Raw genomic sequence first — 121,896 nt, 5'->3', positions numbered from 1 at the left:
AGACATATGGAGAGTTGATTTTCATGATCGTGAATGCCATTTTGATTTTATTATGTTGAAGGCTTGTTTGAATCGGGTGATGTTTGATGGGTTTTTTTTTCTCTTTTTGTTAATTAAACAAATGCATGCATGATGATCAAACCAAGTTCTGATTTGAAATAGCAAGTCCTGGTTTTTTTACTGAAATCAATGGCTAATTTAATATCCATTGATATGGTTATTTTTTAGATGTAAACATTGCTTTCTTGGGCTGCCATGTTGTTGCATTGTTTGAAACTAATTTACCTTGATGATTTCTGTGTTTATAATTTGGTTGAGCCGGTCTCAGATACCCATTAAATTCTTGCTGAGGGAATCCGTTCTGTTTCTGAGGAAATTCTCTCTAATTTTTTACCAGGTTATATACCGAAGAGCATCTTGCACTGGGTTGCAGAGGACATAGTGAATAATTACCCAGTAACTGCGTTCCAACTGTCCTGAATTCTGCAATCGTTAAAGAAAAATCAGATGGGCAAATGACTTGAATTTGGTTAAGCATTGAATTCATGATCGTTAACTTTGAACAAAGTTCTCGTGATTTAAAGTAGGCCGCTTATGTTTTAGCGTAACGTTGAATTTTCTTGTTTGGCTAATGTACTGGTTAAAATATTGGGAGTTTATTATGGGACAGTAGCAGGACGTAGTTGTGGTCGATCTTTTTACTTTTTGAATTCTTGTGACTCTGTTGATCTATAATTATTTAGGTATGACATAGTTACTAGTTAATCAAAATGAACATCCATGTTGTTTATGAAAATAACCATCTATATGCTTATTGAAATGAACATCCAGCTTCTTATGTCTTGATTCAGGGATTCATGTTTCGTATCTCAAAAGGGAATGACTTGAATTTGGTTAAGCATTTAATTCATGATTGTCAACCTTGAGCAAAGTTCATGATCGTTAACTTGAACGGGTGCTATGGTGAACACGGGGCGAAGCCCCGAAATCAACCATTGACTTGTACAGTAATTGTGAACATCTAGTTATTCATAGACACGAACATCCAACATATGTGTGTAAGTATAATAATAAAGTCACTACACTAAGTGGTGTTATATAATCTAAATGACCGAACATCCAACATATGTTTTGAATCGTATATTTCTTTTGAAAAAAACAAAAGAAAAGTGGTACTTGTCATCACAAAAACCAAACACAGTTTGCAACAAGACATGATAACTTAGAAACTTCATAGCAGGGTCCAGGGGAGAGCTTAATTGGCTTTGCTCTAACTTTTTCATTTTTCTAATTCTTTCTTGAAAGTGGTATTGTTTCGGTGTCACCAATGGACCCTGCTAGTCTTTGAGGAAACTATAATAAATTTTGGGGACCATATTTTTTGTATGGATATGACAATAATGCATGTTAGTTGTCTTATTTTAATAATTTGTACAATGATAATATATCAGTTTATTGTTTCTAAAACAAAGGGAAAAGAATGCAGTTACATCAATGCAATTACACATTTAATCTGCTCCAGAAATAATGTTTATCATCATACAATATAATAACTAATAAACTAATAGAAATAATCATATTCAGTACATAGGTTGATTTTACAACAACTTCGTCATACATAATCTCTTCTACATTGAGAAGGTGGTCGCCTAAATACATCAAGAAGATGAAATTGTCAAACTTCACCCGAAAAGCAGCTGCTGTTCATGATTTCTATGAATCCAAGTGTTGTCTGTTTTCAGAATCTTTGACCTTCTCTGCTCAATCTTCAATGTATCTACTGCAGGACTCAGAGGTTAGTAAAAAGATTTCAAGACTAAGTGTTTGTCATCACGAAAACCAAGCACACACTTATCATTCTACAAACTTTGTTTTCTTTTTATTTTCTATACCCTTTTGTGAGAATGCATAATAATGCAGTTATGTGAACATCTCATAACACAATGTTGGATCATTCTTTAATTATGTCTCAAAAGATCAAATATTCTATAACAAACTGCACATATCAGGATAACTAGACCATTGGCTACATTCATTGTATGCCTATACTTTATTTAAAAAAAAAATAGAAAAAAAAAAAGAAAGAAACTTACCATTAAGTGAAGTTGATAGAAATAAGCAAACAATCCTGATTCGATACCTGTTGAAGACCAAGAGGACCCAAAGACCTTGACTCTTCTTCAATATCATCCCAAAAGTTTTGGTCTTCTGAAAGTTACAAAGTAATAATTTCTATAAATTTCATCTTTGAAAAAAAAATTTTCAATGAGTAAATTAAACATCCAACCTCATGAGAAAGAAACCCCAAAACATAGAAAAATAAAATATTTTAGACTAAAACAATAAAAAAGGACGTTTATTATTCCACAAAATTCTCATAATTTTTTGCGATTTTTTTCAGAAAAGAAAGAGATAAAGGAAGAAAAAAGAAAGAGACTTCAACATAATTGTGTTTAGGATAAAACAAAAAATGAGCAACAGGACAACAAGCCACAACAAAATTGATGAAAAAATATGGTGAATAAAGGATTTATTTTAACGGTTTAAATAGTAATAATTTTGTTCTCTATTCATGGTCAAATTCATATTCATGTTTAGGCAGAAACAAGAACTTATTTGTTGCAAATACAATAATGATAAAAATAATATACAAAAAGATAGATAGATACAGAGACTTACAGAGCCATTAGTAAGAGAGTTGTGATCAGTTGGTCCTTGAGTTCCCATGATTAATCAGAATAATGATAAAAAAAATCCACAAAATATCCAACAAACTTTTATTCAAATCTGAAAAATTAATGACACTAAAAACATACAAATTGAAAACAGTACTACCGAGAGAAGATTATCGTGTTGGTGGGCGTCAGTCGCGGAGAGCAGAATCACAACAAGCCCGGTGGTGAGCAGGGAGGACGCCGTCGAGCAGCAAACGGTGGCGAGTTTCAACGGCCGTGCTAACGATGGTTTGGGTCGTTGTATCATGGTGGAGGGAGACATGAGGGAGGACGCGCCCGCTGGGGCGCGATTGAGGAGGGCGACGCGAGGGGAGCTTGGTGCGATGGATGATGGCAGCATGAGGGAGGAAGCGGGATGCCAGTGCTGAAAGAAAAAAAGAAGAAGAACGGCGCTGAGAGGAGATTAGAATTAGGGCTGCCGTTTGTGTTGAGGACACTAAGGAGAATCCTAATTTTATTCAAATTTTAAATATGAAACAATTAATTAGTTACCTATAATTTAATTTTAATTACAATTAAATTCCATTGTATGCATTGTACTATTAGGATATTGGCTCCTCATACTTTTCCTTTTGAATTAGTAAAGCCATAAATTGACTTAGTTGTTGAATAGCATAGATAATATCTAATTAAATAATGGTGAGGTAGATCATATATTATTGCTTGTCATTTGAATAAGTTTGTATAATATATATATATATATATATATATAGGTTAAATTACACAGTTAGTCTCTATACTTTCAGTGAAATTACAAATTAGTCCCTATAATTTAAAAGTTTGTAATTGAGTCCCTGAAGAAAATTAAAATTTGTAATTTGGTCCTCAATAACGTTTACTGTAAAAAAAATACATATTTACCATAATGTCCACTTCTTCTTTTTTCTTTTTTTCCGTTATCCTTTCTCTTCCCCTCTTCTCCTCCCTTCTTCACTGGCAGCCATGGCCATGGCATCAACCACCACAGCATCTGCCACCATGTTACCATCAGGTTCCATGTCAAGTACAGATGGAATCACGAACCCAAACCTCCTACTAATAAGAGCTATTTTTCCATCGGGATCTACTTCTACTTCTTGAAGCATGGCAACACTCTCAGCTTGGGCACCATTCCCAACTGTCACATTGGACCTCACACAAAACTCATCATTATCAAATAATACTAATAATACTTCCACTCTTTCAATCAGGCATCATCATCCCTCTTAATGTTGTCCCTTTATTCTAGTTACCCAATTTTCAAGGTCACCCGCAAAACTTTGAGACTCAAACCCTACATAATCAATTAAAATTCTTCGGTCTTCAATTGTCTCAACAAGTTGTTGCCTCTTCCCAATCGGGAATCCAACCAACCACAGCAATAACCGCCATCTCTGGCTGATTCCTTTACTGCAGTCATCACCACCGATCCTAACTTCATTGCCGCTATTGCAGCCGCCATTTCTTCTGTCATCGGAGGTAACAACAACAACAACAACAACAACAACAACAACAACAACAATAATAAACTAAGCGGCACTTGAGATGGTAACAACAACAACAACGGCAGCCATCTCCTCCATAATCGGCACAATGATGACGAAGATCCCGTCATTGCTGAAGATGCTGTGAGCAGTCGAGAGTTGTTGCATTTAGGGTTGGAGGCGGAGGAGAGTTGAGGAGCAATGTGTTCCTTCAATTCATGATGCTCTTTCATCTTTTTCTTCTGTTTTGGAAAGTGGAGAAGTGATAGTGAGAGGGTTGTGGAGGGAGTGGGGTGGGTTAGGGATTTTTTGGTCATTTTAAAATAGTTAAATTATAGTGTTGGTCCCTATATTTTTACTAAAATTGCAAATTAGTCCTTACTGATAAACACGTGCAACTCACGTGTTAAAAATAGCGAATATGTCCTTTAAATCAAACGGTAGGGACCCAATTATAAATTTTAATTTTTTTCAGGGACTCAATTACAAACTTTTAAACTATAGGGGCCAATTTACAATTTCACTAAAAGTGTAGGGACTAACCGTGTAATTTAACCTGTAAATATATATATATATATATATATATTATATATGGTGATTGCTACGGTACGATGATAAATTCATACGTACCGATACGTTTAAAATATGGACAAATAACAATAAAACATGTGGAATTTATTTTTCATATCAGCATTTAATTTTTTCTTTTTTAAATATATAGTATATCACAACTTTTACTAAAATACCCTTTTAATTAAATAAAAAAACATTTATTTATTTAATTTTATAAAAAGACTTAAATATTCTTTCTTTATTTGATTAGACAAAAATACTCTTTTAAATTAATCAAATTTTAGAATTCAATTAATCCTAATTTTATAATTTCAAATAATTAAAACAACAAAACAAAAACATATTAAAAAAACAAAAAATTAAAATTGTTCTTCATCTTCTCCAATTCTTTTGAGTCTTGATCATTCGTGCCCCTCTAAAGAAAAGCAGTTAAAGACCCAGTTAAAGACCCAAACCAAATCGACAAAATCCTAGCCCTAGGTTTTTTGTAGCCGCTGTCTCCAGGTTCTCAGCGCTTCCGCTTCTTCCTCTTCTCCTGTCCGGAACCCAGGTAGCTCGGCACGTCGTCCCCATCCTCGCTGGCTTCTCTGTTCGTGGCTTGGAGCAGTTCGCCGTCGGATCACCGCTTGCCGTCGTCTCTACTCTCGTCGTCGTCTTGCCGGTTGCCGTCGTGGCAAACCTACGTCGATGACCACCTTCTCTGCGAAATTGAAGGCAACCACCTCTCCTCCGCCGCAATCATCGGCCAAGACGGCAGTGTTTGGGCTCAGAGCTCTAATTTCCCTCAGGTTATCTTTAATCCTTCTCAATTTCTCTCTCTAAAACTCTCCTTCTTTCTTAGTGCTTTGTTTTCCAGATTCATCTGTTCTTTTTTTTTTCCCCGTTAATTTTCCTCCGATTTATTAGATTTGATTTGCATGTGACATACTGACATATCCTATGGTTTTGGTGTTAATTTGATACATTCGCGCTTTAACCATAGCTGTTTAGTTTTATCAACTGGAGCTACTTGATTAATTTTTCAGATTCTTAATGTTTCACTTGTTAAGTGCAATTTATGCTATAAATTAAAGCTTGGAGTGAGTCATTAGGAATGACTTGGAGTTTGGACTGTGTGATTATCTGATATGAGATGCATTCCTTTTTATTAGTATGTAACAACATAAGATCAATCATACACTCGTTATTGTTATATATGAAATCGGATATTCACATCACTTGTGCAAGTAACATATGGCTGGGGATTTCAAGTGTGTTTGGTTCATAGCACAAGTCAAGTGATCCTTGCAATCTGAAATAGTTTTAGTTGATCTGTTCTTGATTGGTCTTTTGTGTTGTGCAGTTCAAGCCTGAGGAAATTACTGCTATCATGAACGACTTTGCTGAGCCTTGATCGCTTGCCCCCACCGGGTTGTACCTCGGTGGCACCAAATATATGGTTATACAAGGTGAACCCGGCGCTGTCATTCGAGGGAAGAAGGTACTGACTGTTTCTAATTATAGCTTGAATTTTGATTGCACAAGTTCATCAAAGAAAATACAACAATCTATGATAATGTGAATCTGCTAATCTGATTGAGTAAATTTATGATGTAATCATGGATTCAAATTGTGGTATGTGACTGCTTTAGGCCATAGCTCACAATGAATCAGCATCAGCGTAAAACTCATTGCTGCACCATGTCCATACCGTTGTTACCTTGATGCTGGTTTTGGCCATTGGTTGTTAAAATCTCAGCTTGTCCTTGTCATGCAGGGTCCTGGTGGTGTTACCATTAAGAAGACGAATCAGGCGTTGATCATCGGAATCTACGATGAGCCGATGACTCCAGGGCAGTGCAACATGATTGTTGAAAGGCTGGGTGATTATCTCATTGATACGGGTCTTTAAGTCCTCTTTGTTATTTCATGTTATCTGCTTGCTTATTTCACTGGCTCCTATACAAGGCTTCGCATCGATTTGCCAAGAGAATGCTCGATTGTAGTGTAATAATATTAATTAATGGTTATTCAAAGTCATGGGATCTGCGTCTAGGGAAGAAGTTATGGTGCTTGAGAAGTGAATGATAACTGTAATCTCTGTTGTGCTTTTTAGCGGGTATCTGTATACATTTTACAAGTGGTTTTAATGCTATGGGCATAGATTGGCATAACTTTCTAAAACCTTATATCTCCCATGCTTTTTCTTCTCAATTTTATCTATGCCCAAGGAATTTAATGTTATTATCATCACTGATTAACGTTTCTGTTAGCATCATAGTATATTTTCTTTTACTCTTGGAAGAAATGTTACACCTAATAGTTCTCATCAATTTTGAGATTTTTAAACTGTGTTCTTGGGGTGTCAAATTATGAGTGGAGAAAATGGAAAGGGATAGAAAATAGGGACAAAGAATCTCAATCCATTGGCTATGGACTTTTGATTAAAGTCTTATGTCTGCATTGTGTCTCCTTTTAAAATTTGACACATGCATAAATTTCGTCCCCGTTTTCGCCAAGAATTTGGCACTCAGAAACAAATAGGATAGAAACAAATATTTGACTATCCACAAGTATCAAAATATTCATGGCTTGATGAGCACAAGTTTTCTTTAACCTCAAGAACCAGATGAACTTTTTATTAAACAGGGTTCAAATAAAATGTTCCCCTTAGGCCTTAACAACATAATTTATTTTTTAATTCCCTTGTATTTCTTGTGCGTCTTACGATCTAACAATTTCCTTTGTTGAGTTTACGGAAATATACAACATAAAAGTTCACAAGGGACAATCCACATAGTACATTCTTTTAGAGACAAACAATCCCGAACATGATACTACTCATCACCATAAAAGAGGATAAGAAATCTTTGAATATGTAGTGATACAAGTATATGTTTTCTGACGAGTTGGCATGTATAGATGGGGGAACCCCACTCTGCATAAAGTAGAAAATTGGAAATAAACCAACTGTACTTACAACATTTTTTGTATAAACTATTCACAAACCAATGACAATGCAAACTAACAAAATACAAATCTAGAAACGACCCAAAAAGTACATACCAATTCTCCACGCTGGTCTAAAGCTTCAAGATAACAGGTATATCTAAATCCAATTTGTTGAGGAAAGTACATACCAATTCTCCACGCTGGTCTAAAGCTTCAAGATAACAGGTATATCTAAATCCAATTTGTTGAGGAGATAGCTGACGGAAAGAATAATCTCTCTTATTATAGAAGACGGTTGGATAACACTATTGCTGCTTATAGTATCCACCTTGATGAGGTGGAGGGTATGGAGATGGAACGGTATATGGAGGCCTGGGAACAGAACCAGGTTGCTGAGCCGGCGCATTATAGTATGGACCACGCCATCTAGGATATGCAGGTTGGCCATACTCTGCTGGTGCCTACTGATGAACCTAATGGGGTTGGTATGGAGCGGCAGATGTTGGTGGAATGTGGTATGGAGGTGGAGGCTGATGCGCTGCTGAACCATATGAGGGAGGGGGATGTCCGTAAGAAGAAACCGGAGGCTGCTCAGGTGGTTGATAATAAGGTGTTTGGGGATAGGATCTGTTTGTTGTGTACTGGGTCTTTGGTTTTGGCTTCCAACTAGTAGGTAGCTACTACTAAAAGCACCTGAGTTTTTATCTTAGATGACCGTAGCAAACACCTTATTTAATTTGTTACTAATTAAGTTCAATATATATTCATCTCATACCAAATCCATTATTCTATAAGTAACGTTTCATGTATTCATGAACAGTAGTGTACTTCACTTCGGAATAGAGCTCACAAGCTTCAACTCCACCATCTCCTATCTCAAAATTTGCAAGACACCCTTCAATGCAAACATGGTAGTAATGCACCATTGCCACTTGTTCTGCATATGATTTTCCTGCAAGTTTCAAAATTAATAATGTAATTAACAACCTTGAGTTCCTTTTCTAGTGTTATTTTCACTGTTACTAGATATATGTGTATCTAACATTCTCACTTTTCATGGAACTCAAAAATTGCTCATCAGAAATTGAAGATTTCTTCAACTCTTTCCCAATCAACTTTTTCCAAGTTTGTACAATTTCTAACGGCGATAATATGTTTTTAGGTGGCCTTATATAAACTGTTTTGTTCAAAATTTTAGGATCATCTATGGTCTTAATAGTATACTTGGCTATGTCATCTTCAACCACAGTAATAGCTGTCGAATTTGAGAGACATAATATATTATTAATTATATAATTAATCAAATGGTATATGCTACTTAATTAGACATATGTATGTTCAACTAACTTCAATAATAATATTAATATAATAACAACATCAACTAAATTTTGTATGTCCAAGATGCATGATAATAACATGAATCATGAAATTTCAGTGTTCTATCATAAAATTATAGGGTTAATCAATTTTTGTATCTGTAAAATTGTAATTTGTAATTATTTTGGTTTATATAATTTTTTTTCTTAAATATTTGAATTTAATTTAATCCTTTACGTTAGAAAAAAATTGAAAGTAATTAAATTATAATATATCTCATTTTATCACATTATTATTTAGCATGATTCTGAGAACTAAATCGAATTGGTTGATTCAATTCGGTTAATTGAAAACTGACAACTAGTAGTTAGATTTAAGATAATAAAAATTTTGTCAATAAATTAGTCAAAAATTGAAAAAATAGTTAAAAAACAGTTGATAGATCGAATCAGTATAATTTTTTAGTGATTAATTGTTTTAAAATAATAAATCACAAAAAGTTAATTTTTTAAAAATTATATATTTTATATAAATATATTATTTTATTATATCCGATTTAATGTCAGTTGAACTTTTAAACAACTAATTTTATTAGTTTAATGATCGGTTCAATTTTTAAAATCTCGTTATTTAGTAATAGTAAAAACTCAACTATATTACATGTATATCAAAAATTATTTACCAAATCAGTCATTTATATAAAATAATAATTAATTTAATTACTATTTTTTATGTGCACATACATAGCTTTGTAGATAAAAATTGACAGAAACTTCTTAAATTTTATAAAGTGGAAAACATGAAAGGTAAATTCTAAGCAAGAAAATAGAAAAAAAAAAGACAAAATTTACCATATTTAATCTTAAATAATATGTTGTTATGAAAACAATTAGGTAATAACTCAAGCTAAGTATATATATAAGAAGATGCATAGTTTAGTAATTACCCTTGACATTGCCGTCTCCATAGAAGACCACAGAATCCCTTGAAGGCATGATAGCGCCAAGTTGGCAAAGACCACCAAGAAAGTAACCAGCAAAACAATTAGCAGAAATATAGGTATGTGCGTTGCATGCATAAAGCAAAATTTAAACACCTAACACTTGTTTAAATAGATTAGTGAATTAATCACTAAACCAATTTAAATTGATCAATGAAATATTTTTGGACAGATTTTTTGATTGGGCTGTCCAGCCCAATCCCTGGGCCCAACAATCAGAAAGAGAAGCTAGCCTAATGGGGGAGCCATAGAAACAACTTGAATTGTTCACTGAATAAAGAAACTAGTTGAATTCAACTTTGGCGTGAATCCCTCTCATTTCTCGACTCTCGGGGACTCAGAATCGGGCAAGGAACGGCTGCATCCTTCGCCTTCAGTTACGGTGATCGTGAATCTGCCCCCTGCGCTCGCCAACTCTAGCTCCATGTGTTCTGATTGATTGAAATCTCTTGTGCACGCTTCCTTTTTTGCAATCGCCGCTACCTCCCGCGGCGGGGTCGTGCTCCAGTTTCTTGGCAGTTCCCCTTAGCCTCATCGAAGTTATGGTGTGAGCAAGCGGCCAAGCCCAGTGCGGCGAAGCTGGCCATGGCTGAATCAACGGCGAGCACGCAGAGCAGCAGCAACAACAACCACCGGACCGAAGAACAGGACGATGACTACATGGGTGACCTCTCACGCTTCCTTCCATCTGAGACTCTTCCAAAACCTTCATCCAAGAAGGTATTACTTCTCGCCGTTTTACTCTCCTCCATTGTCGTTTCGTTCTGTCGCTCCCTTTTACTCAATTAGGTATAGTGATCTGATTTCACATGATCTTGCAATTGTGTCTCTAAATTTTAGTTCTTATGTTTTCTTGTGTTTGTAAACTTTAGTCCTTGGTGTTAAGAATTAATAAATGATGAAAGAAAAACGGTGCTTGATGTAATTTATGACGAGTTTAAGGGCTTGTTTGGGTAAGCTTTTTAAAAAAGATCTTTTTTCGAGTTATTTTTTTTTTAAAGATCTTATGAAGAAGGAAAAGTAATTTTATGTTTGGATATCTCATGTAAAAAGGTCTTTTTATCAATCAATTATGTTTGGGTATAACAATATAAAAGTACTTTTTTGTTTATTTATTACATGAAAAACATCTTTTTTTAAAGGAAAAAAGATCTTTTAAAAAAAAGATGTAAATTACAGCTTCTCAAAAAAGATCTTTTTTTTTATTTTACTAGTGCTTTTACTTTTACTACTAAAAATTTGCTAAACACGTTAAAAAATAAAAAAAGATATTTTTTCATTGAAAAAAGATCTTTTTTTAACAAAATAATGGCGCCCAAACATGCACTAAGTAGATAAGTGAGCTAATTACTTGACGAACCAAGTAGATGATAACTGGAATAGATTACGATGCTCATTCTAATATCACGTAGAAAATGAGTCTTCTTTTTGAAAATAAAAGTTTGCAGAAATTAATTCTGCATATATCTAAGATTTCAATTATCTGTTTTGCTTACCAGGTCTTTGGTTTCTTCATATATCTAATGTACCAATTATCTGTTTTGCTTGCCAATTTTTTAGTTTCTTTAGTTTTGTTCATCATATAAGGTGGGACTAAGGATAGCAATTCATCTTTCTAAAGAATAAAGCATTGCTGCTAGATTATTATCCCCAAAAATTTCAGTTTGGAAATAGTTTTGAAAATGGGAGTGTTGTCTCATGCATTTTCGAAGATATATGAGCTTTTGCTTTTATATGTCTATTTGAAAGGAAAAACAAATGGGAACTTATGTAATGTTTAAATTATGGATTAAATTATGTTAACCTCTTTTATTTTACGGATTATATGTACTATAGTTGCATTTTGGTGAAGAGGATCCCTTTCTTATGTGCAGATCTCTGGCAAGAAAGACCCTCCGATCAGCTCTTCCAAGAATAAGTTAAAAACACTCAGCTGGCAAGAATGGCGAAAACTTGAAAGAGAAAGAAAACAGAAAGAAGAGGATGAGCAAACATTGGCAAAAGTGGAAGCTCCAATACCACAATCCAACATTGGGTTTAAGCTGCTCAAACAAATGGGTTATACGCCCGGTGCTGCCCTTGGCAAAGAGGGTTTGGGTAGGGCTGAGCCAGTGGGGATTGAGATTCGACGATCGCGAGCTGGTATTGGCCTAGATGATCCTCACAAGGAGAAGAGGAAAAAGGAGGAAATCATCGCTGAGAGAAAAAGGAGGAAAGAGGAGGATCTAATGCAAGACTTTGGGTTGAGACAGAAGTCGCGATGGCAGAGTAAGAGAGTTGTAGCCAATTTCCATAAGGCAAAGGTTGCCCTTGATCAATTAGAGAATAGAGAAATCATTGAACCGGAAAAGAATGAGGATGATGAAGAAAAGGAAGATGAGGAAGAGGAAGAAATAACAGAAGAGGTACGTAACTAAAAGGTTATATTTTTGGTTGAACGCTCCTTTTAACCATGTTTTGGTATTGATTTATGTTGCATCCCTGAATAACACATGGAAACAGCACAAATGTTTTCTTTTTCTCTTGATCTTAACTGCTCAGGCACACACATTAAGTCAATACACTTCCATTGCTGATTAATTTTCTCCTCGTTATACTCTAAATACCAAGCGATTTAAACAAATATTATTCATTGCACTTTGTCATCATTTGATCCATTTAAGCCGATCCTACCTAGCCATTGGACAAAGCTTACTTGTCGTTGTTGTATTTCTTATACTTTGAAATTCATTCTTGTTGAACTTTGTTAATCTATTCCTGCATTCGTATTTGGTTGCAACTGTGATAGTGATACATGTAATCGATTCAGGATTTGCAAGAAGTTTTGATGAAACTGAGGGATGAGCACAATTATTGCCTCTTTTGTATAAGGTGAGTAACAACACACAGAGTTACTTTTTATATATTTGTTTTGTAGTAATACTAAAAACCAAACTTTGACACTCTTGAAACTCATAATTATCTATAAATTAAATTTTGATTTTTATATGTTTCTTCAGTATGAATCAAAGGATGCTCTCTTGACCAACTGCCCTGGAACCAATGAAGATGATCACTGACTTGATGGTATCTGAGATGAACCTGACTGTGCGTTGTCGTCTCTTCTTTTTCGCCAAGCAAGCGCTGTTGCCTGTAAATGCATATTGCAATGATGTGAACATGGATATGCATTATATTTTGCCTGCCGGAGCCTATTATCGTTGAGCTCAAGCTTGCCTCATCACTAACCCCAATGCCTAATGGCATACCTTATTATAGGGTATGAATTAGTTGATTTGATGTAGGGTTTATGTTATACTTCAGTTTAGTTCAAATGAGTTTTTCATTGTAATTTTCTCTTCATTTTTATTATTTAGACTCAACATCTGTATAGATTATTGACCACCATTCCAATATATGCTGCTTTGGTCAATTTATCCGTAGACCCTAAAATAATCTTAATATATCATTAATCATTATCATGGTCATTTAAATTTCTCTTGTTGGAAACACAATTCTAAAAAAAGAAAAAAAAAATTAAAAACACAATAAGCAATCAACCACATTTTTTGCTGATTTCATTTAAACAATCAATTCTCCAAACATCAAAAGTCATTCTTTAAGTATTTTTTTTTTGGAATAGCCCAAGATTAAACCCCATTAATTAACACGCATGTACTACATCTTCCAAATAAATGTTAAATTGCAGAAAAAGCACCCTCAGTTTATCTAGAACAAAGTTAAACAAATTAACTACATTAATAAGTAGTTCTTAATTCACTAAAAAATTAATACATAAATCTATTCGACCAAAACAAAAGTCTGTACAAAATTGAACCGGATATATATAAAAAACTAAAAATAAATAAAAAAGAAAAACAAAAATTAGATATACTTGATCATAAAACTTTTTTAAACCGTTTTAACATGTCATTGTGAAATTTATTTGGAATAATGGGGACATCATCCTTTGGGATGAACCAGTCTTTGTTAAGTTCTAACAATTGCATTGCAAAATACTCTGGCCATGTCATATCATCATCATCTTCATCATCATCATCATCACCATCTCCCTTTTCCTCACAGTTTGCCTCAATTCCAATAGTAGTATCAAAAGCCTCAACCTGTATTTCATCATCATTATTCTCTAATTGATTTGTTAGTTCTCTCTGAATCTCATCAATCTTCTCATCTCCATTATTCTCTGATTGGTTTGCTTTGTCTGATTGGTTTGGTGATTCATTTTGAATCTCCATCCTTTCATCTCCATTCTCTGATTGGTTAACAAATTCTACTTTCCCAGCATAATCATTGGCATTCTAATATGAAGAACACAATAATAATATCAATAACTTGACCTAATGATGATGATGATGATGATGATGATGATGATGAAAGGCATAAAACAAAAACTGCACGTTCACCATTTGTGTTATTCAGATATGTAAGTAGTATATGATTATAGAAAATAAGGTAGGAAACCAAGTCAAATTAAATATCCAAACTAGCATCATAAATTCAGATTTACTTTAATCTAAACAAAATTTAATAATTTTCATACACAATTTCAATTGGAAGAAGAAAAAAAAAATACAGAATAATGCTTACAATACGAATACTATGATGAATGTGACATTTGTTGTAAAACGGAAATTTTTTTTCTTTTTGTTAAAGAATAATTATTATTTGACTTTCGCCCAATATATATGCAAATCAAGTTGGTTTCTAAATTAAAGTAAATAAGTAAGGTCTACCAGAAAATAAGCTGTAATTCTTAAATCAATTACTAAATCTTTAATTATTTTATTTAATTACTTGAACTACTTTATTCGCCTATATTCTTTCAAAATCAAAATCTTTTATTTATTTAGTCTTGCAAACAAGAGCAGCTGTAATTATAAATTAAAACATCTTTGCTCCATTTAAATAAAAGAGCCATTAATTATAAATATGTAGCTAGTAAGATACGCAAATATGGATTTAAATAATCAAAAAGTGATTTCTTTCATATCCAATTAATTTGAAGGTATTATATATTCTTCTTACATGTTCCAATTAATTGATGACATGTGTATTCATTAATTTCAATCAGTAAATGAATTTTTAATTTTTAAAAATAAAAATTGAATTTAAGAAAGAGAGAAGAATATAGAATCCTAATCCTTTTCATCTAATTTTGTCTTTTTCTCTTCTCTATATTCACATAAAAAATTCATTTTAAACTTTGAATAGAAGAATAGTAAAAAGAACAATCGATTGTTCTGAGTTCCAACAACAAAGTTGGCGACTTTGAATTGAAGAACAGTAAAAAGAACGATGGATTGCTCTGGGTTACAGCAACAAGATCGAGGACTTTAGAAGATTAAAAGGAGAAAAAAGAAGATATATCCTGAGAGTGAGGAGAGGGAAGAAGAAGAAACGAATTTCTTTTTGTGAATATAGAAAAGAGAAGAAGACGAAATTAGATGAAAAAGATTAGAGTTCTATGTTCTTCCCTCTTTCTCCAGCACCATTACAACGGCTCAATTCTTTTTTTTTTCTTTTAAATAATTTATTTAAGGTTTATCATATATGATGGTTTGATTTAACCAGACTTAAATGTATGTATAGTGTATTAAGATATGTATATATAAAATATTTTATACATGTATTAAATTCATTAATTTTTATTTTTAAAAATAAAAAATTCATTTGCTGATTGGAATTAATGAATACACATGTCACCAATTAATTGGAACATGTAAGAAGGGTATATAATACCCTCAAATTAATTGGGTATGGAAGAAATCACCATAATCAAAACCAAAGTATTAAAAAAAACTTACTTTATATATAATAAAATTCAAACAGATTTTTTAATAGAAGCAGTATTTCAAATTATAAAAAGAGTTAGAATGAAATCATATACACTTTGTAATCCTCAAACTAATTAGAAATATTGTGTTCAAATAAATAAAAATGTAATTCCTAAATTTGTTATTTCAACAACACTCGGTATATTCAAAGGCACCACTATTATTATTGAAAAGAAAGAGTGTGTATGAGACGTTAAATTGAAACTTAAAGACACATAAACACAACTCAATAAGCTATAAACTACTATTAATTTAATAAGCTTAAAATCAAAATTGAACTTTTTCCTTATAGTTAGAAAACATTAAACACATCAATCAAATCAATACTTACCGGTATTACAGTAGCCACAGTTTCAGGAGCCACAATTTTCCTTTTCTTTTGACGAGGTTTACTGTTATTCTTTCTAAATCTGCATAAAACATAATTATTCATCTGCAAGGAAAATATATAAATACATTAACCTTTGTTTAATTGGAATTGGAGCAAGACAGAAATAATGTAGCGGTCATTATATATATCAACCGAAAAGAAATTATCCAAGGTTGTGTAATTGAGAAACTAAGCATAATGTAGCGGTCATCTTGGTTGTGTTTTGATTTTGTTTCTTAAATAGAAACAGAAATAATGAGAAAAATAAAATAAAATAAGACGAATATTTTTTGTTTTTAGACAGAACACTTTTACAACTCTATGTCCATCAGCAATTGAACCTTTAATCTATTATCGAAACGTTACCGAACACAGTCCAACAAGAATTTAGTTTGTACTGGTTCTTTTGATTCAAATTCTAAACCTCTGGTTAAAGAATATGCGCAAAATTATGATACTTACATTGGATGGATTTGGTAACAAAGAAGAATCAATGCTATATTGATGCAAGATCCATCCACCATCATGGCTAGTACCACTCTTCTCAAAGCGATATCGTTTCCTCATTCCAATGCGCTGGTTAGTTTTATTGGCCATAATCTCTTTTCCGATGTCTTCACCTTCCCAAAAACCCAACCCAATGGTGCGAACCATCCGCAAGCTGTTAGTTGAGAACTTCCTTTTCAGAGTAGTGAAGAAATAGAGGTCCTTCCCGTCATAAGAATTTTCAACGTTTTCTTCCCAAATTTTCCATGGATTCTTCTCCGTACCAAACAATTCACCTTCAAGAATGGTTCCATTGTTTGGTAGAGGCCTCCCATTGATTTTGTTAAGGAGAAAATCTTGAATGAGTTCTTCATCGGTAGGCTTGAACTTCTTGCTTGCACCTGAAGGCAACTTTGTTGAAGCCATATTCAAGATTAAAAAAGAAAGAAAGAAACAAGGAATTAAGAAGATTATTGAAGTAAGTGGTTTAATAATGCGGTAGTAGAGTTTATATATTGGATGAAAGTATCTACTAATTGAAAAAATAAAAAGATTGAAATATGACAATTTATGTTCGTTTTGATTTTGCCTGGGATGTTTCGGTTCAAAATAATTATGTTATCTTTTTATTTTAATTTTTCAAAAAAAAATCTAAGATAAAAATTACTCTTTTTAGTTGACATCGACTAAAGTTAAATGTGTCAATTTTTAATATCATATCATCAAAAAATAATTAATTATATTTTAAATTTAATATTATATCTTCTAATTGAATTTAAAAAGATATCATATGTTATCTTATATTAATAAAATATCTTGCTAGGAATTTATTTTAATTTTTTAATTTATTTGTGGGTAATATATATATTAATTATAATAACAAATTATGCTATTTCAAATTAAATGACTTATATAATGGTGATCTCATTTATTGTTTTTAAATGCTAAATTGAATAAGTTATTATTACTTTTGATTTGGAATTAAATGAGAATAAAATCGGATATTATCTTTTATTCCTTAGATAATTATCTTTTGGATTTTAGATATATTATCTTTTGACTTTAGATACTATTTTATTTGACTTTTAGGGTTTAATGGGTGTCATGCTCAAATATAAATAGTGCCTTCAGGGTTTGGGTCCCCAATATACTAAAGTCGCCTTTGTTGTTCTTTCCCCCTCAAAAGAGTCACAATTCAGCCGCCTAGGAATACAGAAGACTTTAGTTGAGGAAGATCGAAAGAACCACAAGATCTAAATTCTTCTGTCAATTCCTGATTTTATGAGTAAAGGTACGCTTCTGCATTATAATATATTTTTGGTGATTTAATATGAATGATCTAAATTACTAAAATTAATTTATTCTAACAAGTGGTATCAGAGCCATTCATAATTGAATCATCGATATTAAATTTTAATCTCATTGGATCAATATATATTTGTGTTGTTGCTCTCCTTTTGGATCAACTTTATTTTATGGATCTGATGAGTTTATTATTTATTTTTTATGTGCATACATGGACTCTAAGTGTTTTCTTTATACATTGGTTTATTTGTTCATTAAAGTAATGTTTTTGTATATATGAATGCAGTGCGTCCTAACACATGATCAAGTAATATATATATGTGGATAATAATCATGCAGACATATATGCCCTTTTTATCTTTGTTTATGGATTCGTTTTTTTAAGGAAGAAAACAATTGATAATAAGTTGCTAAATATATGGAATTTGATTTTGAATCGACTAACCTCTTTGAATTTAATATGAATTTAAATTTTATACATATATAACTTCTGTACGTTGATATGTATAAAGTTAAAGAATATTAAGGATTAAGTTTTCTTTTATTATTATTGTTTTTTGGTGTTATACATATTTATTTTATAGAAAATTTAATTTTTTTTATGATATATTGTGAATTTAATTTTGTTTCGCAATAATATTAGCAATTTTCATATTTAAATATATGTATAACTAAGGAGGTCACACAATATTATATGGTTATTTTATATTGTCTTATACTTCTATGCTACTTAAATACTTTTATTTTGTTACATAAAGTATTTTTTTATTGTTATATAAGGAAATTAGTAACAATTTAGATTATTATACCCACCTATTTTATAAAAATTTGGTTTTAGAATAAATTGATTGAATATTATGCTACTAAAGTAGTTTCTTTTGTGAAAATTGATTTATTTAAAACATTAGGAATATGGTTATAATTTATGCCCCACAGTGTTTTAATTTTTTTTTAAAATATAGTTATATATAATATGCCCCCACTTCAAATTTTAAATGACCCCACTATAAATAAATTAAACTCAATTAGCTAAAGTTCCAAATTTACTTTTTTATTTTCTCTATCATTTTAATTATTATTTAACCTAATCAAATTTAATTTTTGTGTCGTCACTCCTTTATTCCCTTAAACCCTCTTTTTATTTTTATATTTTCAACTTTTTTTTCTATTTCTTATCTAGTGGTCATCTTCTCTTCATCAAAAAATAAATTTTAAATTTTTTATATTTTTTATATAGTTCTCCATGACCCTATGTATCTTTCAATTTAATTGTTTCTCCTTTTGATATTTTCAATTGCAAATTTTAATTCAAACAATTGTAGTTTAGGTATTAATCTAATATTTTATTTTCTTTGTGACTTTATATATTTTATTTTATTTTCGATTTATTCATTTTTATTACTTATTTTTTATCTTTTGTTCTATTATATGTACCTATGTTGCGTATAAAATTTTAAAATAAATTGATTAATTTACTAATTTAGAATATATTTTTTATTTTTAGAAATAGTAATAGAAAAATATTTTAATTACAATACATAATTAAACAGATGTATAAAATCTTTCATCTAATATTATATCAAAATTAAATTAAAAAATATATAACAAATTTAATTATTTTAAAAAGAAAGAAAGAAAAAATTGTGAATTATATTTCTGTTATTTTATATAAACATACTTTTTGTATACAAATTTAATTTTTTTAGTATTTATATATAATTCTAGTTTCAAATTATAAATATTAATGTATCATTAGGCGCTAATATACCAATTAATTCAGTCTTTTATTATTAAATGTGTATAAAAAATTAGTTAGGATAATAAGGTATTTATAATTTAATTAAAATATTTTAAGTTCAAGTTTTAGAAATAAAAAATATTTTTTTATAAATTATATATAATGAATAGTATTTTAAGAATGAAAGTGTTCACTAACTCTTTAATTTTTATATCTCTATATAATTAATAATATTTAACAAAAGTTATTTTAGTATATATATATATTTTTGCCCCCACTCTTAAAATTTTCTGGGTCTACTGGTATGTGGTATCTTAGCTTCTTCTATGGCTTTTCTCACTACCATTTTGTCATCAAATGTTGCTCTTCCTGGCTCCAAAGCATGTTCCATTCTTCCTGGGTCCATCCCAAACTCGGAAGGCAAAAATCTCTATTATACATAAGTATTATATCAACAAAATTTATTATAATATTATTAAAATACAAAGACAAAAGTTAAATAATAAAAAAATTCAAATATAAAATACTAATATTAAAATTTATCATCAATTATTAAAATGCATAAAAATTTGCTGCAAATTCGTTATTAAACTCATCAAGACAGTCATAAAAAAACAAGAAAAATTAATTGAATTAACTAAACTAACAATAAATATAGTCACCAAAAAAACTAACAATAAATATTTGATCATTTACTTATTAAGATTTTCAGTATAATTTTAACAAGGTTGTCAGCACAAATATTAACAAAAATTTATCTTAATTTTTAACTTAAAAAATGTATGATGTATCTTTTAAAAAAATAGATGTATTATATTAGTTTAAAGATAAATATAATTTATAATAAAAGATAAATAAATGAATTTTTTATTTAAAAAAAAGGAAACAATTCATAAATAAGGAAAAAGAAAAAAAAAGAGACTTTCGATTGGGCTTTAATAGCTTTTGACCCAAATAGCAAATAAAAGGAATAACCCTAGTAAAGTAGTGCTCCTTAAATAAGAGGCGCCCTCGTTCAACGCGTGTTTTCTATTAAAACTTTATCATATCGAATGTTTTGATATAATGGTTTTTTTTCCTAATATTATTAATAGTTTATATATAGAAATTAAATTGAATGGTATACCTTGCTATTTCCGGCTTCCTTGATAGCATGAACGAGCTTAAGTTGAATTGACAAGGTGAGTGATGATCATGAAAGGAAGCTGTTACAAGGTTAGCACCTTGTTCCTTGAATGACAAAAGAAGCTGAACTTTCTACAAAGAACATATGTTTCATGCCCTTCATCTAAACTTGCCTTCACCAACCTTTTTCCTATTCCCCCTACAATAAGCACCTTGCTCTTCAACATCTCTCTTGCTTTTTTAGTTTTATGGTATACAATGCTATGCATAATAAGGCCTGCGTGCCATCTATGTCTTGGAGACTTGTAGTGTACATGCAGATTATTTATTACTATATATTATATATTTGTGGCTTAGATCCATCGGTTGTAAAGTAATATAATATAGCTTTGAGATATCCACAAATCAGGCTTTTTTACTGAAATGCGCATGAAAAAATCTTTAATTCCCAATATACGCACGGTTGAATTTTCCTCCTCAAATATGCACGATCATTTTGCTTGGGTCAGCCACGAAATGGTTCTAGGCAGCATGTCAAGCATGGTGAACACGAAATGGTGCATTGGGTCTGACACGGGCTATATCTTCTATAGCAAGCAGGCACGAGATGGGAGACCTCACCTATGACACACACGAAATAGTGGAATTCATATATAAAACACACGAAATGGACCAATTCAATGTAGGCACACACGAAATGGGCCATTTTGCTCATGGCAGGCACGAATTGGTGTGTCTCTCTTGTACTTTTCTTTGTGGGTTGTTGTGTTTATGGTTGCTTTCTTGGGTCTTCTTGGTTATAATTTTTTTCATTTATTAAATTAATTATGTATTACTTTTATTTTTTTCTCTATAAAATTGCAAGAAAAAATGATTCATAATTAACCATGCCAAAAATTCTTCCATCTTTATGATAATTATAAGAAAAGTGGTTATAACTTTTTTTAACAATTTGTGATAGTATGAAAGATGTTTATTTATACTGGATTAAGTCACTCAAAAAAAGATTAAGAGTAAATGGAATATATATTTTTTTGCATTCATATGATTTACATACAAAAATTAAGAATGAAGCGATTTTTAAGGTAAAAAAAGGTATACTTTAGAAAGGATGAAAAGAAAAAAAAAATAGTCTTACTTATATGATTTAGTACTCACTACGTACTCTGTGATATAATGTACTGTATTCTGACTTGCAATTCGAACTCAGCTTTTAACAAACATAAATAGAAAATTCATTATATGCATACATTATAAAAAAAAATTTAATTTATTATTAAATAATAAATTAAATAATATTATTAAAATGGTTGTTGACAAACTTAAGATGGTTTTCACCACTGCCGTGCCCCCAATTCGTGTCTGTTGTAGCTGATTTGGTCTGTGTCCGTTTCACTGCTGACAAACTTGAAATGATTTTTTCATTTCGTGCCTGCCCTAAGTGAAATAGTCCTCCCATTTCGTGGCCACCATGCCAGAAATGGTGTGGAAACCCATTTCGTGCCTGCCATGCTAGAAATGGCACCGCGCATTTTGAGAAATATTTTCAGGAATTGGGTATTTGCAATTCAGGAATTGGGTATGCTTGAGTAATACACTTGTTCTCTTTTTTTCTTTATTCAAGAGTTGTGTTGCACTTAACTTTTTTGGTTTTGAAATATTACAAAAATACTTAAGGGACTAAACTTTTTGCAGTTAAGCAGTGTGAAGATCTCAAAGTGAAGTACAATGAAGAGATGACAGAGAGAAAAAAGCTCTTCAATGAACTTCAAGAGTCTAAAGGTACATCTTACATGTTCTATAAGCAAAAGTTGTTTTGATTTGAAGAGTATTCTAAGCCAAAGGCACTAACGCATTTCTGTTAAGAATATCAGGGAACATTAGGGTTTTCTGCCGTTGCCGTCCCTTAAATAAGGACGAGATCTCCGCTGGCTGTACTACAGTTTTGGATTTTGGTGCATCAAAGGATGGAATTTTGACAACTAGTATGCCAAAAAAACAATACAGATTTGACAGAGTTTATACACCAAAAGATGATCAAGGTATACATATAAAGCTTTATTTTATTAGTACTATTTTATATATTTTATTTTATTGTGCAAGATCTGGAATTCGGTGGTTCGTAAATGGACAGTGTTGCTTTGTTTCTACAGTTGATGTTTTTGCTGATGCCTCATCAATGGTAACATCTGTGTTGGATGGCTACAATGTATGCATATTTGCTTATGGGCCAACAGGAGCAGGAAAGACATTTACCATGGAGGGAACAGAGCTGAATAGAGGAGTAAATTATAGGACTCTTGAGCTCTTGTTCGACCTGAGAAAAAAAAGGAGTGATACATTTTCTTATGACATATCTGTTAGTGTACTTGAGGTTTATAATGAACAAATCAGAGACCTATTGGCTACAGGATCAACAACAAAAAGGTAAATTAACTGCTCTATAATAATGTTGTGCAAGTATGATAAACTGCCATAACATTGATAACTGTTTCTCCTGAATTGGTGTTCAGGTTGGAGATAAAACAAGGCTCTAAAGGATCTCATTACATTCCTGGTGTCGTAGAAGCTAAAGTTGAAAATGTTAAGGAGGCCTGGGATGTACTGCAAGCTGAATGCAAAGGTAGAGCAGATCTCACTGGTACCAAGCTTTTGCATTCTATAAGAAGCTCTCTAGTATATATGTCTTCTCTTCATCAAAATGAAATTTCTTCTTTGAATACTTGTAATGATTGCTTGTTTCTTACTTCCTTTTCCAGCATACTTTGTATAATGGTAATGGCTAAAAATTTGCTGAATGGTGAGTGTACCAAGAGCAAGCTTCGACTTGTGAATTTGGCGGGTAGTGAGAGACTTGCAAAGACAGATGTGCAAGGGGAGCGGCTTAAGGAAACGCAAAATATCAACCTATCTCTTTCGGCTCTTGGCACTGTTATATCTGCTTTAGCAGTGAAGAGTAGGCACATTCCCTATAGGTATAACACCATTATCCTTACCTTTCACTATTCTTAATAAATATTTAGTGATATTTTCTTCTAGGAGTTTCAGGAACTCAAAATTGACACATTTACTTGAAGACTCTTTAGGTATGTCTACTTCTTTTCATTTTGTTTTTTATGTGCATATGAGAACACCCAGCTTCTTCAGGCATATATTGATAATGCTCTTCCCTAACATATTTAAGGGGTGACTCTAAAACTTTGATGTTCCTGCAAATCAGTCCATCGGACAAGGACTTAGATGAAACCCTTAGCTCACTTAATTTCGCAACTAGAGTGAGGGGTGTTGTGTTAGGTTCCGGTAAGATGCAAGTTGACACAAGTGAACTTCAAAAGACAAAAGCAATGGTAAGTTGCTGGTGTAATACCTCAAAAATAATTTATTATTTCATGGTTATATGCAGATAATGTTTTCTTTCTTGCTTTTACACTTTGGTATAGCTTGAAGAACTTGAAGGTCAGATTGAGTTGAAGACATCCATGCAAAACCAGTCAGAAAAACAAATTTCTCAGTTGTCGGAGAAATTGAAAATAAAAGAAGAAACCTGCAGAAAGCAGGAAGAAAAGATATTTTTCCTATAAATTTAGTTTCTGTTGAATATATGTTACACTAGAATTTATTGTCACTTATTACTCAGCATTCTCTCTCTCCCGGGTATGTAACGATTTTTATGTTCATTATTCAGATGAAGGAGCTCGAGAAAAAGCTTAAAGAGCAGGAACAGAGCTCAGCTATGCTTCGTCAGCAGGTAACTTTTTATGTTCTTGCATGAATTGTACTTTTGCAAATTGTTATATTATATAACACGGACTTTATTTTGTTGCAGATTAAGGAACAAGAGTGGCAAAGAAAGGTCACAGCCGACGCGGCTCAGGAGTTTGACATGCTCTGGGCCCGCTCAAAGGCTGTGGTCATGGATGCCACGAACAACTGCTCCTCTTTACAGCAGAAGTTCCTGAACCTCGCATCGAAGGTATTCGCCGTGCAACTCTCTATCTCCGAAGTCAACCAGTCAATTGCAATTGGTGAGAAGAGTTCGGATTCCCTTTGTCAAAGGGATCTTAATCCAGTGGAGCTAGTGACTCCAGTGGAGCTAGTGATGGGCAATCTTTTGCAACTGCAGAAGCTAGCTTCTCAACTCCTGTTCGAGTGCTGCAAGCTACTACCTAGGGCAGGGCAGTTACATCTAGAGGAAGAGGACGAGGACGAGGACCAGGAAGACCTCTAAAGCTTCGAGGACCAGGATGGGCAATCTTTGGAAGTCTTCCTGGTCCTCGTCCTCGTACTCGTCCTCTAGATTTAACTGCCCTGCCCTGGGTAGTAGCTTGCAGCACTCGAACAGGAGTTGAGAAGCTAGCTTCTGCAGTTGCAAAAGATTGCCCATCACTAGCTCCACTGGAGTCAGATCCCTTTGACAAGGGGAATCCGAACTCTTCTCACCAATTGCAATTGACTGGTTGACTTCGGAGATAGAGAGTTGCATGGCGAATACCTCCGATGCGAGGTCCAGGATGTAAAGAGGAGCAGTTGTTCGTGGCATCCATGACCACAGCCTTTGAGCGGGCCCAGAGCATGTCAAGCTCCTGGGCCGCGTCGGCTGTGGCCTTTCTTTGCCACTCTTGTTCCTTCATCTGCAACAAAATAAAGTCCGTGTTATATAATATAACAATTTGCAAAAGTACAATTCATGCAAGAACATAAAAAATTACCTGCTGACGAAGCATAGCTGAGCTTTGTTCCTGCTCTTTAAGCTTTTTCTCGAGCTCCTTCATCTGAATAATGAACATAAAAATCGTTACATACCCGGGAGAGAGAGAATGCTGAGTAAGAAGTGACAATAAATTCCAGTGTAACATATATTCAACAGAAACTAAATTTGTAAGAAAAATACTTTTTTCTTCCTGCTTTCTGCAGGTTTCTTCTTTTATTTTCAATTTCTCCGACAACTGAGAAATTTGAATTTCTCACAAATAGTAAGACATTTGGTTGGAAGAGAGATACTAGTTTTCCTTTTGGATTAACAAATGAATTGAGAAGACAAAAAGATGGAAGGAGATTCAGTGAAGTTACTAGGATTTTAGGGTAGTCCAGCTGTTCTAAGAGTGAAGTGGGCACTAGCAGTTAAAGGAATAGAGTACCAATATGTGGAAGAAGATCTCAGCAACAAGAGTGACATGCTCCTTAAATACAACCCTGTCTACAAAAAGGTACCTGTTCTTGTGCACCAGGGTAAGCCCCTTGCTGAATCACTGCTCATTCTTGAGTATATTGATGAGACTTGGAAGCAAAACCCTCTTCTTCCACATTCTCCTTATGAAAGGTCCCAGGCTAGATTCTGGTCCAAATTCGTTGATGACAAGGTAAGAGAGTTGCAGCACCATATTTAGTATCAATCATTTGTAGAACTGAGAAAAAATGTGTTAGAGTTGCAGCACCATATTTGTTTGTGTATAAATATATATATTATTTAACTTATTTTCAGTATATTATATGAAAGTTGCTGATTTAGTGGCTATTTTTTGTGTATAGGAGTTAATTTAATTGTGTTTCACTCTTAACTCTTCACACAGTGTATGCCAACAGTTGTGGCAGCGTTTTCCAAGGTAGGAGAAGAGCAACAGAAGGCAGCAGAAGAAACTCGAGAGAATCTAAAGAGGCTTGAGGTTGGACTTGAGGGAAAACGCTTCTTTGGAGGTGATAACATTGGCTTTGCGGACATTGCTATTGGTTGGCTTCCATACTGGATTGGAATAGCTGAGGAAGTTGTGGCCATCAACCTTATTGATGCCGAGTCAATGCCTAAGCTTAACTCATGGTTCCATGCTTTTATTGACATTCCAATTATCAAAGAACTCTTGCCTCCTCGTCACAAATTGCTCCATCACACCAAGGCATTCCTCCAAGCGTAGGCATCATCCCCTTAGAAGGCTATTTCCATTCACATATCATATATTATATGTGATGCCATCTTACCAAGTTTATTGTTAGGACTAAAGCTAGAACATCTAAGGTTTGGTTTGGTAAAATTTTTTGAAGATGTGCTTGTACTTTTTAAAAGCACAAGCTCTTCTTTATGTGTTTGGTAAATTAAAAAAATTATGTGCTTGTATTTGCAGCTTTTAAAAGATCCCGATACTTTTGAAAGCAATTAAGATGGAGTTTCTCAAAGTTGGTTTGTGTTTTTCAAATTTCTAAAGTCTAATATATTCTTATATATTAACTAATTTCAAATTTAACGCTTAAATTTATGTCTTTTATAGTATTTTTAAATTTTAAAAAATTATTTTATCAAACGTAATTGTTATTACTTGTGTTTATTAAAAGTCATTTTTAATTTGATTTATCAAATATAAATGCTACACTTTTTAAAAATCTATCGTTTTTTTTTTTTGGATGAACAATCTATCGTTTATTTATACTATTTCTCGCGTTACTAATACCTAATAGCCAATTATTTCTTAATTATCCTATTATATTTAGTATTGTTTAGACAAGTAGCTGCCAGTTTTGATATAACTAATGAAATATATAGTAACTGCTGCTAAGGGATACAGGGGTTGGGACTTGGAATAAAATGATTTTTTAGTGTTAGTTTCCATGAAATTCCTTCTACAATATAAGTAAAGAGATTTGAATATGTTTAATGTATTATATATGATAATAGAAAAATCGAAAAAATATAAAACATAAAATTTAAGTAGGCTAGTCAAAATAACAGGGCTTGTTTGATTTTATGTGATAAAAAATATTTTTAAACTTCAAGGGTAACATTTATATTACTATTAGACTAATTATATTATATGAAACAGAGTATTAGTGATAAAATTTGAATATGAACATGAATTTATTAGTGTGGCAAAAATGAAACACTTAGATGAATGAATGGGAATTTTTTATTTTTATTATTGAAATTGTGATGGTGTTTTTAAATAATGTGAAGAGTTGGTTATTTTTTATTTTGTAAAAATAGTCATAAATCTGAGGGATAATTTTGTGGATTTTAATATTTTTTTTGATGCCACAAATCTGAGGTAGATTTAAATTTTTTTATTTTAAAATTTTTTGAATATACAATTCTAACTCTCAGATTTGTAACACTATAAAATCTGACCCTTAGATTTCTACTCCAAATTTGAGGGTTCGATTTGTTACTTAAAATTTAAAAAAAAATTCATATTAAAAAAAATATAACAATTATCCAATGAATTTTATACAATTTTCTTCTATATAAAAAAAAATTAGTCGAATGAATGGATGTTTTTTTTTTTGAAAAGAGATAAATTGTATTCAAATAAAAGAACCCAAAACATTTAAATGGGCCAAATTAGTTACATGTTGAGGAGTCTCTTCTAACCATATAACATTTGGTTAGATCAGAGCTAATTTAGCCGAAGCATGGACTACTCTGTTCTCCTCTCTTTTTACATGAAAAAAGTGAACAAGTCTAAATTTACCTAAAGCATCTTTACAATTTGACACTAAAGTTCCAAAATAATTTATGTGAGTATCATTCTCCTTTAATGCTTTAATAACGTTTATATTATCTCTTTCTAAGACTAAATAAAAAAAAAAACAGCAGTCCAAGGTCAAGTTAAGGCCCAAAAGACAAGCTGTGGCTTCCGCTTCAATTATAGATGTGGTTGAAACCATTATCTCTCCTTCAGAATTTTTAATAACTGCTCCTCCACCATTCGGTCCTTCCTTTGAAATTGCTGCATCCACATTCAATTTGAAAAGATTTGGCTCTGTAGGGGTGGCAAGCGGAGAAGCCCGCCCCGCCCCGCCCCGCCTAGTGAGGCGGTCCCAAAATCCCAGCCCGCCCCACTTAACGGCGGACTGGCGGGCCAGCGGACTAAACCCGCCAAATATCTTTTTTTTTTTTTACTTTTAACTCTTAAATAATATATATAAAGACATAAAAAAATCTCTTCTGTTTTTTACTTTTAATTATTATAATTTCTAAAAGTATAAACAAATTATAATTTTTATATTCACAAACATTAAAGTCTTTGTAATTATAAATATCTAATAAACATAATTATAAACTAAGTTTTCATCCAAAACATAATTATAAATATTGTTCCCAAAGCAAAATAAATATAATCCAAAACATAATTATAAATATTGTCAATAAAACAAAATAAACATAATCCAAAACACTCAATTTTCATCTTCATTCTCTTGTAACTTGGGTTGGGGAAAGTTGGGTTTTGACAAAAAAATTGTAAAAATATCCATTGCCAAAAAAATACTAAGTCCACCGGGAAAGCTCGCCCCGCCCCGCCAAATCCTGCCAAAGCCCGCGGTTTAAGCGGTGCGGGTTAGGCGGACTTTTGCTATTTGGCGGTCCCAATTTTCCAGTCCAGCCCGCCTTTTTTGGCAGGTTACGCAGATCGGCCCGACGAATTTAGACCCGTTTGCCTCTCCTAGGCAGCACCCAACACATTGAACTACGACTCCCTGATGGTGACTCCGCTGTGAAGTTCTCTGTCGGCCTTGACATGATTGTGAATTCCTGGTATCTAAGAGTTGCTCTGTTAACTAATTCTTGTATGTTTATTTCCTTATCTTCAAAAATTAATTTGTTTCTTCTCCACTATATTGTATGTAGGTATTCAAGAAATAGACCTCTTTCCCCCTTTCTGATTTGGTTTAGCGATTCTTCAATCCAAGTCCCAATTGGGTGGTTCTGTACTGTCTCTGGTCGGAGGTTGAAAGGACTAGCAAACCAAAATCGCTGTGTCCAGGTACAATCTCTGAATATGTGTTCTTCTGTCTCTTCCTTTCTCTAACATCTTGGACAAAGTGATGTGCATGTGATACCTCTTTTTTGAATATTGATTCTGGTTGACAGGGATGATGTTAACAATCTCCACGTGAAATTAAGGGTGCGGTTCAGCGCTTTTGTGTTCTAAAACAATTTTTAAGGGAAACTGTTTCGGTGCTCTTAATTGCTGGACTGAGCGTGGTTTTGTGACCAAGAGCAGATAAGGTGGTAAGCTTTCTTAACCTCATATGAACGAATGTTCAAACACACATACATATAAAATCAAATAAATAACTAAAATATAAAAAAAAAAGTTGGAGTAAAACTTATTATTAAAAATAATAAAATATTAATTCAAAAAATTTAGATATGTGTAAAAAATATCAGTAGAACATATCAAATAAAAAAAATAGATTAAATATATGATGGATAGATGACAAGAAATAAAAAAAATACAAAAAAAATTATATACAAAACAATTTCGCTAAATAGATAATAGAAATTGTAAACAATATAAATAATAGATTATATCTTAAGTCTACTAAACATAAACAAACTTAATTAATTTAAAATTAAAATTTTAAAATTAAAATTAACTTTTTTAACTTATTATTATTCTGAATAATGGCTTAACGGTTCAAAATCATTTTACATGCTAATTTTGAGGTATTCATACAAGTCTGGTGGCTTGAAAAGCAGTGGCTAAGAGTTTGACCTGCAAGTAGAGTTATGACACGTGGCAAAGAGTATTGTGATTCAAAACATGTAATTAAATGCAGAAGAAGATGGTGTTGCGGTAACTTCTGAATTGTAAATTTGTAACCATGTGGGCAAGAAGGGAAACTCAACACCAAAAAATGAATGTTATCATGTGGGCCTTGGAGGACTTGTACAAAAACCGTGAAAAACCTAAGTAGAGGGCCAATAAAATCAAGAATAATGTTACATCTTTAAATTTTTTTATAAATTAAATTCAATCAAATTAAATAATAAGACTTAGAATAATATTAATTATAATTAATTTTTATTATATTAATTAATTTAATTAAATTTAGTTAATAAAAAAATTTAGATGTGTAATATTATTCTAAAATTACTCTATTCTATGTATTTTCTTAGGAGTGGTAAGTAGGGAAATCCGTCCCGCCCCTCCAGAAATCCATTTTTTAGCGGGTTGGTCCGCCCCGCCTCACCCCGCCTAGTGAAGCGGTTCCATAATTTCATCCTGCCCTGCTTAATGGCGGGCTGACGGGCCGACAGACTAAGCCCGCCAAATATCCTTTTATTTTTTACTTTTAACTATTAAATAATATATATATATAAAGGTATAAAAAAATTTCTTCTGTTTTTTACTTTTACCTATTATAATTTTTAAAAGTATAAACAAATTATAATTTTTATAATCATAAACATTAAAGTCTTTGTAATTATAAATATCTAATAAACATAATTATAAACCAAATTTTCATCCAAAACATAATTATAAATATTATTCCCAAAACAAAATAAACATAATCCAAAACATAATTATAAAATATTGTCTCTAAAATAAAATAAACATAATCCAAAACACTCTATTTTCATCTTCATTCTCTTGTAAGTTGGGTTGGGGGAAGCTGAGTTTTGGCAAAAAAATTATAAAAAAAAATCCTTTGCTAAAAAAATACTAAGCCCGGCGGGAAAGCCCGTCCCACCCCACAAAAACCCGCAGTTTAAGCGATGCGAGTTAGGCGGATTTTTGTTATTTAGCGGTCATAATTTTTTAAACTGATCCGTCTTTTTTATGAGTTATGCGAGCCTGCCCGACAAATTTAGACCCATTTGCCACTTACACGCAATTTATAAAAAGGAAAAAAGAGGAAAAAAATTTCTCCAAAGACACAACTGCATCATCGTTATCGTGCACTCATAGCAACCAGCAGTGAGGAAAACCTATGTAGTTAAAAAAGTATATTTTATCCTATTATTATTTGTTTTTTATTTTAGTATGTTCAATTGTTTTAATCTCAAAATATTAGATTTATATCTAAAGTTGAATGGGGGCAATTGTCCCCCACACGGCCACAACTAAGAGAGTGGATCCGTCCCTGTTAATGTAGAGAGGTCAGAGTGTTGTGATTATGTTAGTGTTACGGATAAGAATAAATAGTAACTATTAAAGTAAGAGAAGCTAAGTGCCTTAGAAATATAGTATTCTAAAATCCAATGCAATAAGACTCTTCTTCAGTTATGGCCTAAAGCACAAATTTGAAATATGTTAATACTTGGAACTTCAGCAAATTAATCAATTATTCGCGATCCAAAATCCTAGTGTGTGTTTCACTAATTAATAACTAATTAGATACCGGATTTAATTTCTTCAAGTTATTCATCGAAGCATCATTTTGCTACTGTAGATTATTAGATCTTAGTGGACCATATACCTCAACTGGTGCTTTGTTTTTGGTGCCCCTCAATTGATGCTTTGATTTGATGATCAGTGCTGTGTACTGTTAATTATAGTAGCAGCCATAAGAAATTTCACATGCAATTTCTCTTTGTAATTTGTATGTCAATAATGAATTATGCTAAAAGATAAATAATATAAATAATGTTACTAACTATATTACGGTATATTCTGTATTGTTGTCCATTAATTATTATGTTAGTTTTTAAAATTTTATTAAATTATAATTAGATCATTATAATTTTTTAATTGAATTTATATATTATTTTTAATTTTGTAATTAGATCATTTTTATAATAAAAATGTTAAAATTAACGAATAATCTTTTTAAAAAATATGTGGTAAAAATTTTAATTAAGTTTTTAATTGTAAATATTTTTAGTTTATAAAAAAATATTTTATTAATTTTAATACTTTTTATATTAATAATAATTTAATTATAAAATTAAGAATAATGTAAAGATTTAATTAAATATATAAATTTAATTATTACTTTAATGAAATTATAAAAGATAAATAAAATAATTAAAATTTTTTTTGGCGCACATAGTTAAGCACATATTCATGAAGTGCGAGGTTATATAATAATATTATCTTATTAGTTGTTGTGGCGATAGTTAATTAAGAGGAGACGAGAAAGTTCAAAGGGTTACAACATGTATATTTTGTGTGGATTTTCTTGGTTTTCCATGTTTAATGAAACAAAGGATGAAGAATAGAAATAGGGAAGAAGAAGCTGAAGTAAAATTGATTGTATATATATATATATATATATATATATATATATATATATATATATATATATATATATATATATATATGTCTCTGTGTCTGTGCGCGCGCACTATATAGACAATTCAGTGAATTATCATGAAATCTTTTAAATTTACAAAAAATGATCTATATACTAATAGAATTAATGACTCATCAAATTAATTTATTTTAGATTCTGATATATTCTCGGAAGTTAGAGGATGGAAGATATCTAAAATCTCTAACTTGGATAAATTGAGATGAAATGTGTGTGGAGATAGTGGTTTAGTCAAAATATCGGCTAATTGTCTAGAAGAAGTGATAGGAAATAATTTTATGACATTGGTTTGTATTTTTTGGTGCACAACATGACAATCAACCTCCAAATATTTAGTGTGCTCATGAAAAATCGGGTTGTCCGTGATGTGAAGAGCGCTTTGACTGTCATAATAAAGAGCAGGTGGTCGGTCACAAGTGATGTGAAGAGTGCCCAACAAGTTAAGGATCCATTAAAGTTTACAAGTGGTACTTGCTAAAGCGCGATATTCAGCCTCGGTAAATGAACAAGTTACAGTAGTTTACTTTTTGTTTTTTCAACTAACCAAAGAGTCTCCTATAAAAAATAGTCAGTGAGAGAACGACGACTATTCGGACATCCAACCTGTGAGAATAAAGGAAGGATAAGAGTAATTTTAGGAAGTAAAATAAATGAATTTCAATAGGAGAGAACTCAAAAATGTTTTGTAAGGAGTTTTTGTCGAAGAATTTTATTCTTATTCGTTGAAGATATAGTATAGAGATACTATATATACGTATCCAGAATTGTAATTGAAGTTAATAACAATAACAATATCCTTATTCACATCATCTTATAGAGTTAGTTAGAAGAAATCTTTCATATTATTTTTCCTCTTTACAAAATATATAGCGAGTGCATTATTGTGAGTAGTGTTCACTTTCATATTACTATGTATCTATTAGAAGACAAAATTTCGCTGTAGACTCAACAATTGGTATCAAGAGCCAACGTTATATTATTCATTATTTGCGTGGTAAAATTCAATTTTGAATATAATGGCTTCTACTAATGGTAATGTCAAAGTAGGAAAATATGAAATCGAGAAGTTTAATGAGAAAAATAATTTTTTTTTATTAGAGGATGCAGATGAAAAATCTGCTTATATCACAAAAATCACAAGGCATTGGCAGGAAAAGAGAAAAAGCTAGAGGAAATGAAAGATGAGGATTGGGAAGAATTCGATCTTGAGGCACGGACTGCAATAATCTTATGCCTTGAGAGGGATGTTGCTTTTTTGGTAAATGAAGAAGCAACTGCAACAGGCGTTTGGGCAAAGTTAGAGAATAATTTCATGATGAAGACTTTAACTAACAGGATCTACTTAAAATTCAAATTGTATACATGTAAGATGGAAGAAGGTACCTCAATCCGAGAATATATCAATAAGTTTGATAGGATTATATCAAACTTAAAAGATATAGATGTGAATGTTGATGATGCGGATCAGGCACTCATATTGTTACTTTCATTACCGAAATTCTATGAAAATCTGGTGTAGACATTGATGCTGGTGGGTGACACTCTGACCATGGATGAGACGAGAGAATCACTTTTAGCGGATGATCTACGTAAGATTGCTACAAGTGTAATGTCATCTCTAAATGGAAGAGAGTATAATGATCAAGTACAAGGATTGTTCGCGGCTAGAGGAAAGACTAATGAAAGAGGAAAAGGTAATAAGCGTGGAAAGTCTAGGCCAAAATCTAGACCTTATGCAAAGAGAACATGCTTTAAATGTGTGGAGTCTGGACATTTCAAAGTAAATTGTCCAAATAAAAAGATAACTTTCAAGAAACAAAACAATGACAACCCAAAAGAAAAGCAAGAAGCAAGCTACATCTCAAATGATGAGGAGGATTGTTACTCTGTGACAGAACAATCTTATGAAATCTTCGATAAGTGAATTCTTGATTCATGAGCATCTTACCATATGTGCCCAAATAGGAAGTGGTTTACTACCTATCAAAGCATAAATAGTGGCACAGTTTTAATGGGCAATGATCATGCTTGTAACATTGTGGAGTTGGGTACTATAAGAATCAAGATGCATGATGAAATAGTAAGAACCTTAAAGGATGTGAGACATATTCCAAACTTGCGGAAAAATCTTATCTCCATAGGTTTGTTGGAGAAAAATGGTTGCAAAATAGTTGCGAAAGATGAGGTACTAAAAGTTGTTCATGGTTCTTTGGTAGTGATGAAGGGAGTTCGTCACGGTAATCTTTATTCTCTTTTGAGGACAACAGTCACATGTGAGTTAGCAGTTGGAATTGGTGGAAGTAGAGATCAAACAAATTGCATAAGAATATGGCACATGCGGCTTGGACATATGTCAGAGAAAGGTCTATCATTGCTTTGTGGACAAGGTTTGCTGAAGAATATGAAGAAACCAAAAATAGAATTTTTTGAGCATTGCGTGTATGGAAAGGCACACAGGATGAAGTTTTCTACAAGCAAGCACAAAAGCAGAGGGTTGTTAGACTACGTGCATACTGATGTTTGGAGCTCGTCTAAAGTTACTTCCAATGGTGGTTCCAGGTATTTTGTTACTTTTGTTGATAATTATTTCAGATATGTTTGGGTTTACTTCCTCAAGCATAAGAATGAGGTATTCGACACTTTTAAGTGATGGAGAGCAATGGTTGAAAATCGAACAGGTAGGAAGCTGAAAACTCTACGATCAGATAATGGCACAGAGTACACGGATGGGGCTTTCAAGGAGTTTTGTGATCGAGAAGGCATTGTGAGACACTAGACAGTTAGAGAAACACCACAACAGAATGGAGTCACTGAACGACTGAATCGTACGCTACTTGAGAAGACACGATGTATGCGCTCTAATTTTGGGTTAGGCAGAGAGTGGTGGGCAGAGTCGGTTGCTACATTTTACTACATAGTGAACCAATCCCCACATTCTTCTCTAGATGGAAACACACTTTATAAGGTATGGTCAGGAAAACATGCAAATTATGAGAAACTCAGAGTTTTTGAATGCACAACCTATTATCATGTCAAAGATAATAAGCTTAATGATAGAGCTAAAAAGGCAACCTTTTTGAGGGTATCCAAGAGGGGTTCAAGGGTATTGATGTGTGGAAAACAATCCAACACAAAACTCACCGGCAAGTGTATCGGGTCGCATCAAGTAATAATAACTCACGTGACTGAGGTCGATCCCACAGGGATTGAAGGATTGAGCAACTTTAGTTTAGTGGTTGATTTAGTCAAGCAAACAAGAGTTGATTTGAGTGGATTGTAACTGACAGAAGCTAAATTGCATGAATTGTAAAGGGAGAGGGAAGAATTGTAGTAAATTAAAGAGCAAAGGAAGTAAAGAAGTTGAATCTTAAAGTGCAAGTAATATAAACTGCAGAAACTTAGATTGCAAGAAATGTAAATGACTGAAGCTTAAAGTGCAAGAAATGTAAATTGCTTGAATTATAAAAGGATTTGGGAGTTGGGATTGTAGAAATTAAACAAGATAAATCAAAATGACATTAAACAAATAAATGGGATATGAAATAAAATTGCAACAGATCTAAACAGAAGAGAACAATTGCTTGAAAATCCAAATAGAAAGCAAAATGTGGCTCAATTGCAATGGTTCAAGAGAAGTCAAAGATCTCAGGGTTAGAAGAGACTAGAGAACAAGTCTAGATCTCAATTCTTCCTTGATCCAACCAAGAACAATTGCAATGAGAAGTAGAAAAGTAAATTGCAGGAGAAGTAGAGAAGAAAGCAGTAAAGAGAATTCAAATCCAAAAGCACAATTTCTTGAATTATGCAGACAAATAAACAGAGAGGGATCCCAAGGAGAGATTGAAACAGAATTTCTTCAATTCTCCACCCAAGATCCAAAACAAAGAGTAAAAAAATGTAGAAGCAAGAACAAGGAAGAAGAGAGATCAATTCTCCTTCCCAATTCCCCAAGATAGAACTCAGAGATCCAAAGTCAAAGTAAAAACTCTCCAAATTACAATTGAAAATTATCCCCCGAAGAAAAAGGTCTTTTCTAAATCAAACTAACACCTATTTATACACTTCCTAATTTGGATTTAAGAATTTAGGTGGGCTCTAAAATTTGGTGAAGAAATGAATTAATTTAGATTTTTCATGAATTTTTGGCCCATGGTGCACCTCCCAGGGGAAAGCTCGGCTCTTGGCAAGAGCTTTGGTCAAGAGCTTTGGTTCCCTTCCTTGCCAAAGTGTGCGCACGTTCCCTCCTTGTGACGAGAATAAAGCTCTTTGCAAGAGCTTTGAGCTCTTGGCAAGAGCTTTTCTTGTCCTTGAGGTCCCTGGTTCAAGCCTTGGGTGAAGCACTTGCTGGCCATTTTCCTTTGCAACCAAGTAGCGCCTAGTGTCTCCCTTCCTTGAGGTGCCCGGTTCGATCCTTGGGTAGTGCAAGAGCTGCCCATTTTTCATGGCACAAGAGTAGCGCCCAAAGTCTTGCTTCCTTGAGGGACTTGGTTCGAACCCCATGGAGTGAAAACAAGCCAATTTTGGCTTGTTTTCCTTGTGAGGTAGCACTACCCCCTTCCCCCTTGGTCTTGGGTTCAAACCTTGGTGAGTGCATTGTTGAGCTCTTTTTCTCTTGATTTTTCCTTGAAGAAGCCCGAAAAAGCTCTTAGAGAAAGCTCTTGGCAAGAGCTTTGTCTTGGATTTGCCTTGCTTCCTCCTTCCTTGTGCGCTTGGTTAAGCTCTTGGCAAGAGCTCTAGGCTCTTGGTAAGAGCTTGGCCTTTGATTTGTTGAAGTAAAGCTCTCCACAAGAGCTCTAAGCTCCTGGCAAGAGCTTTGTGCTCTTGCTCCTTGTTTTGAGCCACGCTTTTCTTCCCTTGAGCAAGCTTTCTTTATTTCCTTAGATCACGCTCCTTAGGCTACGCTTTTCTCATTTTTTTCACTTACAAGAAATCAAAACAACCAATCAAAGTATCACCAAATTCACAAGGTTTAAAATTCATTTAAAAATCAATTAATTCAAGCTTAAACCTCATGATTTTGTGCCAATTAAAGGGTGGTTGATTGATTCAAAGAAACCATGCAATTCCACTCCAAATTACTAACTTACAATGCAAGAAAGTGCATAAAAACTAATGAAACAAGTAAAAAATACTTGCAAAGCTAGCATATGATGACTTGTCATCAGGTATCATCTTTGGAGCGTAAATGATTCTAAATTTGTAATTAGCAGGGATGTTACCTTTGATAAACGATCTATGATAGCTTTTTCTAAAGATACGATGCCAGATGATGGTGATGTTGGAAAAATTTCAGATACTCAAGTGGTGGAGATAGAGTCTAAATACCAACAAATAGATTCTAATAATATTCAGGTGGAGCATCCTAATGCTACTCGAGATGATGCAAAGGATGAACTTGATCATGAGGAGATCCAGCGAGAAAATGCACATGCATTATAACAGTAGCACCAGGATTCTTTGGCATCCACTAGGCTAAAGAGGAATTATAAATTCGTTCAGAAGTTTGGGTCAGACAAGTCTCAGACATTATAGGCAGGTAAACTTGGTAGATTATGCACTCTCGGTGGAGGATGATGAGCCGGTCACCTTCAAACTTGCTATCAAAGACAAAGATACAGAAAGTTGGTTGGTCGCCATGAAAGAAGAGATGCAATCTCTCCATAAGAACAAGACATGGGAGGTGGTCCCGTTTCTCGTGGGAAAGAATGCGATTGGTTGTAAATGGGTGTATAAAAAAAAGATCCTACTATGTCAGATGGTACAAGATTCAAAGCTAGGTTAGTAGCAAAGGGATTTGCACAAAAAGAAGGTGTTGATTACAACGAGATATTTTTCATGTGGTGAAGTACACTTCCATAAGGGTACTTTTGAGTCTTGTTGCTCAGGGTGATCTTGAGTTTGAATAGCTAGATGTAAAGATAGCTTTCTTGCATGGTGACTTAGAGGAAGAAATTTACATGTATCAACTTGAGGGTTTCAAGGTTGAGGGTAAAGAAAATCAGGTATGTCGCTTAAGAAAATCGCTATATGGAATGAAACAATCTCCTCGACAGTGGTATAAGCGATTTGACTCTTTTATGTTAAAATAAGGTTTTTCCAGAAGTAATTATGATTGTTGTGTATACATTCATAAGCTTTCTAGAAGTGATTATATCTATCTTTTATTGTATGTGGATGACATGCTTATTGCTTCTAAGAGCAAGGTGGAGATAGATAGGTTAAAAGTTCAACTTGGTAAAGAATTTGAAACAAAAGATTTGGGTGTTGCACGAAAAATATTAGGCATAGAAATTAAAAGAGAGAGATCAAGCTGAAAATTGTTCTTGAGCCAAAGAGGGTACATTGAGCGCGTTATTGAAAGGTTCGAAATGAAAAATGCTAAGCCAGTTGTAACACCGTTGGCTCCACATTTCAAGCTCTCTAGTAAACAATCTCCCACAATAGCAGAACATAAGGCTTACATGGAAAATGTACCTTATGCTAGTGCAGTCGGTAGCCTAATGTATGCTATGGTGTGTACACACCCAGATATTTCACAGGCAGTCAATATTTTTAGCAGGTTCATGGCAAATCCGGGTAAGGCACACTGGGAAGTAGTCAAGTGGATATTAAATTACTTGAAGGGTACCATTGACATAGGTTTATGCTTTAGTGGAAAATCATGTCAAATCAACGACTTTGTTGATTTTGATTATACTGGTGATCTAGACAGAAGACGTTCTATGGCCGGTTATGTATATAAAATACAAGGTGATCCAGTTAGTTGGCGATCGATGTTACAAGCTACAGTATCACTATCTACTACAGAGGTTGAGTACATAGCAGTAGCAGAAGGGATGAAAGAAGCATTGTGGCTAAGGGGTCTTCTAGATGATTTGGGGTTTCAGCAAGATTGCGTGAATCTGAGTTGTGATAGTGAAAGTACAATTCATTTGGCTAAAAATCAGGTTCATCGTGCTCGTACCAAGCATATTGATGTAAGATATCACTTCGTGCGTGATGTTATAGAGAAAGGCAACATTTCTCTTGTAAAAGTACACACAGATGAAAATTCTGCAGACATGCTGACTAAAGTAGTGTCAGGAAGCAAGTTCCAATACTGTTTGGAATTGCTCAATGTTGTTCCATGTTAGGCATCGGGATACGAATATCATACTTTGATCGTCCAAAATTTGAGTAGATTTCAAATTGTGACCGAGGTGGAGAATTGTGAGAATAAAGGAAGAATAAGAGTAATTTTAAGAAGTAAAATAAATGAGTTTTAATAGGAGAGAACTCAAAAATGTTTAGTAAGGAGTTTTTGTCGGAGAATTTTATTCTTATTAGTTGAAGTTATAGCATAGAGATACTATATATACGTCTCTAGAATTGTAATTGAAGTTAATAACAATAACAATATCCTTATTCACATCATCTTATAGAGTTAGTTAGAAGAAATCTTTCATATTACTTTTTCTCTTTATAAAATATATAGTGAGTACATTATTGTGAGTAGTGTTCACTTTCATATTGCTTTGTATCTATTAGAAGTCAAAATTCCGTTGTAGACTCAACACAACCCAATCAGAATTACTAAATCCTTTCAGCTGAATTGTAGAATTTCTTGGAAATAAAAGACCTTTTCTAAATTTCCTTTTAAGTATCGAAAAATACAAAGGACAACATTGTAATAGTTTTGAGTTGGTAAAGTCATAAATTGACTTAATGGTTGAGTAGCATAGGTAATATTTAATCGAGTAGTGGTGAGATAAATTGTATATTATTGTTTGTCATTTGAATAAGTTTGTACAATATATGTATATATACTTCTACACTATCATATAGGGGTGGCAAGCGGGGAAGCCCGCCCCGCCCGCCCCGCTCCTGCCTGAAGTCTGCCCCTACCCGAAGCTCGCCCCACTTAGTGAGGCGGTCCTAGAATTCCACCCTTCCCCACCTAACTGTGGGCTGAAGGGCTAAGACCGTCAAAACTCTTTTTTTTTTTTTTTTTTTACTTTTAACTACTAAATAATATATATAATTTCACAACCATATTAATAAATTTATAATTTCTAAAGATATAAAAAAATTATATTTTTTATTTTCACAAAGATTAAAGTCTTTGTAATTATAAATATCTAATAAATAAAATTATAAACCAAGTTTTCATCCAAAACATAATTAGAAATATTGTCTCCAAAGTAAAAATAAACATAATCCAAAATATAATTATAAATATTGTTTCCAAAGCAATATAAACATAATCCAAAACACTCAATTTTCATCTTCATACTCTTGTAAGTTGGGTTGGAAAAAGTTAGATTTTGACAAAAAAATTGCAAAAATATCCCCTTACCAAAAAATACTAAGCCCGGCAGGGAAGCCTGCCCCGCTCCGTCAAAGCCTGCGGTTTAAGCGGTGCGGGTTAGGCGGGCATTTGCTCTTTGGCGGTCCCAATTTTTCAGCCCGACCTACCTTTTTTGACAGATTACGCAAGTCGGTCTGACGGATTTAGGCTCAGTCACCACCCCTATTATCATATGTATAGTTCAGCGAATCATCATGAAAATTTTTAAATTTACAAAAAATGATTCATATGCTAATAGAATTGATGACTTATCAAACTAATTTATTCTAAAAGATGATATAAAATGCAACCAACAAAAAAGTAATAAAATGTATGAATTATCATTTCATTGTTTGGGATTCGTTCTTTTGAGTAGACTAATAATTTGTTTTTAGAGAAGTGCTACACATACAAGTCATTTTGGTTTACAAGTCATACAAGTTAGGCTAAATTCAACAAAAAAGTCGCTCACCCATACGAACGTGTCAACAAGCGCTACTCAATGGTTTCCATAGCGCACTTCGCTTTCCTCCTCTTCCTCTTCATTCTTCTTCTCATTCTTCTTTGTGTTTCTCCTCATTTTTCTTCACGTGTTTCATCTTCATCGTCCCTTTTTTACTACTGTTATTATTGCTGCATTTTTTTCCTCCTTCTCTTTCTAATGATTTTGCAATATTATATTTTTTTTGTTTGATTTTTTCCTCCCAAGAAGAATTATGAGAATATGAAATAAGAAGATGAAGAAGAAGAAGAAGCAGTAGAAGACGAGAAGGAGGAAGAGGAATAGAGTTTTGAATTATGCAGAATTTATCAGAATAAAAATATACCCAAATATCTTCGTGTTACACCCAAATTTGCTGCAAATACAGAAAAATGTTTCCTCTAATGCTGTATTTTTTTCTTATTTCTTTCTTTCTTTTAGTAAAATGAATGTAAGTTCATCATCTTCCAAGTAATTTTGCAGCATTATGTGTTTCTTCTTCTTTTGTATTTGATTTTTTTATTTTTATTCTTGTTAAGAGAGTAAAACAAGAAGAAACTTGAGAAGGTAAAACAGAAAGCAAAAGAAGAAGAAGCGTTTTGAATTATGTAGAACTTATCAGAATAAAAATACACCCAAATATTTTCGTGTTACATTCAAATATCTTCGTGTTACACCCAAATTTGCTGTAAATATAGAAAAATATTTTCTCTAATGCTGCATTTTTTTCTTCTTCTTTTTTTCCTTATTTCTTTCTTTCTTTTAGTTAAATGAATGTAAGTTCATCATCTTCCAAGTAATTTTGCAGCATTATATATTTTTTCTTCTTCTTTGTTTGATTTTTGTTTTTATTCTTATTAAGAGAGTAAAATAAGAAGAAACTTGAGAATGTAAAATAAAAAAAATGAATAAAAAAAAAGTAACAGAAGATGAGAAGGAAGAAGAAGACGAGTTTTAAAATATGCAGAACTTATCAGAATAAAAATACACCCAAATTTGCTGCAAATACAGAAAAATATTTCCTTTAATGCTACATTTTTTTTCTTCTGAATTGAACCACACCTCAGCCATTTGATTGGATTCAAAATAATATTCAATTTCGTTCTGGTTCAATTAACAATCTAAACCTGAATTATTCAGTATCTTCAACAACGAGATAACTGATGATGGAAGAGAAAAAGAAAAATAAATGAGGAGAAAAAATTCCAATAAAAAAAAGGAGAAAGAGGAGAAGGAAGAGGTGGTGTTGATGACGACGATAACAAAGAAGAACGTACAATAACGATATGAAGCACGTAAATATAAATGACTTGTAAAGATTTGTATGAAAAAAATGCTTATACGTGGAGAATAATTCTTGTTTTAAACTTATTTTGAATTGATTTATGCTTGTGTTATATATAATAATTTTAAAAATGTGTAGACATTAATTCTTATTGATTAAGGAGCGAAGCCATAAAATCATTGATAATCCTTTCTAGTGCATTTGTTTTCTATTTATATATTAAAATTGGGGTATGTCTAAGATGAACACAATAATTATGTGCTTATTGGATACGCCACATTTATATAGACCATTAGATTTAATTAGATGAAAATCAAAGGCTAATATGAAAGAAGAGCATTAATGGATTCTAATAAATACAGAATATCCTAGTACATAAATAAATATTTTAAATGACAATACTTTAATATGTAATACTTTAAATGACAACAGAATCTTTTATTTTTAAATAATTAAATATAAAACATATAAATACAAAAATATGAATATTTTTTATTCAATAAGATTAATTATTATACAATAAATTTTGATAATATTAAAAAATTATATTAAAATAAAATTTTAAACTGTAATATAAAAATATAAAATAATTAAAATTTTATTTTATATTACTTGACAAATAATTAGATTATTATATTCAAAAATATATTAATTAACTAATTTTGTTAAAGATATTATTATATAAAATAACTTTTCATCAAAATATTTTAAAAATATAATTTATTTAAAATATTATATATAATACATGAAAATATTAACCTTTTTCAATTTTTTTTCAATTTTTTTAGAAAAAAGGAATAAAAATAATATAATTCTAAATACATGCCTATCACATTATATATTTATTTATATTAATAAGACCTAAACTAATCAAACTTACGTAATTAAAAATATAAAACATATAAATACAAAAAAAAATATATTTTTTATTTATTAAAATTACCATTTAAAGTTTCATATATATAATATTTAAAATTATATATTTATAACAAGATTATTTTTTATTTTTATTATTTTCAAATATTTTTTTATTGTTTTAGTTAAATTTTTTATTTTTTAATTCGACCAAATTTATATATATATATATATATATATATATATATATATATATATATATATATATATGAAAAATTAGTGTAAATGTCATAATATTTTGAAATTTTTTTTTATATTTATATGTTTTATATTTTTAAGGGATAAGTATTGTTTTGGTCCCTCACGTTGAGGGTCGGAATCGAACCCGTCCCCGATCTAATTTTCGATTTAGAATCGTCCTTAACGTTTTTTTTCGTATTAAAATCGTTCTTTTTATTTTTTTTGGACAAAAATACCCCACACCCGGTCTCCCCTTCCCGCCTCCCCCTCCCCTCCCCCACCCCCGGTCTCCCCTCGCCCTCCTCCTCCCCTTCCCCTCTCCCCCTCCCCGTCTCCCCTTCCCGCCACCCCCACCCCCGGTCTCCCCTTCCCCCTTCCCCCCTCCCCCACTCCTCCGGTCTCCCCTTCCCATCACCATCCACCCCCACCTCACCCCCGGTCTCCCCCTCCCGGTCTCCCCCACCCTCCGGTCTCCCCTTCCCACCACCATCCACCCCCACCCCACCCCCACCTCACCTCTGGTCTCCCCTTTCGGTCTCCCCCACCCTCCGGTCTCCCCTTCCCACCACCATCCACCCCCACCCCCACCCCCGGTCTCCCCTTCCCACCCCACCCCACCCCCACCTCCGGTCTCCCCCTCCCTGTCTCCCCTTCCCGCCTCCCCCTCCCCTCCCCCCACTCCAACCGTGTTTTATTTTTTTTATTTTTTAAATTTTATTAAAGTAAGGGTAGTTTAGGAATAAAATTAAAAATTTTATTAAAAATGACGATTTTAATACGAAAAAAAACGTTAAGGACGATTCTAAATCGAAAATTAGATCGGGGACGGGTTCGATTCTGACCCTCAATGTGAGGGACCAAAACAATACTTATCCCTATTTTTAATTACGTAAGCTTGATTAGTTTAGGTCTTACTAATATAAGTAAATATGTAATATGATAGGTATGTTTTTAGAATTATATTATTTATTCTATTTTTAAAAAAAATTGAAAAAAATAAAAAGGTTAATATTTTCATGTATTATATATAATATTTTAAATAAATTATATTTTTAAAATATTTTGATGAAAAATTATATTATATAATAATATCTTTAATAAAATTAGTTAGTTAATAAATTTTGAATATAATAATCTAATTATTTGTCAAGTAATATAAAATAAAATATTAATTATTTTATATTTTTATGTTACAATTTAAAATTTTATTTTAATAAAATTTTTTAATATCATAAAAATTTTTTGCATAATAATTAATTTTATTGAATAAAGAATACTCATATTTTTGTATTTATATGTTTTATATTTAATTATTTAAGAATAAAAGATTCTGTTACCCTTTAAAGTATTGTCATTTAAAATATTTATTTATGTACTAGGATATTCTATATTTATTAGAGTCCATCAATGCTCTTCTTTCATATTAGCATTTGATTTTCATCTAATCAAATCTAATGGTCTATATAAATGTGGCGCATCCAATAAGCACATAATTATTGTGCTCGTTTTAGACATCGAAAATGTTTGGTAACCAAAGAAAATCAGCCAAAATCAGTCATAACTTACTTTATTTAATATTTATTAATTGTTGCAACAATTAATTAATTTTAAGGATATGTCTTTAGAGATACCCTTAAAATTAAATTTAATGTTTTCTTCTTTTAATATAAATAAATAAACTCTCTATATATTATTTTTAAGGAGCAAATCTAGTTGTAAGTTTAGTGAATAAATATCCAACTCAACGCTTGTTTATTTTCACTAAGATAAGAGATATTTTGTCCAAAAAAAGGACACTTAAACTTTTAGTGTTTGTTTGGATGTCATTATTTTGATAAAAAAAATTTAATAAAAAATATTTTTTTTTATTTTTTAGCGTGCTTGACAAATTTCTAGTAGTAAAAGTAAAAGCACTAGAAAAATAAAAAAACATCTTTTTTGAGAATATGTAATTTACATCTTTTTTTAAAAGATCTTTTTTCTTAAAAAAAAAAAGATGTTTTCGTATAATAAATAAACAAAAAAGTACTTTTATATTGTTATACCCAAACATAATTAATAAATAAAAAGATCATTTTACATGAGATATCCAAACATAAAATTACTTTTACTTTTCCATAAGATCTTTTAAAAAAAGATAACTCGAAAAAAAATCTTTTCTTAGAAGCTCATCCATACAAGTCCTTAATCTTTTTATTTTAGGACAATACAATCTTTTTGTTAAAAAATCTATTAAATAATAACAAAAATTAATTTTGTGAAAGTTTTATTTGTAATTTATGGAGATTTTAAACTCCCACAAACTATTAATAAGTTTATTTTTGTAAAATTCCTTCATTAGTAGTAGTTAAGTGAAAAAAGACCATTGTTATAAATGATGTTACAGCAAAAAAATAATTGCAATACAAAAACTTTTAAAGAAATAAAATAGCATCGAACAAGAAATGAAATAAGATAACATTAATGTTGATAATATTTATATTGGTGATGATGACAGTAAAAAAGATAACAATGGTGATAAAATATAGTTACGCAATAAAAATAGTAGAGATAAAAGTAATAATGATGAGAATAAAAAAGGTGGTGGTAGTAGTAGTCATATTTGGTTATATTGTTGAAAAGAATTTTGTGAGAGTTTAAAACTCCTACAAATTACAAATAAAACTTCTACAAATTAATTTTCGTTAATATTTAACAAATTTTTTAAGAGAGAAGTCGTATTATCCTAAAATGAAAAAGGTTGAGGACCAAAGTATCTCTTTTTTTTTTGGATAAAGAGAGTCTTGTCCTTCATAAAAATAGACAAAGACCCGATAGTTAATATTTATTTATTTCAGTAAGTCATTGCTAGGAATATAATAAAGGAAAAGTTTGAAACCAAAGTTTAGGAAACTAAAATCAGCCAAAATATTTTTTGGGTAAAGTACTAAATTAGTTCCTTACATTTGGGCATAATCTTGTCTTGGTCTTTAAGGCTTAAAGTGTTCTATTTGAATCTAAAAAAATTTTATTTAGCTTCAATTTAGTCCCACCGTGGGGTCAAAGTTAAATAATTAACGAAATGTCCTACATGACAGCAGTACAAGAACAAGATCGATGATTTGGAGAACAAATACAAGCTCCAAAGCACAAAATCAACCGTGGACACATTAATACATTTATTTATCATTCTTCTTAGTTCTATAGAAAATATTTAATTTAAGTTGTAAAAAAAATAATAAATAAATATAATGATACATCCACGGTTAATTTTGTGCCTATTGGAGATAAGTGTGTATGTCCAACAAAATACTATCATAAATTATTATTCGTTTTATTAAGAATTAAATTTTATAATTTATGATAGTGTCCTTAATTAAAATTAGAAACAAATAATTACGATAGAGATCATAATAATGAGATATACGTTTTTTCAGTACTTTTAATTTAAATTGTTTTTAATCATAGAATCATTAAAATGGGGACATTAGTGATTCGGGTAGATTAATATATATATAGTAGTCTTTATTATATGAAGATTAATAGATCTCATTTATTAAATTATATATATAAATGGTATATCCATTGATTAAGGAGTTGACAACAATGATCAATTTCGGTATGGATACACATAGTACCATCATACTATCGAAGGAGAAAGTTTCTTATTCACTAGGGTACTCAGGTATTGGCATCTAATCCATCTTATTTCAATAAAATTTTAAGTACAAAATAGATCAATAAAATTATTTTATTATTTCTGCTGCGTGTTATGAACACTTGTAATCGTTCAGTGGTATCATAGTCATGGTCCTTTTATGTTTAAAATTTTATTACCAAAATTTACATAATTAATAGGATTAATTTAAATTTTGGTATTATAGTGAATGTGATTCATACTATGAGATATTATTGTCAAAATTATAAATTTATATACGATAAAATTATATAGGATTAATAATATAAGAATTTAAGACTTTTATTTGAAATAAGAATCGTATAATTATGGATGGAATAAACTAATAAATTTTTTTAGATTTGATTCTTACAAAAATTTTAATTAGTTTTTGGTATAATTAAATAAAAAATATTAATAAAAAATTAATTGTATCAAATAATTAAAAAAAATTATTCATATTTTCTTATAAATTAAATAAAAATATTTTTAAGTATATATTTTTATTTATTATTTGTAATTTTTATCTACGTAGGATTATTGATATTCTAATTCTATGAGATTATACTAGATTCAAGCTTTATTAGTATTAATATATTTTGTGTTGTGATAAGTTCAAAAGGACGTGGATGTCCATTTTTCCTATGAGAAATGAAGCTCTCAAGCTAAAATAATATTAAATAAAGTTTGAATGTTTGATCTTTTGTATCTATAAATAGGTGGTTAAAGCCTCAGGAGAATTACAACAACAATAAGAATATAACATTCTTTTCTCTCTCTCTCTCTTTTTTACTATTCTCTTTCTTATATACTTTATTTTAATATTATTCAATACATAATTATATCTATTATATTGATATAGTAATTCTAGTAAAAATTACTACGAGTGTTATCTAATTATATTTCTATATTTTATATTTGTTATCTCTTCCTTATTTATTAGTTACTTTACAACACGTTATCAGCACGAGACTCTGATCAAATTTTTAGGAAGACTCATGTAACAAATTTTTATTATGTCGAAACTCTCTCATCTTGAATTCAATGCTCTTGATATATCTGGAAACAATTATTTATCATGGATACTAGATGCTGAAATTCATCTTGATTCAATGGATCTTGGAGATACTATTAAGGCTGAAAATAATGCATCCCATAAGGATAAAGCCAAAGCCATGATTTTTCTTCGTCGCCATCTTGATGAAGGATTGAAAAATGAATATCTCACATTAAAAGATCATGCAGATCTTTGGAAAGACCTTGAAGAAAGGTATAATCATCAGAAAACAGTGATACTTCCTCAAGCTCGATATGAATGGACGCACTTGCGTTTACAAGATTTTAAATCTATAAATGAATATAATTCTGCAATGTTTCGAATCACCTCACGAATGAAATTATGTGGGGAAAAGATAACTGACCATGATATGTTGGAGAAAACTTTCTTAACCTTCCATGCCTCGAATGTGCTCCTGCAGCAGCAGTATCGAGAAAAAGGGTTTAAAAAATATTTCGAGCTAATTTCTTGCCTTCTTGTTGCTATTGAAAAATCATGAAGCGCGTCCAGCTGGCGCCGCCCCATTTCCTGAAGTAAATGCGGCAAATCATTACCCTAGAAGAGATAAATGGTAAGGTTTTAATAATAAGAAAAATTATGAAAGGAAAAGGAATTATGTTTAAAAGAGAGGATCTCACCAAAAGTAGGATAAAGAAAGAAATATCGGGCAGAATAAATCAATAGAGGATAAGTGTTTCCGTTGTGGTGGAAAAGGGCCATTGGTCACGTACCTGTCGTACTCCAAGGCACCTAGTCGATCTTTACCAGGCATCTTTGAAAAAGGATGACAAAGGAAAGGAAACAAATTTTGTTTCAAATGATACTGAAAATTCCACACTCATTATGATGTATCTGATTTCTTTGAGGACCTTGAGGGAAATATTGGTCATTTGATCAATGATGAAATAGTTTAATATGTGGGATTGTGAAGTATCTATGTAAATAAATAGTGTAAAGAACTTATTGTTAAGCTTTATTTTTCATGTATTTAAGTTTCAAATGTATATAAATAATGAAATATTAATGTTTATAAATTTTGAAATCATTAAATGTGTCATATTTTAAAATAAAATTTTAGTATATGACATTATTTTGAACAGTGTTTCTTAGAAAAATAATTCCGATCAAGTATTCAATTTAACTGTGCATACTACTACTCATTTTTATTATTTGTCTTTGAAGAAAATGGCAAGGATATATAATGAAGATGTATGCCTTGCGGATAGTGCAAGTTCGCACACCATTATCAAAAGTGATATATATTTTACCCATCTTGTGCCAAAAGAGGAATATGTTAATACTATTATTGGCTCAGGCAATGTGATAGAAGGCTTCGGAAGAGCTAAAATTTTGTTTCCTGCAGGAACAAAATTTATAATAAATAATGCACTATTATCTACCAAGTCCCTGAGGAACTTGTTGAGTTTCAAGATATTCGCAGAAATGGATATCATGTTGAGACAATGAATGAGAGAAATCATGAGTATTTATGTATCACAACTCATGATTCAAATAAGAAAGTTATATTAGAAAAATTACCCTCACTTTCATCTGGGTTATATTACACCAAGATTAGTGCAATTGAATCACACGCCATTGTAAACCAGAAGTTTACCAGCCCAAATGAATTCATAACTTGGCATGATAGATTGGGTCATCCGGGAATAACCATGATGAGGAGAATTATTGAAAACTCTCATGGACATTCACTAAAGAACCAGAAGATTCTTAAAACTAGTGAATTTTGTTGTGCTGCATGTTCTCAAGGGAAGTTAATTTTAAGGCCATCACCGGTAAAGATTGAATTTGAGTCCCCTAAATTCCTAGAAAGGATTCAAGGTGATATATGTGGACCTATTCATCCACCATGTGGATCTTTTAGATATTTTATGGTCCTAATAGACGCATCTTCGAGATGGTCACATGTGTGCTTATTATCTTCTCGCAACCTGGCGTTTGCGAGATTACTGGCTCAAATTATTCGATTAAAAGCACAATTTCCAGAAAATCCAATCAAAGTAATTCGTCTTGATAATTCTGGTGAATTTACTTCCCAAGCTTTTGATACTTATTGTATGGCTAATGGAATAAGTGTTGAACATCCAGTAGCTTATGTTCACACACAAAATGGGTTAGCAGAATCACTTATTAAACGCCTCCAGTTAATTGTTAGACCCTTACTTATGAGAACAAATCTCCCAACCTCGGTTTGGAGGCATGCTATTTTACATGCCGCAACACTTATCCGATTGAGGCCAATGAGTTACCATCAGTTCTCTCCTATGCAATTAGCTTTTGGCCAGCAACGAAATATCTCCCATTTAAGAATTGGGTGTGCGATATATGTTCCCATTGCACCACCTAATCGTACTAAAATGGGACCCCAAAGAAAATTGGGGATATATGTTGGATATGATTCTCCCTATATAGTGAGGTATCTTGAGAAACAAACTGGAGATGTATTTAAAGCTCGGTTTGCGGATTGTCATTTTGATGAATCAAAATTTCCAACATTAGGGGGGAGAGAATAAGTTTCCTGAAAAGGAACTTAATTGGAATGCATCATTCTTGATGCATTTAAATCCTCGATCAGGGCAATGTGAACTAGAAGTTCAAAAGATTATACATTTGCAAAGAATAGCAAATGAATTGCCTGATACATTTTTCGATACAAAGAGGATAACCAAATATCATATACTAGCGGAAAATGCCCCAATTCGAATTGATGTCCCAGTAGGACAAGTAGCCACTGAAGCAAATTCACGCCAGAAGCGTGGCAGGCCTGTCGGTTTCAAAGATAAAAATCCTCGAAAGCGAAAAGAGATAAATAATATTCCTGTTGAAAAAGACATAGTAGAGACACCTGCAGTTGTCCAAAATTCTGATATAGTTTTAACGCCAGAAGACGTTCATGTACCTGAAAATTGTGAAAATGACGAGATCTCGATAAATTATGTCTTTACAAGAGAGAAATGGGACCGAAATAAGACAATTGTCAATGAAATATTTGCATATAATGTGGCATTAAATATCATGCATGAAAGTAAGGATCTTGAGCCAAGATCAGTCGAAGAATGTCAACAAAGAAATGATTGGCCAAAATGGAAAGAAGCCATGAAGGCTGAATTAGACTCACTTGCAAAATGTGAAGTTTTTGGACATGTAGTCCGTACACCAGAAGATGTAAAACCTGTTGGATACCGATGGGTATTTGTGAGAAAACGAAATGAGAAAAATGAAGTTGTGCGCTATAAAGCCCGACTTGTGGCACAAGGTTTCTCACAAAGACCCGGTATAGATTATGAAGAAACGTATTCCCCTGTAGTAGATGCGATAACATTGCGTTATTTGGTCAGTTTATCTGCATATCATAAACTGCATATGCATTTAATGGATGTGGTAACAGCCTATTTATATGGCTCATTAGATCGGGATATCTATATGAAAGTCCCTGAAGGACTAAAGATATCTAAACCATCCAATGAATATTCGCAAGGGTTATACTCAGTCAAATTGCAAAGATCTTTATATGGTCTAAAGCAATCTGGATGAATGTGGTATAATCGTCTTACTGAGTATCTGGCCAAAAACGGATTCAAGAATGATGATATCTGCCTATGTGTTTTCATAAAGAAATTTGCATCTGGGTTCATTATAATTGCTGTGTACGTTGATGATTTAAATATCATTGGGACTCCTGAAGATATTCCAACAATTATGAAAACTCTAAAAGAAGAATTTGAGATGAAAGATATTGGAAAGACTAAATTTTTTCTCGACCTGCAGATCGAGCATATAAAAAATGGGATCTTTATCCATCAAACAACATACACAGAGAAGATCTTAAAAAGATTTTATATGGATAAGTCACATCCCTTGAGTACCCCAATGATCGTAAGATCTTTGGATGTGAAAAAGGATCAATTCCGTCCTAAAGAAGAAAATGAAGATATCTTTGGTCCAGAGGTACCATATCTTAGTGCCATTGGAGCGCTAATGTATCTTGCTAATAATACACGACCCGATATATCATTTGCTGTGAATTTACTAGCAAGGTATAGTTCCTCTCCAACCAGAAGACATTGGAGTAGAATCAAGCAAATCTTTCGATATCTTCATGGGACGGTTGATATGGGATTGTTTTATCCATATGGATCCAAGTCACAATTAGTTGGCTATGCAGATGCTGGATACTTGTCTGATCCACATAAAGGGAGATCTCAAACAGGATATCTGTTCACATATGGAGGTACAGCTATATCATGGAGGTCCATGAAACAGACAATTGCTGCAACATCTTCTAATCATGCCGAAATACTAGCAATTCATGAAGCTAGTTGCGAGTGTTTTTGGCTCAGAAGTCTGATCCAATATATTCTGTCATCATGTAGACTGATTGATCATAAGATAGCCCCAACTGTTCTGTTTGAAGATAATACAGCATGCATTGCTCAACTTAAAGGCGAATACATCAAAGGTGATAGAGCAAAGCATATTTCTCCCAAATTCTTCTTTACTCATGATCTTCAAAATCAAGGGACAATTGATGTCCAACAGATCCGCTCAAGTGACAATCTGGTAGATTTATTCACAAAGTCACTCCCAAATCCTCCTTTAAAAGATTGGTACATAAGATTGGGATGCACAGATTTCGAGACATTAAATGATGTTGACAAAAGGGGGAGACTGTACTCTTTTTTCCTTGGTCATATTTTTTTTCATTGGGTTTTTCTTGACAAGGTTTTTAATGATGCAGTTCCCATCACAAAGGATATTATACTCTTTTTCCTTCACTAATGTTTTTTTCCACTGAGTTTTTCTTTAGTAAGGTTTTAATGAGGCATAATCCTAAATGGTCATTCAAGGGGGAGTGTTGTGATAAGTTCAAAAGAACGTGGATGCCCATTTTTCCTATGAGAAATGAAACTCCCAAGCCAAAATGATATTAAATAAAGTTTGAATGTTTGATCTTTTGTATCTATAAATAGGAGGCTAAAGCCTCAGAAGAATTACAACAACAATAAGAATATAACATTCTTCTCTTTCTCTCTTTTTTTACTATTCTCTTTCTTATATACTTTATTTTAATATTATTCAATACACAATTATATCTATTATATTGATATAATAATTCTAATAAAAATTAATACGAGTGTTATCTAATTATATTTCTATATTTTATATTTATTATCTCTTCCTTATTTATTAGTTACTTTACAATATTTCGGTCCTATATTTAAACATGCATGGATCAAGGAAGTCAATGATGGCACTCAGTCCCGTGCAAGAACTTGTGAAAAAGGAAAAATGCGGTTCTGAATTGTAAGCCAGCCCAATAATGCAGTACTTTATGCTGCAAGATTACAAGAAGAGTGCTATGCTATTTACGTGTACATATGCAAATGGTAAGCGGAATAATCTATAAAAGATGCCTTCATCACAACAAGATATATACTACAACTACTTGTGGCTCATCTTTAATTTATTTATTCCAATACAACAATAAAGTGAATTATATGCTATATGCTTGGTCTTGAATAATTGACCGGTAGAATTGTCTTATAGGATTTGGAAATTGAAGGTGCATGCGGCTTTGCCTATGAGATGCTTTGCGTCACCTACTAATCACTTTGTTTGATTGAAGAGTAAATACTAAATACACTTTTTGTTTTCAGATCATTTCTTTTTGAAGGATAAACTTACAATTTCTTAATTTTTAACTATTTTTCAACTATTTAAATAATTAATTTAATTAATTTTTAACTATTTAAGTAATTAATCTAAATAAATTTTATAAATTATAATCTATTGATGTGTCATAAATCGTTTATACTAATTAATTATTTAAATAATTAAAATTAAATAATTTTTTTTAAATTATATAAAATTTATGGCAAATTTTTTTATGTCTATGAATTTGATGTCGAATTTATTGAATTTATCTTTTATAGCAAGTTTAAAATATTTAAATATTATTTATTTTAATATTTTTAAATTAATATTAAATTTGATCTCTTTTAATAAATTAGACAACTATATATAAATACTATAGTATGTACCAAAATTTATTTATCTTTTAAATAAATGATGAGAGATTAAAAATGAATGATATTTACTCGTTGATTGATTCACACTTATACAGTAACAAAAAATAATATAGATATATAAAACAAAGAAAAGTGTCAGGGATTAAATAGATTTTATAATTTGTAGTCATTAATTAATTATTATTAATATTTTTAGTGATGTGAGATTACATCTAATAATATGAAATTACTCATTCTTTTTTATTGATTAAGTACTAACCAAATTTTAATAAAAATACGACCTCTCTTGACTTTTTCTAAAACAAAATTAAATAGTATCTCCTAATATCCCAAGTAACTAACTAAATATTATTGGGACTGTGACTAACAGCAAGAGTTTGAATCTGCTCTGTCTCTGGGATACTGTTTTTGGAATCCATCATTTTCATCTTCTTCTCCTTGTTGGCTTGCTTAATCTCACCATAAAAGTAGGACACAAAGCCCCACAGGGAAAGCACAAGAGAAACCGCTTTCTCAACTTGGAACTTCTCCTTGTAGAAAATAACGGCCAAAATTTCCGTTACGGGGAGCAATATAGCAATTAAAATACCAGACAGCAACGAAGAGGAGCAAAAAATAACTCCTATTGCTCCTAAGAAGAATGCTTGCCACATAATTGCACTTGCCACCATCACCACGTAGTAATTTCCTCTTCCAAGCCCAAATTCCCTTGCTTCTCTTGGAATCACCTGTCAATTTTTTATCCCAAAATCATAACAAACTTATTAAGTGCGAACGGTAACCACTTATGCAGATGCAATTATTTTTGTATAAAGTTGATGATTAAAAATAATTAAATAATAATTTAGTAAAAAATATCAAATTATTTAACAAAAATTTAGATTTTTTAAATTTTGAAGTATGGTATTTTATTTTTAAATAAATTTTTTTAATATTTTTTTGTCTTATTTATTATGGTAAGAGATTACACTTTACACTCTAAAATAAGATTCAAAATTTAGAGGATTTAAATCTATTTAACAATTCTTAACTTGTAACCGTTCTCAATTAAACAATTTCACCTAAAAATAACTACATGTTAATTTTCACTTGTGACACAAAAACTTAATTAAATCTAGGTGAAAACTCAGATGTAGTCGACTTCACGTGAAGTTGATAGCCGAGAGTCGTTAGATGATTTGATTGATTGGACTAAATTTTCATCTAACGACTCTCAGCTATCAACTATCAACTTCACGTGAAATTTACTGCATCTGAATTTTTACCTTAAATCTATTATTTTTATGTATTATTTATATCGTTCTTTAATTTTTAACTTTTAATAAAAATTAAATTCTTATGTTAAACACCTTAGCAAATAATTTGAGTTAATTAAGAAAAAGCAAACAAGCTAAGAAGAAGAAACCTTGAAATCATTGTTGATGATCATGCCGGCGACGCAGAAAACAGTAGCAAAGAAGCACATCACGAACTGAATCTCCATAACCAAAGAATAAGTTAAGTTCTGCTTCGCCTTCTTGTAAGTTAACTCCACAAGCGGCAACACGAATCCGTACAGAGCTGCCGCCATGAGAGTCATAACGAAACCCTTCACATACTCCACGGTCGACTCTCCGGCAGGCCGGTCACTGCGAGTGTGGAGTGCCAGCACCCCCGCGCCAACGGTGAGGAGCACGACGGCGTTCACGGAGTACGGCGTGAACTTCTGCCTGACGAGGAGGAAGGCGAAGACGGCGGTGAAGGCGAGCTGTGTGGCGATGATAAGGGCGGAGGTGGACACCGGGAGGCGGGCGACACCGCAGGCGTAGAGATAGTCGTCGAGGCCGGTGAGGATGCCGATGAAGGCGGCAGCGAAGAACAGTGGCGGTTTCATTGAAACCATCGTAGTTATAGGTTTTTCTGTTCCGGAAGGGTAGTGGCGATTGTTTTTGCGGCGGAAGTAGGAAAGGATGAGGGGGATGAGCATGATGGGGAATCCGGCAGTTTCGAGGCAGCTGGAGAGCCAAACGCGGTGGCCGCCATGGAGGAAGTAGAGGCGCATAATGAGAGGGCCGCCGCTGGTCCCGACTGAGAGGAGGATGCAGTTAGTTATGAGGAGGGTTCTCTTCATTGTTGTTTTTCTTTGTTGTTGTTGCTGTGCTTCAACTGCTTCTGCCATGGCTTAATTAATTAGCTTTTGCTGCTTGTTATTAGAGTTGTTGCTACTTCAATTATTGTAGGTGTGTTCTTAATATATGAATAACCAATAATTGAACTCACCTCGTCAAGTTAATTAAACAATCTTGGGACCGGATTCCATACTCCTCTATAGTTTGGAGTTTTGAAACTCCTTTATACTATTACCCGTGCTATGCACGTAATAAAATTACATTTGCCATACACATGATAAAATTGAAATTATAATTTTAAGTTGTTGTATTAAAATTCATTTCAATTATAATAATTTAACTAATAAAAAAATAATTTGTATGCATTATTTTTTTTTCTTAATATAGTGTTAATTGTATTAAATAAAAAATAGTTATTTAATCTATTTTTTTCAATAAATCAGACATATATACTCAATATGACCATAAATAATCTAGTAATAATTAAATTCATCAACAAAATTTTATATGTTAATTTATTGTGAAGTAAAAACATATCAAGATCAACTCAAAATGAAGAACAAATTAATAGAGAATAGTAATGCAGAAAGTTCTGTAATAAACAATAAATAATTTAAACCTATTGAATAACAATTCAATGCTATTCCTTGATACTTGCAAAATATATACCTGAAACAACACTGTATCAATGTTAGTATATTAAATTATATGATTAACGTAATTATAAAATTATTTATTAGGAGAATAAAATAATACGAATTTTTATGATAATTTTAATATTCTCAAACTATTAATGTACAATAAGAATTCATCCATTAGCGCCTAGAATTTCTAAAGTTTTTTAATTGATAGTAATAAATTTTAATAAATAAATAAATAAATTTAGTAAGACATTTTGTTATTAGCTTTTCATTATAGGCTCTCAAAAATCTCTCTATATACTACATTTATCGTGCAGTTATCTTCCAAGTGCCCATGAGTGAAAACTGGCCTTGGAAGGTAAATTCCAACTTTCGATAGAGTTTGTCCCTAGGACTTATTTATTGTCATTGCAAATGACATGATAATTGGAAATTGTCTTCTTTGAAACTGACCGGTAATATTTCATTATTTGGACTTAGATTCAGTCTTGGGATAAGAACAATACTCCCAACTTTGTTACCAGTTAAAGTCTTGCATTCTATCACATGATTTCTCATTTTTCTAACTTGCATCCTCGTTCCATTTCACAAACCATTAGTCTGGTCTATATTCCAGAGCAACATAACAGGAGCGCTAACCTTTAGAACCAACTTGTGTGGTGGTAGACCTAAACAATTTATTCCATTTATTAGAATCTCCGGCGAGAAAGCATCTAACTCAAATTCCATATTTTCCTCCTTAGTACACATAGAGTCTGAACTTAAGTAGGCTCTTTCTTGTCCAGGTAACTCTGCAGTCATCTTGTTGTTGACATCAGTGACACAATCCAGAGTTGGTGCAAGAATTGCTCTATCCTTAAAATAATTTTCAACGGATAAATTGGATAACATATCTGGATACACGAAATCAATGAGGTCATCCAAAGCTGTCTCAGAGTTCTTAACCAAAATGTCAGATGGTATATGAACGATTGATTCACCATCTGTTGTATCACCAGCCAAACCATCACCAATTTTTAGTAGCCATTCTGCAAAATTTCTGAGTTCTTGTATGTTGGTGTTTTCACTTAGCGACAATCTCATGTTTTTTGTAAGCTTCAAAATCTTACAGTTATGCCATAAATATGAAGAATTAATAGAAGATTGAATTATATCTTGCCTTGAGCCTCTGGGAATCACAGGTAAAATTTGTCTAAAATCTCCTCCGAGAATAACAACTTTACCTCCAAATGGCAAATGAGCATTGTACGAATCTGAGCACCTTAAGATGTCTCTGAGGCATTTGTCTAAAACTTCGTAACAATACTTACTTATCATTGGAGCTTCATCCTATATGATTAATTTAGACTTGGATATTAACCTTGCAAGAGAACTTCCATGTTTAATGCTATACAAAGAATCTTCATTTATGGTCAAAGGAATTTTAAACCTTGAATGTGCAGTTCTTCCATTAGACAACAGAAGTGCAGCAATCCCACTCGAAGCAACATTTAAAACTATACCTCCTTTAGACCTAATCGAGCATGATATAGTTGACCATAAGAATGTTTTTCCACAACTACCTTGACCATATAAGAAGAAAAGTTCACCCATATTACCGCTAACAGCACCAATTATTTGATCGTATGCAAATTTCTGCTCATCAGTTAGCCTTTCTAAATACCCACCTAGTTCATTCGCAAGAGCATTAACATCAAAATTCAACTCTTCCATTATAATTCTGTCTTCTAAGCTGGACACCAAATTTTCTAAAAGATATGGCATTCCACAATATTCTTTCAATGACTTGTCATTTGACTGGATCAAATCTTTAATTTTTACAAGTGCAATATCTTTTATTTGGACTTCTGACATGATCAAATCTGTATTTTTTAATTTAAAATAACACAATTATTTGAAAAATTATTAAATTAGTTAGTAAAACAAAAATAAACATGTAAATTATTTATTATTAAGGTAATTTTTTATTATATATAGTAATTTTGTATCATATATTAATTTTGTTAAAATAATATAATTTTATCATATCATAATTAGAATCATTATCTTTTATCATAATTAGAGAAATTTCGGACAATAAATAAAAATATTATACCTAATATATACAGATTGAAATAGAAAAGGGTAGAGATATATTATTATGGACTGATATAATAACTAAAAATATTTGAAATAAATATCATAAGAAGATAGAATTATAACAGGTTAAAGTAATAAAAAAATAACTTGTAGAATTATTATATGCTAATGCCAAAAATAATTTTACGTAATCCTATTATAATTTTTTGGATTACCAGTGATAAATTATTATAATTTTAAGATGTTACTTTACCTACGTAATAATTTTAATTTTATTATTATAATTTATTATTATTATTATTATTATTATTATTATTGAATAATGAATAAGAATTAAAATTATATCAATATTTTTATAATTAATATAATTAAAATAAATAAAAATATTTAAAATTAATGTGCGTTATTAATATTATAAGATTTGATCATTTTAAATATTGATTTGATATAATAATAATGAAGATATGTTCCTAAATTGGTATAATTATAATTATATAAAATAATTTAGAATAGATGGAAAATTTCATGTATTTTGGAGGGAAAACGGACTCACGAGAAATCGACACGTCACCTTTATTAGTTGGGAGAAAACCCAATTTTAGTATATTAAGTAGATAGATAGATAATATTATTGCTATATATGAAGTAGGTTTATATTGCTATAATTATAGAGATTTACTATAATTATATCAATTTTAATTATGACTATAAATAAATAAAATAGGAAACAATTAAAACTATTTTTTTTATAGTCAAAATTTACTCTAAATGTCTAATGATTAAAAATTTGATTGAGAAATAAAACTTCATAATCTAAATTTAATTAGTTAACTAATTAATCTTATGTCCATATAATATTATTACTATATATTGATTAGAACTATATCAATTATATCAATTATATGAAGTTGAAACTATTATTATTATTATTATTATTATTATTATTATTATTATTATTATTATTATTGCATAATAGGTTATTAGTCACGTCAATTATTATTATGAAGTCACGTTAATTATGCTGGAAATTGATATAATTGCTATAATTGCCATACACTCTCAATCACATCGATTATATTCATTAACTATATTAATCATATTCAAATTATTAGTCAATTATTTTAATAAAGATTCTTGCTATAATTAAGTTATTACTATATTATTATTTTGTATCAGTTGTTATAATTAATTCAATAAAGATATTTATTCGATATATATGTTATCTATATTAATTATATGCTAATATTTATAAGAATGAGTTAAAAAAATAATATATAAATATATATAATATAATTTTTATATAAAAAATAAAAATAAATGGATATAAACCATATTATAAAAAAAAATAAAGCTTATATATAAGAATAACGAAAAACTCAAGTTGCAATTTATTGATTTTTTTTTTGTTTCTATTACACTTAATGAAAATTGAGTAATCTAAAAAATAAATATGGAGGTGACATGCATACGTATATTAATACAGAAAGAATATATATTCAAAACATAAATTTATCCTTTTTCTTCATTAAATATGTAGATTAATTCAGTTAAATGATAATACATTAATTGATAATTAATTTAACAATATATTAAATAAAAATATCATTAATTGATAATTAATTTAATAATATATTAAATATTAATTTGATATAACTATAATGAGAATATTTTTCCAAAATAATATAATCATACATTATTTATGAGCTAATTATAATACAATTAAAGATATTATTATGACATAATATTTACTTTATTTCTATTACACTTTGTATATATCATCAAAAAATGCATGTTTCATTATTTTTTTTAGATAAAATCTTTTTTTTTCGACAAAGAAATTGTGTCTAGGTCAACGATTTACTATATGCTTAGGTAGAGATTTTTTTCGAATTTAATAAAAATATAACTAAACAAATAAAGGATAAAAATAAACTTAAATATACCTTACAGTACTTTATTTTATTAAAATATTTAAAAATAGTACATTCACGAATAATACTCATAATATATAATTTGAGACAATAATTTAAAATTTTGTAATACTAATTTAATCAAATACTAATATTAAAACAAAATTACATAAACAATATTGATTATATTCTATTCCTTAGTCACGTATAGAATAGAGTCATTATCGTAACGGCAACTAACTGAAACAACATCGTAAGTTTGAACATTTAGAATTCGTGCAAATTCAAACCATCCTCGTGTTAAATAAGCTTCATCATCCGCTATCCATGCAATGCGGCAAGGTATAGAATTGCCACACCGAGAAACCAAACTAACTCTTATTCCCCTCAATGGCATTGCATGCATGCAAAAGAAAGCCAGTAATTTCTGAAAAAAAATCACAATATGTTATAAAATTATTCTAATAACGAAAAGTTTAAAATAAGAAAATTTAAATATATTACCAATCATTGAAATTGCATATTCGAGTTTGTCACGAATTTAGCAAAATTGAACTTAAATTGAGAGAATTCAATCTCATTATGTGCTCCACTTCAAAGATTCTCGGGCAGACGTAAAAAGCATGGAGGGGATGGAACTTGAACTTGCCCCATAAAGTTTCGTGGAAACAATTCCTCAATCAAAAATCGAGCTCCTCCCAAGAAAGCTAACTTTAACCACATTCCATTAGGTTGGTCATAATAGGTGAGTAGATCCAACCATCCTTCGATAAAGTAGAGATTATTGCCCCATTCTTTGAACGCTTACATCCATGTAGTTGGAACCCGAATCAGTGAAGACAACTCGATGATGTATTTCATGGATGTGAGTGATGCATTGTAAACGATTGTGACAAAAAATAATCGAACTGGAACATTAGATGATAAGAATAACTTAGAGCAACAACAATTAATAAATTATCAAAAGAATAATATAATAGAAGGAGTATATGAAAAATATTATAAAAAATTATAAATTGTACCTTAAAAGGATCAACTTTATAAAAAACGAAGAATACATTCTTATTATATGAAGTAGTAAAAAAAAAATGATGAATTATGAGTTGACTCTCAAATTTAGATTCATGTACCACAGAAAAATACTATATATAGACTTTAGTAAAACAAAAATAAATATGTAAATTATTTATTATTAAGGTAATTTTTATTATATAAAGTAATTTTGCATCATATATTAATTTTGTTAAAATAATATAATTTTATCATATCATAATTAGAATCATTATCTTATATCATAATTAGAGAAATCTCGGACAATAAATAAGAATATTATACCTAATATACACAGATTGAAATAAAAAGGGGGCAGAGATATATTATCATGGACTGGTATAATAATTAAAAATGTTTGAAATAAATACCATAAGAAGATAGAATTATAACGGGTTAAAGTAATAAAAAAATAACTTATAGAATTATTATATGCTAATGCCAAAAATAATTTTACGTAACTCTATTATAATTTTTTCGATTATCAGTGATAAATTATTATAATTTTAAGATGTTACTTTACCCACGTAATAATTTCAATTTTATTATTACAATTTATTATTATTATTATTATTATTATTATTATTATTATTATTATTATTATTATTATTATTATTATTATTGAATAATGAATAAGAATTAAAATTATATCAATATTTTTATAATTAATATAATTAAAATAAATAAAAATATTTAAAATTAATGTGCGTATTAATATTATAAGATTTGATCATTTTAAATATTGATTTGATATAACAATAATGAAAATATATTCCTAAATTGGTATAATTATATATTATTCATTAAATATTAATTATAATATAATTATAATTATATAAAATAATTTAGAATAGATGGAAAATTTTATGCATTTTGGAGGGAAAACGAACTTACGAGAAATCGACACGTCACCTTTATTAGTTGGGAGAAAATCCAGTTTTAGTATATTAATAAGTAGAAGTAGATACTATAATATACGTTGGTGTAATATTTGAGGGAATATTTCATTAATGTAGCTTCTAATGCACATTGATAAGATCATTAAGCAATTAATATATTTTTTAGTAAAACTATAAACACATTAATTATAACCTCTAAATATATTTTTAATAAAATGACAATTATGATTATTGTTGAATTTTTTTTAATGACTTACTATTAAAAATTTAACATGTTCTATTAGTATATAAGTTATTAAAATTATTAAATTTGTTTATAAATTTTAATTAATTAATAACTTTTATTTTTATTTATTTTAATTATTTATTTGATATTATAATTTATCTCATAAAACTTGTCTTACATATTATTTTTTTTTATCTATAGCATTATGATTTTAAAAATTAACTATATTATAACATATCATTTAATTAGGATATATATAAGAAACAGAATTAATATTTTTTAAAGTGTTATTTTAAATTAATTTGTCAAAAGACACTTCAAAAGAAAAAAAGATATTAAAAACAAATTTAGATGCATTGAGGTACATCATAATTTTTTTTAAAGATTTTATTGGAAATGTTTATTTTATATTATTAGTTGAATGTAATTTTAAATTTTTATAGTTAAAGTAAATTCAAAAGTAATTTAAGTAAATAGTCACAAATCAAAGAGCAGAATAGTGTTACATTATTGTCAGATTCGTAACTAGTTGTTGCTTCTAATGTTTACTCTTTGATTTGTGACTACTTACTTAAAATTATTTTTAAATTTAGTTTTAACTATAAAAATCTAAAATTACATTCAACTAATAACCTAAAATAAACATCTCTAATAAAATATTAAAAAAAATTACGCAATACCTCAACGCATCTAAATTTGTTTTTAATATTTTTTTTCAAAGTATCTTTTGACAAATTAATTTGAAATAACACTTTAAAAAAATATTAATTTTATTCCTAATATATATTTATATATATCCTAATTAAATAGTATGTTATAATATAATTAATTTTTAAAATCATTATGCTATAGATAAAAAAAAGTAGTATGTAAGACAAGTTTTATGAGATAAATTTAAACAATATTTTTTCTATGTATCAATTATTTTCTGAAAATATGAGGCTTATACATTTAGATATTAAGAAATATAATACTTATGCATTTAGATATATTGAACTATTAATGTATTAAAATTTTAAAATAAAAATAAATTTCATTTTAGAACGTAGAATAATAATTTTTCATTTTTCCCTTTTGAAAAATATTGTCAAACACCCATCTACTAAAATTAATATTCATTTCAAGATATCTCTTTTAAAAATAGTTTTTTGGATTTAAATTAATTAATTTTTATAATCAATTTTATTTACTAATATTAAAAATTCAAAATTTAAATTTAATTATAAAAGTCTACTATAATGAAAAAATTATCTAAATGAATTAAAATAATTTTTTTATTTTCAAAACAAATAAAAAATATTACTATACCATATTTATTCCTCCATTTTATACCATATTTATTTTTACTCCTTCTTTTTATACCATATTTAAATGTTACTATAAAAAATATTAATGAGTATAATAAAATAATTACTCAATAATATTTTTTATAGTACTTACTAATATATTTTATTGTACTTATTAATAATTTTTATAGTATAATAAAAATATGATATAAAATAAAAGAATAAAATATTGTATATGTTAAAAGTATAATAAAAGTATTAACAAGTTCGATAAAAAGATATTAATAAGTAATTATTTTATTATACTCTTTAATATTTGTTATAGTATAATAAATATTTAAATATGTAATTAAGTATTAATAGTTTAAATATAAATATTTGTTTGTAGTTTTACAAAAATAATACATTAATTACTTAATAATTTTATCAATATGCATTATTAAAAGCTTCATTAATGTAATACCTTCTAAAATACTGTGTCAACATATATTATAATATTAATAATATAAAAGAGTTTTAAAACTCCAAACAATAGAAGAGTATTGTAATATCCACCAACAATCTTATGTATCATTTTATATCTTATCAACACACACGTATATATAGTAGTACTATAGTGTTTAATTATTCTTTACGTTTAAGCAATTTTAATATTTGAAACAAAAAATCAATCTCGACAAGTTGGAGGAAAACTAAAATCTTGTAATTTCAAGGAATGGTTTACTGTGGATCCAGATGGATTATATGGAGATTTGGCAATGGGATGGAATGATGGTTGTACGGTTCAGATTTTACAGCATGGTAGATTTTTCATTGCGGCATCAGTTCTGACAGTTGGTTCTAATGATCCCTATGATGTTCTAGGTGTTTATCTCAATTCAAATGATCAACATATAATGGCTCAGTTTGCTGAATTAACTTCAGTCACCCAACATTTCGATGATAAGGTTGTGTTAATGGGTGATTTTAATGTCATTTCTAATCAATTGGAGAAAGCAGGTGGGAGTGTTAAATCTCCTTCTTCTATTAAAACTTTTAACAGTTTTATTGATGATAATTCTCTAATTGATATTGGTATGGTCGGAGGACCATTCACTTGGTCGAATAGGCGGAGTGGTGATGAGTTGATACAGGAAAGACTGGACCGATTTCTGGTAGGAGTTGATTGGCAGCAACTCTATCCCAATGCATCGGTTCTTAAACTGTCAGAATCAGGGTCGGATCACTCCCTTCTTCTCTTAGACTCTAATCCGAGAACTGAGAGATCTAAACGCCGATTCAAATTCCAATAAAGATGGTGTTCCAATGATGAAATAAGGCAGATTGTTAGAGAGGTTTGGCACGAACTGATTGATAGTTCAGCCATGTATATCCTAACTCAAAAAATAAAGCGTTGTCAGCATAAGATTGTCAGATGGTAGCAAGAACACAGATCTAATTCGAAGGTGGAGATTGATTTACTACAGTCTGACTTAGAGGAACTTTGTTTATCAGGAATTCATGGAGGCGACATCATTTCAGAAATAGAGGACAAACTTGAAAAAGCATTGCAAAATGAGAAATCTTATTGGAAAGATAAGTCTAGAGTTAAATGGCTCAAATCCAGTGACCAGAATACAGCTTTCTTCCATAAAAAAATTAGAAATCGAACCCGAAAGAATAAAATTTGGCAACTAATTGGAAGTGATGGTGAAGTGGCTACTTCAAATGCTGAAATTGCTTCTGTGGCTAAATCTTATTTCAAGGACATCTTTTCCTTCACTTGTCATGAGAATCCTGAACCTTTATTTACTGATTTTGAACCTAAGGTTACAGCTCACATGAACCGTAGGCTTCAAAGACCAGTGACAATGGAAGAAGTGAAATGTTCAACATTTAGCATTCATCTTCAAAGTGTTCCAGGAGATGATGGTATGACAGCAAAATTTTTTCAAAGCTTCTGGAATATACTCAGTGGTGATGTATTTCGAGCAGTTAAGAGCTTCTTTTCAGGGGGCAGAATTTTAAAAGGTTTTAACCACACTCAAATCTGTCTTATTCCCAAGATTTCTGATGCTAAAGATATGACTCAGGTAAGACCAATAAGCCTATCCTCAATCTTTTACAAGATTATCTCTAAAGTACTTGTACATAGACTTTAGGGTATGATGAATAGACTAATTAGCCCTACGCAGAGTGCTTTTATTAAAGGCAGATTAATCTCTGATAATATCCTAATGGCTCATGAGTGTATGCATTATTTGAAGAACAAAAAAAGGGACTAAAAAATGAAATGGCGCTAAAATTAGATATGAGTAAGGCATATGATAGGGTGGAATGACACTTTCTTTAGTTTATATTGGAGAAGTTTGGTTTTGACTCCCGGTGGATCAAGTGGATTTGAGAATTAGTGACAACTGCTTCTTATTCTGTCATTGTGAAAAGACAACCATATGGTTTCTTCAAACCAAATAGAGGTATTCGACAAGGAGATCCTCTATCTCCCTATCTTTTTCTTTTCTGTACAGAAGGTCTTTCCTTCTTGCTACACAAGGCAGAACAAAATAGACTAATTCAGGATCTTCAGATACATAGGCGATGTCCCAGGGTCAACCACCTCCTCTTTGCTGATGATTCCATCTTATTCTGTAAGGCTAATCCTAAAGCATATTCAAACATCATGTATTTATTGAATTCTTATGAAAGCATCAATGGTCAGAGGGTAAATCTTAATAAATCTGTTGTATTCTTTAGCCACAACACTTCCTCCACTACTCGTACACTATTGGCTAACTCTATGAATATTAATCATATTGGGGCTCAGGATAGTGATGTTAAGGCGTAAGTCGGCCAATTAAGAGATCAATATAGAAACACGTTGCGAGTATAGCCCTTAATCAGCAAAAATCCACCTCATCAATTTAGAAAGGTTGTCACAAAACTAAAATAAAAATACTGGGAGTATGAGTCCCAGGTCGTCTCCCAATGAGTTGCTAAAAAGGGTGCTATCTTATTAATCAGGAGTTTTCCAAGAAATTTTTAAGTTGAATGACAGAAAACAAATAATTGTAAATTGAAAGAGAATTATATATTCTAATTAAAAAGCCTTGACTGGGAAAATGATTAATTGGAAGTTCTATCCTTGTTGGAATCCTCTCAATTGTAGTATAAAGAGGTTGTTATTTTCACTTAGTTAACCCTTACTAAATAAAGGAAAGTCAAGTGATTGAGCTAACTCTTATTCACAAATCCTAGTCCTCTCCCTTGGGAAGGTCTAGCGTTAGTAAATACAGAATCAGCCAACAACTTCCAATTTAACTAATCACTTGAGCATTCCAACTCAAGTGTCTCCTCTTAATCAATCCCCATGTCAAGTAGGAAATCTACTCCATTGACATGAATATAACACTCATAGCAATATAAGAAGAAGACATGATAAATTAAATAAAATAGGGATTTGAATTTTAATTAAAGGAAAAGTACTATTTGCATTAACAATCCATGAAAATAATCCAATTGTAACTTTAAACAAGAATTAAGAATATGGAATAAATAAATAGAAAGTAAGAAAATAAACTAGAATAGTAACTTCAACGGAGGTGATGACTCTTCAATATCCAAAAGCAAAAGCAATAAATTATGAAACTATGAATGTAAAGAAAACCTAGAGGAAGAGTAATTTTTTCTCTAGATTCAGATCTAAAACTAAAAACTATACTAATGAGAATGTGTGTTGAGTCTCTGCATGTTCTCTAGCTCTAATTTGTGTTTTTGGGCCAAAAACTGGGTCAAAACTCGGCCTAAAATCGCCCCCAGCATTTTTTGTTATTTCTGCAGATCGCGCATGTCACGCGTACGCGTCAGTCACGCGTACGCATCATTTGGCGAATTTTCTTGTCATGCGTACGTGTCAGGCACGCGCACGCATCATCTTGCAGAACTCCAATTCGCGCGTACGCGTCAGGCACGCGCACGCGTTGCTGCAAATTTCTCCATATCGCGCGCTCGCGTGAGCCATGCGTGTGCGTCGATGCTCGCTGGTTATCTCCTTAGTTTCTTGTGTTTCTTCCATTTTTGCAAGATTCCTCTCCATTCTCTAAGCCATTCCTGCCCTATAAAGGCTAAAACACTTAACACACGGATCACGATATCGAATGGTATAAAGGAGAATTAAAACACACAAATTAAAGATCTCTAGGAAGCAAGTTTTCAACCATAGAACAAAACTAGGAAGGGATTGTAAAATCATGCAAATCATATGAATAAGTGGATAAATACTTGATGAAGAAAACTCAATTAAACACAAGATAATCCATAAAATAGTGATTTATCAACCTCCCCACACTTAAACATTAGCATGTCCTCATGCTTAGCTTAAGCAGATAAAATAAATGAGTAGGGAAAAGTAAGACTCATGCAATGCAATGCAACCTATGTATGAATGCAACTATATGCTAAGATGATTCTGTCTACTTGGTTAAAAATAAATAAGTTCTTCAAGACAAAAATAACTCAAATTCCACTAATTCAAATTATATAGTAAAAACAAGTAAACTTGTAAGAAGACAGCTCATGAAAGCAGGGAACATAGAATCAAGCATTGAACCCTCACTGATGGTGTAATCACTCTAGTCTTCTCTAGTCATGCTTTCTAAACCTTGTTCTTCACCTAACCAATCATAAAAAATTTAATGTACCAATGCAAACATCATGAGGTCTTTTCAAGGTTGTAATGGGGCTAAGGTAAAGGTGAGGGTATATATATATGGCTAAGTGAGCTATGAATTGAATCCTTGATTAACCTAAGCTCTTACCTATACATACACTCTTTATACTTTTAAAAATTATGCCTAGCTACCCATAATTTTCCCACTTTTGCATTACATACTCATTGGTGCACGAAATTGTAAATTACACCTTTCACAATTCGTACCACTAAACAGCAAGTGCACTGGGTCGTCTAAGTAATACCTTACGCGAGTAAGGGTCGATCCCACAGGAATTGTTGGCTTGAAGCAAGCTATGGTTATCTTGTAACTCTTAGTCAGGATAGCAATTATAATTATCAGTTGACTTACAAATGAACAAGAGAGCATGGATTAAATAATACTTATTATGCAGTAATGGAGAATATGTTGGAGTTTTGGAGATGCTTTGTCTTCTGAATCTCTGCGTTCCCCCTGTCTTCTTCTTCACGCATGCAAGGTTCCTCCTATGGCAAGCTGTGTGTTGGTGGATCACCGTTGTCAATGGCTACCATCCGTCCTCTCAGTGAAAATGGTCCAAGTGCGCTGTCACCGCACGGCTAATCATCTGTCGGTTCTCACTCATGCTGGAATAGGATCTATTGATCCCTTTGCGTCTGTCACTACGCCCAACCCTTGTGAGTTTGAAGCTCGTCACAGTCATTCAATCCCTGAATCCTACTCGGAATACCACAGACAAGGTTTAGACTTTCCGAATTCTCAAGAATGCTGCCAATGGATTCTAGCTTATACCACGAAGATTCTGATTAAGGAATCCAAGAGATACTCATTCAATCGAAGGTAGAACGGAGTTGGTTGTCAGGCACGCGTTCATAGGTTGAGAATGGTGATGAGTGTCACGGATTATCACATCCATCATATTGAAGTGCGAATGAACATCTTAGATAGAAACAAGCGTGTTTGAATAGAAAACAGAAATAATTGCATTAATTCATCGAGACACAGCAGAGCTCCTCACCCCCAACAATGGAGTTTAGAGACTTATGCCGTCAAAGAGTACAAAGTTCTGATCTAAAATGTCATGAGGTGCAAAATAAATCTCTAAAAGTTGTTTAAACACTAAACTAGTAACCTAGGTTTACAAAAAATGAGTAAACTAAGATAGATAGTGCAGAAATCCACTTCTGGGGCCCACTTGGTGTGTGCTTGGGCTGAGACTTGAGCTTTATACGTGCCTAGGCTGTTTCTAGAGTTAAACGCCAGGTTGTAACCTGTTTCTGGCGTTTAACTCCAATGTGTAACCTGTTTCTGGCGTTTAACGCCAAAATGCAACATGGAACTGGCGTTGAACGCCAGTTTACGTCGTCTATCCTTGAACAAAGTATGGACTATTATATATTAATGGAAAGCCCTGGATGTCTAATTTCCAACGCAATTAAGATCGCGCCAATTGAAATCCTGTAGCTCCAAAAAATCCATTCCGAGTGCAGGGAGGTCAGAATCCAACAGCATCAGCAGTCCTTTTTCAGCCTGAATCAGATTTTTGCTCAGCTCCCTCAATTTCAGCCAGAAAATACCTGAAATTACAGAAAAATACACAAACTCATAGTAAAGTCCAGAAATATGAATTTTTCCTAGAAACTAATAAAAATATACTAAAAACTAACTAAAACATACTAAAAACTACATGAAATTAACCCCAAAAAGCGTATAAAATATCCGCTCATCACAACACCAAACTTAAACTGTTGCTTGTCCCCAAGCAACTAGACAAATAAAATAGGAAAAAAGGAAATCAAGAATCAATAGTATCTTAGAGTTTTAAGTGAAGCTCAGATTCTAATTAGATGAGCGGGACTAGTAGCTTTTTGCTTCCGAACAGTTTTGGCATCTCACTTTATCCTTTGAAATTCAGAATGATTGGCATCCATAGGAACTCAGAATTCAGATAGTATTATTGATTCTCCTAGTTTAGTATGTTGATTCTTGAACACAGCTACTTCATGAGTCTTTGCCGTGGCCCTAAGCACTTTGTTTTCCAGTATTACCACCGGATACATCAATGCCACAGACACATAACTGGGTGAACCTTTTCAGATTGTGACTTAGCTTTGCTAAAGTCCCCAATTAGAGGTATCCAGAGTTCTTAAGCACACTCTTTTGCTTTGGATCACGACTTTAACCACTCAGTCTCAAGCTTTTCACTTGGACCTGCATGCCACAAGCACATGGTTAGGGACAGCTTGGTTCAGCCGCTTAGGCCAGGATTTTATTCCTTTAGGCCCTCCTATCCACTGATGCTCAAAGCCTTGGATCCTTTTTATTACCCTTGCTTTTTGGTTTTAAGGGCTATTGGCTTTTTCTGCTTACTCTTTTTTTTTTTGCAAGCTTTTGTATTCACTACTTTTTCTTGCTTCAAGAATCAATTTTATGATTTTTCAGATTATCAATAACATTTTTCTTGTTCATCATTCTTTCAGGAGCCAACAATTTTAACATTCATAAAATTCAATATAAAAAATATGCACTATTCAGGCATTCATTCAGAAGACAAAAAGCATTGCCACCACATATAAATAGTTAGAATTTTCCTTATTAAAAACTCGAAAAAAATTATTGCCTCCTTATTCTAAAAATATGCTATTTTATTCATGTTTGATGGTGATGAGAAAAATAAATTATAGCTTAATTGGAGATAAAATCAAAATAGAGATACTAATTACTACTACTCATATATGACTTCTAAGGTAAATTTCTAATAAAAATAATTATCACAGAGTTAAGGCTAAGATTAGAACTCAACAACCTTGAATTTGGGAGGTGGATGCCTCTTTAGTCTGTGGAGTGCTTGGCCCTTCAAGAGATAGCTTCTGGCGCTTCAGTTCCTTCAGTTCACGCCCTTGCTCTTCTTGTTCCCTAAGCAGTTTGCAGAGCATGCTGTTTTGATTTTGCTGTTCTTCCTTCAGTTGATTCACAGCTTCTTGCAACTTGGTGATAGATGCTTCTAGGTGCTCCCAGTATTCAATTTGAGGGATTTTCGGGAGGAACTCCTGTGCTCTCCTCTTGATGGGGTCGTCCTGCACTTGTTGTCCTTCCATAGACTTTTTGGTGATTGGTTGCTCAACTGAGATATACTCATCTACTCCCATTTTTGCCCCAGCATCTTTACATAACAGAGAGACCAAGCTTGGATAAGCCAATTTGGCATCTTTAGAGTTCTTGTTTGCAATTTTGTAAAGCTCACAAGAAATCAGCTGATGAACTTCCACTTCTTTTTCCAGCATAATGCAATAAATCATCACTGCTCTTCTGATGGTGACCTCAGAGTGGTTGCTAGTGGACAGTATAGAGCGCCCAATGAAGTCCAGCCAGCCTCTGGCGATTGGTTTGAGATCTCCTCTTTTGAGTTGGTTTGGGGCACCCTTTGTATTGGTTGTCCATTTGGCTCCATGGAGGCATATGTCCTCTAGGATTTTGTCCAAGCTCAGGTTTGGTCTCATCATTCTCCTATTAAAGGAGTCTGGGTCATCTTGCAGTTGAGGCAGCTTGAAGATCTCCCTTATTTTGTTAGGGTGGGTGTGAACAATATTTCCTCTGACCAGAGTTCTATAGTCATAGAATGTGGTTCCCACTATTCTCTGCCTGTCCGTCTGCCACAGATTTGCGTAGAATTCCTGAACCATGTTTCTTTCCACCTTAGTTTCAGGATTAGCTAGGACTTTCCAGCTCCTGTTTCGAATTTGCTCTTGGATCTCCGGATATTCATCTTCTTTCAGATCGAATTTAACTTCTGGGATCACTGACCTTAGACCCATTATTTTGTAGTAATGGTCTGAATGTTCTTTGGTTAAAAACTTCTCTTGATTCCAAAGTGGTTTTGAAATATTCTCTTTCTTGCCTCTTGAGTTAGTTTGTTTTCCCTTAGGAGCCATGATCTTAGTGGGTATTGGCTTAGTGATCACAGATAAACACACCAAACTTAGAGGTTTGCTTGTCCTCAAGCAAAAGAAAGGAAAGAAGAGGGATATGAGAAGAGCCAAGTTCGAATTGTGAAGGTGGGGGAGGGGGGGAGGCCGAACTAGGATTTAAAGGGAAGGAGGGTGGGTTTCGAAAATTTTAAAGAAGATATGATGGAAGATATGATTTGTAAAAGATAAGTATGATAGGAAAAGGATGCACTTTAAAATTTAAAAGATATGAATAATATGAAAGATATTTGAAAAAGATAGCTTTGTTTAGAAAAAGATATTGTGAAGATTTGAAAAAGATATTGATGAGTTGAAAAAAATTTGAGAAGGAAAAGAGATAGATTTGTTTTGAAAAAGATTTGAAAAGAAGTTGAAGAGGATTTAAAAAAAAGGTTTATGTTTAGAATTAAGATACATTTGATATCTTTCAAAAAGGATTTGAAAAATTAGGATTTGTAATATGTTTATGCAAAAAATCATAAATTGAAACATGAAAAATGGAAAAAATTTGAAGTGAAAACGAAATTACCTACTCCCCACAATCCTGGCGTTAAACTCCCAACTGCTGCATGTTTTGGGTGTTTAACGCCCAGTTGGTGCTTGGTCTGGGCGTTTAACGCCCAGCTGTTGCTTCTAGCTGGCGTTAAACGCCAGAAACTCCTTTGTCACTGGGCGTTTTTCTGAACGCCCAGGATGCTGTAAATCTGGCGTTTAACGCCCAGATGGCTATCTCTATTGGCGTTAAATGCCCAGTAGATGCTCCTTTTGGGCGTTTAACGCCCAAAACAGCTCTTACTGGTTTTTTCGCACCAATGAGCTTCTTTTTGCTGTTTTGTATTCTGAATCCTTCTGCAACCCTGTGAACTTATGCAATTGATTCTTTACCTTGAAGATTATTTATATTAAACCTGTATAATAAAAAAAAATAAATAAGAAAAAGTTTTGCTAATGGCTGGGTTGCCTCCCAACAAGCGCTTCTTTATTGTCTTTAGCTGGACCTTGCTGAGCTTTTAATCTAGCCTCAGCCTTGAGCACTCTTGCTCAACATTGCCTTCAAGATAATGCTTGATTCTCTGTCCATTAACAATGAACTTTTTATTAGAATCAATGTCTTGAAGCTCCACATAGCCATATGGTGACACACTTGTAATCACATATGGTCCCCTCCACCGGGATTTCAGTTTCCCGGAGAATAGCCTGAGCCTAGAGTTAAACAGCAGAACCTTCTGTCCTGGTTCAAAGACTCTAGATGACAGCTTTCTGTCATGCCACCTCTTTGCTTTCTCTTTGTAGATCTTGGCATTTTCGAAAGCAGTGAGTCTGAATTCCTCTAGCTCATTCAGCTGGAGCAATCTTTTTTCTCCGGCTAAATTGGCATCAAAGTTTAGGAATCTGGTTGTCCAGTAGGCCTTATGCTCCAGTTTCACGGGCAGATGACAGGCCTTACCAAACACAAGCTGGTATGGAGAGGTCCTTATAGGAGTCTTGAATGCTGTTCTGTAAGCCCACAGAGCATCATCCAAGCTTCTTACCCAATCCTTTCTACGGGTACTTACAGTCCGTTCTAGGATTCTTTTTAGTTCTCTATTAGAGACTTCAGCTTGCCCATTTGTCTGTGGATGATATGGAGTTGCCACCTTGTGGCTAATTCCATACCGGACCATAGCAGAGTAAAGTTGTTTGTTGCAGAAGTGAGTGCCCCATCACTGATTAGTGCTCTAGGGACACCAAACCTGCTGAATATATGTTTCTGGAGGAACTTCAGCACTGTCTTAGTATCATTAGTGGGTGTGAAAATGGCCTCTACCCATTTGGATACATAGTCGACTGCCACCAGAATATAAGTGTTTGAGTATGATGGTGGGAAAGGCCCCATGAAGTCAATATCCCATACATCAAACAACTCAATCTCCAAGATTCCTTGTTGAGGCATGGCGTAACCATGAGGCAAATTACCAGCTCTTTGGCAACTGTCACAGTTACGTACAAATTCTCGGGAATCTCTATAGAGGGTGGGCCAGTAGAAGCCACATTGGAGGATCTTGGTGGCTGTTCGTTCACCTCTGAAATGGCCTCCATATTGTGACCCATGGCAATGCCATAAGATCTTCTGTGCTTCTTCTCTAGGCACACACCTACGGATTATTCCGTCTGCACATCTCTTGAAGAGATAGGGTTCATCCCACAAGTAGTACTTTGCATCAGTAATTAAATTTTTCTTTTGTTGCCTGCTGTACTCCTTGGGTATGAACCTTGCAGCTTTATAGTTTGCAATGTCTGCAAACCATGGTGTTTCCTGAATGGCAAACAAATGCTCATCCAGAAAGGTCTCAGAGATCTCAATAGAGGGAAAAGACGCTCCTTCTACTGGTTCTATCCGGGACAGATGGTCAGCCACTTGGTTTTCTGTCCCTTTTCTATCTCGTATTTCTATATCAAACTCTTGCAGAAGCAACACCCATCTGATGAGCCTGGGTTTTGAATCCTGTTTTGTAAGTAGATATTTAAGAGCAGCATGGTCAGGTACACAATCACTTTTGATCCTACTAAGTATGATCTAAACTTGTCAATGGCATAAACCACTGCAAGCAATTCTTTTTCTGTGGTTGTGTAATTTTTCTGGGCATCATTTAAAACACGGCTAGCATAATAAATGACATGCAGAAGCTTGTCATGCCTCTGCCCCCAATACTGCACCAATGGCATGGTCACTGGCATCACACATTAGTTCGAATGGTAATGTCCAGTCTGGTGCAGAAATAACTGGTGCTGTGACCAGCTTAGCTTTCAGAGTTTCAAACGCCTGCAGACACTTTGTGTCAAACACAAATAGTGTGTCAGCAGCTAGCAGGTTACTTAGAGGTTTTGCAATTTTTGAAAAATCCTTTATAAACCTCCTATAGAATTCTGCATGCCCCAGAAAGCTTATGATTGCCTTAACATTGGCAGGTTGTGGTAATTTTTCAATTACCTCTACCTTAGCTTGATCCACCTCTATTCCTTTGTTCGAAATCTTATGCCCAAGGACAATCCCTTCAGTCACCATAAAGTGACATTTTTTCCAGTTTAAAACCAGGTTAGTCTCTTGGCATCTTTTCAGAACCAGTGTCAGGTGATCAAGACAGGAGATGAATGAGTCTCCATATACTGAGAAGCCATCCATGAAGACTTCCAGAAAATTTTCCACCATATCAGAGAAAATAGAGAGCATGCATCTCTGAAAGGTTGCAGGTGCATTACACAGCCCAAATGGTATCCTTCTGTAGGCAAATACTCCAGATGGACATGTGAATGCTGTTTTCTCTTGATCCTGGGGATCTACTGCAATTTAGTTGTAGCCTGAATAGCCATCCAAAAAGCAGTAATAATCATGACCTGCTAGTCTTTCTAGCATCTGGTCTATGAATGGTAAAGGAAAATGATCATTTCTGGTGGCTGTATTGAACCAGTTCATTTTTTTCATTATGAACCACTGTCATGCCTCCCTTTTTGGGGACAACTTGGACAGGGCTCACCCAGGGGCTATCAGAAATAGGATAAATAATCCCAGCCTCCAGTAACTTGGTGACCTCTTTCTGCACCACTTTCTTCATGGCTGGATCTTGTGCATGCAACTAGCTGGGCTTATGCCCTTAAGGTCACTTATGGACCACCCAAGAGCTGTCTTGTGTGTCCTTAGCACTTGAATTAGTGCTTCCTCTTCCTGTGGATTTAAAGCAGAGCTTATGATCACAGAAAAGTGTCACCTTCTCCCAGAAATGCATATTTCAGAGGCTCTTTTATTTCCTCTGAATCCTCTAAATCAGGCTGAGCATCTTTAAAGATGTCTTCTAGCTCTGATTCAAGACTCTCAGCCATGTTGATCTCCTCTACCAAAGAGTCAATAAGATCAACTTTCATGCAGTCTTTTGGTATGTCTGGATGCTGCATGGCTTTGACAGCATTCAACTTGAACTCATCCTCATTGACCCTCAGGGTTACTTCCCCCTTTTGGACATTGATGAGAGTTCGTCCAGTTGCTAGGAAAGGTCTTCCTAGAATGAGAGTAGCACTCTTGTGCTCCTCCATTTCCAGCATTACAAAGTCAGTGGGAAAGGCGAATGGCCCAACCTTGATAATCATGTCTTCAATCACGCCTGATGGGTATTTAATGGAGCCATCAGCAAGTTGGAGACATATCCTGGTTGGTTTGACTTCTTCAGTTAAACCAAGCTTTCTGATAGTGGATGCAGGTATTAGGTTGATGCTTGCTCCAAGATCACATAAAGCTGTCTTGGTGCAATCACCCTCTAATATGCATGGTATCATAAAGCTCCCGGGATCTTTAAGCTTTTCTGGGAAGCTTTTCAGAATGACTGCACTGCATTCCTCAGTGAGGAGAACTCTTTCAGTTTATCTCCAATCCTTCTTATGACTCAAGATCTCTTTCATGAACTTGGCATAAGAGGGTATTTGCTCAAGTGCCTCTGCAAACGGAATCTTTATTTCAAGAGTCCTGAGATAGTCTGCAAAGCGAGCAAATTACTTATCTTGCTCCTCTTGGCGGAGTTTTTGAGGATAAGGCATTTTGGCTTTGTATTCTTCAACCTTGGTTACTGCAGGTTTATTTCCTACAGAAGTGGTTGGAGAAGCCTTTTTAGAGGGGTTGTTATCAGCACTTGTGTGTGTCTGATCCCTCACTAGCATTTGAATGCCAGGGTTGGAAGCTGGATTGACGTTGGACGCCAACTCCTTACCTGTTTCTGGCATTTGAACGCCAGAACTGAGCTTCCCTTGGGTGTTGAACGCCAATTCCTTGCCTGTTTGTGGCGTTTGAATGCCAGAACTGAGCATGGGTTGGGCGTTTAACACCAGCTCTCCACCCTTTTCTGGCGTTTGAGCGCCAGAATCATTCCTCTCTGGGCTCTTGCTATCCTCAGAGGGATTTTGGGTAGCAGTTTGTTCATTTATTGGCTTCCTGCTGCCTTGAAGTGAGGTATTTAATGTTTTCCCACTTCTTAATTGAACTGCTTGGCACTCTTCTGTTATTTATTTTGATAACTGCTGTTCTGTTTGCTTCAACTGTACTTCCATATTCATATTAGCCATTCTTGTGTCTTGTAGTATCTCCTTGAATTCAGCCAGCTGTTTTGTTAGAAAATCTAATTGCTGATTGAATTCAGTAATTTGTTCTGCAGGACTGAGTTCAGCAGTTACTGTTTTAGCCTCTTCTTTCATGGAAGATTCACTACTTAGGTACAGATGCTGATTTTTGGCAACTGTATCAATGAGCTCTTGAGCTTCTTCAATTGTCTTTCTCATGTGTATAGATCCACCAGCTGAGTGGTCTAGAGAAATCTAAGCTTTCTCTGTAAGCCCATAATAGAAGATGTCTAACTGCACCCACTCTAAAAACATTTCAGAGGGGCATTTTCTTAGCATCTCTCTGTATCTCTCCCAGGCATCATAAATAGATCCATTATCTCCTTGTTTAAAGCCTTGGATGTTCAGCCTTAGCTGTGTCATCCGTTTTAGAGGGAAATATTGATTCAGGAATTTTTTTGATAGCTGTTTCCATGTCCTTATGCTAGCCTTAGGTTGGTTATTTAACCACCTCTTAGCTTGGTCTTTTACAGTAAATGAAAACAGTAATAATCTGTAGACATCTTGATCTACTTCCTTATCATGTACTGTGTCAGCAATTTGTAAAAACTGTGCCAGAAACTCTGTAGTTTCTTCCTGTTGAAGACTGGAATACTGGCAACTTTGCTGCACTATGATAATGAGCTGAGGATTCAACTCAAAGCTACTGACTCCGATAGAGGGTATACAGATACTACTCCCATATGAAGTAGTAGTGGGGTTAGCATATGACCCCAGAGTCTTTCTGGACTGTTCATTTCCACTTAGATCCATGATGGAGAAAGGGAGATGATGTGGATTTATTTTATTTATTTTATTATAAAAAAATTCGAAATAATAAAATAAAATAAAATAAAAACTACAATAAAAATTAAAAAAATTGAAAATATTTTATAAGGATTTTTGAAAAAGTGAGGAGAGAGAAAGTGGTTAGGATATTTTTGAAAAAGATATGATTTTTAAAAACTTGACAGCTAAGATATGATAAGATAAAATTTTGAAATTGAAATCTGAATTTTTATGAAAAATTTCAAAATATTTGCTTAAAAATAGTTAGGAAAGATATTTTTTTTGATTTTTGAATTTTATGATGAAAGAGAAAAACACACAAAAGACACACAACTTAAAATTTTTAGATCTAATGCTCCTTATTTTTGAAAATTTTGGAGGAAAAATACTAAGGAACACCAAATTTAAAAATTTTAAGATCAAAACACAAGGAAGACTCAAGAACACCTTGAAGATTCACAAGAACAACAGGAACATGGAGATAGAACACCAAACTTAAATTTTTTTTTTTTGCAAACCACAATGAAATTTTCGAAAACTAAAGAAAAATTAACAAGAGAACACCAAACTTAAAAATTGACACAAGATTTAATCAAAGAAAAATTATTTTTGAAAAAATTTTAAAAGGAAGATAACCAATTACCAAGAACATAAGCACAACGCTCTAGCCAATTGAGCTATAAATTTAACGTATTTTAATAAGGTATTTAATAAATAAAAATTTTTTGAAAACTGATATTTTGAAAAAGTGCAAGAAAAACGAGAAAAAACACGGAACAAGAAAACTAAAGATTAAACAAGAAAAATTGACAAGAACAACTTGAAGATCAAGGAAGAACAAGAACATGCAATTCGAAAATTGAAAGACAAAGAAAAGCATGCAATTGACACCAAACTTAAAACATGACACTAAACTCACAGAAAAACTAAAAATAAAGAAAAATAATATTTTTGAAAAATTTTTGAAAAGAAAATAAAAGACTCTGACCCAAAAGACAAAAATTTCCTAATCTAAGCAACAAGATTCACCGTCAGTTGTTCAAACTCAAACAATCCCCGGCAACGGCGCCAAAAACTTGGTGCACGAAATTGTAAATTACACCTTTCACAATTCGTACCACTAACCAGCAAGTGCACTGGGTCGTCCAAGTAATACCTTACATAAGTAAGGGTCGATCCCACAGGGATTGTTGGCTTGAAGCAAGCTATGGTTATCATGTAACTCTTAGTCAGAATAGCAATTATAATTATCAGTTGACTTGTAAATGAACAAGAGAGCATGGATTAAATAATACTTATTATGCAGTAATGGAGAATATGTTGGAGTTTTGGAGATGCTTTGTCTTCTGAATCTCTGTGTTCCCCCTGTCTTCTTCTTCATGCACGCAAGGTTCCTCCGATGGCAAGTTGTGTGTTGGTGGATCACCGTTGTCAATGGCTACCATCCGTCCTCTCAATGAAAATGGTCCAAGTGCGCTGTCACCGCACGGCTAATCATCTGTCGGTTCTCACTCATGCTGGAATAGGATCTATTGATCCCTTTGCGTCTGTCACTACGCCCAACCCTTGTGAGTTTGAAGCTCGTCACAGTCATTCAATCCCTGAATCCTACTCGGAATACCACAGACAAAGTTTAGACTTTCCGGATTCTCAAGAATGCTGCCAATGGATTCTAGCTTATACCACAAAGATTCTGATTAAGGAATCCAAGAGATACTCATTCAATCGAAGGTAGAATGGAGGTGGTTGTCAGGCACATGTTCATAGGTTGAGAATGGTGATGAGTGTCACGGATCATCACATCCATCATATTGAAGTGCGAATGAACATCTTAGATAGAAACAAGCGTGTTTGAATAAAAAATAGAAATAATTGCATTAATTCATCGAGACACAGCAGAGCTCCTCACCCCCAACAATGGAGTTTAGAGACTCATGCCGTCAAAGAGTACAAAGTTCTGATCTAAAATGTCATGAGGTGCAAAATAAATCTCTAAAAGTTGTTTAAATACTAAACTAGTAACCTAGGTTTACAAAAAATGAGTAAACTAAGATAGATAGTGCAGAAATCCACTTCTGGGGCCCACTTGGTGTGTGCTGGGGCTAAGACTTGAGCTTTACATGTGCCTAGGCTATTTCTAGAGTTAAACGCCAGGTTGTAACCTGTTTCTGGCGATTAACTCCAATTTGTAACCTGTTTCTGGCGTTTAACGCCAGAATGCAACATGGAACTGGCGTTGAACGCCAGTTTACCTCATCTATCCTTGAACAAAGTATGGACTATTATATATTGCTGAAAAGCCCTGGATGTCTACTTTCCAACGCAATTGAGAGCGTGCCAATTGGAATTCTGTAGCTCCAAAAAATTCATTCCGAGTGCAGGGATGTCAGAATCCAACAGCATCAGCAGTCCTTTTTCAGCCTGAATCAGATTTTTGTTCAGCTCCCTCAATTTCAGCCAGAAAATACCTGAAATTACAGAAAAACACAAAAACTCATAGTAAAGTCCAGAAATATGAATTTTGCCTAGAAACTAATAAAAATATACTAAAAACTAACTAAAACATACTAAAAACTACATGAAATTGACCCCAAAAAGCGTATCAAATATCCGCTCATCACTCATGCATCAACCTTTCCTTTAATTTGTATCACATATGCATTGATCTTTTCATTAACTTAACTTAGAATTGGGATAATTTTGTCCCCTTATTTATTTATTTAATTATTGAATATTTTTGGATTTTTTTTAAAAGGAAAAAGTAAACATAACATTATTAATGCTCATGGATTTTTAATTTTTCTGTTTTCACATGAGTAGGCACTCAAATTCCCAATATTTTATCAATGTAAAAACATAACACATTCCCTTGTTAACCCATGTTCCCACAGTTTTCCCACACTTGATTGACACACAACCTCTATCTTAAGCTAACCAAATATTCAACTTGGGGTAATTAATTTATTTTTCTGCTTAAGGCTAGTGATATGGTAAAATATAGAACAATTGGGATTAAAAGGCTCAAAGTGGCTAACAAAGGTGAATGAAAGGGTAGGCTATTTGGGATAAGTGAGCTAATAATCAAATAATGGCCTCAATCATATGCATGCATATAAACACATTACACATTGGACATATAGGATGGAACAAAATATAGATTACAATCATAGAGAAGAAATACACACAAGAATAAAATATTATAATTAAATAATGTAACCATGTAATTAAGCTCAAATCTCACAGGTTGTGTGTTCTATCTTTAAACCATGTTCCAATTTACAGTCTTCAAGCAAGTTTTAACTCAAAAGTTTTGATTTAAATTAGTGAAATTTTTAAAAATAGGGTCTTAAAAAGAAACTTATTATTTTTCAACCAATTAGAACATGCATGCAAATACCTATTACTATGAAATTTATCCTATTCTAACAAAAGAAAATTAACTTATTGGTGTTAAGAAAGAGAAATTACCTCCAGAAGTCAGGTACTGACCGACCTCCCCACACTTAAAGCTTGGCACCGTCCTCGGTGCCATCAGTCAGGAACAAAGGGGGGCTGGTAGCAGCATCTCCACAATCGAGACTGTCATGGCTCCCTGTGCTGGTAAATGAAGTAGAGTCCGGGGTGTCTGGGTCTTCTTCAGGTGGGTGGTTACCAACAAGCAGCTCCTTGAGGTATGTAATCGGCGCTTGTTACGGTGCTCTCTTCGCTTTCCTTGCCGGTCAAGCCGGTCTAACCTTTCAAGTATCTGATGGAGCAGTTGGTTTGTTGAAGGTGCTTATGATGTGGAAGGAGAAGAAATATCATCGGCCGGTTCTGCAGGCCGGCTAGTAGTTACTGCTGGAGGTCTGATATACTTCCCGTTAGGGACGTATTGATCATCTCGTGGAAGCATGGCCTTGGTGTCCCCAGCTCTGTAGGAGACTCCGGCTGCTGAGACTAGATCTGAAACCAAGGCGGGAAAAGGTAGGTTATCTGTAATCTGTACGTGTCCCATAGCATGTCGGATGTGTCTTGGTAAGTTGAGAGGCTGGTCTGTAAGGATACACCAGAGTAGAACAGCCATGTCTGCAGTGAAGGAGGACTCGTGAGTGCTCGGAAAGACGTAATGGGACATAATCTGTGCCCATACTCGAGCCTTCAAGGTGAGTGCTAAAGCCAATATGCCCTTAGGTCGGGATCGATGGTATCCATAGATCCATCTGCTGCCAGGTTGTGCTATAATTCTGAGAATGGCGTCCCAGTCAAATTGGTATGTCTGGCGTTTGAATGAGGCTTCTTGAAATGTGTCCAATCCTTCTAGAGCAGAGGAAAAATCTAAAGCTCGTTGAATGGCCTCTTTAGTTATGGGGACTTACTTCTGACGGACATAGACAGACTGCATGATTGGCATGTGAAAATTGGAGTAGAATTCAACTATCCATGAAAGATTAACCTGCCGTGGCTGTCTGCGTTCAATTCGGGGCTCAACAAATTCAACAATGTGGGTCGGGAGGATGAGTAGGTACTCATTGTTATAGTTTCGCTCAGCCAGGATGGGGAACATCTGCTCACAATAACGGTTAGTGAACCGCGCAGTGTCCTTTGATGGAAAGGCTTTCTCTTTTTCATCGACCTTGATGATCCTCTTGATTCGCTTTGTTGAGGGCTTTACTGCTGTTGAAGATGGCTCCGCAGCTAGTGCTCTTTTTGTTCCTTTCATTGCCGGTGGTTTGGGAGTAGCTTTCTTTTTACCCTTCTTGGTGGCCATCCTGAAAGGGGAAAAGCAAAGTAACATGTAAAGCCAAGGGTTGAGCAAAGAAGAGGACAGTACAAGTGATAATCAATGCCAAGGTAAAGAAGGATGTCGTTAACACATGGCCGCGACTACATGTGATAAGTTCATCAATGGAAATATAGCAAGTGCATGTAATGGCAAGTAGATGTAAGATGTTCATTGGCATGCCGGCAAAGGCATGAGTAGCATAGATCAAGCATTAATTGCCCAATTTGATTATCAAATTTTTCAAACTAACAATCTGTTTGTATTGATAATTATATTCAATCAATAAAATATGAAAAGGGATTTTGTGAAAAACAGGCATTAGAGTAGAAGAATAGAATAAGTTAAAAATGCACCATGCCATACGGGCTTTTTCACAAACACTTAGTATGCATGGTAGATATGCTATTGAAAGTATTAAATTTGGACATGCAAACAACCCAAAAAAAATAATTATTGATAATTGTCAAACAACTCCTTAATAATCCACAAGCAAAATATAAATGAAAATAATCACCCAATTAAATTTTTAACACCAATCAAAAGAATGTAAAAAGAAAAAGAAAGAAAAAGAAAACATAGATAATGAAAGTAAAAAGAAAAAGAAGAAAACATAAATAAAAATAATAATAGAAAAGTAAAAAGGGGAAGAAGAAAAGAAAAAAAGAACCTTGATGATGATGATAAAGAAGGAGGGAGAAGGTAAGAAGTGAGAAGAAATAAAGAAGAAAGAAGGAAGAAGAAAGAATTAAGAAGGGAGAAGAAAAAAATTAGGATTGGGAAAGAAAAGATAAGAATCTGGTGCAGGTCTAATTAAACTGTGCGTCGCATGCGACGCGTGCGCGTGGGGCACGCGTTCTCGTGGGTTGCGCTGTTTTCAAGTGACGCGTATGCGTGACCTGATTTGTGCTATTGGTGCGAGAGCAGCCTCGCGCACGCACAACTCTCTGTTTTATACGCACATTGCCAAAATTTAAAGTGACGCGTGCGCGTGAGGGACACGCACGCGTGAATGGCCTTATTTTGAAAAATGACGCGGATGCGTGGGGGACGTGTACGCGTGATAGGGCTTGTGCTTTCAGCACAATTCCAGCCCCACACCATCATAACTTTCTAGCCATACACCCCTTTACATCGATTTCACAGGGTCACGCGTGCGCGTAAGTGACGCGCACGCGTGGAAGGCTGATTTTTGCAAGTGACGCGGACGCGTTCACGTGGGCATGTTTGTGCCTAAGGCACGCCTCCAGCCATGCTCCCGCGTAACTCTCTGCTTCTTTTCTTCTTTGTTTCGAAAGCACTAATGACGCGTAAGCGACGCTTGCGCGTCGCGTGCTTTTTTTTTTTTATGCAGAATGCAAATGCAAAGGCAGACTATATGTAGAGATTATGAGAAGAATCACTAAGAAAAATAAAGTAGAATAAAATAAAACAAAACTAAGACTAAAACGGAACGATCATACCAGGGTGGGTTGTCTCTCACCTAGCACTTTGCTTTTACGTCCTTAAGTTGGACGGTCTTCTGGTTCAATCTGTTTCTGTTGGTGGGTCCTCCAAGAGGAAGACCTCTAGCTCTTTGTGTTCCTTCATCTTCTCACCATGATAAAGCTTTAGGCGATGTCCATTGACCTTGATGCAATTGGAACTTGAAGGATGACGCAGGTGGAAGACGCCATATGGCTCTACTTTCTCCACTCTGTAGGGACCTTTCCATCTGGATCTCAGCTTTCCTGGCATGAGTCTCAGCCTGGAGTTGTAAAGGAGAACCAGATCACCTGGTCTGAACTCTCTTCTCTTGATATGCTTGTCATGCACAACCTTCATCTTCTCTTTGTATAATCTAGAGTTGTCATATGCTTCGAGTCGAAGGGTCTCCAGTTCTGCCAGTTGCAGCTTCTTTTCAGTACCAGCTTGCTCGAATCCCATGTTGCACTCCTGCACAGCCCAAAAAGCCTTGTGTTCCACCTCTACTGGAAGGTGGCAAGCATTTCCGTACACTAAGTGGAAGGGGCTCATCCCAATGGGTGTCTTGTACGCTGTCCGATATGCCCAGAGCGCATCAACAAGTCTGGTGCTCCAGTCCTTCCTATGAGGCTTTACTATCTTCTCCAAAATACGCTTTATTTCTCTATTAGATACTTCTGCTTGCCATTGGTCTGGGGATGGTATGCTGTTGCTACTTTGTGAACAATCTCATACTTCTTCAATAATCCTGCTAGTCTCCTATTACAAAAGTGAGTGCCTTGATCGCTCACGATTGCTCGTAGTGATCAAAAGCGACAGATAATATGGTTTCTAACAAAGGAAACAATAGTGTTAGCATCATCAGTACGGGTAGGAATCGCTTCCACCCATTTAGAGACATAATCTACAGCTAACAGTATATAAAGGTAACCACTAGAGTTTGGAAATGGACCCATGAAGTCAATGCCCCAAACATAAAAAATTTCACAGAAAAGCATAATCTGTTGAGGCATCTCATCCCTCTTGGATATATTACCAAACCTTTGGCATGGGGAACAAGATTTACAAAAAGTAGCAGCATCCTTAAAAAGAGTAGGCTACCAGAATCCACAGTCTAAGATTTTTCTAGCTGTTCTTTGAGGGCCAAAATGTCCTCCACTCTCAGAAGAGTGGCAGGCCTCTAAAATGGACTGGAATTCTGATTGGGGCACACACCTTCTAATTACCTGGTCAGCACCACACCTCCATAAGTATGGGTCATCCCATATATAATATTTAAACTCGCTTTTCAGCTTGTCCCTTTGATGTTTAGTAAAATTCGGAGGGAAAGTATGGATAACTAGATAATTAGCTACAGGTGCATACCAAAGAACTACTTCAGATACTGCATGCAAGCTATCAAATGGAAAAGCATCATTGATAGGAATGGAGTCATCCTTAATGTGCTCAAGGCGACTCAAGTGGTCTACCACTAAATTATGGTTACCACTCCTATCTTTAATTTCTAAATCAAATTCTTGCAGTAGTAGTATCCAACGTATTAGCCTTGGTTTAGACTCTTTTTTAGCTAATAAATATTTTAGAGCTGCATGGTCCGAGTACACTACCACCTTAGTACCAAGTAAATAGGCTCGGAATTTATCCAGAGCAAAAACAATAGCAAGAAGCTCTTTTTCAGTAGTAGTGTAATTAGACTGAGCAGCGTCTAAGGTCTTAGACGCATAAGCAATTACGAAAGGATCCTTACCTTCACGCTGAGTCAGCGCTGCTTCTACTGCATGGTTTGAGGCATCACACATAATCTCAAATGGCTGGCTCCAGTCTGGTCCTCTCACAATTGGAGCTTGAGTCAGGGCGATCTTCAGCTTATCAAATGCTTGCATGCAATCCTCACTGAACTCGAACTCAATATCTTTCTGCAGCAGTCTGGATAAAGGTAATGCTACCTTATTGAAGTCCTTAATGAATCTCCTGTAGAAACCTGCATGGCCAAGGAACGAACAGACTTCCCTCATGGAGGAGGGGTAAGGTAAACTAGAAATGACATCTACCTTTGCTGGATCTACAGAAATACCAGTATTAGACACAACATGTCCTAGTACAATCCCTTGTGTTACCATAAAGTGACATTTTTCAAAATTTAATACAAGGTTTGAACTAACACACCTGTCTAATACTCTAGCCAAACTATCCAAGCAAAGGTTAAAGGAGTCACCGTATACGTTAAAATCATCCATAAAAACTTCCATACAGTTCTCAATAAGATCTAAAAAGATACTCATCATGCATCTTTGGAAAGTAGCCGGTGCATTACATAAGCCAAAAGGCATCCTCTTATATGCATACGTTCCAAAGGGACATGTAAAAGTGGTCTTTTCCTGATCTTCAGGAGCTATATGAATTTGAAAATAGCCTGTATAATCATCTAAAAAGTAGTAATGGGATTTACCTGACAGGCGATCAAGCATCTGATCAATAAATGGCAAGGGGTAGTGATCCTTACGAGTAGCTTGGTTGAGACGCCTGTAATCAATGCAAACTCTCCATGAATTCTGCACTCTAGTTGTCAGGAGTTCTCCATGCTCATTCCTTACTGTTGTGACACTAGACTTCTTGGGCACCACTTGTAATGGACTGACCCATTCACTATCTGAGATGGGGTAAATGATATATGCTTCAAGTAGCCTGGTCACTTCTTTCTTGACAACTTCTAAGATGGTGGGATTCAATCTTCTTTAGGGTTGATGGACAGGCTTTGCTCCCTCTTCTAAGAATATCCTATGCTCACAAACCTGAGGGTTGATGCCTACTATATCCGCCAAGCTCCACCTAATTATTTTCTTATGTTTTCTCAGCATACTAAGCAGTTGCTCCTCCTGTTGGGAAGTGAGTTCCCTTGCAATGATAACTAGGAACTTCTGATTATCCTCAAGGTAAGCATACTTGAGGTGTGGAGGAAGGGGCTTCAATTCCAATTTCTGCTCATGGCTAGGCTCTGGACCATCCGGGGCTAGTGATGATGGCAAAGTGTCGTCATTGTGTTCATAGGGTGTCCCCACACTTGGACCTAGCTCCATGTGCTTCTCTTCTACTTTTTCTTGGTGAACTTCAGCTATAGTTTCATCAATGATGTCACACTGGAAGATAGAATGATCTTCCGGAGGGTACTTCATAGCTTCATTTAAACTGAAACTTACTGCTCTGTCATCTATCTCAAAGGAGTAAGTTCCTGAGAAGGCATCCAGCTTGAACTTCGAAGTCTTCAGGAATGGTCTTCCAAGCAGGATTGATGATGGTCTTCCTGAGTCATTAGGGGACATTTCCAGGATATAGAAGTCAATGGGAAATGTGAGCCCCTTAATGCTCACTAATACATCTTCAGCAATTCCAACTACTGTAATAATGCTTTTATCTGCTAACACAAAACGAGCTGTTGAATTTTTAAGGGAGGGAGCCTCAAGGCATCATATATAGACAATGGCATTATACTAACACATGCTCCTAAATCACACATGCAGTCAGAAAATATTACACTTCCAATGGTACAGTTAACCATGCATGGACCTGGATCACTATATTTTTCAGGTATATCTCCCATTAAAGTAGATATAGAACTACCTAAAGGAATAGTTTCTAATTCATTAATTTTGTCTTTATGTATGCATAAATCTTTCAGAAACTTTGCATATTTAGGTACTTGCTGAATAACATCAAAAAGGGGAACAGTTACCTCAACCTTTTTGAAAATTTCTACCATTTTGGGATCAAGTTCCATCTGCTTTTTGGACTTCCGTGCAAGGTGTGGAAATGGGATAAGAATGGCACCACTTGCAGCTTCTGCGTTCTCTGGTGCTTCATTCCTTGGTTGAGCTGCTTCTTCTTCAACCTTGTCTTGTACTTCCTCTTCCTCTTCAGCATCTTCCACTTCAACTATGTCTTCAACTGGGGTGTGTTCTAGTGGGCTTGGCTACTCATGATTTCTCTCTGGCAGTATGATTCTAGACCTCAAAGTGATGGCATTGATGCCACCTTTGGGGTTAGGTAAGGGTTGAGAAGGAATTCCACTGGAGTTGGAAGGTTGGTTGGTGGAAGCAGATAATGAATCTATCCAGGAGACGAGAGCTTGTAAAGTGGCATTCAGACCATTTAAAGTAGAGTTCAGTGTAGTCTGCATGTCTTGTTGTCCTTGTGCAAGAGAACGAAGCATCTCATCATTTGATGAGGAAGAAGGATAAGTGATCTGAGGGACCTGTTGTTGGTTGTGCTGGGGTCCTTGTGACTGCCTTAGGTGAGGAGCTCTCTAAGGCTGGTTCTGATTTCGTTATCTATTGTTGTTATTCCACCTCTGATTTCCATTGTTGTCTCTGCCTCCTCTGTTATAGTTGTCCCTCCAGCCATGGTTGGAATTATCTCTCCAACCCTAGTTGGAGTTGTCCTGCCACCCTTGGTTATAGTTCCCATCGTGGTTGTAGTTGCCGCCTTGTTGATTGTATCCTTGATTCGGGCGGTCATAGAAGTTATGAGTAGCTGCCATAATGTTGTCTTCTTGTTGGAGCTGCGGGCATTCATCAGTGTAGTGACTATAATCAGCACAAATTCTGCATACTCTTTGGGGGACCAACTGTTGGCTTTGTTGTGGAGGGGGAGGCTATTGTTGTTGTTGATTCAACTGCATCTGCTTCAGTAGGTTGGTCATTTCACATATACTCTGTGTAAGGGCAGAAGTCTCAATGCTAGAGGAAACCTCTGCAAAAGCCTTTGAGTGGCTATTCCTATGCCTGTGATTTTGAGTGGACTCAGCTAAATCACTGATCAGTTGCCATGCTTCATCTGCGGTCTTGTACTTTTTCAGAGAACTATTACTAGCTCCATCCAGTATAGTTTTATCCCTAGGCTTCATGCCTTGAGTGAAGTAGCTGATCAATACTAGCCTGTCAATCATGTGGTGGGGGCATGTGTCTAGAAGGTTCTTAAAGCGCTCCCAGTACTCATAAAGAGTTTCTAATTCACCCTGAACAATACAGGAGATCTCTTTCCTCAATGTATCTGTAACTTCAGCTGGAAAGTATTTTTCCAAGAATTCTCTCCTGAGCGTATCCCAATTGGTAACAGTTGCTTCAGGTTGGGAGTAGTACCACTCACTCGCTTTTCCCTCAAGAGAAAACGGGAAGGCAGTTAACAGAATAGAAGTTTCATTTGCACCATGACGCCTGACAGTAGAACAGGCTGTCTGAAAATCCCTTAGATGCTTGATAGGCTCCTGAGAAGGTATGCCATGAAACTTGGGCATCAAGTTGATTAGTGCAGTCTTCAGTTCAAAATCTTCAGCTAGATTTGGATGACGCACTTGATACGGTTGCAATGTAAAATCTGGGGCTCCAACTTCCTGGAGAGTAATCCTCCTAGGTGCTGCCATTCTATCTGCACGTGAATCAACTGAATCAGTCGTAAAGGAGCTTGTTTCTCCCTCAGATGGCGGTTCAGATTCGCCCTCAGATGAGACTGGTGAATTGATAACAATCACTTCACCACCCTCAGAGGTTAACCGACGTCGAGCTCGCCTAATACGTGAAATAGTTCTTTCAATTTCAGGGTCAAATGCGGCTAAGCTCGGATCAGGCAGTGGACACATCATTCAATGAGAGAAATGATGTGTGGAAAACGATCCAACACGAAACTCACCGGCAAGTGGACCGGGTCGCATCAAGTAATAATAACTCACATGAGTGAGGTCGATCCCACAGGGATTGAAGGATTGAGCAATTTTAGTTTAGTGGTTGATTTAGTCAAGCGAATCAAGTATTGGTTGAGTGGTTTGTATTTGACAGAAACTAAATTGCTTGAAATGTAAAGGGAGAGGGGAAATTGCAGTAAATGAAAGAACAGGAAAGTAAAGAAGCAGAATCTTAAAGAACAAGTAAGGTAAATTGCAGAAACTTAGATTGCAAGAAATGTAAATAACTGAATCTTAAAGTGCAAGAAATGTAAATTGCTTGAATTGTAAAAGGAATTGGGAATTGGGATTGCAGAAATTAAACAAGCAAGAGTAAATTGCAATAAACAGAAGAGTAGAGGATTAATTGAATTAAGCTAGATCTCAACAGAAAAGTAAAAATGCTTTGAGAATTTAAAAACAGAGAATGAGCAATGCTTAATTTGCAGCAATTTAAAAGAAGTTGAAGATCTCAGGAGTGGAAGAGACTAGATAACAAGTCTAGATCTCAAATCCTTCCTTGATCCAACAAGAACAATTGCAAAGGAAATAAAGAAAAGTAAATTGCAGAATTAAAGTGCAGAAGAGTAGAAGATGAAGCAGTAAAGTAAACAGAAACTCGATTATGCAGAAGATTAAAACAAGATCTCAAGATGAGATTGAAACAGAAGTTCCTCAATTCTTCACCCAAGATCCAAAGCAAAAGATTAAAGAGTGCTCAAGCAAGAACCAAGAAGAAGAGAGATCAATTCTCCTTCCCAATTCTTAGAAATACAAATTCAAAGTAAAAAGCTCAAAATTGAAATGAAATCTAAAAAGGAAAATTCAAAGTAAAGTCTAGAGGTGTCAAAAGGTCCTAATTACATCAAACTAACTCCTATTTATACACTTTCTATTCTTGGATTTTGGAATTTGGATGGGCTTTTGATTTTGTGAAGAAATGAATTAAGTTAGAGTTTTAATTCAATTTTCAGCCCAATATTTCAACTCCCAGGGGCAAGCTCAGTTGGAAAACCCAACTGAGCACTCAAGTGTTGCCATCCGTGTCAAATTTGGTGCGCCCAGCTCCTTGGGCATTGCGTGACACTAGAGCTCAGTTGGAATTTTGAACTGAGCTCTATGTGTGTCAAAATTGTGCGCCTCACAGCAGCCTGGCCGTGTCAAGTGCGCGCTATGCTTGCTTCCTTGGTGCCTTGGTCCGTGTCAAAATGTGGAGAGAAGGGAGGGGGTAGTGCTCAGTTGGAAAAACCAACTGAGCTTCCTTGGTGGCGCCTTGCTTTCGGCCTCAAGGTCCTAGGTTCAACACTTGGTGGAGGAAGTCTTGGAGCTAATTTCCTTGGATGAGTGGGCGCTCCTTCCTTGTGTTTCCAAGAGCTCCCTTGTTCGAATCTTGGCCCAAGCATTTTAGCTATTTCCTCTTGATTTTCTTTGCAAGCTGAGTGGCGCTCCTCCCTTATGTTTCAAGGAGTTCCCAGGTTCAAACCTTGGCCAATGCATCTTGTGTTATTTTCCTTGCAAACTTGGTGGTGAGTGGTTCCAAGTTCGAACCATGGAGGAGGCATTTTGGCCATTTTCTTCTCTTTTTCTTGCAAGGAGCGTTCCTTGCCTCCCCTTGGTCCTTGGTTCGAAACTTGGTGGCTTCATCCCTTGGAATTTCATCTTGAATTAATTTTGAGAGGTCCCCGATAAAGTTCACTTAGTGAACTGAGCTTCATGCCATTTCCTTGTTTTCTTTAGTGCTCAGTTAACTATTTGAACTTAGCTTTGTGCCTTGCTTCCTCTTTTTGCTTCTTGTGAGGCTCAGTTTACTTTTCTAACTTAGCCTTCCTTCTTCCTCAATGTTGGCACACTTTTGCTTCCCTTGGGCACACTTTTTGCTTCCCAAACTTAGCTTCCATTCTTCCTTGGTTTTTGCCACGCTTCTTGCTTCCTTGGGCACGCTTTTTGCTTCTTTTGGAACGTCCCTTAGGCCACACTTTTCTTCTTTTCTTCTTTGTTCACCTACAAGTAATCAAATCAACCAATCAAAGTATCACCAAATTCACAAGGTTTATAAATCATTAAAATTCAATTAAATTTAGCTTAAACCTTATGATTTAACATCAATTACATGGTGGTTGTTTGATTCAAAGAAGTCATGCATTTTCATTCCAAATTACTTACTTAGAATGCAAGAAAGTGCATAAAACCTAATAAAATTAAAGAAAAAGGCTAGTGAAACTAGGCTAAGATGACTTGTCATCAAGAAACATATAGCTCATGGTAACAAAATAAAAATAAAATATGCAAATAAAATAAAAATATGTACACTAATTAATAATTTAGCACACTATTGCAACTTCTCGGCAACTTCTCGGCAACGGCGCCAAAAATTGATGTTAAGGCGTAAGTCGGCCAATTAAGAGATCAATATAGAAACATGTTGCGAGTATAGCCCTTAATCAGCAAAAATCTGCCTCATCAATTTAGAAAGGTTGTCACAAAATTAAAATAAAAATACTGGGAGTATGAATCCAGGTCGTCTCCCAACGAGTTGCTAAAAAGGGTGCTATCTTATTAATCAGGAGTTTTTCGAGAAATTTTTAAGTTGAATGACAGAAAACAAATAATTGTAAATTGAAAGAGAATTATATATTCTAATTAAAAAGCCTTGACTGGGGGAATGATTAATTGGAAGTTCTATCCTTGTTGGAATCCTCTCAAGTGTAGTATAAAGAGGTTGTTATTTTCACTTAGTTAACCCTTATTAAATAAAGAAAAGTCAAGTGATTGAGGTAACTCTTATTCGCAAATCCTAGTCATCTCCCTTGGGAAGGTCTAGTGTTAGTAAATACAGAATTAGCCAACAACTTCCAATTAAACTAATCACTTGAGCATTCCAACTCAAGTGTCTCCTCTTAATCAATCCCCATGTCAAGTAGGGAATCTACTCCATTGACATGAATATAATTCTCATATAAATATAAGAAGAAGACATGATAAATTAAATAAAATAGGGATTTGAATTTTAATTAAAGGAAAAGTACTCTTTGCATTAACAATCCATGAAAATAATTCAATTGTAACTCTAAACAAGAATTAAGAATATGGAATAAATAAATAGGAAGTAAGAAAACAAACTAGAATAGTAACTTCAACGGAGGTGATGACTCTTCAATATCGAAAAGCAAAAGCAATAAACTATGAAACTATGAACGTAAAGAAAACCTAGAGGAAGAGTAATTTTTTCTCTATATTCAGATCTAAAACTAAAAACTATGCTAATGAGAATGTGTGTTGAGTCTCTGCATGTTCTCTGGCTTTAATCTGTGTTTCTGGGCCAAAAACTGGGTCAAAATTCGCCCAAAATCACCCCCAGCATTTTCTGTTATTTCTGCAGATCGCGCATGTCACGCGTACACGTCATTTGGCGAATTTCCTTGTCATGCGTACGCGTCAGGCACGTGCACGCGTCGTCTTGCAGAACTCCAATTCGCGCGTACGCATCAGGCACGCGCACGCGTTGCTGCAAATTTCTCCATATTGCGCGCTCGCGTGAACCATGCGTGCGCGTCGATGCTCGCTGGTTATCTCCTTAGTTTCTTCTGTTCCTTCCATTTTTGCAAGCTTCCTCTCCATTCTCTAAGCCATTCCTGCCCTATAAAGCCTGAAACACTTAACACACGGATCACGACATCGAATGGTATAAAGGAGAATTAAAACACACAAATTAAAGATCTCTAGGAAGCAAGTTTTCAACCATAGAACAAAACTATAAAGGAATTGTAAAATCATACAAATCATATGAATAAGTTGGTAAATACTTGATGAAACCACTCAATTAAATACAAGATAAACCATAAAATAGTGGTTTATCAGATAGATACCTTGGTTTGCCTTCTACAGTCTCTAAATCGAAAAAGGCTTCTTTTAGTATGATCAAAGAGAAGGTTCGGAAAAGAATCCAATGGTGGAAGAAGCTATTCCTAATTATACATTGTCTTGCTTCAAGTTTCCTGATGGTTTAATTTCGAAAATTCACTCTCTACTTTCTCAATTCTGGTGGGAACAAAAAGGTTCTGAAAGGCGGATGGCTTGGATTAACTAGAACACTATGACTCGCCCACGAAGAAGAGACCTTGGATTTAAAGATCTCAGAATCCAAAATCTGGCGCTTTTGAGCAAACAGTTTTGGCGACTCGTAACACAGCCTACTTCCCTATTATCCAAAATCCTAAGAGGTAAATACTTTAGTAATTGTAATGGGCTTTGAACAAATCCAAGCAATATGATACAGCTTCAGGTTACATAATTGGCTATTTATTTTACCATCTGCCTCTGGAACTTTGCCCTAATTATATGCAGCAGAAAAAGCCGTGGATTGATCTATGGAAGTTGAACTTGCCTTACAAAATTAAGCTATTTATCTGGAAAGCTCTCCATGGTCGGCTTTCGATGCTTGCTCAGATTCATCACCGCATCCCATCTATATTGCCAACATGCCTCTGCTGTCATGAAGCAACAGAAACAGTCACTCATTGTTTGATAGATTGCTCTAGAATCAAAGAAGTATGGTCTCAGAGTTATCTTCGTGATTGTCTTCTCAGAGTTATCTTCGTGATTATCTTCAGAGTCCTAACAACTTTTAGACATAGTGGACTATATCAACAGAGATGCTTAACCCGTTGAAGAATGCTGACCGTAATCCTCAATTTCTTGCCATCATTTGCTGGAATTGCTAGAAGGCTCGCAACCAGTTAATTTTTGAAGGTTCTACTTCAATGCCGTCTGCTATTCTAGCAAGCTCTGACAAGTTGCTCCGTGAAATCCAAAGAACTCGCAGTTTAGATCGTCATCTCCATGAGACAAACTCTTAGTTTCATTCAATTTGATTTATCATTATTTCTTCTTTAAGTTTTTTCTTCGTTTTTCGACCATGCACCGTTGGATGAATTCTTTCAGTGTATTGTTTTGGGAAATCCCCACCTTTTATTATGCTATCTTACTTTTGGACATCTTTGTATTTTATTTTTCAATAATTAATGAAATATAACATATTATCTTTGAAAAAAAAACAATTTTAATATTTAAAGAATTCTGCTAGAAAGACAATGAAGAATCTTGACAATATATACAATGGGCTTTGAATTTGGCCCAAACACATATAAAAAATGAAAAAACTCCACAAATTACCTAAATAAAAAAATTCACTTATTTATTCCAAAAAAATAACCATCTCAAATTCTAATTTATCAAAGCATTTCACTCCAATACCCTCTTCTCTCCCAACCGGCTTCTACCCCACCTTAATCAATAATCATCCTACTCCACCGTTGCTGCTTGGCTTGCCACACGCCACCACCGACGTCGCTTACCCATAGTGAAAATAACCATTCACACAAGGATAAAAATAATCATCTGCATATTTTATAAATTGAACATTCAACATATTTTAATTATATATAAATAAATCCAATCCAATCAGAATAATCATCCACATAATAATTAAAATAACCATTTGCATACCTACTAAAATGACCATCCTATAATATGCTCAGTTGTGAATGTGGCCATTTAAGTATCCTAAAGTCCAAATATCCTTCATTCAATGATAATGAAGGAAGCATACCACAGGTAGATTACCCAAGGCAATCAAACCCATCCCTTACATGCCACAATGGGAAGAGATATTGTATTTGACCGAACTTGAGAATTGGTCACTACATGCTTTGCATCAAGTAACTAGGATTTTTGCTTCTAATTTAAATACGAAAAAGGTAGAATGGTTCTACAAGCTTGTCTTGCTTCCAAGAGTGAGAGAGGAGTGCGACCGTATGGAAAGAGAGAGACGATGGTGGTTGAAAACGACATTGACGTTGGCTTCCGGCGCAGGAGAGAGAGACGAGCCTAGCATAATAGACGCGCGACGGGGAGGTAGGACTTGCCATCCGCGATGATGGCTGCCGGGAGAGTGGCGTCAAAACAGCAGTAGAGGGCGAGGCGCATCGGGCTGACCGGCGGAGGTGGAGGTGGTGTCGTTGGGAGGTTGCGGCAGCGTCGGTATGGTCGGCAGAAAGTGCAACAGCGTGATGTCAGGACCAGAGAAGATGGCGGCGAGTTTTAGACGTGTATTGGAGGTTATGGTGAGATTAGGAATAACCATACGTAGTGTGAATGAGTTTAAATGCTAATCCTAATTTTTCAAAATTTGAAAATTGAAATTAAATAATTAATGATCTGATTTTTAATTTTAATTTTATCTTCCTTTTTTAATTCGATTGTACACATTGTATACTAAAATCATTGTCTCCCCATACTTTTTCATATTTAAGTTCATCTAAGTGATTTAGATCACACGCTGCTTCTCCTCCTCCTCCTCCTTTAATGCTACGTCTTCTTCTTCTTCTCCTTATTTTTTATTATTTTTCACTTTCGTTACCGTCGTTACCTCCTCCTCCTCATTAGAATTTTTTCTCTTCCTTTCTTTTTATCCTTCTCCTCCATCATCATCATCATCATTATCATAATCATCATCGTTATCATCGTCATTATTATTATTGTTGTTATTGTTGAATTTTTGCTATGTTGATGATGTTGTCTGATTCAAAATTGATTTTGGATGTGTTTTTGTTTACGATTCAGTCTTGTTTGTGTGCTTATTTTCAAACTGAGTTTATGTGTCGCAATTGTTATGTAATTTTGATTCATTTCTGAGTTAATTGTGTCGCAATCATTATATAATTTCGGTTTATTTTTTAGTGAATTAAGGTGCATTTGGACTCGTTGTCCTGCACAATTCAAAACTCTTTCTCCTCACCTTCTACTGCAATAACAGCAGCAACAAAAAAATGACGATGAGGAGAAAATACACGAAGGAGGAGGAGGGGGAGGAACGCGAAGAAGAAGAAGATGACAATGACGATAATGTAGTGCGTAAACGTAAATAACTTAGTCGGAAGAATGATGTGTGCGCATGTAATCACATTCTTTTTAATGAGAGTAGTTTTTGTTGGTGTTAAATCTACTTGATTAGACTTGAATGACAATATTATTTAGATGTATAATAATTCTGTTTTAGTATATAGCTAATATGATCGTTTCTAGAATAATGGATATATAATTTTTTTCCTTAGAGGTCTTTGCTCCGTTGTTTATAATAAAATTCAACTAATTTAATTCAGCGAAAAAGTTAGGGGGTCTAGGTGTAGGAGACGCGATGATCCGTAATACAGCACTATTGTTTAAGTGGTGGTGGAGGTTTTCAAAGGAAGAATGCCCATTGTGAAAAAAGGTGGTATGCTCTTGCACCAATCTCAATCCTAACGAGCTACTTTCTACTCAGAAATTACCTATTAGAGGGCCCATGGAAGGATATCTGTCAACTACAAATTAAGGAGCAGCATGTAAGGGATAAGATGATAACCGGATTGACTACGGAAGTTGGTGATGGTAGAAGAACTCGATTTTGGGAGGATGTCTGACTATATTGTGGTCTTCTAAAGGATAGATTTCCAAGGCTCTTCTCGGTTTCCATACAGAAAGGATTCGTCATCGGAGATTGTGGGTTTTGAAATGGGTTAGAGTGGATTTGGAATTTCCAATGGAAACGGGAGTTATTCCAATGGGAGTTGAAACATGTGAGTCAATTACATGACACTTTGAGGCTGGTTAATCTAGCATCTGATAGAGAGGATAGGGTTGTGTGAAAGTTTGACAGACAAGGTGTTTTTTCTACTAACTCATTTGTGCAGGTATTGCAGGAGAAAACGCTTTCGGAGGACGTATTAAGTTATAGTTTCACCAAGAGTATTTGGAAAGGCTTAGTTCATCCAAGAGTGGAGCTGTTTGGTTGGTTTGTCTTGGTAGGCAGGGTGAATACAAAAGAAAGATTGTGTCGATTTGGAATAATTAACCATGAGGATAACATGTGTGTACTATGTAATAAGGATATGGAATATGTTCATCACTTATTTCTTGGATGTGAATTTACTTGACAGGTGTGATGTGCATGGTTAGCTCATCTTGACAGACAGTGGTCCATTTCCGGTACTTTAAAGAAACATTTTCAAAGCTGGACTAGAGCAACTTGTAGCAAGGTGGAGTGCAAGAAATGGTTCATATGTTTCTTTGCGATAGTTTGGAACATCTTGGTCGAAAGGAATAAGAGGATATTTCAAAATAAAGAAAAAGGAGTAGACGAGATCATTAATTTATCTAGTCTTAGTTACCAAGAGTGGAGGCATGATGATTCCTCTTGTTGTTGATGGCTATGTCGAAGATGACAAGGGAATAAATTTTCTTTTCCTTGTTAAGTGCTACGTGATTACTAGTTTTCTCTTTGTTTTCACTCCATCTTATGTGTTAAGCTCCTTGTTTAAAAAAAAAAATTTGAATTTCGATAATAATTCAAATTCTATGACGAAACATTTTACTAATCTAATTCGATTTAGCTAAAATCCTATAAACAGCGAATAAAAGATTTAGCTAAAATCCTATAAACAGCGAAATGGCGCACTATAACACTAGTGGTGGATATGGAAATGGCTCAACGAGAAAATCTTCTCCCCTCTTAGAAAAAGACCTCAAGAGCCAGTGAAATTCATTGCAGATTATGTGAGGAGTATAGATGAAGTGTTTTAAAATGGGAAAAAGGTGAATCGTACAAACAGCAGAAGACAAGAACATTTTTTTTATGATAGCATAGGGGTTATCTTACTCCTTCAAGTTGTAATATAGTTTTCTTTTTTTTTTTTGGTTTTTAATTTATATTTATCATAGTTGTCAGAATCGAAACGATAATTAAATTAATTAAATTATTGGTTCACTGATATATTGATCCAACTTATGAGTTATTAGTTAAACTGATAAAATTGATTATATGTAAACAAAAAATATAAAATAATAAAAAATATAAAATTAAAATTTAAAATACATATATTTACTAATATTTTAGTATATAAATATTTAATACTTATTTTAATAATTATTTAAATTTTAATAAAATAAATATATAAAAGTATAATAAAATAAAAATATTAATAACAAAAATTAAAAATATAATAATATTATTAAAAGATAAAATTAATATTTGATATAATTTAAATTTAACTTAATTAAATTGAGTAAATAGCTAAAATCGTCCCTGAAAGATACTCGATCTCCATTTTGGTTCTCGAAAGATAAAGTTAATCAAAATCGTCCCCGAAAGATACACGATTAGTCACGTTAGTCCTTCCGTCAGTTGAATGATGATGTGGGGGCTAATGCCACGTGTCACAAGATGATTGGTTAACGTGTCAGTTCAGTGACACCTGACATGCCACGTGTCAGGTCAGTAACATGTGGCATGCCACGTGTCAGGTCAGTGACACGTAGCATGCCACGTGGCACTTGACATGTAAAAAGGTTATTTATAATAAAAATAGTCCTTAAAAGTTCAGACGTAAGTCATTTTCATTCCTGAATTTTTAAAAATTAATCAAATTAGTCCTTATATAATTTTTTTAAATTTTTTCTTGATAATATTAAATTTAAAATATTTTTTGATACTACTAATTTTAATAGAAATGTAATTGACAATCAAAAAATTAGTAATTGTATCTTTTCTTCTTAAAAATTTTTCAATAAAATTATCTCTCCTTTAATTCTTGTCAAAATCTCTCTTATTCTTTTCTATTCTAAAACATTTTTCTTACATTATTACATTTTGCTGGAATATATATATATATATACTCAAAATTGAAATGTATGTATTTGTTAACCTAAACAAAGTTATATGCTCATCAAAATCAAAATTTATGTATGTTAACCTAAACAAAGTTAATAAAAATTTATACATCTTTTTTTTCATTACGGTATTACTTTCATTTAGGTTAACATACATAAATTTTTATTTTGAGCATATAACTTTGTGTAAGTTAACAAATACCTACATTTTTAATTTTGATTTCCAGCAAAATGTAATAATGTAAGAAAAAGGTTTTAGAATAGAAAAGAATAAGAGAGATTTTGATAAGAATTAAAGGAGAGATAATTTTATTGAAATTTTTTTAAGAAGAAAAGATACAATTACTAATTTTTTTATTGTCAATTACATTTCTATTAAAATTAGTAGTATCAAAAAATATTTTAAATTTAATATTATCAAGAAAAAATTAAAAAAATTATATAAGGACTAATTTGATTAATTTTTAAAATTTCAAGGATGAAAATGACTTACGTCTGAACTTTCAATGACTATTTTGATTATAAATAACTTTTTTACATGTCAAGGATCTGACACGTCAACCAATCATCTTGTAACACGTGGCATTAGCCTCCCACGTCATCATCCAACTGACAGAAGGACTAACATGACTAATCGTGTATCTTTTGGGGACGATTTCGGTTAACTTTATCTTTCGAGGACTAAAATGGAGATTGGAGTATCTTTCGAAAACAATTTTGGCTATTTACTCTAATTAAATTTTATATAAATTATAATATAATATGAGTTTTTATATAATATATATATTATATAAATAAATATGTAACAAAAAAAAACCGAACGATAAAAATATTATAACTATGGTCTTCATTAGGGCTGGAAGTGAGTCAAGTTAACTCATGAGTCAGTTCAAGTTCGACTCGTTAATAGCTCGATAAGCTAAACTCGTGAGCTGGTGAGCCAAGTTTGAGTTTGGAATTGAGCTCATATATTAAATGAGTCGAATTTGAGTTTGGATAAGCTCAGCTCATTAATTCGTGAGCTGACTCGATTATATATATATATATATATATATATATATATATATATATATATATATATATATATATATATATATATATATAATCTTAATTATTTAAAATTTTATATTTATTTTTTATATATAATTTCGATGTAGGTCATAAATAAAAAATTTATAATTTATTGATAGATAAATAATATATAAAATTGATCTTTTTAAATATTTTTAAAATATATAAGTTATAATTTATTGATATAAAATTATAGATTATGTTCCTATTGATTGAGTCAGCTCGTGAACTTGAGCCAGCTAGTGAGCTTTTGATGAGTCGAACTTGAACTTAAGAAATAGACTCAATTGTTAACGAGGCAAAACGTGAGTCAAACTTAATTTTTATGAGTCGAGCTTGAGTTTGATCCAGCTCGACTTAACTCAGCTCACTTTCAGCCCTAGTCTTTATCTTTGACTATAGAGCTACTCCAATAATATATAAAAGTCTTCTCCAGTTATGCCTCAAATATGTTTTCCTTTTTGTATTGGGTTGAACACAAAAATTGAATTCTTTAACAAAAAATATTACAAATTGATAGAAGAGACCAATTTACGTCGGTAAGCCCAAAGCCAATCAACTCCAAACCCAGTAGCTCAAAATTCTATCTCCCAAGAAGATGCAACAAAAAATAAACATTTTATTAAATCTAATATTTTAAAATTATTTGATATAAAGATTAAGAGAATTTATGTTTGAGATTATAGATTATTGATTGATAATTAGTGATTGTTATCCGGCTTCCATACACAACTATGAAGTACGGACACTTTGCTGAATTACGGTATTTGCGTGTCAGACACATTTCGGACACGATACTCACCGATATTTGTCCGACACGCGTGTCTGTTGTGTCCAACCGTGTCTTAATAAAAAATAAAAAGTTCTTCTCTAAACACGCTTAGACACACCTAAATACCATCACGTGTCAGCGTGTCCAGTCTTATTCTTAACATATATTTTTAAAATAAATTTAGATATAATATATATTATTATTTATTAAAACAAAAATTTTTTTGGATACTTGATATAATTAAAATAAGACATTAAAAATAATTAAAAATTTAATTTATATTTTAATATCAATAAAATATCAAAATATCGTTACGATTTATTTAAAAAATACTTTATATTTTATATGTATACGTGTCTCCGTGTCATGTAAGATTTTAAAATTCGTGTTTCAGCGTGTCCCGTATCGTGTCATGTCCCGTGTCCGTGTCAGTGTCCTTGCATCATAGATACACAATATGTGAGTTAAGTAGTTATGTTACAACATTTAATCCCTAAACTTTGGCTAATCATCGAGTAAGCATAAAATTTGACAACTTCATTAAAGAAACTTCAGTAGCTCTGAATGCAAATAAATAAAGCGAAACTTGGTTGCCACTTATTCAATTCATAGTCGTATACAAATTACAAGCAAGTTTATCAAGGCCCAATTTACTGCATATAACGTATCTAAATACCTTTTTCCCCCCTGTAACATGGCAACGTGATAAACTGATAATTACTAAAAAGATAAAAATAAAAAATCCACCTCATACATCAAACAACCATGAGGGTAAATATTCACTCACACACACTCGATCACTAGTCTCTAATCATTATATTGGAACGTGTAATTTGCAAAACATTTTTATATTTCTAGAATATTTACATTAAAAATATTTTGATAAAAGGTTTTCAATATAAAACTTAAAAAAATATATAAAAAAAATCCACAAATCACACTTATTTAAGAGAAAAAAAATGAGAAATACTTTTTTAACATAAATGATGGGTGAAAATTCATATGCAACGTCTTCACATAAAGTTTACGATAAAAACTCAGTTGCAGTCAATTTTACGTGAAGTTGATAGTTAAAAGTCTTTCAACTATCAATTTCACGTAAAGTTGACTGCATCTTAATTTTTACCAAAATTTATAGTTAAAAATTATTAGATAATTTGATATATTTAATTAAATTATCATTCCAATTTTAACTATGTATAAATTTTATATAAAGACAATAATTCCATATAAATATCCACCTAAATCATATTGTGACTGATTTGATAATTGATTTTTTTACTATCCGCGTAACATTTTTGTTGCAATATAGATGGTTATCTGAAATCAAATGAAATGCTCCAAAGTACGTAAGAAGCTGAGAATTAACCATAGTTGGTACGGTCAGCATTATCAGGAGCGGAAGTGCCACCAATTTGATAAGACGGAGCAGCACCACTGCCTCCTCCTTCTTCTTCTCTTTGAACCTCAACAACTCGGTAGGTATCATCGGGTGCAGTTTGTTGAAGTTGGCCATATTGATATGAAGGTTGAGGCGGTGGCGGAGGTGGAGGAACAATGACAGGCCTCTTCTTGGTCCATGCAAGGAAGAAGATAGCAATGGCCAGAAATGCCACCAAGATTCCCCCTAGCGAAACAGAAACCGCAATAAGCGCCTTGTAATCATGCTCAATGGTAATATTATAGGGAGGGGGATACTGAGGGGGAGGGGGAGGAGGAGGGCATATGCATGGACACACTGGTGGAGGTGGCGGTGGCGGCGGCGGCGGAGGAGGAGGAGGAGGAGGAGGTGGAGGAGGTGGAGGTGGAGGTGGTGGAGGTGGAGGAGGAGATTTTTTCATCATGTCGCAGTCAGGAGGTGGCGGAGGAGGAGAATAGTATGGATATTTTGGTGGAGGAGGTGGTGGTGAAGAATAGGAATAATAAGACATGTTTGAGAAAATTGAAGACGGGGATTTGAGAATGTAGCTAAGAATTAGTTTTTACTTTTTAGGATTTGTGGGAGAGAGAGAGAGAGTTTGTTGAATGCGGTATGGAAGGGAATGTGGATGGCTGTATTTAAGGTGTTTCTTTGCAACCTGAGCTGATCATCACTTAATTACTGTAATTTAATTCTATTAGTAAACCAAAATTAATTATTAATATAAAATATACATTAAAAATAAATTAAAAAAATATATATATATTTAATTTACACGTAAATATATAATATTAATTTTAATGTATACATAATATTTTTTAATTTAATTATGTAACAAAGGAAATGGATCTTTACCAGTGAAAAAAAATACTTGAGAAAATAAAGTGTGATCTTTCATTTTTAATTCTCTAAGTGGAACTAAAATTAAATAGGAGAGAGAAAGCAATAAATGGTTAAATTAAACAATAGATAACATCCAGCTTTTTTTTTTCCACTGGAGAGGATCCACTCCCCAAAATGTAATAGGAACTGCTAGTTTTTAATTATAATAAAATTGTAAACTCAATTTAGATATTTAAATTTATAAATTTTTATAACAGAAAAATTTAGAGATTACCAGCTTTTAATAATTTCGGCTATTATTTGATTAGTACATACAAACATCAGATTGTATTTAACAAATAAATTTTATTAATTTATACGTGTAATTTTTAATAAATATGAGTGTATATTAATTTATGTGTAAATTTTTATAAATATAAATACAAATTGTTTTTAGCTAAATACTAATTCTAAATGATAATATTTGTTAGTCATATCATTGTTATTTTTAAAAACTCAAGTTTGTTGTTGTTGTTTATTTTGTTGTGTTTTTTTTTTTTTTTTTTTTGGTAATCGTATACATACATTTTGTGCACTTGGATTTTGTGTGCAAGATCAGAGGAAGGATGCTATTTCATAATTGCTAGTTAAGGAAACTAAGGTTGAGAGACATTTTTATGATCAACAAAATCTCTTAATCTGAACGCAAAAGTACTAGTATGAATGGCTGGGCAAGTTGCAATATATTAGATATTAAGAACCATAGGAAATTAAAGTGGCATTTTTATGCCATAATATAATGCTGTTAGCCTAATCCAAATCGTAAATAACTGCACGTTTTCAAAGAATATGTTTGACAATCAGCGGGATGCAGGTTTTATTAGGAGCAGGGTGGTGCACTGAGCTTAAACTTGTTATACAGTATATGCACGCAGTTAAAACTCACGTGCAGTCAATTTTATGCGAAGTTGATAGTTGAGAGCCGTTAGATGAAATTTTTATCTAACGATTCTCAACTATCAACTTCATATGAAATCGATTGCACTTGAATTTTCACCTATACACGCATATGTCAAAGTAAAATTACAAAAAATTATGTAGCTTATACTCTTATAGTTAGTTATTCGTTACACTCCTTTTAATTTATATACTTCCGCCGTCAATTCAAGGTGATGTAATTTATGCATTCAGAAACGGCATATAGATTAATGGGGTTAAATTAAAATTACAATATTATTTTATATTTTTTCGGTGTGGGTGGACAAGTAGGCTTGGATTAAATAGTAGTTCAAAATAACGTATAAACAAGTACAATAGTTTTATACAATAACTTGGGGGTGTTACTCTCTGGGTAGCACCTCCCAATACCCCGCTAAAGAAATTCGGATTAGCATAGAAGATTGAGTTTCGTATAATATCCAAATGTGACTTTATTAGAAAATGTTTAGAAATTGAATATAATCTCTCTTCTAAAGCAACATGACTATATATATATATATATATATGAGAGATCGTGCTAAAGTAGCAACTTATATCATGAGTTTATTATAGATTCAGCTCTGTATATTTAGTTAGTTATTAACTAATATTTTGTTATTGGTAGGAGTTTCGTACATAGATTCACTAAAGACGTAAATCCCCAACAAGTTGGTAGCTAGGACCCAATGCAACACGTGGTGTGAAAGAGTGAAATCATATTTATATCAAAATTAATTATTAAAATTAATAATTATATATTTATGTATAAATATATATTTTATTTAATTTATTTTAATATATATATTATATTTTAATAAATATATTTTATTTTAATAACTAATTTTAATAATTAATTTTAATATATATCGTGATTGTATTTATATATATACTTGTATAAACAGTGGCTTTTCTACTGGTCAAGGAATCCGTGACTAAGGATGGCCAAGTAAATCATACACTAGTTGGTCAACTTCAATCCATCTTTAGCCAAGAATTTTTAAAAGGTTAATTAGGAATGATAATGGATATTTATGAAGTTTTTTAGTCTCTTGTTTGTTTTCATTTAGAAAATTATCTCTCGTTTTCGTGTTATTTTTGTCATAGGTCTCCATTTAGTTAATTATTTTCGTTTACAAAATAAACAGATATCTACGAATATATATAGATATTAAATTTAAAAAAAATTACAACTATAATAAAATTTTATATAATTTAATTAAAATATATTAAATTAAATCCAATTTAAATACAGTTAACATTACTAAATTAAATCACAATTATGATCAAATTTATATATTTTAATTAAAATGTATTAAATCAAACCCAAATAAATCACATTTAACATTATTAAATTCAATTCAACATTATTCAATTAAATCTCCAATATACAAACTAAAATAAAACGAAATAAAAAAATACATAACATAACAAAATGGCAGAGTTGAACGAAAACACCGTCATATTCTTGACTTTGTTCGTGCAATGCTTATTTCTTCTTCCTGTCTTGAGCGTACTTGAGATGAAGCTGTTCTCACTGTTGTTCATATTATGAATAGACTCTCTTCTTTTGTCTTTAGTAACACTACTCCTTTTGAGTGTTTTTATCATACTTCTCCAGATTACAGCTCTCTTCGTATTTTTGATTGTGTGTTTTATCCTTCTTCAGCCTCATGAAATAACAAACTTGAACCTCAGGCTCGCATGTGTTGTTTTCTTGGTTATGGCATTAAACACAAGGGTTATCGTTGTTGGGATCTTATCTCTCGACGTATTTGTATATCTCGTCATGTTGTATTTTGGGAGCATCACATGTTTTTTAGTTTTTTCTTTTGAGTCCATTCTTTCTATCCAGTCACCGTTTTTCACTAACCCCAATGTTATTTTTTTCTAGTGATGATACTACATGTTCTATCTCAAGTCAATTCTTCGAGTCCCCTACTCTTCCGTCTTCTCCATCTCTTAATGAGTTTAGATCAGACGATACTCCTATTCCTGCTATCATGCCTCCTCCCTCTACTCGTTCTTTTAGGATAAGAAATCTACCTCCTCATCTTCTTTATTATCATTGTTTTTCTACTATTCTTTATTAACATAAACCTAAGTCATTCCGAGAAAAACCTCCACAAATCCAAATTGACAGCAAGCAATGCAGAAAGAAATTCAGGCATCTGAAAAAACACACACTTGGGACTTGGTTGATCCTTCTTCTAATCAAGAAGTTGACCGTTATAAGGCATGATTGGTTGCTCAAGGTTGTACACAAGAGTATGGTGTTGATTATGAAGAAACTTTTGTTCCTGTTGCTCGTCTCACATCTGTTCAAGCTCTTCTTGTCATTGATGCGGTAAAAAAATGGTCTCTCAATCATATGGATGTGATAAAGAATGCATTTCTTAATGGGAATTTGAAAAAGAAGGTATATATAAAATCACATCTGAGATATCCTTATTCTTCTAGCAAAGTCTATCTTCTTCGCAAGGTATTTTATGGTGTTAAGCAAGCTTCTCGTGAATAGTTTGAAAAGTTCAGCACCATTATATGCAATTTCAGTTTCATCTGCAGCCCTCGTGAGAATGCTCTCTTTATTCGTAAAAGTGAGCGTGAAGTTGTTCTTCTATCTTGTATGTTGATGACATAGTGTGTGTTTGGATTTCAGTTTGCATAAAATTGATTTTGCAAACTTGATTTTGATGAAAAGTAAGTTTGTATTAACGTGATTTATGTTTGGCAATCTTTATATCAAAATGGATTATACTAAATAAATGTTGTTTGGATTATACTACTTAAAATCACTTTTAGATGAAAAATACTAAAAGAGACATCAATAATAATAATATTTAGTCACCAAAAAAAAAAAATTTAAATAATATTTTATATTATCCTATCATTTTACTTTATATTTGAATAGATATTATTAAAAGACATTATTTTATAATAAAATTAATATTTATTTACTAAATTAAAATAATATAAAATTGACAAAATATATTTTAATACATAAAAATACTAATAAATATCAAATTAAAAGATAAAATACTAATAAAATACATAAAAAATAATAAAAAATTTCATATACAAATAATAAGAATTTATATTAACAATAGTTGTCATATGAATAAAAAATCAATAAAAATATAACATTAGAATACCAAAAAAATAATATAAAAATATTTATCATATAAATAAAAATACAATAAAAAACATAAAAATCAAAATATGAAAGAGAGTACTAAAAATAATAAAAAAATTTGATACCTTAGCATGATTGAAACAAATCTAAAATATTTTGATGAAAAAAAATTTGGAACGAAAAATATACACAAATAATTACTGTGAAAGTTATATGGTTACTTGCATCCTTCTTACAGAAAAAAAATGAAGGGTAGAGTTGGTAGAAAAGGAATGAATTTCTCATCTAATTTCTCAACTGTAATCAACCTTCCCCAACGTAAACGCAGAAGCTATAATTTTTTGCTTCACATGAACGTACGTTCAGAGGTGAAAGCAATTTTGGGTTTATAGTTTCACAAAGTTGCTAAACATAAAAATGAGACGTTAAGACACTCAAACATACTTCTCTCTTCTCCAACGTGAATCCCAAACACACCCATGATCATTGTTGGAGATGATGTTGATAGTATCTTTGATTTCAAAGCAACCCTTCACCACACTTTGGAGATAAAAAATCTTGGTTATCTCAGTTATTTTCTTAGTCTAGAAGTCATATCCTCAGATGATGGTATCTATCTCTCTCAAGTATGCTTCGGATTAGGGGTGTTCATAGGTTGGATGAAAATCGAGTTTGATGTGACCCTGATCCGGCCCAAAATATATATCGGGCCTATTGTTAGAGCTGAACCCGACTCTAAACCCGATGAAACCTACACACTTTCGGGTCACAATTATACCAGGTAAAAACCGGGTGAAAACCGGGCCATTAGCATTACATTGTCTTGATACCTTCTTGTAAGCTAGCATGTGAAAATATTCAAAATTTCAAGACTCCAACCATTATTTGACATGGTAAAATTTACTTAGAAAAATATAACAAGAACCAACCCTTCTCTAAAATTAAAACATAACCACAATCAATACTAATATTCTCTAATAACACCAAATATTTAAATCAATACAAATAACACAATATTATGTATTAGTCTAAAGTCTTATGCATTTTAAACATAAAACATTAACTTATAGTCTTATAATGACTAATAACACAAAATATTAAGGTTTACAAAAATTAAACATAAAGATAGCCATCATCCATCAATAATAACACAAAATATTAACTGTGTATGATGACCGGACTACCGGGTTGGGTATTCGGGCCGAGCCGGACCATGCACGCCCCTGCTTCGGATCTTCTTGCTCGAGCCAGAATTACCGATAGTCGCACTGAGTCTACTCCCTTTGAGCCTAATGTTCGATTTACCCCTATGGATGACACTGTTTTAGATAATCCCACTCTTTATCGACAGTTAGTTGAAGGTCTCATCTATTTGACTGTCACACGACCAGACATTGCCTATCCAGTTCATGTTCTCAGCCAGTTCTTGTTAGCTTCTTGTACTACTCACTATGCGGCAGTTCTTCGCATTTTTCGCTACATGAAAGGCATTCTGTTTCATGGCCTTCATTTTTCTGCCTATTCATTTTTATCCTTTCGTGCGTACTCAGATGTTGATTGGACTGGTGATCCCACTGATCGTCGTTCTAATAGTGGTTATTGTTTGTTTCTTGGTGACTCTCTCATTTCCTAGCGAGCCAAGAAGCAAACGTTCACTGTTCGATCAACACACAGAAACTGAATACCGTGCTCTCGTTGACATCACTGCTTAGGTTGTCTTAATTTATTGGTTTCTCGAAGACTTGAGTGCTCCTTAGTCGTCTCCAACTGATGTTTTTTTGTGACAATCGTAGTGCTATTCAGATTACTGATAATAATATTTTTTATGAACGCATCAAACACATTGAGATTGATTGTCACTTTGTTCGACAACGTCTCCTTATTGATGCTATTCATCTCACAACTGTTGGAACTCTGGATCAGACTGTTGATATCTTCATGAAGAGTTATCATCCTACTCATTTTCGAACTCTAGTGTCCAAAATTAAGATAATATCCTTAGCTCTCACTTAAGTTTGAAGAGAGATATTAGAGTATAATTAGGATTAATTTAAATCAATTAGTATTATTTATATTTATATAACATATCTATATATTTATTATTAAATTTTATACTTCTATTATTTTAATTCTTCTAACACTTATATATTTTTATATTATTATACATTTTTTGACGCATTAAATAATACACAAAAATACTTTTTTAAAATTACTCTATTGTTTCTATCATATAGAAAATAATTTTCAATCTATTAATCATTTTTTCTCTTCACGATATCATGGATCTAGATGTATTTGTTTTGGTAAACTCAATTTCTTATAGGAAATCTAAATCTAGGTCGTTGAACACTTACGGTCACTGTCAAGAAAAAGTATCTAAATCTGCACTGCATTGCTCACACACATTTAATCAAACACATGGTGGGCAGTAACAGTGGCAGTGGTACTATCATCATCAACGAAGCAGAGAGTCCCTTGCTACATCAACCCCACGACGAAGCCACTCTCATACAACGAACATGCTCCGAATCAAACAGCCTTTGGCAAATTGCTGCCCCTTCCATCTTCACCCGCCTTGCCATGTTCTCCATCACCGTCGTCACGCAGTCCTTCGCCGGCCACCTCTCCGACATCGACCTCGCCGCCTTCTCCATTTCCTGCACCGTTCTCATCTCCATCACCTTCGGATTCTTGGTAACCATTTTCAACTTCCTCCTTCCCACTCTCACATTCCTCCACTTCTCTTCCACCTTCACCCACCTTTCCGGTTTCGTTCCTCTTTAGCTGGGCATGGCGAGCGCGCTTGAAACCCTCTGCGGCCAAGCTTACGGTGCCAGAAAGCATCACATGCTGGGAATCTACCTGCAACGCTCGTGGCTCGTTCTCTTCTTCTCTTCGCTCTTCATGATTCCGATCTTCGTGTTCGCATCTCCGATCTTGAAGTTCATTGGACAGCCTTCAGCGGTTGCAGAACGCACCGGTTTGGTTGCCATATGGCTGATCCCTCTTCACCTCAGCTTTCCCTTCCAATTCTCGCTGCAGAGATTCTTGCAGTGTCAGCTCAAGACACGTGTCGCGGCGTGGATGGCAGGTGTTTCGCTTGCCATCCACGTGGCAGTGAGTTTGGTTTTTGTGTCCAAGATGAAGGTTGGGATTGTTGGTGCTGCGCTTTCTATTGGGTTCTCGTGGTGGGTTTCGGTTGTGGGAATGCTTTCGTACACTCTCTTTGGTGGGTGTAAAGATACATGGACTGGTTTCTCTTCTGAAGCTTTTCTTGGACTCTGGGAATTCTTCAAGTTATCTTTTGCTTCTGGCATCATGCTTCTGTTAGTGTTTTACATAATTCCCTGTTATTATGTGTGGTTTTTGCGTACTTTTAATAAAGAGTGAAGATAGTTTTTTTATATTAGAGAAAAAATAAAGATATCCTATTAAGTACTCTTTGTAATTTTTGAGTATAATGTGTGTGATATTGCAGGTTAGAGAATTTCTATTACAGGTTGTTGCTTATAATGTCGGGTTATATGGACAACTCTGAGGTTGCTATCGATGCTCTTTCGGTTTGGTATGATAGATTGAGATTCCTAGTTTAGCTTGGTATTAATTGCATCCATAGCTTTTCATTTATTGGATTATATTTTATTTTGTTTCGGAATTTTGACCTTGGCAGTAATACTATTTATGCTTGGGAATCCATGATACCTCTTGGATTTTTGGCTGCATCCGGGTATGTTACTTGATTGTAACTCCACCTTTCTTCCTCTCTCAAAGCATGCTAAATAATGGATTGATAGTAGGGAGAAAAGTATGAGTATATTGAAATGTTAATTATTGGATGAGAAAATGCTCTAAAGTTTGTGTTATTCTGCTATTGCTCTCTATTTGGTTGTTGAATGTTTCCTCTCAAATTATTGTAGCAGTTAGTTCATGTTATATAAGTTCTCTTGCTGAAATTTATCTAGATGAACCATGAGATCCTTATTATTATCATTTGTATTCGATTTTGGATGAGTTTTTTCAAGAGAAAATTGTTTTCTTTCCCCTGCTTCCAAATCATGTTACAGTTTCCTAAACATGCTTCAAAGTTTGTCAATGCTCGACATTTTAATTTGTAACTGATTTTGTGAGACAGAAACTAGTTGATCTCTTGGAGATTATTGTCTATATACTATGCTGAAAGCTAAGGTGCTCTTATTGTCTATAAGTCAGAAGTTCCAAGAAAATGTCCATGAGTATTCTTGAAGATTTTCAAGTTATGATTTTCGTGACTTTTTCAAATAAAATATCTACCTACATGGATGAAACTTCTCAAAAATCAATTAGGTTGTAGACTTTTGTCTATGATGTTATATATCCAGGGTGCAGCATCAACTTGAGATTGTATTACAATTTACTAGGTCTATAAATACACTTATCTTCACCACATAATATTATCAAACATAAATTCCTCATTATTAGATATAAGCAAATAATTGCAGAAACAAAGTCCAACTGTTTAATGATACCGAACTAACAAAAATCCCACCTGTTTAATTATATAAAACTAATTCTCTGTCAACTATAAAACCAAGTAATTTTTTTTCTGCTTTACATAATTGATTGACATTATTTAACTCAGGGTGCGTGTAGCAAATGAGCTTGGCGCAGGCAACGCAAAAGGGGCAAAATTTGCAACAGCTATTTCATTGCTAAACACTGTGGTGGTGGGATTTATATTTTGGTTGATAATTATGATCTTCAATGAGAATCTTGCTTTGATCTTTACATCAAGCTCCGCTATTGTCCAAATGGTCAATGAGCTGTCAATCATGTTGGCTTTTACAATTCTAATTAATTGCCTCCAACCCGTTCTTTCAGGTTAGTGTCTTTCTAATATCGACTTTAATGAGCACCAAAGTCGAATCTCTGTCAATGATGCAAATTCTGATGTTGTTTGTCTCCAATAAATATGTGGTATCTATTTGGTCTTCACTTTTCTCAGGGGTAGCAGTGGGATGTGGAAATCAAGCAATAGTGGCATACATTAACATTGCAAGTTACTATTTGATGGGAATGCCTCTTGGGATCCTCCTAGGCTGGTTGCTGCCTTCGGGTATTATTGTAAGTCTAGCTTATACCTAAGTTACCACAAATATATGCCAAATATAAGAACTTGTTAGGTGGTTATTACTTATTAGGCATTCGAAAATGCTACTTGTCCTTTAAATTTCAGCCTTTGGTTAGCCTTTAAATTTAATGATATATTATTTTAATTTTTTATACCCACTTTCCCGATATCAGTTGTTTAAAAAATTCGGAAAGTTACTTGCTTTTTATTTTTTCTCTCTTCTAAAGATTGAATAAAGGACAACTCTCCTCTAAAGATTGAATAAAGGACAATTTTTAAAGGATATCTAGTTGCACTGTTAAGCATTTTGGTTGATCATAGCCATAGGGAATTAGGGATAGGATACTCTAGTCAAATGTGACGAATAAGATCATCTAATTTAAATTGATTTAGACTTAATTATTTTGTATGTCTTCATAGTTTCTTTAAACTTTAAATTAGGTCTTTTTAGTTTAAAATTTTGTAATCAAATCTTTATATTAGATAAAAACTTTCAATTAGGTCTTTTCTAATTATTTTTTTATTGAGAAAAATACAATTTTTCCGGAGTATTCATTTTTCTGTTTAATGTAGGATGAATTATGAGATATTAAAAACAAATATTCAAGATTATTGCATTTTTTTTCTAAAAAATAATAATTAATAAGAATTTAATTATAAATTTTTGTCTAATATAAAAATCTAAGTACAAATTTTTAAATTTTAAAAATCTAATTTAAAATTCAATAAAGTTATAGAGATTAATTGAATAATTAAATCTAGAATTTATATCTAATAAACAATAGTAAATGAAGTATTACCCACCATGTTGTATACATATCATAATATTAATATGTAAAAAAAAAATGGGTACAAACTCATAATTTATATGTTTATTGCGGATAATGTGATGCAAGCTAGCACTTGCTATAAAGTTTGTTTTACCTAAATGATTAGTTAGCTGTAATTGTTATCATGTCAGGGTATGTGGACGGGAATGTTGAGTGGAACGGTGGTTCAAACGTTGATTTTGATCATTATTACGATGAGATGTGATTGGGATAAAAAGGTATGTAAGAGCAATGAACAGGGACGGACATACGGACCCAGCGGAGGCCTTGACCCAGCTTTTTTAAAAAAAATTAATAGTAATAAGTTATTAAGTATGATTTAATTTTTTAAAAAATTTATTTAGTATTTAGTTAAATATAAATAAAAGTCTAATCTAACTTAAATATTAATGATTTCTAATATCTAAAAAGTAAGTAAAAATATTAAAAAAATTTAAAAAGATATTATTACTAATATTTTTAAATTAAATAAAATTTTTTAAATCTCATAAAGTGGATTTTTTTTTTCTTGTGAGCGTCTTTCTTTATTCATTTGGTATTAATTTTTTATGTTTTAACTATTATAACTGAGAGATCTTTTTCAGTTATGAATATTGTGAAGAATAATTCAAAAACAAAATGAAAGATGAATTTCTTGTTAATTGTCTTTTAATTATATTAAAAAAATTGTTGAAAAATTTAACACATTCTATTATCGATGAATTTTATGATACAAAAAATCGACCACTTCGTTAATAAAAAATACATACATATTTTTTATATTTTAAAATATATTCTCTATCGGTATATTTTTGTAATACATTTTATATTATATAATTTTTTGCATAATTTTTTAATATTATATATATTATTGGCTCTATAATAATATTTCTAGATTCGTCCCTCGCAATGAACACCCTACTATATACGGTGATGACAAAATCTACTGTTTTCGATTCCATCTAGTCATCTACCGTGAACTAGTAAGAACACTAACTTCTTTCAAAAAAAAAAAAAAGAACGCTAACTTTGGTTAATTTGTCATGATAGGTACTGAAAGCACAAGTTATTGTCAAGGAGAAATCACTAGTCTCCAACCAGTAACACCCAAGTACCCAACTTTCACGAGGGCGTAAAGATTCGAACTCATGTATATGCTTCGACCCTTTCTTTATTTTTGTCAGCTGTTCTTGGCTGTGTAATACTCGTTTAATTTAAAGTGAAAATTTAAGTCCAATTGTCTTCATCTATTAATTATTAATTTTACATGAAAATAATTGTACTTTAGTTTTTTTTTTTTTAAATTTAAATGAATTTGAGTTTAATGATTATTGGACATTTCAATATCAGAAATGTTCAAGTGAGTGTTCCGGTAACTAAGTTACAATCAAGTCTCCAAAAAACTATTGGTTTAAATTTTAATGTGTAGTGCATATGTTAAGTCATTGGCTTACTGCATGTATTTTATTCGTTTTCTTTTTGATGTTATTTTCAAACTTTCAACACATCTAAAGTAGACTAACTATTAAAATAGTATTCGAAAATTTATATCACTCATAAAAATAATCTCAAAAAATCTTAAGAATAAATGAGTTTTCGAAAAATTTAAAAATTCAACAAAAGAATTAAAGAACTAAATATTAAATACGTATTTTAAAAAAGATTTTAGAAATTAGATTTTGATGCAAATTTTTGTAAGTATTATTAAAAAAAAAATCTTTGCATTTAAAAAATTTAGTAATTTTATGTTAAATGAATTTTTTAAAAAAAATTTATCGTGAATGATTAATTTTTTAAAAAAATAAAAAATTTAAAGATTAAATTTTGTTTAAAAATTTTTTATGTATTTTTTAAATATTTATTCAAATGTTGTCATAAAATTTTAGATTAAATAAATAAGTTATTTGTTAAATACAAATTTTTTTATTACTTATAAAAAATAATTAATAAATTATTTTTGTTGTATTTTTTAATTATTCAAATATTTATTATTAATAATATTTTTTAAATTTTTTTTGCAAACGTTTGAATTTTTTAAGTACCAAATTAATAATTAACTCGTTAAAGTATTAATCTTTTGCTCTTTTCCGTCCACATGAAATAGGTTCGTTCTTTGACCAAATTGTATTTATGTATGTACACCTTAGAGGATTCGTCTAATAAAGAAATGAAGTTTGAACTAATTCCCGATAACAAACCTCACAATAGAAAAGAAACACACCATGAGACGTTGATTAAAGCCTAAACAGTGAAAAAATGACACATCTGAAAGTGGGTCACCTGGCCTTTATACGAGTGGTGTCTTTTAATTTGTACAAATTCTAAACAGTGAAAAGAAGACACTAACTAATATTTTAGTTTGTTTTTGTTATAATTTATATAGTTATATAAGGTTATAAGGGTTGGTTATCTGAAGAGGAGTATGATTGTTGATCCAGCTGAATTTAAAAAAAATAATAAGAAAAAAATCTTAAGAAAGAGAGAGCTGAAAATTGATAGATGTGCTCGTTGAAATTGGAGATTGAAAGTGTAAGAACAAGTTCAAAAGCCTAACCTAATTGATTGAAAATGGTGATTGGATTTGAGAGGGATTAGGATTTTAAAATTGGAGAAGAAGAGGTGTATTTGGTAGAGATGATGAAAATGACCCTGTTATCAAGTTTTAAGAGAAGCATAGCGTCAATTGAAAAGAAAAGATAAGATAATGTGAATCTTAGAGCTCTGGTAGAAGAATAATTTATCAATAATTATTGTATATATGACAAGGGGTAATTTACCCTTTATTTTAGAGAGGGCATGGTAGAATTCACCTATAAAAAATAGTACATACAACGTGCTTTTAGTTTTTAATAATTGAATTATTTTCACAATTTCTCTCTCCTCAAATTTGCTATTTAAGAAGGTAGTATTTATTAATATAATACAATAATGCTAGGGAACCAAGAGATGGTCCAGCCAAAAACCTGCCAACTCCTTTTGGGTTGGGTCCCCGAAGCCCACCTCACTTCAGCAACATCCTAAAATTCACCCAAGTAAACAAAAATCACCCTAACCAAACCCTATCCTCTCCTTTCACCGTTTCATCGCAGCAGAATTTGAAAATCATCCACGGCCGCGCCAGAGTACAAGGATCATCGGGTAAACTTCTCCTCCACCTTCATCGGACGCCGCGCCTCCGTCCACCGTGTGCGGACAACAGTCGACCTCCGTAGACCGCTTCAGAATCTCGTGACGCTCCCATCTCCTCGACGTGCTTCTTCACGCGTTAATCGGAGCTTTCCCAATCTTGGACGTGACGACATCATTCCACACAGGTACGAGGAACAAGGTGTTTCTCCTTCTCACCCAGGGCGCGCTGTTGCTGCTGCATGTTGGTGTTGGCAGTGTCGTTGAAGCTTTCCTCCCTGCTCCAGCCTAGAATTCTCATGCATGTCGGTGTTGGCGGTTCCTTTTTAAAAAAGTGTCATTTTATTAAATGTGGTGACTACACAACACTTGTTATTGAGGTAAGACAAGATGAAAATATGTTATCATTCTTCAATATTGTTTGTGGCTGCCAACTACTAGGAAAACACGAAAACTTTGTGCAAAATAGTACGAGGTCTCACTTATTAGTAAAAAATATTAAAATCATGCACAGCAAAATATAATTGTCTAGGAACTGTAAACTGGCATATGGTGTTATGATCACTCATATGAATCTTGCTATTCCTTTTTAGTATAAACACTAGTTCATTGACTTGAGCTACTAGATATTTGCAATAGGGCTTGTCCTGTGAATTTATAGGCTTAGTAATATCAATATGCTTTGTCACATTAAATAATTTTGACTGAATTATAATATATGTTCTAACTATTGATTTAATTGCCTTAGAATTTGCCCTAGAATTCCTTTGTTCTTGTCAGTTTAGCCTCAACTTGCCTTGACTTGAATCAAGCTTTTTAAATTCTTATCAGATATCAGTTTTCTGAACTAGAAAAACTCACTCTTGTGATAGTTTTCTTAATCTATTAGTTTGTTAATTTTTTAATGGTGAAAAATTGCTACTAGAATTCTTTTTTATCCGATTATATAAAGAATTAATTTGCAATAAAAAATAATTCTATTTTCTTACCGATATATTCTCTAATTTTAGTTTAGTATCATCCTGCATATAAAGATAAATTATATACATTATGGATACTTGAATGTTTTTTATGGGTGACTAGCAAATTACGGATGATACTTGGTTAGTATTGAATAAAGGGTGTTGATTGATGTAGGGTTTGAGTAGCATTGATCCAACTTGTTGGATGTTGCTTTTGATTCGGGTATAATTAAGGAATGGATAGATGTTGTTTTTAACTTGGGTTTTATATGGTATTAATTGATTGTGGTTTTGTATAGCAATAACAACAATGTATAATTGAGGACGTTTTTTATGTTGGTTCTGATTTTGTATGCAGGTTTTATTAAAGGATTTGGGCCTATTTCTTGTGAACACACATCGGGATTGTGTTGCCGAAAAGCCAATCAAGATGGAAAAAAAGTGCAATGATAATTACCGTCATCAACGTGTCATTCCACATGATCTTATTTGTGACTTACAGCTACTGTTGTCATTGACAGAAATTATTAGAGTCCGGATGCTCGCCCAGCTACATTCATGACATGATGAGCACGCTAACTAAAAACAACGCCATAGAGAAGCTTGCAGAGATTGATGAAATCGGATTCGGATTCTTGAGGCTTGTTTCGAATTGATCTGTGAAGCAAGCCATCATGGTTCACCTGGCCGAGTCGTATAAGGTTAAGCCAAGAACTTTCATACTCGACGTTGGCAACATCCGCCTCAATGCCGAGTTAATCGGGCGGGTTTTCGGCAATCCGTCTCGAGGTAAGTTTCGCTCTCCAAATTACTTAGTATGCCATAGGCATATATTTTAACTTGCACTAACGCACCGACATGTTGTAGGCAATCAATTTCCAACCTTAGATGACAAAAATCCGGCCCACATGGCCATCAAAAAGAGGTTCCATAGACGGACAACAATTGAACTCCAGGATTCGGTTTATAGCTGTCCTATGGCAACGAAATCAGACAGGATGGAGTTTAGGAGATATTTTCTACTGGTAATAATGAAAATATTCCTGTGCCCTACAACACAACAGGTAATTTCGCCATGGCACATTTACCCCGTCTTGGATGTTTCTGACCCCAGAAGATTCAACTGGCCGTTGGAAACTCTAAAGTGGTTTGACATGGCAGTCGAGAAGTATAAGCTCAAAGTGAACAAAACTTGTGAGGGCTGCATGTTCGTCATGCTGGTAGGACGCATTCAATGAGTATTAGTAAATTGAGCATGTCATTTTTTTGTAGAGCATAACTTGTCCCCTTCTTCTGTCCAAGTACTCTATTTTCAGCGGTTGCAATACGGTCAGCTTGACAACGGTCATGAGCATGAGCCATGACTCGCTGCGTGAACCTCGGAACGTTTAGAAAACAAGGCACAATATATTATTTCCGAAGTACTCATTTCTTTCTAGAAATTGGTTACATTATGCCAATATGTTAGTGGATGGTGCTTCTGAGAAGCATCATGATGTTTCTTTTCTTTACTAACTGGTTATTTCTACAAATGTTTTTCAATCTCAGATATGTCAAGTAGTTGGGGATGACTCCATTTTTTAAGATGTGAATTTTTTTTTTTGAGTTTCTGGTTTCTGTGATAGTAATACTTGAGCGTTTGATTTTGATCCATGGTTTTTTTCACTTCTTAAATCAGGGGCGCCTTTTGACTAGAAAGGGTAAAAGTGAAGAGGTAGAAGGCCGATCTCCTCAAGCTGAAAGGAGAAAAGCAGCAAAAAAAAACACAACAAAAGTGTGGACAAAAAGCTTCGGTTGCACCAAGGGTAACAACATATTTACGACTTAGCGTGTTAATAAATTGACTTCATTATTGTTTATTTTGATTCACACTATTTCTACAAACATGGAAGCTTCGTCGGTACAGAGAGCAAGCAGGAAGCAATGGAAAGACGACCAACTAGAAGCACAACAAATCCACCTCCAAGTAGAACACGCTCAAGACGTGCGGAGAGATAGAAAACTAGCCCGAAGGTGAGTATACGTATATGGTAGTGTATGGATTAAATTCTGGATTAGATTAAGTAATTTCAGACGATTGATTTCAATGTAATTGGATGTTTCTTTAAGTAACATAGGAGATGTGCATAATACAGATAAGCAGGTCAACTACCAAGGAAAAGGGGGGGGGGAGGGTTAAAAAGGACCGACCACGTAGGTCCAACCCAAAATCATCTAAAAAATAAAGATCTCCCAATGAGCTCAGATGATAGTGAGGACAATGAGCCTCTTGATAAGAGGATGCGCCGATTGTTTCACCAGGGAGTTGTCCAACAGAAAACAAGTTCGAAGACCTCTGACGGCAACCTCAATCAGAAAATCACACCCCATGAAACAACTGACTCTAGAGTTCCCGATGTAGGCACACTCTCCGTAGCACTAGTTCAGCATCAAGAATGGAAATTCGACG

The 121,896-nt window shown here is 33.2% G+C and overlaps 7 protein-coding genes, 1 long non-coding RNA gene and 3 pseudogenes across 13 annotated transcripts; 6 read left to right on the top strand and 5 right to left on the bottom strand.

The window, feature by feature from the left end:
* Nucleotides 1-1,645: 1,645 nt before the first annotated feature.
* LOC148554327 (uncharacterized) lies at nt 1,646-3,129 on the bottom strand. The gene is made up of 3 exons (XR_015892056.1): nt 2,680-3,129; nt 2,094-2,208; nt 1,646-1,780 (listed from the first exon to the last, which is right to left on the bottom strand). It is a non-coding gene; the product is annotated as an uncharacterized LOC148554327 (long non-coding RNA).
* A 554-nt stretch (nt 3,130-3,683) lies between these two features.
* LOC110264418 (WRKY transcription factor 6-like) lies at nt 3,684-4,258 on the top strand (annotated as a pseudogene).
* Nucleotide 4,259: 1 nt separating this feature from the next.
* On the top strand, nt 4,260-6,813 carry LOC107607891 (profilin-1-like; annotated as a pseudogene). Its single transcript, XR_015892441.1, has 5 exons — nt 4,260-4,342; nt 4,454-4,466; nt 5,326-5,559; nt 6,114-6,251; nt 6,528-6,813. The product of XR_015892441.1 is annotated as a profilin-1-like (transcript).
* Nucleotides 6,814-8,490: 1,677 nt separating this feature from the next.
* LOC107606183 (bifunctional pinoresinol-lariciresinol reductase-like) lies at nt 8,491-21,104 on the bottom strand (annotated as a pseudogene).
* LOC107606182 (uncharacterized) lies at nt 10,192-13,431 on the top strand. The gene is made up of 4 exons (XM_016308183.3): nt 10,192-10,739; nt 11,894-12,424; nt 12,829-12,890; nt 13,019-13,431. Exons 1-4 carry the CDS (start codon nt 10,605-10,607, stop codon nt 13,041-13,043), a joined length of 753 nt encoding a protein of 250 aa, XP_016163669.2. The 5' UTR covers nt 10,192-10,604; the 3' UTR covers nt 13,044-13,431.
* On the bottom strand, nt 13,898-17,135 carry LOC148554326 (NAC domain-containing protein 45-like). The gene is made up of 3 exons (XM_088493364.1): nt 16,686-17,135; nt 16,185-16,286; nt 13,898-14,317 (listed from the first exon to the last, which is right to left on the bottom strand). Exons 1-3 carry the CDS (start codon nt 17,133-17,135, stop codon nt 13,898-13,900), a joined length of 972 nt encoding a protein of 323 aa, XP_088349490.1.
* Nucleotides 21,105-22,265: 1,161 nt separating the features above from the next.
* Nucleotides 22,266-24,682, top strand: LOC107607890 (kinesin-like protein KIN-14E). 4 transcript variants are annotated; one of them, XM_088494325.1, is made up of 9 exons: nt 22,273-22,456; nt 22,573-22,659; nt 22,752-22,919; nt 23,031-23,304; nt 23,391-23,518; nt 23,637-23,852; nt 23,917-23,963; nt 24,062-24,224; nt 24,318-24,682. In XM_088494325.1, exons 1-6 carry the CDS (start codon nt 22,387-22,389, stop codon nt 23,648-23,650), a joined length of 741 nt encoding a protein of 246 aa, XP_088350451.1. In that variant the 5' UTR covers nt 22,273-22,386; the 3' UTR covers nt 23,651-23,852; nt 23,917-23,963; nt 24,062-24,224; nt 24,318-24,682. The 4 variants fall into 4 exon arrangements, with proteins under 4 accessions (XP_088350450.1, XP_088350451.1, XP_088350452.1 ...); XM_088494326.1 differs by having other exon boundaries at nt 22,278-22,456; nt 23,391-23,500; XM_088494327.1 differs by having other exon boundaries at nt 22,279-22,456; nt 23,391-23,500; nt 23,926-23,963.
* Nucleotides 24,683-25,617: 935 nt separating this feature from the next.
* Nucleotides 25,618-27,045, top strand: LOC107607888 (glutathione transferase GST 23-like). The gene is made up of 2 exons (XM_088494323.1): nt 25,618-26,237; nt 26,448-27,045. Exons 1-2 carry the CDS (start codon nt 26,052-26,054, stop codon nt 26,784-26,786), a joined length of 525 nt encoding a protein of 174 aa, XP_088350449.1. The 5' UTR covers nt 25,618-26,051; the 3' UTR covers nt 26,787-27,045.
* A 28,015-nt stretch (nt 27,046-55,060) lies between these two features.
* Nucleotides 55,061-57,151, bottom strand: LOC107606181 (purine permease 1). Its single transcript, XM_016308182.3, has 2 exons — nt 56,253-57,151; nt 55,061-55,575 (listed from the first exon to the last, which is right to left on the bottom strand). Exons 1-2 carry the CDS (start codon nt 57,003-57,005, stop codon nt 55,189-55,191), a joined length of 1,140 nt encoding a protein of 379 aa, XP_016163668.1. The 5' UTR covers nt 57,006-57,151; the 3' UTR covers nt 55,061-55,188.
* Nucleotides 57,152-58,181: 1,030 nt separating this feature from the next.
* LOC107607887 (uncharacterized) lies at nt 58,182-59,309 on the bottom strand. Its single transcript, XM_016309784.1, has 2 exons — nt 58,957-59,309; nt 58,182-58,869 (listed from the first exon to the last, which is right to left on the bottom strand). The coding sequence occupies exons 1-2, from the start codon at nt 59,307-59,309 to the stop codon at nt 58,182-58,184; spliced, it is 1,041 nt and encodes a 346-aa protein (XP_016165270.1).
* Nucleotides 59,310-111,673: 52,364 nt separating this feature from the next.
* Nucleotides 111,674-116,643, top strand: LOC107606180 (protein DETOXIFICATION 27). 2 transcript variants are annotated; one of them, XR_015892357.1, is made up of 8 exons: nt 111,674-112,137; nt 112,228-112,769; nt 112,922-113,008; nt 113,114-113,170; nt 114,062-114,300; nt 114,425-114,602; nt 115,487-115,598; nt 116,410-116,623. XR_015892357.1 is itself a non-coding variant. In XM_016308181.3 (8 exons), exons 1-8 carry the CDS (start codon nt 111,862-111,864, stop codon nt 116,461-116,463), a joined length of 1,461 nt encoding a protein of 486 aa, XP_016163667.1. In that variant the 5' UTR covers nt 111,674-111,861; the 3' UTR covers nt 116,464-116,643. The 2 variants fall into 2 exon arrangements, 1 of the variants encoding a protein (XP_016163667.1); XM_016308181.3 differs by having other exon boundaries at nt 114,425-114,543; nt 115,512-115,598; nt 116,410-116,643.
* The last annotated feature ends 5,253 nt before the right edge of the window (nt 116,644-121,896 follow it).

This window comes from Arachis ipaensis, chromosome B7, assembly GCF_059453495.1.
Source record: "Arachis ipaensis isolate K30076 ecotype BB chromosome B7, ASM5945349v1, whole genome shotgun sequence".
NCBI lineage: Eukaryota > Viridiplantae > Streptophyta > Magnoliopsida > Fabales > Fabaceae > Arachis > Arachis ipaensis.
Note: the sequence above shows the minus strand (reverse complement) of the source record. Positions and strands in the feature narration are given on the sequence as shown.

What these genes read in the sequence shown, in the direction of transcription:
- LOC107607890 (XM_088494324.1), top strand. Translation starts at nt 22,387, where the DNA reads ATGCTAGAAATGGCACCGCGCATTTTGAGAAATATTTTCAGGAATTGG. An exon ending in TGAACTTCAAGAGTCTAAAG is followed by an intron (nt 22,660 to 22,751) that starts GTACATCTTACA and finishes TAAGAATATCAG; the next exon opens with GGAACATTAGGGTTTTCTGC. An exon ending in ACAGGATCAACAACAAAAAG is followed by an intron (nt 23,305 to 23,390) that starts GTAAATTAACTG and finishes ATTGGTGTTCAG; the next exon opens with GTTGGAGATAAAACAAGGCT.
- LOC107607887 (XM_016309784.1), bottom strand. Translation starts at nt 59,309, where the DNA reads ATGGAAGAGTTGAATTTTGATGTTAATGCTCTTGCGAATGAACTAGGT. An exon ending in CATGGAAGTTCTCTTGCAAG is followed by an intron (nt 58,870 to 58,956) that starts GTTAATATCCAA and finishes CAAATGCCTCAG; the next exon opens with AGACATCTTAAGGTGCTCAG.
- LOC107606181 (XM_016308182.3), bottom strand. Translation starts at nt 57,005, where the DNA reads ATGGCAGAAGCAGTTGAAGCACAGCAACAACAACAAAGAAAAACAACA. An exon ending in TCATCAACAATGATTTCAAG is followed by an intron (nt 55,576 to 56,252) that starts GTTTCTTCTTCT and finishes AAAAATTGACAG; the next exon opens with GTGATTCCAAGAGAAGCAAG.
- LOC107606180 (XM_016308181.3), top strand. Translation starts at nt 111,862, where the DNA reads ATGGTGGGCAGTAACAGTGGCAGTGGTACTATCATCATCAACGAAGCA. An exon ending in TGCTGCCTTCGGGTATTATT is followed by an intron (nt 114,544 to 115,511) that starts GTAAGTCTAGCT and finishes TTATCATGTCAG; the next exon opens with GGTATGTGGACGGGAATGTT. An exon ending in GATGTGATTGGGATAAAAAG is followed by an intron (nt 115,599 to 116,409) that starts GTATGTAAGAGC and finishes TTGTCATGATAG; the next exon opens with GTACTGAAAGCACAAGTTAT.
- LOC107606182 (XM_016308183.3), top strand. Translation starts at nt 10,605, where the DNA reads ATGGCTGAATCAACGGCGAGCACGCAGAGCAGCAGCAACAACAACCAC. An exon ending in CAAAACCTTCATCCAAGAAG is followed by an intron (nt 10,740 to 11,893) that starts GTATTACTTCTC and finishes TCTTATGTGCAG; the next exon opens with ATCTCTGGCAAGAAAGACCC. An exon ending in AGGAAGAAATAACAGAAGAG is followed by an intron (nt 12,425 to 12,828) that starts GTACGTAACTAA and finishes TAATCGATTCAG; the next exon opens with GATTTGCAAGAAGTTTTGAT.
- LOC148554326 (XM_088493364.1), bottom strand. Translation starts at nt 17,135, where the DNA reads ATGGCTTCAACAAAGTTGCCTTCAGGTGCAAGCAAGAAGTTCAAGCCT. An exon ending in TGTTACCAAATCCATCCAAT is followed by an intron (nt 16,287 to 16,685) that starts GTAAGTATCATA and finishes TTTTCCTTGCAG; the next exon opens with ATGAATAATTATGTTTTATG. An exon ending in CTGTGGCTACTGTAATACCG is followed by an intron (nt 14,318 to 16,184) that starts GTAAGTATTGAT and finishes TCTTCATATTAG; the next exon opens with AATGCCAATGATTATGCTGG.
- LOC107607888 (XM_088494323.1), top strand. Translation starts at nt 26,052, where the DNA reads ATGCTCCTTAAATACAACCCTGTCTACAAAAAGGTACCTGTTCTTGTG. An exon ending in CCAAATTCGTTGATGACAAG is followed by an intron (nt 26,238 to 26,447) that starts GTAAGAGAGTTG and finishes CTCTTCACACAG; the next exon opens with TGTATGCCAACAGTTGTGGC.